The sequence below is a fragment of the Eumetopias jubatus genome, unplaced genomic scaffold, assembly GCF_037043125.1.
Source record: "Eumetopias jubatus isolate StellerSeaLion01/CBP00866 unplaced genomic scaffold, mEumJub1_p1.0 scaffold_7, whole genome shotgun sequence".
NCBI lineage: Eukaryota > Metazoa > Chordata > Mammalia > Carnivora > Otariidae > Eumetopias > Eumetopias jubatus.
Window position 1 is genome coordinate 47067253 of NW_028274813.1, and position 144179 is coordinate 47211431.

Consider the following 144179-nt stretch of genomic DNA (forward strand, 5'->3'; position numbering starts at 1 on the left):
CTCCCATAACCTCCCCTCTCATACTTGGCAAAACAATTATATGTATGTATCACCCAGCTCTCCAGAATGTGGGTGTATTCAGACTTCCTGAAATGGTGAGTTCATTGGACTTGAGCATAGGTCCACGCTCTGACCTCTGTATTGGTAAAAAGAAAATGTCATTCTCACAAAATGCAATAAACTGGGACACTCTGGCAATGCAACTCAGCCCAAGTGTGGATCAAGCCAGCTCAGGAGCAGGTTGCCTGGTTGGTCTACACTGCTTGGGCTCCCCTGTAGAACGAGTCTACCCCCTGATGCACACTGGCATCACTGGCCAAACTTTTCGTAGTACCGTGCCCACCAGGACCGAATAAATCAGCAGCTCTGGTCTGGACCCCAGGCTTTGCTGTTTTAAATTCTGCAGGTCATTCTTATGTGCAGCCCAGCTTGAGAACCACTGCCTCCACATTACGGTGCGTGTGGCCATGGTGCCAATATTTAACATTCAAAGCATTCGTGCAGAGATTTTAATTCACTATATATAAAGCAGTAGTGAACTTTTTGGTTTCCCAAGCATGTTGCCAAATACAGAAAACTTGCCTATTTCTCTAGTATTTAGCTTAGAGGTGACGTGTGTGTGTGTGTGTGTGTGAGAGAGAGAGAGAGAGAGAGAGACGGGGGGGCAGAGAGGAGGAGAGGGGAGAGAATGAGAGAGAGGGGGACAGAGGCATAGCTACGTTATTTTTGAACTTTTCTTCTCCCTGTGGCCGCACCCTCGTGCAGGTCACCATCTCTCCAGTCCTGCCCCTTCTCCCTGTCTTCCAGTAGCACTGATCCCATTATTCCTCAAATAATGTCTCTCAAAATGTCTCCTTCCTTTTATAGTCCTTCAGTGGCTCCCTGTCCAGAGAAAAACTCAGCGTCCTCCTCTGGGCATCCAGGGCCTTTCACGACTAGTCTGAGAGAGTCGTTCCTCAAGCCCAAAGGTCCCTGAATGAACACTGTTGTCTCCGGCTTCTCATCTTTGCGCGGACAGTTTTTACCTCACCCCCATCTGCCAGAAGTCACCCTTCAAGGCTCTTCCTCCGAGTAAAACCTCCATTCTTCCCACTTCCCACTCTCTACCTACCCCCAAGGTCTTCACTGCCTCTGCGCCAGAGCAATACCCAAATAATCCTCCCATAGGTCTGTCACAGGAGTGCCCAAAAAAACTGTGCCAACAAATAATTTCATTTCTCGCGGTATCAAAATCCTAAATCTGTCTTCTGTATTAGATTGTGAACTTTCTCTGAGTGCAGTGGATAATGTGGTATATGTAGTAGAAAAAGCAAAGCTTTTGGAGGTGGATTTGGGTCTCAAACGCTGCTCTAGACTTCTGAGCTGTAGGATCTTGGGGAAGTCTGTTTCCTCGGCTGTACAATGAGTTGACTCCCCGAAGGGTTGTGAAGATTAGACATGACATGTGTCGTCGTGTCGGATACACAGCAGGTGACCAGACACTTTACTCACAATTTACCAGATACACTGCAAAATTCAGGAGTAACACCTCTAGTGAGGTTTTGGATTGTATGCTTCCAAATGGCCACAATTCTATGCAAGATAAATGTCTATACATAGGTAAATTCCTATACAAGGAAAACCCTCCTCTGCTACCTTCGTCCTCAGGGCCGTATTCTAACTCTTACCTGACTGAAACCCCGTATGGCCCTCTGAATTATTAATCCACCATAGGTAAGAAAACCGGATAACGGGACGGTAATGGCCGCCCTTTCACAAGGCTGACCGGGCTCTCCAGACTCCTGTCTGCTGACCCAAAGTGGAGGTCCAGCCTCCATCCTCGATGGCCCGTTGCCCTCACCTTCAGCCTGGGGATTGCATGCTTGTAGATGTAATCATTTACTTTTTAAAACTGAAAACTTAACACGCCAAAGATGATTATTTTGTGGGCAAAATTAAAGTGGTTATTTTAATTGAAAAAAATGAAAAATGTTCTGCTTTACTGAGTGCTTTCAGCCCCTCAACTTGGGCGCGCATAATGGCTGGCTGCCACGGCCTCTTGGAGCCTTGGTTCCTTCATCTCTAACTTGAGAATAAGATTAGCACCTGCCTTATGTGCATATGAGGATGAAAGGAGTTAATCCATGAACTCCTAACACACATGGGACAGCACAGCACGTGGCAGGGCTCAGTCTCCATCCTCCAGAGCATCCCTGCCACAGGGCCGTCCGGCTGGGAGCTCTACCACACTGGACCTTTAGGACGTCCCTCCAGGTGCTCTGTTATAAGAAAGAAGAACACACAGAAAACATTCACTTCTTAATGCCTCTTGCTTCATTGAGAACTCTAATTAAAAAAAAAAAGGCACTTTAAAGACAAATAAAAAGTAACTTTATTGACTGTTAATCTTACCATGAAATGCCTGTAAGAAATCATTACAAAATAATGCAGTTTTCTTTTACACACTTTTGGTATCATCCTGATATGATGATCCTTTCACAGAAAGGATTATTTACAGTTTATGTCGATATAAAGCTCATTGTTGCAAATACAAGTGTAGATGTAGAGAGGCCATATATACCAAATGGGTATACCGACTAGCAACGATATTAACAAATGCAGAATAAATTACAGCTTCATACGTTTCTTTTCCTTTTTTATTGTTTAAAACAATTTCCAAATACAAAATGTCGATAACCAAAATGGATTTTCATATACATATATATAATTCTGCTGCAAACTGGATCACAAAGCAAAAATGTTCCTCAGCGTGTTTCATTTTTGAAAACCTACAAGACATTCATAAATCCAATTAGAAAGAGGGTGTGCAAAACCACCAACAATGCTGGCAAAACCCTGAAGACCTGATTCTGGTTGAAGTACAGAGAAAATAAAGCACTACATACTTAATTAAATATGCTTTTGTCTTGATGTTTGCAAGAAACACTAAGAGCTAAGGAAATGCACCACATTATGATCTGGGCTCTTTACAGTTAAACCTCCCAGGATTCGTCTCTGAAGGATCCATACGAAATGGTGGATTATTTAACGACTTACTTGTGAGTGAAGCAGTCATTGGCTGATCCTTCTACCCTTTCGTACAGAAGACTGAGACACTTTTGTACATTCTGGTATCTGAAACTTTGGTTCTTTTAGAACTTTTGATAAAAGCAAAATAATTTCATGACTACAGAACTCTACAGAACTTTTGTTCCTTTACCAGTGTCGGGTGAAACTGATCTGACCGGCTTGGAGTGCACAAACTGCCCTGCGGGTGCACACGTGCATGCGGGCGTGCGATGGCGGCACAGGCGGGGCGGGTCCGTGTTCTCCATGCGTTTATCACACCAACTCCCACCCACGGGGAACACCGCATGTTCTGCTGTACCCGAAATCTATTTCTTTGTGACCTGAAAACTGAATTTTGTATAAAAATATGACTGTTTCTTTAGAAAATAATAGTTTTTTTTTTTTAAGAAAACCTGGCAGATAGAAAAAATGGTATATCAAAATATGGTAAACAAATGTTATAAAATATGAAATCATTACAAACATCTCCTAGAAAGACATTGTGCTAAAGTTCTCTCCTGAAGTGCGAACAACATTGTTACTGTACATCTAAAGGTTAATAGATTCACTCTCCTGACGTGCTTTCATTCTATATCCTAACAGCAGTGGCAGTAACTGTCTTAAAAATGGCCTTCTCTCAAACGCTAACATTTTCTGTACACTTTCAACTTCGAAATTAACAGAAAGACACCCTCTGGAGCTGTGGTTTTAAAACCTGTTTCATATTAGCTCCATTTGGAGCTTTAGAGGAAAAGGCAGGTCCACCTGGACCTCACTGCAACAGGCTTGAGTTTATTGGCCTAAAGTGGGACCCAGACATGGTTACTGTTTTTAAAGCAACCAGGGTTGAGAATCACGACAAAAGGCCCACGAGAAAACAGTCATTCTTAACTCTACATATATTAACTGATTGTCTGTAGGTATCATTCATTCAGTGACACATCTTCCATATTCAACAAGAAAGACCACATACACAAAAACAGTCATGGGAGCCAAGATGAAGAGTTAGTAAGCTTTAAACCCATATAAACACACGCAATCTCGGGTATTTATATATGTATAACATACACGTACAGTAAGGGTATTTTGGTTAAGCAGAAACTAGCATTACCGTAATTGGTTCTTGATTAAAACAAAACACCAAGCACAAACATTTTCTAAGACATTTCCACAGTTTTAACAGAAACTGGTTTTGCAAACGCCACAAAACGCAGGATGACATGAACACCACTGATCCGTTACTCGGATGAGACACTCCCCAGGGTCCTAGAGCCTTCGGGCGAGCAGGAAGAGGACATGGCACTGACTGGGCGTGAAGGAGTCAAAAGGCATCGTAGCACACAGAGTCTTCTGGTTATTGCTTCACTCACGTTTTCTGGACCTGGGCTGCGCTTCTGGTATGTCCGTATCTTTGGCTTGCTAGAGCTACAGGATTTTGACCACTTCATTAGTGTTCACTTTGGGACAGCCCCAGTGAGGCAGCAATGGCTATGTAGTGGGCACCGGTCTCTCCGTTAAAAGGAGAGACTCTTCTCTCCTCCCTCAAACCACGTGCGTGAGGGAGTAACAACAACAACAACAAAATTACAAGCAAACAAATAAACCTAACAACATCTTTCACATGATAAAAAAAAATGTGATGTCATGTAATCAAACGAAAAATACAAAACAAGGAACAAACACACCACAATTCAATATTTGAAGGTTTGGTAACCAGTAAAGCACATTTCCTTCCAAAGGATCATGAACTTCCGGGCACGTGTCTTGCTGTACATTCTCCGCAGTTCTTTTATCTCTGTGTAATACTTAAAGTGCAATTGTCCCAAGGCTTTTATTTCCATCGCAAGTTATCATCAAGAAAGAGCTATGTTCTGGGGTGAAGAGAATATGGCACAATAATTAAAGAATGAACCATAGCTTTCCAGCCTCCAGCCAACAGCAGGCTGCCTGTAGGGCTATGTAGAGCTAGCTGGGCGCAGACGTACTTTACACAACAAACTCTGGAACTTCATCGTGAGTGAGATCCAGAGAAAAGTACTTGCTGGTTCTTTTGACTGGAAAAGCATCTTGGATGTTGACACACTGCTGAGCCAAGCAGCTGTTGCAGTAGAGGCCCTCCTCATCCAGTTCGTGGCCACACCCAAAAGTGTAGCTCTGAGCAGTGTCTTGACATAGACCCGCAATGCGCAAGAAGTCTTTCTGGTAAAGTCTGATGTCATCAAGGCTCAAGCTGTGGCGATCGGTGGAGGTCTTTGGTTTCCGACATATAGTCTGCAAAACAAGGGAAGGGTAAAACATAAAACAACCTTAAGAGTATAGACCAAAGTGAAAGGTTAGCAGTATTTGCCCTTGTTAAGAGAGAGGCTGCAAAATCACAGAAGGCTATGGAATCTTTGTATGTTGGAAAGTGATTTCCGATCTGAGGTTTCTGGGCTCCTGAGGGCCTGGGGGTAAAATGTCACCACCACCACCAGTAACAGCGGCGAACATTCACTGAACCCTTACGTGCAGGCCCTGACCGTTCAATCTTCCAGTCAGCCCTACGAGGCCAGTGCCATTATTCTCCCCATTTTACAGATGAATAATCTAAGGCAAAGGAAGTGAATACATCAGGAACCCCAACTGTCAAGAAACAGTTTTAAAATAGGGCTGAATAGGTAAAGATAGGGCCCAATTTTTTTTCCCACTAGAATATGACAATTTAGCATGGTAACACTCTCATGCTGAGGTCTGTGATTATTTTAATAAGTGGGGAAACGAACCAATTATTATTCAAGAAACACAATCTGAAGAATTGTTTTTTTAAAAAGCTAGAATTCTTGGATCGAAAAATAATACAAAGTACAGAAAAGGCTGGGAGGCAAGAGGCAGCTCCCGAACACTCTAAGTGGTATTCTGCCAAATACTTCACACAGCAGGCAGCAGACTTCTAGAACTCATTATCCCAAGAAGTGCTACTGGCTGAAAATATAAATAGGTTAAAAAGTGGCTCAGACAATTACATGAATGAAAGATACTTAATGGGTGATTTAAGGAAACAAGGCATGACCCTCTCAGCTTGTGCTGCTGAACACCACAAAAGCCAACCCTTGTTAGAGTTAAGTGATCAAGTGTTGCTAAAGGCAAAAGTGCCAGGAGGAGAGAACAGGGTCTGAGCCCAAAAACATTTTATTAGGAAGTAACCCATCTGAGCACTCCCTGAAGATGCTGATCGCCTGTACTCAGGCAGGCTCCCGGGGGGGCCACCGGGGTCTCCCACACAGAATGCACTAGGTCCTCACTGCAAATCCACGGGGCAGGCCATACAACGGTGCTTCCTGCCTTGCCGCTGTGGAACCTGATCCTGAGCCGTGCCCCACGGACACTTCTGTACTGTTAGACCTAACACCGCCGGGGGGGGAGGGGCAGAACCGGGGGGGGGGGGGCGCAAACCCAAGCAGTATGACCCTGGAGCTCGTAATCATCATGCTACACATACTGCTTTAGCAATGACTCATTGGAGCACTCAAAAAAATATTTAATAAAACATCAGGTGCACATTAAGGCTACTTAATGAGAGAGACAGGGAAAGGGAGGAGAGAAGCACACACCGAAGACAAAAAACAAAAAAGACAGAGACGTTCCAAGAGAGAGGCATAAAAGGAGAGAGCAAGAGAATGCTCAGGAAGCAGAGGTGAGAATCAGTTGCAGAATAAATCCAGATGCTACAACCATGAGTTTCAGAGTGTTTTATCTTTTGATATTTTAATAGTCTAGCCAGCGATCACAGGTTATCAAACAGCCTCACTCAGCATGGTTAGAAAATTCAATCTGAATGGAAAGATCAGATTGTGGAAACATTTCTGCCATGACACACACACACACACACACACACACACACACACACACACACACACACACACACAGTTAACCTGAAGTTTGAGGTCTAGAGGCTTCCCAGCTATACAAAGATTGTGGAAACATTTCTGCCATGACACACACACACACACACACACACACACACACACACACACACACACACAGTTAACCTGAAGTTTGAGGTCTAGAGGCTTCCCAGCTATACAAAGATTGTGGAAACATTTCTGCCATGACACACACACACACACACACACACACACACACACACACACACACAGTTAACCTGAAGTTTGAGGTCTAGAGGCTTCCCAGCTATACAAAGTGTTAAACAAAGTATACAATTTATCCAAATAGAAATCAACTTAAAGATGAATGCAACCAGCAAATAAAATGGGACATAAATTCAGAACAAAACTGGAATGTCCCTAGTAAGAATCATTTCCTTAGGGTTTTTTTAATTTTTTGCTCATTTATATAAATATAACTATAAGTTCTATTTAATTTTCTATAGCTTCAGTACCCAATTTAAATTTTCCAATCCCTTCTGTACCTGCGGAAGAGAATCAGTGCTCTGGCCACGAAGCTTGACAACGGTTTCTGAGGAGCTGGAACTAGAAGAACCGATTTCTTTCACAATCAACCCTAAAGTAAAGCATAGAAGAAGAAGAAGAAAAAAAAACAGAGAAGATTTCCTATTAGTCATACCTCTGGCCACCTATCTGACAAATACGACCACCAAGATTGAGACATCAAATATTAACCGTTACTGAAAAATCTGTTAGTCTTCCATGGTGGACAGCCAGGATGGTACACATTCTGTCTCTGGTCTTACAGTAAATAGGGAGGAGAGGGAGAGGAGTAAATGTGGGGTGAGAGGACAGGAAGGAGTTTAGAGTCTGATTTTTCTAAACGACAACTTCTCATTAAGCTATTTATGAAGTAACAAAAAGAAAGACTATAAGTGTAAAGCAGTTTATCCCCTCAAGTTTCCCCACGTTCCACAGAGCACAAAGTCTGAACTTAATCCCAGCTGAACCATGACACGGCCTTCTACGTTTGCTTGCCCTTAGATGTGCGGTGGTTTACTGGGGGGCTCTGACCTCCGGAGTCACACGGATCTGGGATGCAACTGGGCCCAGACGAGTAATTAGCTGTGTCTGCTGGCCAGTGACTGTGCCTCCCTGTGTCTTAAGTCTCCTCCTATAAAGTGGGGCTGAAAGCAGCATTCATCCCACAGAATTTAAGGATGACTGAAGAGCAAATGCATGGCAAGGGCAAGGTGTCGGGCCTGCCTGTGGGACACACTCAGCTCCCAGGAACGCCTCGGGCTGACAGGGGCCCTGTGGCACTCGCCTCCTGCAGCAGATCCTACCGGGGAGAGGCCACAAATGGGAGGTCGCCCTGAACATTCGGTTCTGGACCTCTGAGAGCAACAGGGCCCCTCATCGCCCCAGTGCTCAGGGGCAATCCGCTAATACTTTGGCAACAGAAATCCAGGGCTGAAACCTCCCTCTGCATCTGTGACACGTGAATGAAGCACCAGAAACCGATGTTTCCAGCGATAAAACCACTAACAAGAACTGGAGACACGAGTTCTGGAGATGACCACTGACACTTTTCTTGCAGGCAGATGAAGCACATCGGTCAAACCCCAGAGCCTCAAGGCCAAATGTCTTCTCAGGTAAAGTATGTTCTCACCTTATAAAAAAAGAACCCTGAGTAATGGGATTTTTATTTAGCTACTGCTAATAACCTCAGAAATGGCCTTCTGTATTCTATCTCTTAACTCTTTAGAAATGACTCATGATTCAAGTGACTAATATAGGCCTTGCATATATTAAGTGTTTGATAATTAATTCAACTGAAACACAAAAGGAAGACATTCTTGGTTTACATGTAGACAGTTTAAAAACTCTCAGGTGGATATTTATGTTTTGGGGGTGGTACGGACTGCTTTAGTAGGGGGTCTTTCTCTAGAATATCCTTATATTTTGGGGCACCTGGGTGGCTCAGATGGTTAAGCGTCTGCCTTCGGCTCAGGCCATGATCCCAGGGTCCTGGGATCGAGTCCCGCATCGGGCTCCCTGCTCCTTGGGAGCCTGCTTCTCCCTCTGCCTCTCTCTGTCTCTCATGAATAAATAAATAAAATCTTAAAAAAAAAAAAAAAAAGAAAATCCTTATATTTTAAAAAGCTTTAAACTCTTAACAAATCCTCACAGAAAGATGTGGACTAGTGCACTAGGACCTGGGATGGGTCCTTCTGGATTTCCTGGTAATTGTGCTCTTGGCCACTACACCTGTAAATAATCTGCTCCCAAACCCAGACTCTGCATTAGATAAATCAGCATCAAGTCTGGTGGTCAGAATACTAAACCGACACCTACCAAACTCTTATCACTACTCAATCTCAGTTCCACATTTTTAAAAAACAATGTTTAGATGCTCAAATTGTAAAGAATTTGGAAAAGTAGGATGATGTAAGAAAGAAAATAAGATCATCTATAACCCTATCATCCAGAGAAAAGGCTATTAATATTTTTATGTATTTTTCCATATACATATATACGTTTTTATAATTTGAGATCCTACTGTTGACACAATTTGTGTTTTTCCTGCCTATCTTTTTCATATTATTAAACATCTTTTGAAAATCTCATTACTTAATGGCTGTACAATATTCCATATATGGACAGAATACAACTTTTCATTGTTAACTGTTTAAGTTCTTTTTCCTTTTCTCTGCTATTATAAATAACATTTCAAGAAGTATTTTTTGTATATAAACCTTTTAAACCACTACCTTATTTATACTTTATTCAAAATTACAAAATCTTATCATAAAAATTAAACGTAGAAATATATAAATAAAAAGCAAAAGTCTGCTTCCCTTACACCTCCTCTTCCCATAGACACTTTGGTATGTATTGTTTATACCATTTTCTTTCCACAAAAATACACATGCACGCATTGAGAGCATGACATCCATGCACCTATAATGTGCATATAATTGTACGTTTATATTTAATATACATTAAAATGTATTTATAAGGAAAAATGTCTATGTAATAAAGCAAATGGGCAAAAAACAAAAGGGGCCAAGTTCGGTATAGAACTCTAAGCATGACCAGAGCAAGCAGCCTGACGAATCTGTGTTGGTTCGGCAGAAGAATCTCTGTAACCACTGGCAGGTCGGCTCCTGGCGGAGCATCTGGAGGCCATGGTTCTGCTAGGTCAGCAAGTGAAATTACAGACTAAATGCCAGGATGAGGGGACCATGTGTGCTGGCCTTGTTCATCTCTGATTCCCAGCACCTGTTGCAGGGGTGACGCTCACTATCGGGGACCGTGGGTCTTGACAGAGCAATCACAGGTCACCCCAGCTGTAAACAGGGTCTTTCACTCAAAGCTCAACATGGCTGAACAATAAGCACCTGCGCCATGTCCACACTGCTGATTCCTAACGCGTGTTTTTGTACAGAACAGAGACCAAGTCATGAAATGTGACAAGAGCCGTTAGGAGTGACTGAGGCTTAAAAACAAAACCCATAGTGCTGTTTTTTTTTTTTTTTTTTTTAGGGTAACATCTTTTATTTGGTAGAAAGAGATATTACATATTATATAACCTTTTACTAGGGTTCCAGTGAATGCATGTTTTCTAATAGAGTTAATTGAATATGGGATTTAGTAAAAATGTCTTTTTATGTCAAACTTTTTTGACACCTTTTTTCTCCAGACTCCTACACTTAGTATGATATAGTGGGGAAAACAACACTAAACAAACCTGGAGACCTGACTTCTATTTCTAGACACATAGCATTTGTCCCCCTAACCTACAGGATTTCTCATCTGTAAAAAGGTCTCTGAGACCCCTTCTAGATGTATTATAGGATTCTCTGATTATCGTTTAAAACAGCAAAACAAATCAACAACAAGAGAAAACTATATTTTACCACTTTGCCCAGCGCTTGGGGTAGAGGATGCTAATTCCCAATCCAAGGTGCTTCTTCCCCTTCCTTTCCCTTTCTTCCTCAGAAGATACTCAATCCTGCAGTCTATGGTGCTGACTTGGAAAGGTTCTGACTCCAGTCCTGTCAGACCTAGAGCCCTACCCAACCCTTCTATTTTCTGAGGCACCTGCTTCTCAGCCTGGGACAGTCCACTACTTAAGAAGAACTTCCCGTAAGAGCTCACCAGAGTGTCCATTCAGCTTCCGTGACATGAGCATGTCCTCAGTGATATAGATGCACATGTCTGGGCTGACTTCCAGAGACTCTTCATTCATCTGCTCCAGGTCCCTGGGGTCATCGACCAGCATCTCTATTTCTGACACAGAAGAAGGAAAAGACATTTGGGGATATGAAGGAAAATGGGCACCAGAATTCATAGCCATACTTTGAGGGAGGCTATGTGATTATCCATATTCTAAAACATATCTGCTAATGAGAATCTACAATAGGAAACTCTAGGGACAATTCTCAACTAGATGAATTTGTTCTCTTTTTTCACAGGATCGCTGTGTTATCTACATGTCTTCTCCTGCTACGATTTGATTGTCAATTATTCTTTACTCTTTAAGAAAGAGGGAAAGAGAAAGGGGCGCCTGGGTGGCTCAGTCAGTTAACTGTCTGGCTCTTGATTTCTGCTCAGGTCCTGATCTCAGGCTTGTGAGAGCGAGTCCTGAATCAGGGTCCTCACTCAGCACAGTCTGTTTGTCCCTCTCGCTCTGCTCCACCCTTTGTATATGCTCACACTCCCACGTGCTCTCTAAAATACATAATAAATTAAATCCTAAAAAAAATTTAAAAAGAAAGAAGGAAAAGAGCTATAGCACCTTGCTGAGATGACAAAGGGTAAACTGAGACTGACAAGCTGTTTGCCTAAGGCCAGAGCATAATGAGTAGTTTGCGAAGCTCCCCATTTCCCATTGCTGCCTACTCACAAGGCATTTCAGGGACTTCATCTGAGGTCCACATGAATTCTATAGTAACCAAACCAAGCAAATGTGCTGCATTTGTCCTTAATAATGTCAGTATCTTCTTCCCAAACCTGAATGCTACAGCACTTGAGGCAGAAAAATAATAAAAAGGATGCACACATAGGCTAAGTTTGGCTGGAGGTCTCGTTTTATCTCCTTAACACAGAGTTAAGCAGCCAGGTGCTAATTTCTCTTATATTCCCAGACTTCCAGTTGCATAGGAGGAATTTAAGAAATACTAAATAACCAATGGCCTGGGCTCAAATCTTTTTTTTTTTATTTTTTTCCCCTGCAAAAAGTCGAAGACATTTCTGTCACTATCACTGCATCTACTCTGCTGTCCTAACCGATGCCTCTTTAATCTGGGAATCAGAAACGCAGACATGAGCGCCGCAGGGCTGACTGACCTCTACTCTGCTTCACAGAAACCGCTAGGCCTCGGAATCCACCAGCATCCAAGCCTGTGGCCGCGACGGATCACCACTAGAGGAACGCTTTCTTCTCCACACAAGCAACTCCACCAGATCACGGGGTGGGGGATGCAAGACCCCTCTTCTCGTCTACTAGTACTTCCTGGCGGCGCCCCACACATCAATTCTCCAGAACCGGTATGCGAAAACAATACGAGGCCGGCCGGAGAGGGCGGGGCAGCGCTGCGAGCGGGGGAGCCCCGGTGAGCGGCTTACCGTCATCCTGCGAGTCCTCCTCGAGCCGGTCCTTGCCGCTGCTCTCCACTCCGGAGGTGTGAGAGCTGCCGTGGCTGGTCATGGAGCTGCAGGTTCTCAGCTTGCGGTGGACAGCGCTGCCGGAGTAGCTGTCCTCCGGGCCCGCGTCCCGGGGCTTGGGGTCCGCCTCGATGCCCGAGGTGTGGGAACTGCTATGGCTGGCGGTGGAGTGCCGGGACAGGCGCCTGTGCTTCCCGCTGCCCGCGCTGCTCCCGCTGGCCCGGGACCGCTTTTCCAGCTGGTCCACGTCGAGGTCCAGGCTGTCACTGATGTAAGACTCCCGGTACTGCTTCTTCTCTGCGTGGTGAGGAGCACAGCACGCCCTTACAATCAACCAACACAGAGCGGACGGCCGGGGAGCTGAAGGGAGTCACCCGGCTAAGCAGCAGGGGACTGCACACCCAGAATCTAGGGGCTGGGGGGTGGTGAGGATTGGAACAGGAGCTCAACTCAAGAAGACTGCAAATGAGTATCGGCCAGAACAACAGATTGGAGGGAGTATTTGAACTACTCCAAGAGTTTTAAAGCTTCAAAACTGGAGAAAAGTGCTCTTCCATGTAGAGTCGCCAGGCCACCTCTTGTCTGCAAACTGCTATGGGTCCGCAGTGACATGGCTTCAGTAAGTGGGAATAAATACTTAGAAGTTTTTAGAGCGATGGGACATCGCCAAGCCAGCCACTGTTGTGATTTTGCATTATGCCGAAGATCAGTCCACAATGGATTGGAAATTTTAAAATAATTTCAGAAGCACTGCTATAGAAGACTGTTTAAGAAATATAATTATACTAATTGCCATTGATTTTATTTATTCAGTTTGGCCTGTAATTAGTTTAGTTCTGACTGTTGAATATAATTTAAAATAGAACTATTCTTCTGCAAATTTCTTCCAAAGAGTTCTAAAATTCGGTTTCTCGTTAATGAAGACTCCTTTTCTCCATCTGGGGTGAACTACTGAGGCTTTATTATCTATTTAGATAATAGATACCTATTTGGTGATTTATACCTGTGTGGCCCCTGACTGATAAAACTGTTCTTTCATAGGTCAGTGCCATTCTTTAACACAAAGACATATTAGAAAGTCCCTTTTATCAAATGCTTAACTAACCATTACATTAAAGCACCAATCACAACTGAGTTGCAGGTATACAATAATACCTTTGTGTTACAGGTCCAAATTTTAAAACAGAGAGAAGTAGTTCAGATTCTTTGTTTTCTTAACACTGATGAGAAATAACACATTAGAACAATGTTAAAGATGGAGAATGCACTTGGGGAAGGTTAAATTGATATTATTTCAGAAATTGCTAACTTGTAGACTAATTGGGTTCTCGGGGGCCTACTGATGGATTTAATTGTCTTGTTCCTTGGGTAAGTGAAAACACTTGCACTCCTGATATCTAAATCCAACTCTGAAGGATAATCACCACGGGCCCTAGAGAGGGAAGGAGCATCAGCAGAAAGAGATGTGCTTTCCAGGAAGCAATGTACATTTTTGCGCCCCGGCCATTCCTATCAATTTTAAGGAATCAGGCTGCACCACAGCAGAGAGTATGCATAGCCCACACGGAAAGCAGACTGGGGTTGGATACCACAGCCCAGCACACACACATCTGAGACAAGTCTCACGTGCATCATCTACAATCCATCTTTTCGAGTGAGACTGGGTTCTAAAGATTCCTATTTTCTGAAGGCTACAGTGGCTGAGATGAAGATGGAGAGCTAAAGGGGTTTGCAAAATTCTCATACAATTTCTATTCACGGTAGTTTCAAAATAATAGCCATGGGGCACTTGGAAGGTGGAAAGCAAAGAGAAAATAGTTTTCTAAAAAATTCTTTAGGGTGCTGGAAATTCTAAGACAATTGGGAATTATGGATCTAATAACTTAAAAGCTTTTCTACCTTTTTACAAATAGCCCTTTTACTCCCAGCACTTCCCAGAGGTTCAGAGTCAATTAGAGTTACTCTCTATTTATTAGTATACCAGAAGATAAGCACTCACCAACCTATTCTCTACCTCACAGAAGCCTAGCCTAAATCTACTTCCTCTCAACGTGTCAGAGCAGCCTCGGTGTTCTATGTGGCTGGCCAGTGTTCCCTTCTTAGGGCTGAATCACTTAGACCCAGTGCAAACAGTTAAGAAGTGTCACACTCCTCTGTTACAAACTGAAGGAAATGTTTGCGTAATTCTGAAATTTATTCTAAGACCTTCAAAATGCAACCCCTCACACCTCCCTAGTAATCAGTGGTGTCAACAGCACAAATCATCGATATGTTCGTGTTCCTTGTACTCCCTTTGTTGTAGAAGCCCAGAGACCACAAGGCTTTTTATATATGATTTTGGAACAGAATGCAGTCAGTGTGACCTCTTGATATAAGACCTAAGAATAAGCTCCAACTGTTGAATCAAGTTGGGTTAAAAAAATCTTTCTCATGACAAAAGCTTTTAATGCTATGGAAGAATTCTTGTGATCATTTTCTACTATAAAATGCTAAAAGAGTATTTCAGACAAGGTGACTCTAAATTAAAGGAAAATACAGTCTCTTTTTGTGCTGGGTTTTTTGTTTGTTTGTTTTGCTAAACCAACACTGGGAAAAGAGTTTTCTTGTAAAAATGAAGCCCTTAAGTGTGGATGAGATAAATGGAGTCAGGTCAAGGCTGGCCCAGAAAAACTTAGTTCAGGTTTTCTTTAGACCTAGAAGAATCTCTAAGTAGAAGAAACTAAGTATGTTTTCTTTAGAAGAAAAAGAGAGATGTCCCCTCAAATCTATCTACATTTATCCAAATAAAAAATCCAATTTACACCTTTATCACTCCTTCATTGCCCTCCTCATGTAAGCCCCCAAATATGCATGTAGTACTGTGTATGGTAAGAGACAAAACCCTGCCCTCGAAGAACTGAAAATTCCTTGTAATTTTACCTTAGAACCTGTAAGGGAGGTTCATGAATTCTCTCAGGCTCTAAAGCGCTCCCCTTAAGGTCATCTAAATAAGAATTTACTAAAATGCTGATGGCAAAGGTCATGGAATAAACTTCTCAAGGCCCTATAAGCTGGCCACTTAGGAATGTGGCCAATTTGGCAAAAATGATGGGCTCTATACTGAGGTCACCTATTCTTACAAGTTTCCTTGGTGCTCCTGTCCCATCTTCATTCCTCCTGATATTCATGTCAGCATTGGAGAGATGTATCTGTTCTACCGATGAGTCACCGTGGGGAGGAACTGGCTGTGTGGCAGCAGAGGAAGCCAATACACCTGGCAGTTATGCCAATTCTCTCCAAAGACAGAAGCAGTTTGGTGGCAGACAGTGGGGGATGATTCATGTTCTGATGGCTGCTTAAAATGCAATGGCATCTCCAAACTGTGTCTCAGTTAGAGATAGCTTTTGAGAGAAATCAATCAGATGTGCAAACCTCTGTAAGGTTTTTTGTTAAGAGGACAGGTATTTGCCTGGTTTCTGTGGGAAAGGTGGGGTCTGAGAGGTCAATATTTGTTTCAGACATGGACCCAAGATATGAATCTGCATCCAAATGTTCATGCAGATATCCTAACCTAATCTAACTGAATTATAAGAATTACTACAACGTGAATTTGCAAAACAAATTGAAGGCATTAAAATAGGCAAATATGCAAAGTAGCATTTGGGGGGATTAGAAGCTGGATTGTGTTAAATGGAGTCACCCTGGGGTGCCACAGCTCAAGATAAAGGGCTGTCAGGTTAATATTGCAGAGCTGAAGTCTGCTGCCTTCCTCTTCCTTACCATGACTCGTCCCCCTTTTCAGGGGCCCCAAATGGATTGCTCTTTTCTGTGTCTCAGCAAAGCCCTCATAGGACTGGCTTATAAAATCCTCGAGTGAAAACTTCTTTCTCCTTTGTCATTCTGCTCACCTCGACTTGGGGGCCTCCTGGCAGTCTGTAAGAGAGACTGGAGACATTTCTGTCACCCACCTTTACTGTCACTCTAATCTAAGCAATAATTGCACTGGAAAAAAATTCCAGATTCCAAGGTGCTCTGAGTCGCAGATAAATCTTGGCCGTGCACCTTCATGCGGTGGCTTTCTGTAAGGGTCTTCAAGGCAAGTGTGGGGAAACTTTAAAGAGACTGTACTCAGGGATAGCTAAATGACAGGGATAACCTCAGGTATTCTGGAAAGGTGCTAAGGCTGGTGGGCCTCAAGGCTAACCCTGGTCTTCCAGGACAGTGATGAGATGTGAACAGGAACGCTGTTCTGAATCTGGAGAGGCCCAACCCTCAGGGCCTCTTCTTCAGGGCTCTCAAGAGTAAGGGGCCACAGGCGGCAAAGGCACCATTTGCGCCCCCGCCCCCCAGGCTGCGCCATACCTTCGTTTTCCTCCAGCTTCCGGATGTGGCGCAGCACAGGCTGCAGATTCATGTAGAGACGGTGGCTGTTGCTGAGGAGCTGCAGGAGGTGTCGGGAGCGCATGGGGCACCCTGTATAGTAGATGAGCTTCCTGGCCGAGGGCAAGCCATCTGGCAAAATCTCAAATTTCTTACCCTGTGGAGCGAAAGCACAAGTCGGATTTGGGAAGAGAAGTCTCTCCATCAGCCAAGGTCCCCTTCACTGTCTTTTTAGTAAGGAAAACTACAGGCTCAGAACTAGATGTAGAAAGCTCCATTCAAAATTCACTGAGAGATAAATTGGTTTTCCATTCAAAAATGTCACAGGACAAGGTTTACCAAAAATTCAGGGAAGTGTCTAGCCAGGGTCTTCTGGTAAACAATGACTGGGTATGACAGTTGAGGAGTATCTTCGGTTTCTCTGGCTAGTGGGGCCATTTACACAATAGAGAAGAGAAGGGTCCATCATGAAAGCATCTTCAAATGCAATTCCAACACCCAAATTCAGCAAACAAGATGACAGATTCTAGAAGCATAATGCATTCAAATATTTGTTAAACACTATGTACCAAACACTGTGCTAGTCACTGAGAAAATCACAGTGACTAGGACAGAGAAGGTCCCTATCTTCACAGAGAGATATTCTGGTGGGAGAGATGGTACATAAACACATAAAATAACTATTGCTTGTGATAAACTCTGGGGAGGAAATAAGGAGTTTTGATAGAAAACACTACAAATTCCTATTTAGGGTTAAGAAAAGAAATGGAAAAACTTCTTTAGCTGGATCAAAGAGGGAGGATGGGCGGGGTGGGGTGGGGTGGGGGGGTGAGTACCTGGCTGACTCAGTCAGTAAGAACTCTTGATCTCAGGATGGTGAGTTCAAGCCCCACGATGGGCATACAGTGTCTTAAAAAAAAAAAAAAAAAAAAAAAGAGGGAGCTGGAAGCTAGAGGGACAGTTGGAGGGATGAGAAAGGAAGAGATAAAACTATCTCTATCTCTATCAGTGGAGATATAAGGAATCTCATTCTTTAAGCCTGGGATCATTAACATAAAGTTCTTTAATATAAGTTGAGGGTGAGAGTTTGGCAAAGTTTCTTATAGTTATGGGATAGTATAAATTCCTTCACCTCTCCTATTAATGAATATGGCAGCAGGACTGCAAAAGGAATATTCCAGACATCATAATTCTCAGCTAGAGGGGGGAAGTAAAGCAAAGAGGGAGGCATCTTCTAACTACACACTTAAAGTCAATACAAAACAATATGGCTTTGTGTATATCAGTTGGGGATGGAGTTCTCACCCTTCGACTTTTCATTTTAAAGGAACCACCAGTGGATCCCAATGCCAGGACGGTAAGAACTGCCACTTAATGAGCACTCGGCAGGTATTAACTCATTTAATCCTCACAATAAGCCTATGGGGGAGGACCAATTATCCCCAGTTGGGAACAAAGAAACCAAGGCACACAGGTTAAGTAACTTGCTCAAGGTCCTAGAACTTGGGCAGGACTGGGCTGGCCATGAGAAGAATCATCCGGGAAATTCATCAGAATAGATGCCTGGTCCCCAACCCACACCCACTGAATCAAAAATCTCTTAGGGGAGGACGATGAGGCTCAGAAATGTTTATCCTAAGCTCCTCAGATGAGGCTGATGCACAACTCAATTCAGGAACCACTGAGTCCAGGACCCCGAAAACACTGAATTTCATAAATGCATTTTATTACTATTCAATTTGGGACACGACAGGGACAAGTGGGGTAATAATTTGCTCATTTTCATATCACTCAGATTCTTTCACAAAGGGCCTGTATGAGAGAGAACAAGTGAAGAGGAGGCAGGTCAGGCCCCATTCAATGTATCAGTAAAGTGGAATCAGATTGAACTGTGCCCAAGTACTTAAAATAATGTAAAGTCAGGAACAGGTCTTTTGACTTCACAGGGCAGTGTGGAGTCAGTGCCCAAATGCTGTTTGGCAATACAGCCCTTTATTTATATGGGCCATCTTCCTTATGGGAGAGAGGCACATGTGTACAAATCCTTATTTTCCTCCTTTCTTTGTGCATGTTTTCCAACAATTTCTGAACAAAGAAAAAAATATGGATTTTAATGACCACTAGATATACATATTATTAACTGTAATTTTTTGAACCCTACCAAAACCCAGATATAGCTGGCAAGGTAGAGAAACAGCTGGGAAAAATCATGAAATTGCTCTTACAATAAAAAAAAGATACTATTCTCAATATTCTAAAAATAACAGCATTTTTCCTATTAAGAACTACAGACCTTTCTTTATAATGATGAGTTTCAAAGAGTTAGATATTAATAGAAACATCTTGTTATATCAGTCTTTATTCTCTGCTCAAAAGAAGTAACTTCCAAAAGAACTGGCCAAGCCCCATGCTACGAATAATTTATCCTGTGATTATGGCTGTTTTCTGATCCCTTTGCTTTTAAAAATAATTCTGTTTGATAAACTCATCTTACACATCCCCCCACTTACATTTCTTCTGCAACTAGAGTAACGTAGGATAGTGCAGTGGGGCCCAGACCCACAAATTAAAATTAGTGATCTTTTTTGCTATAAGATTCTTTAATTTTAGGTTCACTACTGATGAGTGGCAAGGATTAGAACACATATAATAAGAATATAAGAAAGCTAGTTGTCTTCTTTGTCAACTTCTTAAAAAAAATACCAACTTTTGTGCCTGGGACAATATTATTTTTAAAAACAAAACAAAAGAGGGAACAACAAAAATCCACAAAACGAACAACTGCACTATTTTTCTTTAGTCATTTATTTTAAACTTACCACAAACACCAACTTTCCAACATTTGTCCAGGGGAAATCATAAAGTAACTGTTTCTCTTCATCTAAATTCTGTGGAAAAAGTTATAATGCATACAGAGTTATGGAGGAAAATGCCAGACACTCTACAATGGCTGTAACTTCTCTCCTGGAAAACTAAAATGTGGTAATTAAAATCTGAAAGGGGTCCTCAACTCTCTTTGGAGATGTTCAGACAGTAATTAAAAGATTAGTGATACCAAACTGTAGCTCTGGGTTCCTGAGTGACTGCATTAACTGGTCTTTCAAGGTAATCTTTTCCCTTTGAGCCTATCCCTAAATTTAAATAAAAAGTCCAAGACTCAGGCATTCAAGAGATGAGAAAAGGCATTTAGACTTTCATAACTGGATATCTGCCTAAACCAAAGATAAAGAGATCCTTATATTCTCCTTGGTCTCACAGAAAGAGGCATTCTCTCTCCCCTGTTGATGGCTGTAGGATAATACTATCCTGCCTGCAAAAGTGTGACAGTTATTACTTATTCAAGGGACAGACTTTATCAGAAAAGTGTAATGGAAATTAAAATGTCTGGTCTGGCACTGTATTAAAATATTTTTTTCTTTGCACAGTTATAATGCTCCAGAGGATAAAAGAGAATATTTAAAATTAATACCCACATGGGGCACTTGGGTGGCTCAGTCGTTAAGCATCTGCCTTCAGCTCAGGTCATGATCCCAGGGTCCTGGGATCGAGCCCCGCATTGGGCTCCCTGCTCGGCGGGAAGTCTGCTTCTCCCTCTCCCATTCCCCCTGCTTGTGTTCCCTCTCTCACTGTGTCTCTCTCTGTCAAATAAATAAATAAAATCTTTAAAAAAAAATAAAATTAATACCCACAAAGAAGAATGTCTGGATATTAAGGATCTATTAGTGATGAACCTGGGCCAATCTTTGGCTTATTATTTTCTGTTCTGGAGGACTTACTACTGTTGAGGTTTGGACTGTATCACTTCATCTATCCTACATCATTCACATCTGTACTGGACAAACATGAAGTAATGATCAATCAATGGCCAGAAATGAACCAGTGAACCTATCAAAGGACCAGGCAGGTGCAATGCCAATGTTAAGACATAGTAGATACCATTTGACACTTATTTCTCATTTACTAACCTGAAAAATCTGTATTCCCCGCATGGTCAATCCAAGGGTCAGAGAAGCTTCAATTTCCCTTTTATCCTATAGAAATAAAATCGTATGAAAAAGTATGTTTTTCTTGTATAATGGACAATTAAGCACCAAAAGAAGAAAAACAGAAGGAGAAATCCCAGGATTAGAAAGTTTGTGACTTAAAATAACTTCACTCATCTTTATGCATCTCTACTTTACTATAAGCTTTAAGAAAATCATGAGTACATATTAAATCAATAATGGTATATTCTACTTTTTAAACCACTGAGATTTCAAAGCATTTTCACTATATTATATACACTCTCATATCTGACAATATTCTAAATTACATTATTGAAAACTCTGATAAACAAGACTATGTTTGCTGCTTATTTTTTTTTTAGCTTTCTACCTTTTCTCAGAGGTTAGAATTTTGAATATAATGTCATAGTTATATTCTGAAATGTACTAGATTTTATAGGTTTCAAACCGTGTAACTCTCCAGCTCTGAAGCCAAAATCATAGGCAAGCCTAAATATTTAAGGTTGTCATCTCGTGAGGATAAAAGGCTGAAAGGCTTTATATTCAGTTTGGAAAGAAAATACTTATTTCTAAGAAATTCAATTATCACTTGCCAATACGATATACCTTTTTTTAAATTTTATTTTACTTAAATTCAATTAATTAACATATATTGTATTATTAGTTTCAGAGGCAGAGTTCAGTGATTCATCATTTGCATATAATACAATATCCATTCTACTAGCTAAACCATAAACTATAAAAAAATAAATTACAATGAGCATATGGGAAAAAAAATTCCTAAATGTTCTCTGAATTTTAAATGTACTCTGAAATTGGGCCACGTCTTTTAAGTGCTTACCTGTAAAAACGGGATATAAGGTATGAAGTTCAAAACAGAAGATAAATAAAATTACTAAGTAACTAAAATATTTTCATTATGAGTTTCCTCAATAAAAATAAATGAGTATATTTAGTGCCAGTTTTCCCACGAACATGGGAAGATATGTGTTTAGAAAATGCATCCTCAAGGCCTATTTTCACTATTTGGGCTGTTTTTTTCCAACGAATATGTTTTTACATCAAGAAAGGCACATACAGTATAGGTTTAATGGAAGAAACCAATCTATCACTGTGAGTTTAGGTCAATTTCCTCCTCAAGGCTACTCTGATTGCTTTTGGAAATAAGACTGTGCTCATAAAAATGCTGGCTGGGCAGGCACAAGGTGTGCTTTACTGAGAAAGGGACTCAGAAGTTTCTTTTCCCAGAATGTTTCCTGTCCTCTCTCTACTCTATTTCCACTTTACAAGCAGGTCTTAAATGAAGCAGTTTTAATGACTTCTTGATTTCTCTAAAGAATGAAAACTCTGCCCATGTTTTAATGGCCACTTTATTTCTGTAAAGAATGAAAACTCTGCCCAGTATCTGTTTCCTCACTTCATTCAGTTACATTATTATTATCTTGTTTTAAGCAGGTAAGAGGGTCATTTTCTATGCCATGCAGAAGTACGACACTGTAAGCAAATAAAAGATTAATTTGTACACGAAAGATAAACTGGGGATAATTTACTAAAAGATTCTTAACAGGATTCTTTAAAATACTGTTTTACTATCAAATAAGAAGCAGCTGATATTTACTAAGCACCGATTAATGTGCCAGACATTCCACCTGGTCATTTCGGATTCACCATCTCACAGAATTTTCCCAAACTTGTGAATTGTATAGAATCCTTCCCACTTCTGGGATGCCTGGGTGGCTCAGTCAGTTAAGTGGCTGCCTTCGGCCCGGGTCATGATCCCAAGGTCCTGGGATCGAGTCCCACATCGGGCTCCTTGCTCAGCAGGGAGCCTGCTTCTCCCTCTCTCTCCCTCTGCTTGTGCTCTGTCAAATAAATAAAATCTTTAAAAAAAAAAAAAATCCTTCCCACTTCATAGATGGTCCAGGATTATGGTTATATTTGCCCAGGATCCCATAATAGTGGTGATGCAGGGTTTCTAATATCTGACTCTAAAGCCACACTCTTTCTTATACACCATTCATGCTTCCAGTACATTTTTAAAATACAAACGATCGTCAAATGTCATTTACTTGCATTTTCTCATATAAACTGAGGTGTCACAAATGAAATCTCTTAAGGAAAAAAAGAAATAACAATTCAGTCCTTCAGGAATTTGGCCAAAGAGCTCCTATGGAACTCAAGTATGCCTCTCAAGGATGACAGGACATTAACAATGCATCTCTTGCACATGGAAGTGAGAAAAAAAAAAATACCATTCTTTGGTACCTTATTAAGTTTTCTGAACCAGCCAGGAAGATTTCCTAGTAACACAGCCAAACTATAGTCCAGCCTCCAATGGTCCAGTTATGTTAATCTTACCACAAAGTGTATTATAGTAATAAGGAGCATAACAGTAACAGTGATAACGCTAACAGCCGAACATCATGCCTAACATGTGCTGGGCACTGTTTTAAACACTTTTTATCCATATAGTCAGGCAGACCTGGGTTGAATTCTGGCTCTGCCACTTGCTAGTTTCATGCTCTTTGGTCTGTTTCCTCACCTGTAAAATGAATATCACAGTTTCTATCTTACAGAATTGTGAGAATTTAAAAAAGAAAATCAAGTGTGCCCCATGGAAATAATACTCAATAATCATTAGCTGTTGTGGTGGTTCTTCTTATTAATGGATACAATGCACGTATGGCTTCACTTTGAGGAATATTAAAAATTACTGATCAAACAAATTGCAAATGTTAGTCCCCAAGACAGACATGCAGATTTGGAAAAGAGAAAAATAACTATTTTATAATCACTGAAAAGCTAGATTCACAATCTGAAGCCACTTGTTATCTCAATATTAGAACCATTACAGAAAGATTCCATCGTGTTCCCAGGCCTGAGGAAAAGCATCAACAACTCCAAGACTAACCTATGATAACAGTTCACATGAAACTTTTTTTTTCTTTTTTTAAAGCCCTTTAATGGGGCACCTGGGTGGCACAGTCGCTTAAGTGTCCGACTCTTGGTTTCAGCTCAGGCTGTGATCTCAGGGTCATGAAACTGAGCCCCGTGTAGGGCTCCACGCTCAGGGTGGAATCTGTTCAGGATTCTCTCTCCCCCTCTCCCTCTGCCCCTCCCCACCATGCCTGTGCACCTGTGCGCTCTTGCTCTCTCTCAAAAAGATCTTAAAAAAAAAATTAAAAATAAAAATCCCATTAAAAAATGAAATGACAAATTTTAATAAAAGCTTCTTGTAATTGAGAAGGTATTTTTTCCTCAGAAGCTGCAGACACACTACAGTTTTGTACCTTATACAATCTGTAGTAATGCACGGCAACATCATCCAGCCGGACGGCCTCTTTGATGTATTTAAGATGAGCCTCGGAAGCTGTCAGTGCAAACTGATCTTTGTGCATGTTTGGAATGTGCTTCAGGATGTAGTCCTTCCCTCTCTTGGAAACAACCTGTTGGGACACAATGGGTATGCAATGCAACATTTGTTGGAGGGATGGAAGTTCTACCCTCATCCCCAAAATGATGAAAGGACAAGAACCTGAAAGAGGCCACGTAAACTGGCTAATTTCCAGTAGGAAATTTCCCACTTTTATTCTGTTTTCACCATCTGGTATGTTACTAGGCTGAATCAGCTAATACTATAAGCTACAAAATCAATTTAGCTGTAGTACTGCATATGTGAGAAGAAAAATCACAAGAAATGAGAAAAATATGTTCTCTTGGCTTTAAACTCACCAAGAAAAAAAAAAAAACCATGCGAACTTGCAAAATTTTGTACACATCACTGTTTATACTTGCAAAATGATTGGTACCATGCAATACACTGACTGTCAACACATCTTCAGGTTCTGGATCCTACTTAACTCTTCTAAAATTACAGCCACAGAGTGGGAGGTTCTAAATGTTAATCCAAAGAAGGCAGGGGACTGGGAGGAATTCTCTGAAACATTTTTGGTTTTTGCATAAAAGGCTGATATGAACAGTCTATCTGAATACTTGTGAGAAAACAATTTCATTCAAGCATTTATTGCAATTCACCGTGGCTCAGGTTTTCATGGGACAGTAGCCTGAGCCTTTCAATGCCCAAAATATATAGTAGCCATCACCTAGCTGCAGGCTAAGAGAAAGGTGCTGATTAGTTCAAAGTCTCAGCTGATTTCATGAGGATTATAAAATAAGGAAAGAATTATGCGAGAGCAAAAAGAGTAGTGCTTAAAATCATCAGAATAAAAAAAATTAAAGAATTTTTAGTTCAAAAATGTTTTTATAGATACTGACATTGTGTTTCTTCCTACTGAAGGAAACGTGATCAATTACTGGCCATTTAAGATGTTCTGCTGAGAACTCAAAGTTAAATTTTTCCTTCTAGACTCCTTTTACATGGAGATCACCTAAGTGAGCAACTGTCAAACTTCCTCAGGTCAAAGAGCACACAGAAAATAGTTTTGTAAGGGCACTGAAGTAGGTGGCTTTGGTGATCCCAAACACTAAAGAAACTCGGATCTCAGCACTCTGGAGGCTGTGGCACCCTGGCGGAGAGCTCGGATTTAAAGGACTAAGATTCAGTGAGTACCTGACAACAACTAGGGAATGAAATACGGGCTAATTTGGGTTCCACCAACACTGATATGTAAAAGCTTGACACCTTCTGTGGTTTCTCTTTAACAACTGAAGCACTGACAATCAGTCCACAAAAACTTGGTGGAGCACCTCAATGTGAAATGTTGAAGAAACAGAAAAGGTGACATTTGTGCCTGTCCTTTAGAATATACTAAAAAAACAGCTTACTGCAGGCAAAAGATAAACAGATCATTTGAAAAGGAGATGTAAAACACTATGTCGAGGGTCTGACAGAGCCCAGAGGCGGGGGCTAGACAGTCTGCCCAGAGAGAACTACAGCTGAGCAGTCTTGGAGGATGAACAGGAGTCCGCCAGGTCAAACAAGGAGAGGGGTTTCACTGGCTAAAGGAACTTCAGAAGGAAGGCCAGAAGTGTGAACCACGACAGGACGTGTGGAGACACAGGAATTGCTGGATGTTGTCAGAGAATCAAATTCAAGGTGCAGGACAACCAGAGAGGAAGCTGGAAAGACTGGCAGAGATCAGATCCTGGGAAGTTCCTCGGTCATGTCTGAGAGCCTGGCTTTCACTCTGCAGGTGACAGGGGAGGCCCTGAAGGTTTAAGTCAGAAGCAAAATCAACTCATCTGCAAGCTGTAAAGACTGAAGCAAAGACAAGCCCCACAGGAGTGCTGCTGAGCCCTGACAAGAGCTGAAACCTGGGAGATGGGATGATGGGTCCGGCACACGATAAACATTTAGCAAGTCAACCACAGAAAAAGTTCAAGAGAATTTTATTTCTTAAGCTGGGTGATGGGTGATCAAGTGTTTTATGTTAGAGGATGCTCCAGTTGCCTGGATAGGGCAGGGAAAAAGAAGGGTGATGGGGAGAGATCTCTAAGACTCTCAAGCTTCTGGGTGACTGGGGGGATGGCAGCGCCACTAGCTGAGACAGGAACACAGCGGAAAGAGTACACAGAGTGGAGGTGGGGAAAACGTGAATTTGATTTGGAGCATCCTGAGTTTGAGGTGCCTATGGGTAAACAGCTATCTAATGGTCAAGAGGGAGAGAAACAGATTTGGGAGTTGCCAGCACGTAAGTGGTTGTCAAAAAGCGTTCATTTGGATGAGATCTCCAGGATGAGAGCGGTTACGTGTCAGATGCAGCCGAGAAAAGAAGCGGAAAGTGTCCACTGGACCTGGCAATCCCAGTGACCTTAGGGAAAGTGCCACGAGTGGAGTGGTAGGCAAGGAAGGCGAGATGGAAGCATGCTGAGGGGTTCATTTGGGAAATAAACAAGGTAAAAAATCAAATACACATTATTTTTTCAAGAGGCTTTACTGAGAAGGGATGGCGAGAGTGGGAGCTCTTCTTTCCCTTTTTCCTTTCTTCCTGAGGATGAGTGGGGCAAGCCAAATGTGCTTTGTCTGTTCTGACTGAAGAAGTTAGAATAGAGGCTTGCGATGTGGAGATGTGGGAGAGAGACAAGTGACAGCAGAGACCTGGAGGAAGGGTGGGCACAGACAGGGGCAGGGTTGTGTGGAGAAAGAACAGCTGAGACAGTTCATGCTGGAATAACCTAAATTTTCTTGCTGACGTCATGGCGTGGTTTCTCCCTTGGGAGTGGAGGAGATGGAGGTCAGAGCAAGGAGTTTACTTATATTTGTTTTCTCAACACAGGAAAAGTTGTCAGTGATCTCACTTTTTAAAGAGTCATGTTTTTTCTCCCTCCAAAGGAAAGAAAATGAAGCTTGACTAACATAGGAGAAAGTAAAGACAATGCAAATGCCAAAACAAGGCTGTCAACTTCCAAGATGCACCATATTAGGACGGACAGCAATCCTCTTCCCCATTAACTAGAAGGAGCAGATCAAATATATCAAGAGATCCATGTGTACAGAGCTCTCAAGTGTTAAATTTGTATTTGGGCATCATGAAAGGTTTTACTGGCCACAAACATCTGGGTTCCCGTTTCTTGAAGCAACACGAGTAGCAGCATAATGAACCAGAAATGTGCTAGAGAAAACACTTTAAAATTTGAAAACAGTGCCTACCCAGGACGGGAAGTAAGCCTCTGGCTCAAAGTACTTTCCATAGTGCTTATTCCTTTTGAAGTTCCCAAGATCAGCCTGCAGGGCAAAGGCGGCCAGCAGGAAATAGGCCTCTTCTCGGAGCACACACTGAGAATGAAGCACTTGTTTTCTCAGGTGCCAGTAATAATAGTATCTTGCCGCTCTGTCACTAGGAAAAGAAAAGAAAACCGAACTCACATTTGATGGGACAATCCGATGGCATGTAAACAGAACCCAAATCCTGCTATCCATCTGCTGACAAGAGCTCCTCTGTTTCTGCTCCTTCTTCCTCCCTCCCCGCCCCAACTCCTTGGAGAAAAGGGGGGAGGGCTGTATCTAATACCTGATTGCCGCCTTGCCCAGGTCACAGGGAGGCAGAACTCTAAGTCAGACTACCCAACAGCACACTTACCATTTCCTGAGGCCTATACCATTTGATTCATTCAGAGAATGGAAACAAGGTCTGAATCATTCCACAGCAATATGGTAAACCTTGCATTGAACAAGGATTAGTATAGAAGCCTAGGCATTTGTTGTCTGCATTAAAATTATTTTGCTGCAATAATGCTGCACGTACACCATAAGCAAGGACAAATCTGAGGCGACAATCCCGGCTCTCGTGTTTTGCCGTTCTGTTTTGGTTTGTTTACAAATACTCTAAGGCCCTTTTTAAAAATATTTCTGTTTATATGTCCATTTAAAAAAAATTTAACTATAGAGTTTTGTTTTTTTCTTTCTCAGAATGAATGAAATAAAAAAGCTTGCCTTAAGTCTCTCTCTCTTTTTTTTAAGTGGATGTTACTTTATGGGTGTGGTTTTATATGCACATGTTATGACAATCATGATACTCCTCACAAATGGAAATACTAATAATGCACTCATTACAATCTGTTGAGGTCAGAAATAAATATAGTTCCCATTAAATACGTTGAATAAGAAGTGCTGACTGGGGGAAAACATGGTCAAGTTCCAAAAAATGTCACAGGCAAATGAGACGCCTTTGTGATCAAAGTAAAAATGCAAGAAAAAAAAAAGGGTGTGTGTGTGTGTGTGTGTGTGTGTGTGTGTGTTTAAGGAATTTATTTGCCTTCCTATTATTTTAGATCGAATGTTTATCTGAAATTCATAGCTTATTAGCTGATGACAATAAAAACATGAGTTGATTTCTACTAAGATGGTGTTTAAGTATGAAGAGTTTAAAAATAAGGCATTTATGTAATTTTTCCCCCCTCGGGACAGAATATTTTTCAGAGCACTTCTTTTTATAATGCTGACCACACAGTGTTTGGACTAGTTCATCCCTGGGGAAAAGAAGTACATGGATGAATGAAACATTCATTAGTCCCAGGGGGTTAATTAGTGGCTAAATAATATATTTTGCTTCTTTTCAGCACATTCCATACTTAGTAGGTAAATTGAGTAAAAATTTTACATAAACTCGGAAAAACTAAAAAAGTTTCTTAGCCTTTAAAAAAATTATTTATGCGCTAATATTTTTTACTTTTAAAATTACATATGGCAAAAATACAAGTATTAAGAGCAAACCTCACATATAACTCATTAGCCAAATGTATCTTTGTCTCTTTTACATGGGGTTTCTCAGAGTTTAAAAGTAAATAAGTAAAAGAGAGTTCACCATTTTCTCTATCAGCCAACAAAACCACCTCTGAAAGTTTCCTGGCACTGAATCCTCCTATACAAATGATAAACTTAGCTTCTGAGATGGTAAATTCTGAGTTTGTATCACGAGCATAGTACTGTTCATGCACCAACCTCCAGAAAAAGAATCAATTACCTGCCCTTGCCAAACTCCATCTAAGATTCTCACAGGATACCTCCATTGGGTGTAATCTCAGCTTTAAAACTACTGCCAAGAACAGAAGCATGACCCCGAAGGTGAAAAGAAAACCAGGCTGTATAAACACCATGCATTTTTATAGGAGAGAGTTCTTGCTTGCTTGCCCTACTACTTCCCACCCTACCAAAGAATATAATCCTTTAGTTTCTCTATTCTTCACAAAAATGCTAGTTCCTTCTTGAATGAAACACCTTTTTGTTGACTGATTTGTTATCAAAAACGTGGAGTATAGAAAATGAGAGGCAGTGATATTGTTAACATTTTCATTAATAGTCTAACATTATCATTCATTCATTCAACAAATATTTATTGTCTACTGAACCTCTGTTCTAGGAACTGAGGATACATGAGCATACAGAAAGATTTTTTTTTTTTTTAATCCTTGTTCTTTTGGAATTTATATCATAGCAGGTGGAAACAAACAAACATGAGGACTTTATTTGGCATGTTAGAAGGTGAGTGCTACGGGAAAGTAAAAGTTTAGAATCCCTGTTCTCATACCTGATCAATCTGCCATTTTCCACATAGTACTGCACGCGGAAGTGAATGATCATAGGAGGTCCAAATTGATCAATACCCTAAAACAAAGACACATATAAAAAGCAAGCTATTTTTAGTTACTACAAAAAGGGGTTTCAAAAGCAACAAAATACCATTATTTACAAGATAGTTTTTAAATCTTGAAAGGTTTTATCTATTTCTAATGGGGGGGGCGGTGGTGACTGGCAGAGGGCAGACAACTGTCCCATATAGATACCAAGTTCATGCAAAACTGGGAAGTTATAAAGCATCAGCATATACTCATTCACTGTAAGGCCAATGACAACATAAGGGAAGATAAAAATAAATACCAGTGGAAATTTCTAGTTGAGATCCAGCTCCTCTCTCAGCTCTATCCCCTGTGGTGACCATTTGCTCCTCATTACAAATGTTCTCTTGTTCCTCTGACATTCCACATACCAAATTCTAATATGCTGTTTGTTTATTTAGACTTTAATGTGCCTTACTTTGTAGTTGGCTTTCAAGTAGCCTTCCGTTTATTCCAAGAATTCTTAAAACACAAACTGGAGGATCTAGGATTAGACACTAGGGATTTATTCCTGATTTACTACGGTGATCCTGGAAACACTAGGTAAATTCCCTGTGAATGATCTCCCATGTAAATGGAATTAATGTTTACTAAATAAAAGCACCACCAGTACAATAAAGTAACAAAGTATCAAAGGTAAGTATAGTAAAAGTAGATTCAAAAATTACTAATAACTTCTAGAACATCAGTTTTGACAGCTAATATAACCACAAAAGGAATATTTTTTCCATGGTTTTCATTTCAAAGCATTATCTCCAAATTACTAAAAAGTTATTATCAAACATTATTTAAGCAGATTATCTTTTTTTTTTAAGATTTTATTTATTTATTTGACAGGGTGAGAGCACAAGCAGAGGGAGTGGCAGGCAGAAGGAGAAGCAGGCTCCCTGCTCCCTGGACCCTGGGATCAAGACCTGAGCCTAAGACATACACTCAACCAACTGAGCCACCCAGGTACCCCTATTTAAGCAGATACCTAAAATCTACTGTTATATGCAATAAACTATTAACACTTCATCAACATGGCATTTTGGAACTTATAATTCATTTCCCTTTCCCATGCTCTACTTCATATTTTTGTGAATTAAAAATTAAAAATTTAATATTTTTCTAATGTATAATAGCTAAAATAAACCTTTTAAAAAATCAAAATAATTTTGCTTATAAATGTAATCTCACCCAAGTGACTTCGTATTGTCGTACCTTGCTGGCTTCTTTCTTCCATTCTTTTGGACAATATTTATACAGCTTTTGTGACAACTCCATATAGACATGTTCATTATCTGCACATTAAAAAAAGGAGACAAGATAATAAGAAAAGATTTAAAAGAAAAGAATATACACAAAAACAGATTTTTTTAAAAAGCCTCAAGATTTGTGAATGTGTTCTGAATTCACAAAGTACCACAAAAACTCAACAAGATACTAAAAGACAAAAGGTTGGCTAGACATTAATGAGACTTTTTATGAATTATTTTGCATTTGCAATACAGAACACACACTATTAAAAATCTGTAATATTTAGAAAAAATCTTAAGCTTCCACCTCCTGTTTTTACTTAGTTTCTATGGTCATCCTAGTGCACAAACTTCCAACACTGTGGGCTTCCTTGCTCTTAGAAGAAACATGCTTTTCTTGAGTTCACAGAGAACTCTCATCATAGGTGCAGAATAATGAAACAGAGAAGAAACAGCATCCTAACTGCTATGTAGACATTAGGGGACATTGAGGATAACTGCCTGTTTTCAAGTGAGGCACCTGACCTATGCTCTGTGAACAACGGCCTTTAAGACTATTTCTTCTCTGTGTTCTCCACATATAACACAGCCTGATAAAATAGCAAGCCATTACTCTCACTGCATTTGGGACTGATCCTGTGGAATGAGGAGAAGAATCTCACGCAACAAAAGAATGCCAAAGTGTTTCCTCAAAGGGATGATGTTCTTAAGATGAGCAGAAACTATGATTGTTAAAACCCATGTAAAAATTATCTAAACATGTGAAGACAAGTTGGTAAAAAAATATTAAATTTTCAGATTTCCCGAAGAGAGTCTTTTAAGAGAGATATTTCACAACAAAAGCCTTCAGCATTCCTATCCCATACTAAGTTTTAAGTCTTCTTCTTTTTTAAAGATTTCATTCATTTATTTTAGAGAGAGAGCACAAGGGTGCGTAAGCGGGGGGGGGAGGGTCGGACGGACAGAAAGGGGAGGGTGGGAGAGAGAATCTGAAGCAGACTCTCTGCTGAGTGTGCAGCAGTCCAACACAGGGCTCAATCCCACAACCATGAGATCATGACCTGAGCTGAAACTAAGAGTCAGTGGCTTAACTGACTGAGCCACCTAGGTGCCCCCAAAGTTTTAAGCCTTTTTTTTTTTAAAGTTTATTCCTTTTTCTCTAACCATCACTAAGGGAGTATGCTCGTGGAAAGCTCTGCATAAAAATGTACTCACTCTGGAAGGGCAGTGTGTCTCTCTGACTACTCCCAGGGTAACATGCCTGACCACACTGTCACTCCTGACTTAATGCTGGGGGTGGGGGTGGGGTTTGATTGAAAAAGAGCAATAAGAGAATAGGAAGGGTAGAGCTACTCTGTTTATAAATGACATATTAAGCCAACCAATTTGAAAAGGGATAGGGAAGAGGTCCCAGGGACAAAAAAAGGGTGCTACTTAAATCTACTTATCAGATCAACTAAATTATCTCCCATCTCTCATATGCTGCCAATTAACATGAAATGAACAAGACCACACACCCTTCCTGTTGAATATGATTTGTGTTTGGCTTGAGTTGCCATCTGAGGAAGCCATATAATAAACAGAACTGAGACTGTTCACTGTGTAATAGCACATATTTTTAAACTACCACCGTATCTCTACTATCTGACAGTTTGATCGTGGCTTTATATTTTAAGAATTCAAAAGCATGTATCAAAATCTGACAAAGCAGGTGAAGCAGTAATTTCCAGTTGACATGTGAGAAAAATGAAATCGAGAGAAGTCAAGTGATATTTCTAAAGCCACACAGCTAGCTGGTGGTAGAACCAGAATTAGAAGTGGGTCATCTGATTCCTTTTCCAATGGTCTTTTGCCACCCTACAATCTCTCTTTTAAAAAAGGTATCTTAAAAACTCTCATTTTGGGGGCGCCTGGGTGGCTCAGTTGGTTGAGCAACTGCCTTCGGCTCAGGTCATGATCCTGGAGTCCCGGGATCGAGTCCCACATCGGGCTCCCTGCTCGGCAGGGAGTTTTTTTTTCCGTTTTATAAGTGATTCAACGTCGACTACCTTTTCTGTATGCTTTCCAAAGTGGTTTTTTTTTTTTCCTCTTAATGTTTAATTAAAATATTTGCTCATAAAAAAAAAAAAAAACCTCTCATTTTGAAATTTAAGGAAGCTGTAAACTGGTTTTATCAGACTGACTTGTTGAACACAGATCAACAGTCTGGCTGTAGTTGTAGAATTAAAAGAATTAACTTTGTGTTTAGAATAAAAGAAAAATTTTTTAGAATCTATAAGGCATTTATTTCTCCCGGACCCTTCCTTGAAAGAATGACTGAGGGATGCACTGATAGAAGGATGGAGCAAAGCATTTGTGTTTTTACTGCTTTTAACTATTACAGGAAGAGACTGAAGAGCAAATGGTTGATTCACTGATTCTTGAGGTGCTCCCTGCTCCATGCTTTCTGGCCTCTCCTAAGAAGATAACTGAAAATGGTTCACATTTTGGTGGCAAAGGGCCTTGTTTATCAGCTCATCATGATACACCTTCCAACCTGGCAGATCTAAGCATTTTATGGTACTAACCAGATTCTCAAGATGTCATAAGCCTTTAAATTTAAACCAATTCCAGTAGTAGAATATGATCCATAAAGAAGTATAAAATATAAATACATTTCACAAAAAAAGTATTCCTGAAAAACTGAACACAGATATAAAAGATCTTTTGACATAAGACTAGAGAAATTTAAAAACATGATGTGAAAGAAAAAGCTTATAAGGAATGGTTGCAGGTAAATCCTAGTAACTTAACTCTAAGATATTATGGGGGTGAGGTGGGGAAGAGACTTATACTGAGCCCTTTATGTGCAGAAAACCTTCACATAAAATATACAGAAGAAACTGATCCCTCATCTTCATGTCATATAGTCTAATTGGAAAAAAGAGAAGGTGTGCAGAGGGAAAAACAGAAAATGGGAGCAAATTAGTAGATCACTTTGTTATACTATATAGTCAACAGTAAGAGAACTTGAACAGTTATTTTTCTTATGCCTAAATTTTTTAATGTCAAAAATTATAAAAGAAATTATAAAAACATTCAAGATAATTTCCTCCCAGCTCCAGCTGCTCCCTGAGTGCAAGGAAACAAAAACCAAGCTTGGTTCATTAAAACAGAAAAGAACAAACACAAAATCTAGATTCCTAAAAAGGAACCCATTTTTAAGTTCAAACTATAATACGTGGCCTAAAATTCTAAATCTTAAAAGAAATACACATCAGTTAAGATTAAAAAATGAATACTAGACTAAAAATAATGACCAACTTATGGGTATTTTGATAATCACAATCTTATCACAATTTGCCCAAATTAAGTTACAGCTATAAAATATCACTTCCTCAGGGATAGTTGGCTAAATCTATCAGAGACGGAACTAACACCTACTTTGTATAACACTGAGTCCAAACAGGTGACAGTCCTTTAGCCTGAGTAGGTCACACACCTGGACCAGCAACTGGTGACACAGAATTTTAACCTGTAGAGAAAAAAAACAAAACAACACAACTTGTGATAGCAAATAAACCAAGCCCACACGCTGAGGCACAACCAGGCAATTTATTTTTTTAAATTTTTTAAAAGATTTTATTTATTTTAAAGAGATCGAATATGCAAGTGGGGGGGAGTAGCAGAGTGGGAGGGAGAGGGATGGGGAAAGAATCTCCAGCAGACTCCACCCTGAACTCGGGAGTGTGACACAGGGCTCGATCCCATGACCCTGAGATCATGACCCGAGTGGAAACGAAGAGTCAGACGCTTAACTGACTGAGCCACTCAGGCACCCCCACAAACAAGCAATTTAATGCACCCTAAATATACGCCTTAAAATGACAAGCAATACTAGCAAAACAACTGTTGGTTCATGGAAATTGCTTTAATCTGTGTTGTGTTTCAATAATGATTATCAAAATATAAATGTTTACGAAATGGTAATAAGGTACCAATACTATCTTGTACAAGACTCATAAATCTTATAATACATGAACAAGGCCTTATTTTAAAACCATGGTGCATGATAAATATTTCAGAAGATATCCAAAACAGGCTACTCAGATTATCAAAAGCCTGAATTAGGCAAGTATCTTTACAAGGAAGGTTTTCTTCTTGATGGCCTAATATGCTAATATACTACAAATTTGAGACTTAAAATGTCATACCAGCTACAGCACCTTTAATCCTTAGTTTTGACTGTATTTTTAAATGTCATAAACAAAGCTCTTGGGATAAAATGTGATAAAAAGTTAACGGAAAAATTCCAAACCACAAACTATATATAAAGCAAAGCATGTTGTAACTTTGTCTTAACTGCTAATCATATAATGCTGTACATTTCCTCCATACTTATTATTGTTCTGCTAGTTTAAATCAAGTATTTGGAGCCTACTGATAAAACTCTGTAACAACTATCAAGTAAGCAGTGTTCTTATTTAAAACTGTAATTAAGGGCTCCCTGCTCAGCAGGGGGTCTGCTTCTCCCTCTGCCCCTCCCCCTGCTTGTGTGTGCACACTCTCTGTCAAATAAATAAATAAAATCTTAAAAAAAAAGAAGTTGCCTTTAAAAACATAAATAAAAAATAAAACCGTAATTAAGTAAGGCTGTGGCTCTGAAGTCTTAACCTGCTGTGAAAAGAAGCTTGAGTTATTTGTATTTGCATATTATGAGTCTTTAAGGCTGCATTTTAGCTAATTGTGAAATTTTTCAAGTTCTTTAATCTTCAGGAGCAATGGAGCTTTAAAAAGTGCTATAGAGGGCGCCTGGGTGGCTCAGTCGTTAAGCGTCTGCCTTCGGCTCAGGTCATGATCCCAGGGTCCTGGGATCGAGTCCCACATCGGGCTCCCCGCTCAGCGGGAAGCCTGCTTCTCCCTCTCCCACTCCCCCTGCTTGTGTGCCTTTCTCGCTGTATCTCTCTCTGTCAAATAAATAAATAAAATCTTAAAAAAAAAATAAAAAAATAAAAAAAAAATAAAAAGTGCTATAGAGTATGAGGTATTAAGAATTAAAGTATTATCTAAAAATATACTTCATATGGAACTTTCTAATAAAAACATCATTTGATCCTAAATGTCATGGTTGGGGCGCCTGGGTGGCTCAGTCGGTTCAGTGTCTGACTCTTGGTTTCAGCTCACATCATGATCCTGGGTCCTGAGTTCGAGTCCTATGTCAGGCTCCACACTCAGTGGGAAGCCTGCTTGAGATTCTCTCCCTCTCCTTCTGCCCCTCACCCTGCTCATGCCCTCTCTAAAATAAATAAATAAATCTTTAAAATAAATAAATAAATGTCATTGTTTTTGATTAAGTGTGCTTAAAATATATTCCAAAAAAAAGAATTGTTCACTTTGGTCTTAGTGAACAGGTATAAACTCTTGGCCACCATTTATATTACTCAAAAGTTTTGTGTACATTTACCATAATTTTATTGTCAAAATTTACCAAGTTTCCACATTTAATATTTACCTGATGATTAAAATCATTTAAAACATCCCCTACTAGTTCAAACTTATGGAGAAACGAGGATGATCAAAACACTAAGTTTACCCCACATGCAGAAAGACAACATTCTATCATATCAACTACACATGTCAAGGAATAAACTATCTTTGTTTAAAAAATATTTAGAAATGATGAAAAAATGAGACCATTAATAAAACTGTTTTTGCTACCATTAATTTGTTAGACTACAACACTACAAACATCAATTGCAATTTTATGAATACAAAGGTAACACTGTAGAAAAAAGACCTTTGGCAGCCCTGAATCGGTTTTCTAGCAATGAGGGGTCTCCATACTACTTAACTCGGTCCCTCCTCCCTCCTTTGTTCAAGAGCTTGCTAGAGAGGAGTGTGGACATGGCAGGGGAGTCTATGTGCCCTGGAATAAGAAAATCTTATAGGCCTAGAGGGAGTTCAGATTCTCCATTTGAGCTTCATTAACAGAGCTCCCTAATGAAATGAACAAACAGGTCAAAGAAATTAAAACAAGTGTTACTCTATTAAGTGCTCACTTACCGAGCAATTCCCAGCTGCCAGGCACTACAATTAGCAGTTTACTCATGTTTTATCTTTAAATCCTCACAATGACCCTAATGAGGAGAGGAAGATTATCTCTACTTTATACATGAGGAAACGGAAGCAAAAAAAACCTAACTTGCCCAAGGCTACAGAGTATGTCGAGGAGTAGGGATTTCAAGTGAGGTCCCTGGGACTCTAAACCCTCCTTAATCATGATGATATATGGCTATACAATCCATGATCATAGTCCTGACCATCCTGTGGGGATGTTACACTAATTTTGCAAAATAAGGAAAGTGAAGACATGTAAAATTAATTTCTGATGAAGAATTAAAGTAATAATAGCAGCTACCATGTTATGTGTCAGGAATGACGCTGTGTGCTAATCCTCAATTCTCATAATCACATAGTATGGTTGTAGCAGAGGTGTTATTCCTAATCATCTTCCTCAGCTGAGATTTTAGTACAAATTAATTTCTTTGAAAATTGTAGTCAGCTCTTAGTGTTCCTCATGAAGACAGATTAGTCCTTCCTTCCACTTATCTGAGGTCAGGAAGGTTTTGTTCCATATCTTGTATGTGTGCATAAGTGCACACATGAACACACAGATATACAATCCAACCAGTGGATTATGTTTAAATACATAAATGGAACTGAGAGAAGTTTCTTAAAGTGCTTAGGCTGTATGTCTTGATTTTGATTTTTTTAAAAAATTCAGTGGGTATCTTTTTATAAAATAACTGTATATAACAACTGAAATAGCATATTCACCTATATAAGTAGAATTATAGTTTAATGTATTTTGCCCATGACCACACTGAAAAAGCTGCTGAGTTTTATTAGATTTTTAAAAACCAAATGTAAAAAATAATAGCCTATCAGTTCACATATTCAAAAACAACTTTGGGTACCCTGAATAACAATTTGTTAATCAAAAGAAATTCTGCCCAACAGATGATAAAATTCATCCAAGAGGTTAAGTTTCATGCTCAGACAATCCCTATGAGCAAAAATGAGGTTACATTAGTAAATCAAGAAACTGAAACTGTGGTGATTGTCAGAATAAAACCAAAATAATTATGGTAATAAGCAGAACCTTTTCCTGTCTAAATTTTTTAATGACGCTACTTAAATGTCATATATACTCAGTATAATATTTAGAAATATTCTTTTATATAGCAGTGGGGTTAAAAATACAGTAGCATACAGCAAAAAAACCCAATTCAAGGCATGCACTAAGGCAAGTTTCTCCCTAATTCCATCTGAATACAATCAGTGAGAGGAAGAATATGAAAGTTGATAATAGGGAGAGGGGTTGAAAAATGCCAGGCATGATTCTGATTACCATAAACCTGTTTGGCGGTCTCTACCAAAGCTAAACACAGATATACTTTATGATTCCCAACTCCACTCTTGAACAAACCCCACAAATGTATACACATGGGTATACACATAAAATGCTCAAAATAGTTTTGTTCATAATAGTCCAATACTTACAACAACCTAATATCCATCAAAAGTGAATGGATAAACAAATTGCACACAACAGAATATTACACAACAATGAAAAGGAATTAGTGTTACATGTAATAGCAATAAATGAACTTCACAGGCCAAATGTTGACTGAAAGAAGCCAGATACAAAAGAGAACACACCACATAATTTCAGCTGTGTGAAGTTCAGAAACAAATTATACAGGAGGAAACAGTGACTGGACCCCTCTTTGGGTGGAGATTACTGTCTAGGCGGAGTCACAACAGATCGTTCCATGGTGTTGAAAATATAGCATATCTCAAGCTGGATGATGATTACATGGGTATATACACTTGTAAAAATTCTCTGAGCTGCACACTTAAGATTCCTACACTTTGCTGTATGTAGATTATAACTCAATTTTAGAAGTTAAGAAAAATAGTACCATATTCCTCAATGTCCGGATGACTAAGACAGTTAACTCTGACTCAAGAACCAAAAGCCACAGCTTAGTGCTCAAGTGCACAGCCTATTCTTGAAATTGGCTAGACTCAGGCTACTATTAATGATCAAGATGCATAGTAAGAGGCTAGCAATTATTACCATTTCATATGTGTGACAACTCAAAAGCATTTAAAAAGCAAATTCATATTATATATTAATAAACATTTATATTTCAGTAAAAAGTTATAAAATAGCAAAGTGTTAGTTTTTCTGTAATATGGTAACCAAAATTCTGTAATTTTACCCCCAGGGAAGAAATGTTGAAGGCAGCTGCACTTAAGCCATAATTCAAAGTTTATACTTGTGCTGAACAACTTTAAAACACCCCAATTCTGCTACATTACTCATGGTCTCATTCTGTAAGGCTTTCACCCTTCACCAGGTAATAACTTGAATGTGGTCACTGCTGGGAACAGAATATTCCAACATTTCTCAAGTTGTACCTACTTACATTTATGATGATGTTCAGAGATTCATCATTGGGAAGGAAAATACACACACTCCGGCGGTCTTGCATGACTCTATTGTTATGGAAGTTCAATTTGTTCATTGTGTTGTGGGCTCTCGAGTGGTCAGGGCTGGGCTCTGAGTCCTCGGCAATTCCTCTGGTTCCGAGCACTCCAAAGCCAGACTCCGCTCCTCATCACTCGCCCTACAGGAGAAGCAGCAGGATGTTCCCCTACGTAGGGTTCATAGCTGTAAAAAAAAGCCCCAAACCCAGCCATAAATAAAGGCAGCGAGACTGGTGAGAGAGACAGGGTGATGAGCAGCACAACTGCTCTTGTTGGCACAGGGTCAGCACATCTCAGAGCTAGGGTTGCCTGTTTTAATAAAGGAGAATTCACTGAAATTTATTCTGTATTTTGCCCACTATCAACTGTTTTCAAACTTTCATTCACAGTCATGAACTAAACATAAAGCCAGGGAGTGCCTCATACATTCAAGGCAGTACTATGCACTGCAGAGCTCACAGAAACAGAGAGCCTGCCTTTGGGAAGTTTCCAAGCTCACACGGGAGATAACGAAGGGTTCCACAAATAAACAAACAAAATGACAAAACAGCAGCAACAACAAATTCTCAAACTCTTGCTCTTTTTTTCCATTACAAACTCAAATAAGTGTCTTGGCTCTTCCATTACATTCCTTCTTCAACCACTGTGGTTTGGCTTTTACTTCCTTTGCTTCACCAACATGGCTCTGCCAAAGGAAGCCAGGGATCTCTAGACCATCAGCAGCATCTCTAGGATTCACTTCAATTGATCTCCCTCTCTCACCAAGGTTAAGCCCTCCTTACAACTTTTTTTCTCTCTTGAGTTTTTATGGCTCTGCTCTCTCTCCTGATCCTTTAACCTGACAACGCAAACAATACCTCTATGTACTTCACCAACCAACACATAGAAATAACAAAACTGTATATATCAACCATGTTTGTATACAAAAGAACTGTGGATTTTGTGGATATCTAATCAGTTTATTAAACACATTATTTTTTAACTTCTCTCAGGTTTTCAATGTATACAATTTTTTTTTTTGCAAGTAATGAAGATTTTCATCTCCAATCTTCAATACTCACATCCTTTCTTTGTTTCATGTCTTATTGCATTGGCAAACCTTTGGAGAATAATTTTAAAACAATGGGGGATATTTTCTACCTTGAATGAGTGTGCCTACTGTTTCATATATTATTGCTAATATAACACTATTCAACCAAGATGTGTTAAGGCTAGTTGCCTCTCAAATCAACAGTAATTATTTTTCTCCAGTAGCATTTATATTGTCTCTTTCCAGCTATATTTGTAGGAGCAGAAGATTTTACCAAGCAGAGAGTATAACAACACAGTTTTAATAGAAAAGCTATCGTCAGCGTTCACATAGACCAAAGCATAAGTGAGATATAATCTGCTTATGGTTAAATGTCCACCTGTTATCAGCAGGAAGATGGGAGAGAATATAATCTTCTATGGCACTAGGGGTATATATAAACTATTATTTCTTTTTAAAGTATGAATAAAATACCATCCACAAGGCAGCTACTCAAACTGAGTAAAAACAAATGGTAATCTTATATACAGTATAGGGGGCCAAAAGGCCCCTTAGAAGCATTCTGCTTTTCTTAAAGGATCATAGCAATTGTTTCACATTAGTAGCCAGCACATCACCCTATAGGATCAGTGAAGTTCAGCACTGCAGTTTAACTTCAGTATGGGATGGTTAGCCCATGTTTCTATGAGCACAAACTAAGTGCACCCCATATCCAATCCACTTTTAGTTCAACAGTTCCAAAGCACCAATTGTAAGACTGATGTTGGCTGCCTCAGAATCACCTGGGTGTCTGTGATAAATACAGAATCCCGAGCACAGTGGCATTTCTACTCACTGAGCCCAACTCAGGGCTCAGGAATCTTAATAACTTTTAAAAAAGTTCCCAGGTATTTCTGACATATAGGCATGTATAAAAACCACACTTGAATTAACAGAAGGAAGGTACTGAGCAGACAGCTGGTTGTAATACCTTCATAGTATATACTGAGAAAACATCATGAGGTATAGAATGGGGAATAAGCAACATATGTAAAAGGCATCATCACTATAACTGAAAAAAAAAATCCTCAATATTAAAGGCTCTGAAGAGTCCTGCAGGCAATTTCTTAAATTTGTTTAACTTAGTATTTCTCAAACTTACTTGGTCACTGAATAGTTTCCCTCTCCTCTAAGCCCTATCTATCAAGGTCCTGTAGAATAAATTCTTGAACATACCATTTGAGAATTATGGTTGTAAAGCAATTTCCTTGTCAAATCTTTAATGGCAGATTTTTTTCCTATGTATTGCTCTATTCCAACACTTAGGCCTCCTCTCTATTAAAATCTTTTCAAGAATAAATTACAAGCTACAATTAAATGCATCTTATTTAAATTCAAAACCTAAAATGATATTAATCCCAGTGTAATTCTTATTTAAATATACACTTCAAACTGAGTTACTCCTATAATTTTCCATTCCTAATTAAACCAATTAAAGGGGGGTATTTCTACTGACCTACTTTCTATAATTAAAAAAAATAAACTAAGGAAAAAATACCTTCTGAGGTTTGAGATGTTTCCAGAGCTTCATTAAGATAATTTTCAAATTTCATTTGAGTACAATTTTTACTTATTTTATGATTCAGATAATGCAGAAGACTGGAGTAAGATTATTAAAGAAAATTTCATAAAAAGCAGAGTCTTTAAGAAGCAGTGCTGCCCCTTTGCTGCCTTTTCTGATTTGAGGATGGCAAACTAAAAAGTCCTGAGGGAGAGAGAGGATGAAGTTTTTACTTCACCCAGGACTGCATGAAAGCTGATTAAAAGGTTCTGGCGAAATAACAAAATGCCTATGATCTCTAAAATGCTCCAGTATAAAATTTAATCATACACTGGACAGTCCTGGGGAAAAGAATCAGACTAAATTTATACCAATCTGAATTGTAGAAATTCACCTCTGAGCTACTGGCCACCTATGCTGTGTCCTCAGCTGAGTCCCGACTCAGCCGCAGGAGAGCACGTTTCCTACTCCACGGCAGCCCTTTTCTGTCTAGGGATCTTGGGATAGATTATTGCTTTTAGGATATTTATGAAGAACACACCATGCTGTAGAATATTTTCTGGGCAAACAACAAAACAGCTTTAATAATGATCAAACTCTATCCTGTCATCTTTATTAATATCCAACTTACAAATAAAATATAAGATTCCCCCGCTTGAAAATTTTTTTTAAAGATTTTATTTATTTATTTGACAGAGAGAGATACAGCGAGAAAGGCACACAAGCAGGGGGAGTGGGAGAGGGAGAAGCAGGCTTCCCACAGAGCAGGGAGCCCGACTCGGGACTCGATCCCAGGACCCTGGGATCATGACCTGAGCAGAAGGCAGACGCTCAACGACTGAGTCACCCAGGTGTCCCTCCCCCTAACTGAATTTTAAACCTACATTATTATAAGTCTTATAATATAATTTAAGATAATGATATTGTCCCTGCTTTTTTCCTGATAAGCCCCATTGGTTAAAAGTTACTTTGTTTCTTGGGGTGCCTGGGTGGCTCAGTCGTTAAGCGTCTGCCTTCGGCTCAGGTCATGATCCCAGAGTCCTGGGATCAAGCCCCGCATCGGGCTCCCTGCTCAGCCAGGAGCCTGCTTCTCCCTCTCCCACTCTGCCTGCTTGTGTTCCCTCTCTAGCTGTCTCTCTCTCTCTCTCTAATAAATAAATAAAATCTTTAAAAAAAAATCTGTTTAAAAAAAGTTAATTTGTTTCTTTTAAGAATCAGGAAGCCACCATCTGATGTGTGTACACTGAATATCAGTTTTCATTTTTTAGAAATTATTGGAATTAACCTTTAAACTGGGTCACCCCTGAATGAAAGTATGAACTTCAGTTTATTGTAACGTATCAATACTGGTTATCTGTTGTGACAAATGTAGCACCCTCATGTAAGATGTTAACAATAGGAGAAAGTGGGTACATGTGGGGTATCTAGGAACTCCTATTCTCTTTGCAAGTCCTATATATCTGAACGTATTCTAAAATAAAAAAGTTTATATATAAAAAAAAAGAACGAGGTTGCCAGAAATCTCCAACACATGATATAATCTCATTTTGAATGGAGGCAAAGGAGTCTCAATTCTGAGATTGTCACCCTTAAAATGAAAAGGTGGTGCTGCGATATGATGAATTCTATAAGGCAATCATGGTTAATAGCCGTATTTCAACAGTCAACAAGGTGTCTTTATTACCTAACAAAAACAAGATCAAAATTTATCTTGGAAAACTGGATCACAGAGAGCCTAACTTTTAATTTAATTATACATGTAGGAAGCTCGTGCTATACACACAGTACTATTATATTTATTTGCTAAAAAGCAGGATACAAAAGCAATAAAAGATGTGCTCCTACACCCTTGAGCTCAGAATCTAGTTAGGGACATACCTTTGCCAAGAAACTTAAGATAATGATATTGTCCCTGCTTCCCAAGAACACATGTATTCTGATGGGCGACTCTCATGGGAAGACTTAACAGCTGACAGCATGAAACAGATGAATACTGTGGCTTATATCATTATGGAATAAACAGTATATAGTCTTTTAATGTATGGTATTCCTAAAAGTGGTATCAAAATGCCTTTGGTAAAATGCCTTGGTTTTTTTTTCCTCATTCATTCATTCATTCATTCCATGTATATACATTAAACACCTACAATGTACTAAGTGTTGTTGTAGGCATGGAGCATATAACACTGAACAAAGCACAGAGAGACAATAAATATATAATGTAGATGGTGATATGTACTGTGAAGAAAAATAAACCCAGAGTAGATGAGAGAGTTGATGGAGATAAAGTGGTGGTGTAGATGCTATTTCATACAGGGTAATCAGAGGAAGCATCTCTTATAAGTTGCTATTTGAGCTGATAACAGAATTAAGAGAGGGATGTCATTTCCTTTCCTCCCTCCCTCCCCCTCCCTTCCTTCCTTCCATTGATCCATCCATCCCAGGGAAGTTTTCCAAATAGAGGGAACAGAAAATGCTAAGGTTTACCTACTGTTAAGAAAAGGCAGAATAAGAGGACTAATTATAGCTAACATTTAGTACATACTTACTATGTGCCAGGTGCTACTGTTAAGCACTTACAGTGTATTAAAGAAAACTGTAAACTCTTTGCCATGCTTCCCCTTAAGAGATGGGATCTATTTCCCCTTCCCTTGAATCTGGGCTTGCCCCGTGACTAACTCATGTTCTGTTAGAAGTTCTGCCTCATGGATAACTCATTTGTGTAAATGCTCTTTGTCTGTTATTTCAAAGCACTATCTCTAACAGTTCAGGAACTTATAGTTATCTTTCTTGTCTATTTCCCCAACTCACATTTCTTTTCATCTCCAGTGGCAGGCTTGTTCATGAAGTGTGGGTTGTTTCACTTACTACATACATGTCTTTGGACAAGGAAGATCCTACAGCAGGGTTTCTTAACCTTGGCATTCCTGACATTATGGGTTAAATATCCTTTGCAGTGTGGGACATCCTGTGCATTGTGGGATGTTCAGCAGTATTCCTGGCCTCTACCTACTAGATGTCAGGAGAATCCCCCCATGTCCCAGTTGTGACAACCCAAAATTTCTTTGGATATTGTCAAATGCCCCGTTGGGGTAAAATCACCCACTGCTGAGAACCAACTATTGAGAACAAGTTTCCTTAGAGTCATTACTTTTTACAATCCACCTGTTTTTTTAAAATATAGGCATATCTTGTTTTATTGAACTTTGCTTTATTGCACTTCACAGATAATGTGAAGGGAAGGAGGGGGGGTTATTTGTCTGTTGTTTTTTTTTTTTTAATTTTTTTATTGTTATGTTAATCACCATATATTACATCATTAGTTTTTGGTGCAGTGTTCCATGATTCATTGTCTGTTCATAACACCCAGTGCTCCATGCAGAACGTGCCCTCCTCAATACCCATCACCAGGCTAACCCATCCCCCTACCCCCCTCCCTGTCTGTTGTTTTTTTACAAATTTAAGGTTTGTGGAAAGCCTGCTGGCAACATTTTTCCAACAGCATTTGCTAACTTTGTGTTCTCTGTTTCACATTTGGTAATTCTCACAATATTTCAACTTTTTCATTATTATTATATTTGTAATGGTGATCTATGATCAGTGACCTTTAATGTTACTATTATAATTGTTTTGAGGTGCCCATGTAAGAGAATGAACTTAATCAATGTGGGTGCTCTGACTGCTCCACCAACCAGCCGTTCCCTGTCTCCCTTGCCTCCCTATTCTCTGCGAAACAATGATATTGGAATAAGAACAATTAATAACCCTAAGGTCTCTAAGCATTCATGTGAAAGGAAGAGTTGCATGTCTTCCACTTTAAATCAAAAGCTAGAAATGATTAAGCTTAGTAAGGAAGGCAATGCAAAAGCCAAGATGGGCCAAAAGCTAGGCCTCTTGCACCACTCAGCCAAATTGTGAATGCAAAGGAAAAATTCTTGAAGGAAAAGTGCCATTTCAGTGAACACACAAATGATAAAAAAGCAGAACAGCTTTACTTAGCGGTCTGGATAGATCAAATCAGCCACAGCATTCGCTTAAGCCAGAGTAATCCAGAGCAAGGCCCTAACTCTCTTCAATTCTAGGAAGGCTGAAAGAGTTGAGGAAGCTTCAGAAGAAATGTATGAAGCTAGTAGAGGTTGGTTCATGAGGTTTAAAGAAAGAAGCCATCCCAATAACATAAGAGTGCAAGATGAAGCAGCAAGTGCTGATGTAGAAGCTGCAGCAAGTTATCCAGAAGATGTAGATGAGATAATAAATGAAGATTATAAACAACAGATTTTCAATGTAGGTGAAACAGCCTTCTGTCAGAAGATGCCATCTAAAAATTTCATGACTAGAGAGGAGAAGTCTTTAAAGGACAGGCTGACTGTCTTGCTAGGTGCTAAGGCAGCTGGTGACTTGGAAGTTGAAGCTAATACTCATTTACCATTCTGAGACTCCTAGGGCCCTTAAGAATAATGCTAACTCTACTCTGCCTGTGCTCTGTAAATGGAACAACAAAGCCTGGATGACAGCCCATCTGTTTACAACATGGTTTATTGGGTATTTTTGGTCCACTATGGAGACCTACCACTCAGGAAAAGATTCCTTTCAAAATAGGACTGCTTATTGACAATGCACCTGGTCACCCAAGAGTTCTGACGGAGATGGACACTGAGATTAATGTCGTTTTCAAGCCTGCTAACACAACATCCTTCCTGAAGCCAATGGATCAAGGAGTCATCTTGACCTTCTAGTTTTATTTAAGAAATACTTTCCATAAGGCTATAGCTGCCATGGGTAGCGATTCCTCTGATGGATCCGGGCAAAGTCAATTGAAAACCTAGAGTTACCATTCTAGATGCCATTAAGAACATCATGATTCATGGGAAAAGGTCAACATATCAACATGAACAGGAGTTTGGAAGTCATGGATTCCAACCCTCATGGATGACTTTGAGGGTTCAAGACTTCAGAGGAGGAAGTAACTGCAGATGTGGTGGAAACAGTGAGAGAACTAGAATTAGAAGTGGAGCCTGAAGATGGGACTGAATTGCTACAATCTCAGGATAAAACCTGAATGAATGAGGAGTCGCTTCTCTTATAGATGAGCGAAGAAAGTGATTTCTTGAGATGTAACCTACTCCTGGTGAAGATGTCATGAAGACTGTGGAAATGACAACAAAGTATTTAGAATACATCATAAGTTTAGCCAATGAAGCAGCAGAAGGGTTTGAGTATTGAAGCTACTTTTGAAGGAAGTTCTACTGCAGGTAAAATGCTATCAAACAGCAACACATGAGACAGAGAAACTGTTCATGAAAGGCAGAGTCAACTGATGCGGCAAACTTCACTACTGTCTTATTTTAAGAAATTGCCACAGCCACCCCAACCTTCAGCAGCCACCACCCTGATCAGTTAACAGTCATCAACGCAGAGTCAAGACCTTCCTGCAAAAGAATTATGACCTGATAAAAAATTAGATGATGGTTAGCATTGTTTTAGCACTATAGTATTTTGAATTAAGGTATATACATTTTTTTAGACATAATACTATTGTGTACTTAATAGACAATAGTACAGTGAAAATTAACCTTTATACGCACGGGGAAACCAAAAAGTTCATTTGACTCGCTTTATTACAATACTCTCTTTTCTGCCGTGGTCTGAAACCTAACTTGCAACGTCTTGGGGTATGTAATAGTACAACATTTACTACACACATATTTTCCAACTAAAAGGTCAGCAACTGAGTCAAAACTCAGAAATCTGGCTTGCATCTTGAAGTCAACTTTTTTAACCTTTTGAATGTCTTATTGGCCTCTGGCTTCAGGGGCTGCTTTGATGTTTAGCCTTCCTGAAACTTAAATTTTTAATGGAGTGTACTGCCAAAATTCTCACATAAGTACACTTCCATTATTATCAGGTACTTATTCCTGGGGAGTCTTACATTTTGATTTTATCCCTGGAATTATCAAAACAGACCTGGAAACAAATAATACCTGATTTTCAGTTTGTCTGTATGCTCTGCATTATGAAGATACTTTTTTCTTAAGTAAGGGTAATTTGCTCGTAAGAGTCATTTTAGGACTACAGAAATGTTTTTCACACTTATTTTGAAGAGTAACTGGGGCGCCTGGGTGGCTCAGATGGTTGGGTGTCTGCCTTCAGCTCGGGTCGTGATCCCGGGGTCCTGGGATTGGGCCCCACATCGGGCTCCTGGCTCGGCGGGGAGCCTGCTTCTCCCTCTCCCTCTGCCTCTCTCCCTGCTCATGCTTTCTCTCTCTCTCTGTGTCTCTGTGTCTCAAATGAATCAAAAAAAAAAAAAAGTTTAATTTGAAGAGTAACTAAATTGAACACTTTCCATTTCATGTCCTTTTCTTGCAGTTACTGTTTTATCTGAAAAGGAAAGTAGTTGATATCTATCAACTCTCTGGAGCCAAACCCTCTAGAAAGAACATCACTCTTTGTTGCTCCTTCCCATGTTCCAACCATTGCTCTCAAAGATAAACGAGGAACTGTGAAGACCTTACGACCACCTTTCATACGGTTGAACCTCAGCTGTTTAGAGACAACAGGACAGAATACTGATTAAAAAGATGGACTGAACCTCTCCAGAGTCCAACCTGAACTCTAGTCTGGGTTCTACAATGACCATGGGCAAGTACCTAATCTCTGAGCTTGATTCTTCACCTGTAAAATATGTAATTTTGGCCTTCTAGAACTATTACAAAGATTAAATGAGATAATGAATATAAAGCATTAGGTATCAGGTTGTTGGGGGGATGGTTCACTGAAACAACAGTCATGCACTGCCATGTCATAAAAAGGCACATCAGTAACTGATGAACAAGAATACATTATCACCTAGAGATCTGGAATTTAGAGCCAGATGCAACAACTGGGCTAAACTTTGGGAGGTCTCCTTTGGGATGGGGAAGTTAAGTATAGTGTTGATTATAAATGGGGCAGTTGCACTATATTAGGTGGTGGCTCCTTCGAAATGTTATATATTGGGAGAAAGAGAAAGTGTATATGAGTGCATAGGTTCAAATGCATGCTGGCTGACCAAAAGATGGAATGTAAAAGACATCCGTGTAATTCTGTTTGGCACCATCTTTCCACTGGCAGTGCCCCTCTCCAATCCCACATGTTTCCAGTGGGGCTATCAATCAGCGTATTCTCCACTTTAGAAGGGTGAAGAGATGACATAGGGTATGAATGTGACCCAAAGCCGGCCCAACAGGTGCCCCAATCTCCAGTCACAGTGCTTGGTCTGAAGGGTAAATGTATAATCCAAGTAAAGCCAGAATTCCTCCCAGAAATTTGTTATATAAATGCTGGGATGGAGAGAGCTGCTCCTCTCTTTGGACAAAGGATAATATGCTCTCTGATGAATATTCATCATTAGCAAAGAAGACCTGGAAGGCCAAAAAAAAAAAAAAAAAAAAAATCTGAGCAACTGAAAAGTTTAGGTGGTTGAGCTACACTTCAGACACTACTATTCTGGAAGAGTACTACACACAGCAATTTGAGAACTGTAAAAGCATTTTTTAAAATTATTTTTCAAGTAAAAGTATCTTTAACTTGGGGTCTATTTTATAAACTTGATAAGGGGACAATTTGCTAACTACCAAATGCAATCTAGTAGACTATAACCTGACTACAGCATTTTTACACTATACAGCTAAAAGTGGTTGTGTATGTTATCTGAAATGAAGCTTTTATATATAGTTAACATATGTACAGTATTATGCCAATATACGTATTTCATCTGAGTATATTTATATATTTTACATGCATATAAGTACAAACATATAATACAAGTAATAACTACACTTGAAAGTAGTTATTGAATCAAAAGAAATGTTAAGTTTGGAAAGTGGGAATATAGTGAGAGGCAATATAATGTGCTGCTTAAGAGCATGGATTCAGACTGCCTGGATGTGGAACCCAGCTGAAATGCTTGAAACCTGGGTACCCTAGGGCAAGGCTCTTTACTTCTTTGTGTCCATTTTTCTCACCTCTGAAATCAAACTGTTGTGAAGATTATTAAATTAGCTACTCTTTAAGACCAAGTAACATTATTGATGTCATGTTATAGAAAGTAAGGGGAAGAACTGCTTTTTGGTGGTATGTGGTGGTTAAATCAATCTATTCTGTCATTAATCCTATCTTGAGTTCTAAAAGAAATAGCGTTTTTCTCTTGTTTGTAGCTAATAGATTATTTTCTCTATTAATGAGATTTGCTACACACACCTTGGAGCTGGGAATGGCAAAGCACCTTCCAATCAAAGTGGACTTGAATTGGTGCCAACTAATGCTTATCATACTCTAAGGAATAAAATTATGAGGCTAGTCCTACAAATGTTTGCACCCTTTTGACTCAATAACCTGACTTCCCAGGAATGTATAAAAAGGAAATAATTCAACCAAAGTACGTCACGCTTTTGATCATAAGTACTCACTAAACTATTATCCATCAGAGTAAAAATTGGGAAAAAAAAAAACCTGAATAGTTTAAGAGGAATGGATTAGTAAATTGTAGTACATCAATAAAAAAAACACCATTTATTGAGCCTGTTCTCCCCAAATCACAAATGTCCCATGTAGCCCAAACTTACTCTGTTCAACTATGTTTTTAGAATAGAACTAGCAGGAATAAAGAAAGCCCCTAAATTAAATAGGTAGAAAGAAAGTAAGATAACAAGTCAGGGAGAAACAGAAAGAGGGAGAGAAAAGAGAGAGAGAGAGAGAGAGAGAGAAAGAGAGAAAGAAAGAAAGAAAAAGATTACGAATATTCTGTCAGTCAACGAGCAAGCATGTAAGCTAGCTGGTACCTGAGTCCTCCAGCACTTCCTTAAAGTATACTCCTTTTTGTCTCTCACATCATTTCTGAATTCTGGCCCTCAGAGACCTTGTAACCTCTTTGAAGAGTTAAAACTGACACAGTAGAAACAAAGGAAGCAATACAATTATATTTTAAGTTAAATGTTAAATTGTGTGGTAAAAAGAAGGCCGTCCATGGATTTGTGGAAAGGCTGAGAACAGAGGGAAGTGCAGCTACTGAAGAAAGATATCATGGAGGGAGGTGAAATGGTTTGTAAGCAGTGGGGAGAAAACAAATGACAAGGGTATGATGTCATACAGATAAGGGCCCCGGGTAGGGAGGCAGGAGAGAGGCCTGAGTCCATCAAAGAATCTGTGTTGCTGTCCCTTGATGCAAACCCAGACTGGATAGATGAGAAATCAGGCTCTGGAGTGTTCCCCTGAATTACAAGGAATCTCCTTCAGTACCCTGACTAGGCTTCCAAGGAGACTCATTGGACATCACAACGGTATTGTACAGAGTGGGTCATTTTTCAAGTTTTGTTCTATGCCAATTCAACCAATCACATTCTCTAAGCTTTGGCAACAGTTTTGCATCCTGTGGTATTCTGACTCCTAGCCTTTCAAAATTTGCCCTTCTTTGTCATTATTTTCTGCCAGGACCATACTCACTTTATGCACTTGATTACAGAGGCCAAGCACAGGGTAATGATAATAGTGGTATGCAGGAAAATGAAACCATCACTTTTTTTTTTACACTTGAGATCAAAAATATATTTCTACAAAGCATGATTCTGGTATACTCTCTAGACAGAATAGTAATAAGCATAATTCTGTTGACCAACAATTATAATGGTTTCTAACCTGGAGTTCATAAAAGAAGTAATGGGTACAACAATCAGACAAGAAAAAGAAATAAAAGGCATCCCAAACTATTCAGGAGAAAGTTACACTATCTCTATCTACAGATGACATGATACTATACACAGAATACTTGAAAGACCAAAAAAACTATTAGAATAAATGAATTAAGTTGCAAGATACAAAATTAATACACAGAAATCAGTTGCATTTTTCTATACACTAATCATGAAGTAGCAAAAAGAGAAATTAAGAAAACAATCCCAGACATATCCAATAAAGGATTAGTATCCAAAATATATAAAGAACTTATATATGGCCATTCAGATGGCTAACAGACACATGAAAAGATGCTCATCATCACTTATCAGGGAAATGCAAATTAAAACTACAGTAAGATATCACTTCACACCTGTAAGAATGACTAAAATCAACAACATAAGTAATAACAGGTGTTGGTGAGGGTGTGGAGAAAGAGGAACCCTCTTGCACTGTTGGTAAGAATGCAAACTACTGCAGCCATTGTGGAAAACAGTATGGAGGTTCCTTGAAAAGTGAAAAATAGAACTATATAAATGATCCAGTAATAACACTACTGGGTATCTACCCCAAAAATACAAAAACACTAATCCAAAGGGATATATGCACCCCTCTGTTCATTGCAGCATTATTTACAATAGTCAAGAAATGGAAGTAGCACAAGTGTCTACTGATAGATGAATGGATAAAGAAGATGTGGTATAAATATGCAATGGAATATAATTCAGCCATAAAAAGAATGAAATCTTGCCATTTGCAATGACAGGGATGGAGCTAGAGGGCATAACGCTAAGTGACATAAGTCAGTCAGAGGAAGACAAAGACCATATCATTTCACTCATATGTGGAATTTAAGAAACAAAACAAATGAGCTAAAGGAAAGAGAAAGAGACAGAGAAACCAAGAAATAGACTCTTAACTACAGAGGACAAATTGATGGTTACCAGAGGGGTGGGGAGGGGTGGGTTAAATAAGTGATGGGGATTAAGGAGTGCACTTGTGATGAGCACAGGGTGATTAAAATAAAAACTTAAAAAAAAAAAAAGATTCCATTTACAATTGCATGGAAAAGAATAAAATACCGAGGAATAAACTTAACCAAGGAGATGAAAGACCAAGAACTCTAAAAACTGTAAAACATTAAAGAAAGAAATTGAAGACACAAACAAATGGAAAGATATTCCATGCTCACAGACTGGAAGAATTAATACCGTTAAAATGTCCATACTATCCAAAGTAATCTACAGATTCAATGTGATCCCTATCAAAATACCAACATTTTTCACAAAACTAGAACAAATAATACTAAAATTTGTATGGTACCACAGAAGGCTCCAAATAGTCAAAGCAATCTTGAAAAAGACGAACAAAGCTGGAGGTATCAGAATCCCAGATTTCAACATACACTACAAAGCTGCAGTAATCAAAACACTATGGTACCAGCACAAAAACAGATTCATAGATCAACAGGACAGACTAGAGAACCCAGAAATAAATACATAACTTATATGGTCAATTAATCTATGACAAAGGAGGCAAGAATATACAATAAGGAAAAGACAGTCTCTTCAATAAATGGTGCTGGGAAAACTGGATGGCTATATGCAAAAGAATGAAACTGGACCATTTTATCACACTATACAGAAAAATAAACTCAAAATGGATTAAAGACCTAAACGTAAGGCCTGAAACCATAAAACTCCTGGAAGAAAAACATAGACAGTAATTTCTTCAACACTGACTTTAGCAACATTTTTCTAGATGTCTCCTAAGGCAAGGAAAACAAAAACAAAATTAAACTATTGGAACTACAGCAAAATAAAAAGCTTTTGCACAGTGAAGGAAACCATCAACAAAACAAAAAGGCAACCTAATGAACAGGAGAAGATATTTGCAAATGATGTATTCAGTAAGGGGTTACTATCATATATAAAGAACTTACACAACTCAACACCAAAAAAACCCAAATAACCCAATTAAAAAATGGGAGGAGGACCTGAATGGACATTTTCTCAAAGAAGGCATACGGTGATGCCCAACACCACCAATCATCAAGGAAATACAAATCAAAACCATAATATCACCTTAATACCCGTTAGAATGGGTAAAAGCAAAAAGACAAGAAATAACAAGTGTTGGCAAGGATGTGGAGAAAAAGGAATTCTCATGTGCTGTTGGTGGGAATGCAAACTAGTACAGCCAACTGTGGAAAACACTATGGAGGTTCCTCAAAAATTTAAAAATAGAATTACCATATGACCGTGTAATTCCACTACTAGGTATTTACCCAAAGAAAACAAAAACACTAATTTGAAAAGATATATGCACCCCTATGTTTGTTGCAACATTATTTACAATAGCCAAGATATGGAAGCATCCCAAGTGTCCACTGAGAGATGAATGGATAAAGAAGATGTGGTGCATACATATACAATGGAGTATTACTTACAGCCGCAAAGAAAGATGAGATCTTGCCATTTGCAAAAAAAATGGATGGACCTAGAGGGTATTATACTAGGTGAAATAAGTCAGACAGAGAAAGACAAATACCATACGAATTCACTTGCACGTAGAATCTAAGAAACAAAACAAAAAGCAGAAAGAGATCCCAAAACACAAAGAATTGGTGGTTGCTAGAGGAAAGGGCGGCTGAGGGATGAGCAAAATGGGTGAAGGGGAGTGGGAGACACAGGCTTCTAGTTATGGAATGAAGAGGTCATGGGTATAAAAGGGACAACACAAGGAATAGTCAACAACACTGTAATAGCATTATATAGTGATAGATGATAGCTACACCTGTGGTGAGCAGAGCATAACACAGAAACTTGTCACACCACTATGTTGTACACCTGAAACTGATGTACCACTTTGTGTCAATCATACTTTAATTAAAAAAAAAAGTAATGAGATCTTTACAATTATTTTAAATATTTCAAACACCCTGATAAAACTGGCATATTAAAAACAACAACTGGTGCATTTATCCATGGTAGTATTTCAAGGAAAACTAAGAGATCATTCACTTAATTTTAATACCATTTTCCAAGCGCTTATTTTGATAGCACATTTAGTTTTACGTGTCCGATTTAAAAAATGAAAACAATTTATTTTGATAGACAATCTTTTCAGACATGAGGCCCAAGGAAGATGGGGGAGAAGGAGGATAAGTGATTCTCAGTGGTCGAAAGGTTGGGATTTAGTTGCTATACAACCACTTAAAAAATAATCTTAGTAAAAAAAAAAAAAAATCCTTCCTTTTGTCTAGTCCATCATTCTAGTGCCTTTCCCCTCTACCATACATCTTCACTGTATTCTCACCTGGATTTCTAAATGTTCTGTCTTGTTTCACTCCTTAAGTCTGCCACCCCCCACCCCCAGTACTGCCAGGGTGACCTCATGAAAGGGCACACCCAATCTCTCACATCCCAGCTCACATGCTCTTTCATGCTATAGCACTTCCAGGGGAGAACACCTAAACTCTAAGGCACAATCTTTCACCATCGGGTTCCATCTAGCCTCTGTGTGGCCACTCTCTAACTCATGTCGTACATTTACTACAGTTGTTTTCCTTGTAGTTCTTTGAGCAAGTCTTGCTGTCCTATGTCTGTGCTTTTGACTGTGTTGTTCCCTTTGCCCAGATATCCTCCCTTGCATATTATCCGCCCACCTCCAAAAGAACAAGAACAAAATATCTTTGTTCTCCCCCAAAAACTCAAAGATACTTGTCTGGTAAGCATGCTTCCACATTGGTAGGCAACTGAGGGTCATTTCCCTTGCACTCTTGTCACCCATGTACTTGTTGGCAAGTCTGTCTCCCCATGGAGAACTGGAATCTCCTCCAGGACAGGAACCATCAGCATCTTTATGTCTCTAATGTCTGCAGTAGTATTGGGTCTGTAATAGGCCCACAGCAGTATACAAGGAGTAAATTTATAAATTCACTGGACATGTGAATTCTCTAGTAATTAAGATTAAAGTTATGAGGATGCCTGGGTGGCTCAGTCAGTTAAGTGTCTGCCTTTGGCTCAGGTCATGAGCCCAGGGTCCTGAGATCAAGTCCCCCATCAGGCTCCTTGCTCAGTGGGGAGCTTGCTTCTCCCTCTGCCTGCCACTCCCCTTGCTTGTGTTCTCTCTCTCTCTGACAAATAAATAAGATCTTAAAAAAAAAAAAAGATTAAAATTATGTTTTTTAAGAAGCACTCCCCCATCCTCACTCCAGAAATGGGAGTCAGTATTGGTCACAGCTTCTTAAATATTTTCTGCATATTAATTACAGGGGGAAAAGTGCATATTTTTCCTTGTCTTTAAATGGAGAGGACAAACATGAAAGAATACCAATCTCCAAACTGTCAACAAAATACAGTTTCTAGGAAAGTTTCCCTATGTATCAAATTAAGCCAGCTATGTGAAAACAAATATATAAAAAGATTTATTGGTTGAGAGGCACTAAATCACAAGTACCGAAATTATCCAACTCAAACTTGAACTCTGTTAGCCCAATTGCCTGGGTTTGACTATTAGCCACCTATTTCCTAGCTATATGACACTGGACAAGTCCTATCACCTCTCTACATCTCTGCTTCAATGTCGGTAAAATGGAAATAGCAACGGCGTCTACTTTAAAGGATGACAATAAAGCATATGGTAGATACTACAGAAATCTTAACTATTAGTAAACTAGTTAAATGCTATAAGGGAAATTCATGAAAATCAAAGTAACTTAAAGACTACAAGTAGGATGAAAGGGTTTGTGGGTCGTTTGATGCGGCAGTTTCAGATGTCATGCAAAACCTAGTTTCTTCCTGGTACCTTGGAACCACTCCGCTTCAAGGCTTGCATCTCCAAGAGTGGTCAAATAAACCAGAATGAGGAAGCACACAAGAGTAATGATACTCGGCTTAACTGGATGTCTTAGGTCACCAGCATTCCCATCACAGGGCAGGGGCAAGGAATAGTTAGACTAGCTGAGGCCACCCGAGGCCCACCTCTAGAGCTAGAGGTAGGATCAACTTCCCCTGAAGTACATGGACATCAAAACAAAAATCTGTGCACCTATGGGAAGCTCAGAGATGAGGGGAGATGCTAGAGAGGCAACCAACAAAAAGAACAAAGGCAATGGTAAAATTCATGAATTTTCAACCAGACAAACTTTAGTTTTTCATAGCCATCTGTATTCAAAAGTCATATCATATCATAGCAACCAGGCACAAGAATTCCTTTCAACCAAGATGAATTTCTAGCACGACGTCGCCAACAAAAAGTGCTGTTCTCAGGAAAAATCCTCCAACTTAGAAGCATCTGCTTCTAATTTCCACAATGAAATCTTTGATTCCTTCATTCATGGGACTTGCACACAATTCCCTGACACTGGAACTTCAGCTTTCTAGATAGTGATTTTGCTAATAATTCTCATTATCTGGTAGTAATATAGAAATTCTTATATTACATAGGAATCTTAACATTAACTTTACTTATTTTTCCCCTGAAATATTTTTTTTTCCTGAGAGTATAATGCCTTTAAAGAAGATTGAATAAAGCATTTGGGAAGTTGCTAACTTTATTTTAACATTGCAAGGATTTTCCGTAATATTAAATGGTTCTTGACAACAACAAAATAAATGTACAAACTGGAATGGCAAAATAGTAGAAGAAATAAAATATGGTATGTTAAAACAATTCAGTGAACATTAATGAACCACAGCCATACGAAGATAACAGCTATGAATCTCAGACAAAAAAAGTTATAGAAGTTATAGAAGAATATATACAATTCCTTCCTATGAATACAAAGTTCAAAAACAGGTGACTAACCAATAAATAATTCAGAGATACATAATGTATATTGGTAAGACTATAAAGAAAGGCAATGTAATGATTAACCTCAAAATGGCGCTGGATGGGGTAGTCTGGGAATATGATGTCTTCAGAAAGGGGCGGGAGCTACAAAGGAGCTAGAGAAATATTATTTTTCTTATGCTTGGTAGTGGATACAATGATGTTGATTACTACTGTCGTTTAAAATGTACACAGACGTTATAAGCACTTTTCTGTGTATTTCATAATTAAAAAAATAAAATTTATCAGAGGTGTTGTTGAAAATGCTGTGAATATATACTGGTGATTAGACTTGAAAAAGATACATAAAGTAGAAGTACACAATCCTGTTATAATGGCCTGCTACTTTTAACATAAAATAAATCCACTGAGGATCCTGTACAAATACTTAACTACAGCAAACTAAAATAATCTTTGCAAAATATTATTGTGCTTACTACACAATTGTTTCCATGGCCCAGAAATGGGGAAAAACTTTAGATATTCTGGTGTTGTTAATGAATTCTTATAGGCATACTTACAATTTGGTAGTATGCATATGTATTAATTTCTGGGATTCTATCTACTACTAAATGGAAAAATAATGCAATAAAATAACAACAAAATGAAAACTTCACCACTGTATCAGATTTTACAGATGATCTACAACAACCCCTTAATTTTATTGGCAATGAAACCGATGCTGTGAGACACTGACCTGCCAAGATAATACCAGTTAGTCTTAGGTACCCAGTGTGCTTTTCTTTTCAGGATTTTTCTTCTCTAAATTCTGTTCAAACTCTCCCATGAGTTGGGAACAATTTAATTTAATCTAGTCTCTTCAAAAAGTTCATTTTTTATATAAAGTTAAGAAACATGCTAAAATGACTTACTAAGGTAAAAGTATTCAAATGCTAATAAAGTTGTAGAACTATATGTAAAATAGTTTACAAAGCCAGAAAAAGAGTATGAGATGCTAGGAATCCAAATTTTACCCTTATACACATAAATTATGGGCTGCAATTATTTTGTTAACCAGGCACACCCAAAAGAGTATCATTTGCAGCAGGACACACCCTCATACATGCACACATACCGTGTGTGTGCCAAATGTGCAGAATGGTGTGAAGTAAAACTCACGCGTCCAGGTACTCTTTACGGTAAAAGAAGATCAAAATCACAATCTATAGAATCCAAAGTAAAAGATTCCTCTGGACATTCTGACAAGGCTTTATACTGCTACAAAAGTTCTTACTTAACATCCCATTGGGGGTTTGGCTATGAAGAAGTAAGTTAAAGACAAAGTTGTCACATAAACTTATAAAGACATCTGAAAATATCAATTTCAAAAGTCAGAGAAAACAATGATTATTTTAATCATTAAAAAAAAGCCTGAAACTCTTGATTTATAGTTTTAAAAGCCCTTACTTAAGAAAACTGATAAAAATGTTTATTTTATATAGGGCTTCCCTGTTATTTATGGCTACCCCATTTCCCAGGAGCATCATCCAATCATTAGCCAATCTACTCTAAGAAGACTGAGGTGATTTGTGTTATTCTGGAGAAACATAAATCCAAGACTATTAAGGCGGCTATAAGGAACATCACGGGGAGCTGAGGCTGCATCCCTTAGGTTTTCCCCAAGGTAATCTTCAGTCAGAAGCTGGCTCTCTTTACCCGTCATCCAGCATTAAATTCCATTAGCTTACTTTTAGAAGATAACTACCATAAATTTGCCAGTTCCATCAAGTATGAAATCTCATTTTCAAGTAGTAGTTACCTACATAGTAATATTCTATTTCCCATACACCAATCACAGGCCTCGTTTCTAGAACCCTTCTCAACCGGCGTTTTGAAGTAATATAAAAAAACAAAGCCAACTCAGTTATTACCCGTATACTCCAAAGAGAGTAGAAGTAAAAGCCATTTGTCAGTGAACCTCCGGGCTCCCGGGTGTATAAAGTCTACACAGTCCAACAGCGCTTCACTGAATAGCCCAGTCAAGCTGTCTCCATTTGACCTACCTGTTCATTATTTTCTGGTTCTGTGATGTGCATCCCCCCGGCACACCGCCAAAAGACAACATTCCTTCTTATAGTAATCATCCTCTAATACTTTGAGAGAGACTTAAAAGTCTGGTTTTTAAAGGGTGTGGAGGAAGGAAATCAGAATTACACTTTACCCTACAATGACAGGGTTAATCCTCCATGAAAAATGGAATCATAACTCAACCTTGAACTTAAAAATAAACCAAGCAAACAAACAAAAAACAGAAACCAACCTATCTCTGTTCAGCACTGCTTTTTTTATATGTCTCTCATCATCCTGGAAAGGCAATGAGTCCTGAGGCTGACCTATAGACTTTGATCCTGAAAAAAACCAGATGAGCAGCCTATTCCAAGGTCAACCATTCCTCAAGGCAGGACCACTGCCCACTACCAATGCGGCATCACTGTCATCTTACTACCTTAATCATAGCCAAGAAAATGTTATATAATGCCAACAAATGCCTTGGAGTCTTATCATCTCAGATCCAGGGGCAAAACTATTCAAGTGTTCAAAAAGTACTCATTGAGAGAGGAGTGCCTATTTTCCTTCATGACCTTCACATTTGGAAAAGTGAATTAAGAAAATACGGTGTTGGTACTAATCATGGGCTCTCCAGGGAAAGCTGGATGAAAATTCTTTTTCAGGTAAGATTTGGAAAGTTGTAAATTATCTACTGGTAACCTTCGATACAGTTCTCGATAATGAAGAGACAAGTCCTAAAATTCCCTCTAAGGAGTCTTTCAAAAACATCTTCCAATTGCAATAATCTGTCTTGAATTTGGAAAATGCTTGCCCTAAGAGAAGTGATGACAGTTTATGAAAAATCTACAGCTAGTATTATACTTAATGGTGAAAGACTGGTTTTCCCCTATTCATATTCACAGTTGGAAGGCTTACTACCTGATTTTCAGACTTATTATAAAGAATACATACATTAATCAAAGCAGTATAATACTGGCCTAAAGAGATATTGGTCAGTGGAACAGAGAGTCCAGAAATAGAGGCCTCCTAAAAAGTCATTTGATTTTTGATAAAGGTGTTAAGGTACGTTAGTGAGGGAATAAACTTTTTTAACAAAAGGTGCTGGAACAATCAGATATTCATACGGAAAAGAACTGACCTCAGCCTAAATACAAAGATTAACTTGAAATGAATTATAGATCTAAATATAAAAACTAAAACTGTAAAACTTACAGAAAACTAGGAGTTCTTTGTGATCAAAAACATTTTTTAAAGGACAAACTGAACTTCTTTACAATTAAAAATTCTGCTCTTTGAAAGTCACTTAAAAAATGGCAATGCAATCCCCAGACTGGGAAAAAAAATATTTTAAAAACATTTATCTAATTAAAGACTTAAATCCAGAATACTTAAATAGCTCACTAGTATCAGAAGACAATTCACTTAAACATAATTTAAACAGTCACTTCACTGAAAAAGACATACAAATGGCAAGTAAGCATTTGAAACAATGCTCAACATCATTAGTCATTAGGAAAATGCAATTAAAAACTACAGTGATATACCACAATGCATACCCCTAGAATGTTTAAAGTTGAAAAGACTGATAATACCAAGCCTTGGTGAGAATTTGCAACAGTGAGAACTCTCAGACACTGCTGGTGAGAATGTTAAATGATATTAACTACTTTGGAAAACAACTGACAGCTTCTTATAAGGTCTAACATTCATTTATCATAGAACTCAAGATATCTCATTGCTAGGTATCTGCCCAAGATAAATGAAAAGATACATCCACCAAAGACTTACACTTGCAATCCTTATCAAAATACCAGTAACATTTTTCATAGAACTAAAACAAATAATACTAACTGGAACCACAAAAGACTCCAAATAGCAAAGCAATCTTAAAAAAGAACAAAGCAAGAGGCATCACACTCCAAGATTTCAAGATACACTACAAAGCTACAGTAATCAAAACAGGATGGTACCAGAACAAAAAACAGATACACAGATCAATATAACAGAAGAGAGTCCAGAAATAAACACATGCTCATATGGTCTATTAATCTATGACAAAGGAGGCAAGAATATACAGTGAGAAAAAGACAGTCTCTTCAATAAACAGTGCTGAGAAAGCTAGACAGTTACATGCCAGAGAATGAAATTGGGCCACTTCTTTACACTATACACCACAGGATTAAGGACCTAAATGTGAACCTGAAACCATAAAACTCCTGTAAGAAAATATAGGCACTAATTTCTTCGACATCAGCTTTAGCAACATTTTTCTAGATATGTCTACTAAGGCAAGGGAAACAAAAGCAAAAGTAAACTACTAGGACTACACCATATCAAAAGCTTTTGCACAGTGGAGGAAACCATCAACAAAACAAAAGGTCAACCTAATGAATGGGAAAAGCTATCTGCAAATGATATATCTGAGGATTTCTATCCAAAATATATAAAGAACTCATACGACTCAACACCAAAAAACCCAAATAATCCAATCAAGAATGGGTAGAAGACATGAACAGCCATTTTTCCAAAGAAGACATACAGATGGCCAACAGACACATGAAAAGATGCTCAACGTCACTCATCATCAGGGGAATGTACATCAAAACCACAATCAGATATCACCTTACACCAGTCAGAATGTCTAGTTTCAAAAGACAAGAAATAAGTGTTGGTAAAGGCATAGAGAAAAAGGAACCCTCATTCATTGCTGGTGGGAATACAAACTGGTACAGCCACTGTGGAAAACAGTATGGAGCTTCCTCAAAAAATTAAAAATAGAATTACCATATGACCCAGTAATTCCACTACTGGGTATTTACTCAAAGAAAACAAAAACAGCAATTCAAAAAGATATATGCATCCCTATGTTTCTTGTAGCATTATTTACAACAGCCAAGATACGGAAGCAACCCAAGTGTCCACTGATAAATGAATGGATAAAGAAGGTGTATATATGCACAATGGAGTATTAGCCATAAAAAAGGAATGAAATCTTGCCATCTGCAAAAATATGGATAGACCTAGAGTGTATAATGCTAAATGAAGTAAGTCAGACTGAGGAAGACAAATATTGTATGATTTCACTCATACAGAATTTCACTCATATGGAATTTAAGAAACAAAACAAAGGAATAAACAAAAGAGAAAAACAAAAACCAGACTTTTAAATACAGAAAACGAAGTGGTGGTTGCCAGAGGGGAGGTGGGTGGGGGGATGGGTGAAATACATAAAGGGGATTAAGAGTGCACTTATCTTGATGGGCACTGGGAAATGGATAGAATTGTTGTATCATTATATTGTACACCTGAAACGAACATACTTGAATAAAAAGATTGAAAACATAAATGCATTGATTGGTGTGCCTCACATTTTAAAAAAATTTACACATGAATGTTCAGAGTAACTTCATTCATAATAAAGTTCCACTCCAAACTGGAAACAACCCAAATATCCATTAATAACAGGTGAACAAATAAACGAATTGTGACAACTATTACCCAATAATCAAAAAGAACCATAGATCTATGCAGCAAAATGAATGAATCAAAAAAGCATTATTATGCTACGTGAGAAAAGCCAGATACAAAAGAAAGGCACAAAAAAGCTACCAGTCAGAAGATTCAATTTACATGAAATTCTATAAAAGGCAAAACTAAAAATCAGCAGTTGTTGTGGATAACGAGGGTGAGGGAGGAAGGAGGAAAAGGAGGAAGTGGTGGAAGAGAAGAGGACCGACTAAGAAGAAGCGCAGAAAACATTTTGGCATGACAAAAATGTTCTAGATCTTGATTGTGACGCTGGTTACGCGATTATATACATTTCTCAAAAGTCACCAAATTAGCTACTTAAAATGTGTGAGCTTTATTTTTATTGTGTGTAATTTATATCACAAAAAAGCTGATTTTAAAAAATTTAATGAATCTACGTGTTCATTAAAGTGCTGTATGTGTGAAGTAATACCACACATTACCTCAAACCCTCTGCTGCATGACAAAGGGTATAAAAAAAGTGATATAATACAGTATTAGCTAACGTGGCTAAACCCATGGCTTCAGAAAGTTTAAACCAGACCTTAAAAATTAAAACACAGAATTCACGGTGATTTGGAAAAAGAGTATAATTTTAAATGTTTTACTAAGTAAAAACAGAGGTTGGCCTTTTATGTATACCAATGGTATCACCTAATAAGAATTCTGGAGATAAAAGAAAATTTCTTCTTAAACAAAAAGTGCACAGCAGAGTTTTAAACAGGTAGCACTGGATTTGTCTTGTGGGATAAGCGTTCACTGGTTTGTCCATCTCCCCTTATCATCCAGGCTCTAACTTCCAGAGGATAGGTCCATGCTTTGTTCATCACTGAATTTCCAACAAAACGCTTGGCATATAAATGGATAGCTGAATGAAAGAAAGAACTGCAGATGTTCTCATGCTAAATTTGGGTTCATCCGCAAAGTCCACATGTAAGTAAAACTTCCTACAGAAAGGCCTGTGGTATGTTTCCATAAAACATTAGCACTTAAAGATTACAATGTTCTAAAGAGAAGTCAAGCAAATATATTGTGTTTCACCTTTAAGTGTACGATGTGCAATCATTTCAAAACATCTTTATTCTGATCTTCCTTTACTAACCAATCCTACAAACTACTAGAGATATTTTTCAAGGTAATAGCTGCTCTGAACAAAGGATTAACAGTGTGAAATTTTATGTAAACCTTGATGTCTTCTAATAAAATCCAATGATCAGGAATTTTGTGCCACGTTAAATGCATTACCAAAGGAAGTACAGTATATTTGAAAGGACTACCCTATCTAGTTCAGCCTGACACAAAAATTCTCTGTGGCAAAATCAATGTAAGCTAATTAAGGAACACAAGTTGATTTAGTATCTGGCAGAAACTAAAATTGACTTAAAAAGGTACTAAAAAAAAAAAAGAAATCAAAATGTCACATCTTATTTTGCAAATACTCTAGAAATGTTTTATCAACAGGATGACTGTGACTGGTAAAAAAGCACAGGCTGCCGAGTTAGAAGAACAATACCATGTTCTGGTTTTGTCACAAACCGTATCAGGTAAAGTTGTAAAGTCGTACAAATTATTTAACCTCCTCATCTGTAAAATAGAGGGACTACTACTCTGAAGATCAAATAAAGTAACCAAAGTAAAAATTCCTTTTAAAACTACAAAATGGCACACAGATATTTATTATGTAATTATGATGATGCCAGAATATCTAGTTGAAGGAAATACACGCTCACCTTCAATTTTTAAGAGGTAATATATATGAATCATGGTTCTCACTCTGATGAATACTCTACATCCTCGCTCTACGAGTATGTGTCCATGCACACACATACAACATTTGTGCTTCATTTTAGAGTGCCAGTCTCCCTCTCTCATGACCTGCAGCCCAGGGTAAACACTGTAGCAACTTCTACACTCTGCTTTCTCTTGTAGACACCTATTGGTAGTACATGACCATCCAGATAACTATACAAGACCCTGAGGTGTGTCTGTACAGGGTATCATGTTTACAAAGCACTTGCAAATACACTGTGTTATCTTAGTAGCATCTTCCATTATCTAACAATACTTTAAGATCTGTGACCTCTCTCAAAATCAGATGTGATAGATAATAGATCAGAGTGATCTATTATAATACCGAACTCTAATGATAGAATTCTTAATCGTGCTATATGGCTATATTTCTATCTGCATTTAGGTAGAAAAACCTCATCAATTAAGATGCATATACCATTCTGAAGACCTATTATTTTATTTTACATTTTGGCATCTCAGAGAATCGAAAGAACACCATTTGGAATTATTCTTACAATTACATAATTATTCCCATAACCAAACATTAAATATATGTATATATTCATATATTGTGTATATATTATTTTTTTAAATTATCACAGGAAGCAAATCAATGACATCTTGATTTGTTTCTTTGAGGAAAATGTTCTATGATATAGCTACATTTTATTGGTAATCAAAATTCAATCTTTATAGTTTTTAAAAACTTAAAATTTGTATTTTTCAATGCTGTATTAAATCTAACTACATATTGTTATGAAAGTTATGTTTTATTCATATGTCAGACTTGGAAATACATAACATGGATTTTCATAAACATAGTTTTTAGTTTGTGTTATGGGTCAACTGCTCCTGGCCTGTGGAAGGTTCAAAGTCAGAAAGATACTTACAAAATAACTTCCATTATCATCTCACTCCTAGGCCACTGGGCCAAGCACATCAACTCAAATGGTCAGAGGCCCATGTCATTTTAAGACTATCCCCTCATGGAAAACTTGATCACCAGAACAAGAGTTGGACAACACCACTTGCCAAACCAAGGAGAAAAAACTGCAGGAATGGTTAAATGGGCGTTTCCAATGGATTAAGCTTGAGTCTCGGTCAGCCCCAGGAAAGCAGAGGAATGCTGTGCATATCGTACTGTCATCCGAGAAAACTCATGGCATGAGGAAACAAGAAACCTGTTCTGATGCAGGCTGGGAAGAAATGCCAAACTAAGGTATTTCAAAAGAGACTTTGTCTTCTTGCACTGAGAAATTAGAGATAATTTCTATCACTGCACTCGATTGCTAATTTTTAAAACCCAGTATTTACTTATGGTCGTTTGAAAGTTTATGGAACAGAATTTTTATTTTTCATAATCTTTTGAATATTTAAGCAACAAAATCTATACTTCCAATGCCAACCTGAAATAGGAATACCTATCAGTATTGTACGATTTATACATACATATCATTTAAACGTCAGTCTTGGGAGGTAAGCATAAACACAATTCTATTACCTTTTTTTTTAATGGGTCAAATGCTTGCTTCCCTCACTTGCTGAAGGTTTACATCTAGATGACAGTACTCTCATATCGTACGTATCAGAAAGAAAAAAGCCGTAATAACTGTTGGGCTTACCTCAAGAGCCAACAGTTTTCTAGGAGCTATGGAAGAATTCAAGAGAGTAGAAATATAGCATTTCATGTGTCCTCAAAACATCTTACTGCCTACCTGGGAAGACATGACTAACATCCACAGTACAGACAATAACATCATACAAGAAAAAGATACACAAACACGAGTCACCACTACAACAAGTCTAGTCAGGATTCAAGCACTAGAAAATGGAATTCAGTGACCACTAACCAGCCTACCAGGCCCCCAAACAACGTTTCATAGCCTTTCCCATCCCCTTGGCAATTGAGTATTTATTTCAGTCTCCTCAACTGAAAATAGTTTATACATTAAAATGCATTAACTTAGATCCTGTAACTATGATATGCTGCTTACAAGTTTCCTGAAACTTATTGGTCAGAAATATAAGTCTAGTTCAAGAATACATAAGCCAAACAATCATTAAAGGAAACTTTATAAGTTAGATAACTTTCATTAGCTTTCCCCGCTAGTTTTTACTCTACAACTAAAATTCATGAAAATGTCTCTCTATATTTCTGTAGGCACCAGGAAAAGCAAATAGTTTAGTAAATTACAAATAATCAGTTAAACATCCTCTTCGTAACTTAAAATTAATGTGGGCTCAGTTAATGCATATTTGGGGTTAAAAAGATTTATCTGGAATTCACTTTAAATTCTACATGACATTTGTATTTCTTAAAAACCATGCCCTGATCTGATTTCCTTAAATTTCCTTAAGCTCACATTTGAAAGTCCTGGGTTTATTTGAACTAAAACTTCCTTAAATATGTTAATTTTCTGAATCTCCTTCTATAATTACCAGTAACATGTTTCTCAACAGCAATTTCAGAAATGGCACCACCACAGCTGACCTTCGTTTCAGTGTGCCACTAAACTATGCAAAAAATTAACTTTACCACTATATTTAGATGGGTTTAGTTAAGTATAGAATTCTATTTTCTTTGGGAAAAAAATGCCTAAGGCATTTCTGATTGCTGTGATAAAATATATGCACCCCACAAAATTCCACTTTATTTTTTGGCTCACAAATGCCACTAACTTTACTGCTGAGGTTTTTCATGACACCATATTACATCACTCCCAAGATCAGACCAATAAACTATTAACATTTTTCAGTCACGGGCTTGGAAATAGTAAACAAAGGTAACTAACCACTTGGGAGAAAAATCAAGTTTTTACATTCTATTTTTGGAAGCCATTAAGTCCTTACTTCAAACATCTTCAAAATAATTATGGTTTCATAAAATTAAAGTTGGTTTCCAAGTTAGCTATATCTGAAATTTCTAGCCCAATTTCCCTTTTGTCTTTCATTACTTATTTAAATCGAGTTCAACTCAGGTACCAAACAAAATAAATGATAAAGTTATAATTCATTTTTTATCATTAATGCAATGACTGCAGCCAATGGTAAATTTTTTAGAAAAATTTTTCTTTAACTCTTCTTTTTTTATAGCAATTGCCTAATTTATTTGTTTCTAAGGTTAAATTTTTACTTTCAGAATGTTTTACAAACTGTTATGTAATTATGAGAAAGGGAGTTTAGAATTCAGTTGTGTTAAACTGCCCATTAAAGCCCCACCCTCTGACCAAAGTGCTCTGTTATAAGGTCTCAGAATACCCCCTACTTCTTGGTAATACTTATCAAAATTGAACAATTCTATACTCTATTATTTAATATCTGCCTTTCCAGCCAACAGGTTAAAGCTTCAGTAGAGCAGGTACCATAATGCCTGTTGAACTCACATAGGGTACATACTAGTTGTCAAAAGAATGAAAAAAGAAGACATTTAAAAGAGTATTAGCCTTAGAAGGAAGCATATCTAAAATAATAAATTGCTATGTAATAATGATCCACTTACTTGGAAACTTCATCCATCTACATAACAGAATCAGAACTGGCAATAAATGAGGTGTTTAGTGAATACTCAAAAAAATTACATAAATCCTGCTACAAAGAAACGGACATAGTAAATTAAGAAAGCCCTATTTGAGGAAATATATTTTATATAAATTTTTGGTATTTTCTTTTTTTTTCTTTCTTCTTTTTAAGATTTTATTTATTTAGTTGACAGAGAGAGTGAGAGAGCACAAGCAAGGGGAGCAGGAGGAGAGGGAGAAGCAGGCTCCTAGCTGAGCAGGGAGCCCGATGCGGGGCTCGATCCCAGGACCCCGGGATCATGACCTGAGCTGAAGGCAGACACTTATCATCTGAGCCACCCAGGCGCCCCAATTTTTGGTATTTTCTAATTCTTCTAAAGCATCATCATAATCATATATTACCATCCACTGGGAGGGGAGATAAATCTAAACAATAATTAATCTAGTAAATCTAAAATAAACTTCCTAGGCACTACTAAATTATAAAATATGGTTGTTGCCCTCAAGAAACTTATAGCTGGGGAACTAGAAAATATATGTAAAAAGAGGACTACATAAAGTAGGATGTGCTAAGTTCCAGTGAAGTGATACAGACGTTATGCAGCTCCGGTCAGTAGAAGCAGAAGAGCAAGGAGGACCCAGACTAAGTATTAGTCTGATAATGCAGACCATGGGGGGCAAGGAGGAGAAAAATTTGGTTAGACTTAAGGACCTGTGAGATGACACTGGAAAATCATTCAAGTAACTATAAATAAGGAGAGTAACTTTATGTGCCTACTGGGGCAGGCAGGAAAGGAGGGAAGCCGGCAGGATGAAAATGCCAGCAACCACTTGGTCTCAGTGTTGGGAGCAAGAGGATCTCTTCTGGGTACTATGGTGGACTGCAGAGTACAAATCCCATAAGAAAGGGGAAGCTGTTATGTTGCTCCCAAAAAATCATCGCCATGCCTTCTGGTTTTTCAAAAGATGTTGCAGAATTCAATTTTTTTTTAATTAAAAATTTCAACTTTTAAATGTTGGCAAAAAAATGTTTTAATACTATGTTAGAAACCAAAACATGTCTGCAGCCAGTCTTCCCGGTGGGCCACAGGATTGCAGCTCTGGTTTGGCATGTTGAATTCCCATGCTTAAGAGCTCTGGACTTCATCCTGTAGTCACTGACTTAAGAGACTTAACATTTATTTCAAAATTTGCTTAGTTTTATACCTCTGCACACTCCAGTATTTACCATGTAAAACACCTAGGGCTGCCAAATTATTTCACATTGGCCTTGTGTCAGAATTTCTCTGTTACAAGCCAATTATGCTCATTTAACTAACTGTGGAGTGACTTATAAGTTTCAGCTGAAAAAACATTCAAAATGATACTAATAGAGCAGTGTTGACAGAGCAGTACCTAAGAGAATGCTGACCTTATGTGTACACCACAACCCACTGGAAACACACATATAGCCCCTGGAGCGCCACTTCTCAAAAAACACGCACCATAATCCATTGCAAAAGAAAAGCCCTTGTTCTTTCCAGCATTTTCCCATAATTAGCAACTTTCTAAAGACTATTACTATACTTTTCTTTTATTACCAAACAACATTCAAACACATGTAACAAAGTTTTAATTCTACCATTCACCTTAAGCTTTTAACTACCCAAAAACAATATTTAAGCATTAAAGGCCTATGTGTTAACATTTTAATAAGCTTAGGGAAAGAAAAGATAATTAGTATCAGAGACTTGTTGATTCATTTTGATGATAGTATTACAGAAAGTCAGCATTATAACTGAAAGGTAATTCCCAGAAGAGAAAATCCTTGGTGCATAATTATGATATACAATACAGAACTATGAAAATTGCATAATCGCATGCTTTGAAATAATATTCACAATGGAAGATATCGGCAAGGTATAAAATAAATATAAAACATGCAATGTTTCTATTACTTAATTTGTTCTCCCCTCTTGGGAACTCCTAACCTGAGCCATCCATTCCGTGAATGAAGGCTTCCAGGTCCGTGGGGCACTAGGATATGTGACTGGTCAGCTGAAACCTATCACCATTGCTGAAAAGGAAGCCAACTCAAAGCACAGGTCTCCCCGGGGCTCTGTTGTATCCTTTTCATAGAAAGGATCAAGGGGTTGAAGTAAAGAACACCTCTTTACTAGAAACAGAACAAAACAAAGTCTCAACACAAAGCGACAGTGCTTCCAGGATATAGTTCTTATCAAAGGGATGCAATTTAGAATAAAGAAACTGCATCAGAACTATTTTTCTACTTCTAAAGAAACGGACTACAATCTAAACACTAGGATCTCTACCAGTAATAACTAGAAGGAAGCTCAAAGGCTCCCCCATCCCTGTCAGAGCCTGTTGAAGACCCTCATGGCCTCTAGTATTCTGAAGTCCCACCCCAAAGTCTATCAGATATATTAAATAGTACTCACATTCAATATTGGATATTTATAAAAAACTGAACTGAAAATCAGAATTCTCTTTCAAAAGCTTTTTATTCCCTCTTGAGCCCACGCCAGTCAGGTTTTGTGCCCACCCCTCCACTGACACAGCTCTTGTCAAGGTCACCGATGGCTTCCCTTGCTAAATCCAACGAGCAACTCAAGCCCTCATCCCACTTGACCTCTCTCACACCTCTCAGCCTCTGACACCAATGATTCACTCGCTCTTGCCTCAGACACTTTACTTGACTTCAAGGATATCCTTCCAATTTCCCCCCTATCATTCTGGCTGTACCTTCTCAGTCTGCTTTACTGGTTCCTTCTTACCAACTCAATCTCTAAGGGTTGAAACACCTCAGGATCAGCCCAAGTGCCTCATCACAAAAAAACTACTCACAGTTCACTCTTCCCATCTTGTGGGTCAAAAGAAATAAAGAAATTCTAATAATAACACTTAGGAAATGGAGACATTTAGGTCCACTATGTTGGAAATATGTGCATAATTCCTATGTTGTAAGATAATTTCTTAGGAGATTTCCTCTCTTCTTCAACAAACTGTAAACACTGGTATGACCCAAGGTTTGGTCCACGGATTGCTTTCTCTGTTTACAAACATTCCTTAAAGGATCTCATCCAAATTCTGTTGGCACCTTCCAAATTTGAGTCTCCAGCCTGGATGTCTTAAACTCCAGATTCCTTTTTTTTTTTTTTAAGATTTTATTTATTTATTTGACAGAGACAGAGATAGCAAGAGCAGGAACATGGGCAGGGGGAATGGGAGAGGGAGAAGCAGGCTCCCCGCCGAGCAGGGAGCCGACTCCAGGACCCTGGGATCTTCACCTGAGCTGAAGGCAGATGCTTAACGACTGAGCCACCCGGGTGCCTAAACTCCAGATTTCTATATCCTACAACCTACTCAACTTCTCCACTTGGAAGTCAAACATTACATGTTTAAAGCAGCTCCTAGTTATCTTTTGCAAACCAACTCCTCCATCAGATCCCATCTCGGTTCATGGCAACTCAATAATTATGCAAAAAGTCTTGACGTTATCCTTACTCTGATCTCTCTCATACTCCTCTAACAGTTGGCCAGGAAATCTTAGTGGTTTGATCTACAAAATAAACCCTGGTCATTTCTCACCACCTCCTCTACTATTGACATTTCTCAGTTGGATTATTATCAACAGCTGCTAACTTGTATCCCTGCTTCTGCCCTTGACCACCCTGCTCCACTTTTCTATCTCAACATAGCAGCCAGTGATTCTATTAAAATGCAAATCAAATCCCCTTACTCCTGCTCAAAGCTCTCCAAAGATTCCCCATTTCACTCTGAGTAAAAGCCTAAGTTCTTAAAATGGTCCACCAGTCAGGCCCTACAGGACATGCCACCTAAACCTCTTTGACCTCAACTACTACTACTCTGTGACCTTCTCACTGTTCCTGAAACACACCAACCACACTTGTGCCTGAGGCCTTTGCTAATCTCTGATGGAATGCTCTCCACCCCCACCAAGTATCTCTGTATGGCCAACTTCCTCCTCCAAGTCATCTTCTCCGTGAGTCCTATCAGGACCATACCACTTCAAATTGCCAAAGGCCCCACTACCCTCCTCCAGCCCTACCAATGTCCCTTACCCTGTTCTATTTTTCTTTTTCCCACCACACTTAGTACTTTCTAAAATACTGTAAAATTTGCCTTGCTGTGTTTACTGTTTGTCTTCTAATAGGATATACACTCCATGAAGGCAGGCCTTTTGTCTTTATTTTGTTCACTGACATATCTCTAGGGCCTAGAACAGTGCGTGGAACACAGTAGGCATACATTATATTAAATGAATGAAGTTAAATAAACATTTAATAATTCCAATTTCATAGTTTCCTTTTAATATTTGAGTCTTTTACTAGGTCCTAACCTTTTTATTGTTGTTGTTCCCAGAAAAGCTCCTTTGTACTTGAAAAAGAGAAAGATCCCAGCCTGACCTCATGGCCCAACACAAATCCTGCAGCCCCAGGGAAGCAAGGGACATCCTACCTTTGGCCATTAGCGATTCTGCTCCCTAAAACTAGGACTCCATTTAGCACTTATCTGAAAACATCTAATATCTTTCCACACACATGTATTTTATTCAGCCACCTAGACAGGAAGCACTTTGGCAGGACTTGCACAAAGTATTCAACATGGTCCTGGATACTTCTGAAACCCATTTTTTTGATGGACACAGTAAACTTAATGCTTTAAAAAAATGTTCACTAAGTTCAAGATATTACACAATGTGTTACAGGGCATGGGGTTATACAGAGTAGGTCCCGCTTTTAATGAACACAGTAGAATGATACATCATGATAATTCTGGAGGATCCTGTGGCCTATTTTGACTGTGCTTATAATTATGCTGTTTAGATGTAAATGTGTCTTTCTAATGTGCTTAAGTTTGTTTTTCTTAAACGCTCCTTTTAAACTTTCAGACTATTAATTTCCGTTGAATGAATGGTCTAAAATTGTAAGCTCTGGGCCTCATGAAAGAAAATTATAAAGGGGTCTGACCCACAATATATACACTGTGCCAATGGAGGGGGGTAGGGATGAGAGAAATAAACAACAATTGCTTTATACCAATAATCGTGGTTTTCTTTAAAAGTACATAAAATCTATGCAGAGCAAAAGACATGGGCCATTTGGTACTCTTTACATTTAAAAATACTTTGCACAACCTTAATTATCATAGAGAGTATTTTTTAATCTGGAGATTTATTTTTTAGCATCTGGAAAGAATTATCTAGCAAGCAGAAGCTGAGAGACTGAGTGAGACTACTGGAAATTAGAAGAGAATTAGGAAAAAATCAATCAATTAGTGATCAGTGGGACAGGCCAGCAGCTACTCTAAGTGCAGCAACATATATTGCCCGGTATCTGTACCTGAGAAATACTAGGTTTTGTTGCCTGCTGAATGTCATCAAAAACAAAACATAATAAAATCTCATGAGTTGCTTGTAAATTAAAGGCTCAGGGACTTCCAAGAAAACTAAAAATCCTATACATCGGGTTTTTTTTGTCCTCAGTAATAAGAGCTAACATTACTTGGCAATTTACTGTGTCAGACCATGCCATTGCATTACATGTACTATTTCATTTAATAATCAAAACCACACTGCGGTATAATTACTATCATTATCCTCATTTTACAGATAAGGAAAAAGAGATTCAGAGAATTAAGTAAGTTCCTCAAGGTTACACACTGGAAGATAGTGGAGCCTGTATCTGGGCCCCAAAAGACTGATTGCAAAGACCTCGGTTTTTTTGTCTTTGTTTTTAAGATTTTACTTATTTGACAGAGAGAGCCACAGTGAGAGCAGGAACCCAAGCAGGGGGAGTGGGAGAGGGAGAAGCAGGCTCTCTGCTGAGCAGGGAGCCTGATGCGGGCCCGATCCCAAGACCCTGGGATCATGACCTGAGCAGAAGGCAGACGCTTAACGACGAAGCAACCCAGGCACCCAAAGATCTCGTTCTTACCATTATACTTTCCTGCTTCTCTTCCATGTCGCCTCCAACATACTACTCTTTCTGCAGTAATTTCAGCGAGCAACTTGTCAGAGTTGTGACCCTATTGTGAGCATTTTTTTTCTATTTTCTAAGATTACACATGCTGTTTTTGCTGTTCTAAGCAGTATCTCATTTGAGCAGAATATATTTACTACCCATTTTTAAAACTTTTGTTATTTTACCTGTTTTTCATCTTGCTTATGAGCCTACGTCAAAATTCTGAGCCTTTTCTTAAACCACAAAAAAATGCCCTTTTTCTCTTTAGGGAAACACGAAAGAAAGATACGTATATATCATTTGTTTCCCTTTGTAAGCATTTTGTTTTATCTATTAGATTTCTCATAATCCTATGTTTTACAGTAAATGCTTCCTGGAGACTGCCACAGACTTCAGCATCTGAATTTCACGTTGTTGTGGGTAGAGACAGGATGTTTCCAGGGATGTTTACAAAAAGATAACTTGAAGGAGGGGGAAGGGTGTCCAGCGGAGGAGGAACGTGTGTAAAAGGTGGGGACATAATGGCCGGAAGAGGCAAACAAAAAACAAAAAAAGAATAAAGACTTTTTCACAGTATCTTCTTAAGAGTGAACTATTCTGAAAATATTTAGAAAGCAATCCTTTGAAATTGGGGTCCAACCTAGTTCATTTATAGATCAATGAAACAATGAATCAGGAGGGACCTCGAGATGTCACCTACCTGGCACTTAATACCCAATATCTCACTAGAAAGGCCTAGAACACAGGGAGAAGGAGAAAAGGGAGAAAGAGACGTTCAAGGGACTTCTGCATGGGAGGAAGCCCTGAGGAGGTAAAATGCTGCCTCACTGGGCTACTGCTCTGTTTACTCTGGGCAGCTCTGAGTCTATCTGAACAGAGCCACAGAAGACCTTGGTGTCAATCAGAAAAGGGCACCCCATCCGTAGGCCAGTGGACTCACTGCTTGGGCTGCAGAGTAGGTTTTAGCGGTCAGACGGCACTAATCTAGACTAGACTGAGGGTCAGAAGCAGCTTGTACTCTTGATGCTGTCGTGAGCCCCGAGACTCTGAGTCCCTCAACCTCACAGGGCCTCAGTCCCTCCACTTCTAAAAAATGGTGAGGCTAGCTGCCACCTGAGGTCTCCTCCCTCTTCCCAATTCTCAGGTAAAATCTGGCAATATCCAGCTGGTATATTCCTGGGTCCCTGAAACACTAAGATTCTGTGGACTGAGTTGAGACTTCAGTGTTTTTGTAATGTTGCATTTTTTTCTCTCACATTTCTGAAGTATTTTTCTCTTTTTATCTTAAGACTATATTCTCCTTTCAACTCCAAAGTGCTCCACTTTTTTTGAGCCATCAAAAGGTCATACCCTACATATCAGCCCCAAATTCCCCAAAATGTCCATCAACAGAATGGATAAATAAACTGGGTACATTCATCCACAGAAGTAAAAGAAAAAAGCACTGCTACCTGCATCAATTTGGACATGACACTATGTTGAGCTGAAGAAGACAAAAAAGAGAACTCATATTTGATTGCACTTAAATGCAGTCTGAGAACAGATTAAAACTAACCCATGGCAAAGAATGTCAGAAGAGCGGTTATCCCTGGGGCAGGGATTACCAATGTAAGGAGAGGCTTCTAGGGGGCAGGGGGTTGAGGTAATGATCTGGTTTTTTGATTTGGATGCTGGCTGCCTGGATATGATCACTTCATGGTATACACTTCTGATCTGTGCCTTTTTCTGGTTGTATCTAATTATTCAATAACAAGTTCAAAGAAATAAAGCCACAGGGACACCCCCACCCCCAAAGCCATCTACTGAAATTGGGACAGTACACGTGCTGCTACTTGTGGGGAGAAAAATAACTACTCATTTAATATAAACCACACAAAGAACTACCTGAAAAGCTTTTCATTAATTTCCTAAAATCTTCATCGAGAACTTGTTTGATTTTTATAATGATTTCCTCCTTCATATGAAACTATGGTTATAAGTTAGTATAAGATAATTGCTTTTCTGTGTTCATACACCTGAAAAACGTTACTGCTCAACATTCTATAATAAATACGTATAAAGGCAGGGTTATTAGAAAACCTCTGAAAATATTCCTGGATAATCAATTAGGAATGCTGAAGGTTCTAAATAGTTATTTTTGGTCAGAATTATCCCAGTTATCACATTAATGAAATAAACTAGATAATGCCCAGATTTCTACTTGGTTTCTTCCTGTACAGGTTAAACTCTGTTAGGTAAGCCACACAGGTGGGGAAAGGCATTCAGGAAAATCTTATGCTCAGACAGGTCCAAGAAAGCTCCAGTCAACACTGCCTTCTCTTCTGGCCTATCACTGGTTTATTTGAATTTGGTGCAGCACTACACGTTTCTCCTCCTGAGAAAATTCTTCCTGTCAGATCAGTGATTCCTTTCCCCTTCCCAGTGTTCTGTAATCTCTTTTTGGTCAATATGGTATACTACATGATTGCTCCACTTGATACAGAAAAAAAGTTGTATTATACAAACTTGCATCAGAAGAAATTACACCACCAAATCATATCAGATAACCTGGAAGCATAGGTAGCTTGTTTTCACTCAAATTTTATGATAACTCCGGCCACTACTACTGTAGAGCCTCTCTGGTCCCACAGCATGGCAGGCAGGCTCTAGTTCTCACAAGCGTTTGAGCTAATAATTAAATATTTGTAGAATCATTAGAGTTTAGACAAAAAATGTTCCCAGTCTTTGAAATGAGAAGTGGTGTGGGGTGGGGGCAGAACACAATAATAAGCATCCAGTCCCTAAACATTATTTAACACCAAAGCAGCAATTCGACACAAATGCAGGCAAGCTTTCCAAGATAAATAGCACTTAACAGCACTATTTCATGTTGTATACAGATAGTGTAGGGCACCTTAATACTAATCCTTTTTTTTCTCAGCTAAAAAGATCTTACTTTTTAATTTCCACTTTTAAATAGAAAGTTTTCCCTACTTCAGCCTTGTTTTAAATATTCATCCTAAGTTCAGATTTTCCTTGCAACTCAACGCCCAGTATTCTACTTCCTCCTTCCTCTCAAATTATTCCTTTAACTTGTTTCTACTTATTTTTATAGGCCCCCAAAGCCTCTTCCTCCGGATAATATGCAATTCAATTTTAGTACATGTGCTCCCGAAGCGAGCACGATAATATGCAATTCAAAAAGCCCTCTTCTACCCTCCATGTCAAAGTTTAACTACAGAGGCCAAAAATACTATCTTTCCTGTGTGGGTTTAGGAAAGATACATTTTTTTAAAAGATTTTATTTATCTATTTGAAAGAGACAGAGATAGCAAGAGCGGGATTAGGTGGAGAGGGAGAAACAGAAGCATACACCCCACTGAGCAGGGAGCCCCAGGACATGGCAGGGGGCCTCTGTGGTGCTCAAAGGGAGACGCTTAACTGACTGAGTCACCCAGGTGCCCCTAGGAAAGACACATTTTAACTAAAATTTCACCACTCATAAAATTCCTTCATTGTATCTTTTCTATTCCCCCCTCCTACACTCAATTGTTTAATACACAATCACAATGCAATTAAACTCCCAATGTGTAATTATATAATCAAAGACTTCTTGAAAGTATATAATTTTAAGTGTGCAACACACACCATTTATAACTTTAGTGCTGGAAGTACAGATTTTTCTAAACTACTGGAGTTTTCTTATAGGTTGTGTTTGTTGTTTCTTGTTGGTGAGGGAGCAGGGTAGAGGACCATCATGTAAGGACCAATTGCTTAATATAGGAAACCAGAAACTGTATTACAACAGGATTCTACTGAAGACTGCGAACACACACAACTCTTTATTTTCTTTAAAACAACATTGGAATTGCATAAACGAAAGCCAAAGATTCTATGCTTTGCCCGTAAGAATACACAATACTGAATACTTCTGGCTTTCCTACACAGGCTTCATTTACCAAACCAGGGTATTTATAAGGTTTGTGTTAACGTGAAATCGGAAAAACCCATCTCTGCATAAACACAGAAAACTTTCTATCCTTTAGAACACTTAAAACAATTTTAAGACTTTATAGAAGGCCCCCGAAATTTAGTTCTGAACTCAGAAAACCACCTAAGGGATAATTTGTGAATGCCATCTGGGATCCAGGCAGTTTCATCAACAAAAGGGAAAACTTGTTGAGATCATCCAAATCTAAAATTCACATACATTTTTACATCTGGACTGAGTTAATCTTTTCTTGGTACTGGCTTTCATGTAATAAAATAATTGTTTGCAGGTTTTATTTTTTTTTTTAACCCTGTCTCAGAAATCAAAATGTGCAGCATCCAAGTTGAAAACTACAAAGAATTCCTTTATCAAAAAAGTTGTGAGACAGGACTCATTTACACTAAACTCTGAACTTGACAATTCAGGCAAAAACAATTCGGTTTGAAACTTTCATTTCAAGCATCTGCCACAAAAAGCCTACACAACTCTATTATGTCATAAGTTCTGAAAGCCAAAGGCTTTTTAAGTGTAGTTAAAAGTGGAAACAAAGTCCAGAAACTAGAAAAGCTCTACAACCCCCACTTCCCTGGATTCAGCTAGCCCAACTGAATGAGTTTTTACAGAACGGGTTGCCAGAAATGATTACCTAGCACATGGACACTTTGCTTTCAAATGCAGTGTCTTCATCCTAGCCCCTATTGTTTTCCTGGAAACCCAGGAGCATCTTAAATCAGCAAGTTCAAATTATGTACTTGAAGCTGATAGCTTACCCAGGTTGTCCCCCAGAAAGGAGGGAGTGGAAATAGAGAAAGATTTCCTTTCCCTTAAGATGTTTTGAGTTCTGCAAGAACTGATGATTACTGTGGTCCATCAGTGTCAGATCTCAGGCATTTTTACAAGCAATTCAAAAGGGGGAAAATTAGTTCATATTACAGTCAGTCTGCTTTCTGGGAAAGATATCCTGCAGATAACTTACTTGATAGTAGATATCCCCTGGGGGACCCTTCTCATCTAATGATCCCAAAGGTCCATTTTAATATGAAATATAAATCCAGTTTGTTTACAAACGTACTAAAAGAGCACTTAAATGTCAGCTATCTCATATTGTGGAGTAATTTCATTTTTAACATAATACTTTTATTTCTCAAAACCACACCCAAGGAAAATGATTAAGTGCTACAAGTTTTATTACAAAGGACAACAGCAAAAGCATCTGTTTTCCTGCCTCTCCCCTCTGGTCTTCTCCCCTCCCCCACTCTCTGCGGAGCAGGCTGTTTGTAAGTCTTAGTGGTTGTTAAAATTACTTTCTACAATACTCTCATGATGCTGTAGATTCTGAAAAACTTCTTATCCTTTAACATTGCTGAGCCTGAATTTATGCCCTGCCCTAAGAAGAAAAAACTCCAAAAGTCAAAAGCCTTTTTAATGACAGATGTATTACGGAAAATTTTCCCCACAAAGTTTTGATGCTGTGAAATATCAACTCCCTGAAATCACAGAAAGGAAATGACTTACATTCTTGGAAAATGAAGCCACTAGCAGCTTTCTCCAACAGTATTTTCTAATCCCTAAACTACACCCTGTGGCAACGGGGAGTATTTCGTGCAAAAGCTAAATTTAAATAGATGCTTATAAAACCAATAAACAAACACCGTGGGATCTCAGAGAAAAAGGGAGAGAATCAGATCCTTTTCCTGCACACTCAAAAAAAGCTGGAGAGCACAGGCTTGAAGTCAAAAGCAACCTGAGAACGCTTGCTGAAGTTTTCCTTCCCCGCTGTGGGCAATGCAAAGCTCCTGAGGGAAATTCTGGCAACACAGATTTTGCCAAAAAATAAAAACGAAAAGGTTGTAAAGGAGCTAATATTTCTTTGGACACTAACTACACAACTGCACGGCCTAAAAATCTGCCAGCTTTCATTTCAGCTTTAAAATATGCTTGTTTTGACAGCTTTCCATTTATTCATGCCATTAAAGAAAACGCCCTCCCCATTAGGTTATGCTGTCCCAGGACTCGAGGTGCTGTTAGAAGCCCCGTGGATCTCATACGGGTGGCCCCCAGCGGTCCATACCTGACAGTTCCTGGCCCTCCCCGAGGACAGGCTGGTGGTCTCCTCTGCCTGGGGCCCGGCCTGTACGCCGCAAGCACCTCCAGGAACCCAAATTCTGCAGGCCGCGCCCCCCACTCACATCCCACCGAGGCCCCCTTCTGGCGCCGCCGAGCCCCAGCTCAATCTCCGGCCCCCCGACCAGACACTTCAGGGACCGTGGGGCAGACACCGCGCTCGCGTCCCTTCCCGCAGCCCGGCTGCCGGGCCCCGGCGCGCGCACAACAGGCGGCACGGCACCCAGGAATGCAGGGTTCAGGGGCTGGCCCCGGCGCCCCGTCAAAGGCGCGAGCGATGGGGCGCAACCGACAGGCGCCCCCAGAACAGGGCGCCGGAAACCACCGGGGAGCCGAGCGCGGCACCGTGAGCCCGGGGCGCAGCCCGCAGCCCCGGTCGGCCTCCCGCCCTCGCCGCACAGGCGGCCACGGAGCTCCGCGTCTCCCCCGCTGCCGGGCTCGGCTGCCCCGGGGCCCTGTCCTCCCGCCCCGGTGTGGGCGAGCTCTGCCAGTGGAGAGGCGACCTTCCAGCCCGGTGCCCGACGCCCAGAGCCGAGGAAGCTAGAAGAAGGCGAAGAAAGACGCAGAGAAGGGGACACTGCTTCAGCTGGGGCTCTCGACTCCCAGAAACCCTCCCAAAGTCCCGTCCAGCCGCCGCCGCCGCCCGGCCGGCAGGGGGCACAGTGGGCAGCCGGGGCGCGGTGGCCGGGCTAGAGGCCGACTGGGAGGTCCCCAGGCGCCGAGTTCCCGCTCGTACCTCGCAGAAAGCCCGGAGCACCAGGCGTCGGACTCGCGTAAGCTCCCCGTCCCTTCCTGCTTGCGCCGCGCCAGCCCGGCTCCTCTCAGCCCCTCTGCCCCGGCGGCTTGACGAGCGCTCCGCGTCCGCCCCGCCTCCCGCCCCGCCCCCAGAGGCTCCGCCCACACGCCCGCCCCGAGGTGGCGGGGGTGGCCGCCGAGCAGCGGGAGCCGAGAGCCTAGCTTGCGGCCGCACGTGGAGCCTGCCGGCCCCGCCCCGGACCCAACCAAGCGTCCCGCGGAGGGGTGCCGCCATTCGGGGATGGGAGAAAGCGCAGGGCACCGCACCTCCCGGGTCCTGAGGAAGGAGGAGAGTGGCAGAAGAGCGCTGTGTGTGGACCACTGCGATCTAGGCCTTTCCCCACGACGGAGGCGGGAGGGCACGCTGTCAGCTTCCCCCTTCTGGCCGAATGGCCCTCTCCGACGCTCGGCCCCCGCTCCCCTGGAACGCTCCCTCCCGAGGCCAGTCGGGCTGGGCGGGGGTGGCTGTTTGGCCTGAGCATCGTCTTACTAATTCCGAACGACGGAGTGGAGGCCACTCAAAGAGGAGGCGATCCCAGCGGAGGAGGCTTCGTGACTCCTAGCTTCCCTCCCGTCCTCCTGTCCCGCACCCACCGGCCCACCCACCACTCGGGACGCCGCGCCCTCGTGGGTTTTTATACTGGATGGAGGGGGCGCCGCCCGGAAGCCAAGCCTCCCCCCGCTAACTCTTATTTCTGCAATTGTAGACACAGCCTCTGTTTGCTGTGGTTTTAGCGTTTGTGACCCCTCAGAAATTATATTTGCCCGCTCCCAAAGGTGGCTGGAGGGTTTGGCGGGTGATGCAAAGCGCCGCTGGAAGTTTTTTGTTTTTTTTTTTAAGATTTTATTTACTTATTTGAGAGAGAGAGAGAGAATGAGAGATAGAAAGCACGAGAGGGAAGAGGGTCAGAGGGAGAAGCAGACTCTCCGCTGAGCAGGGAGCCCGATGCGGGACTCGATCCCGGGACTCCAGGATCATGACCCGAGCCGAAGGCAGTCGCTTAACCAACTGAGCCACCCAGGCGCCCGGAAGTTGTTTTTATGGCACTAAGAATCGAATCAGAAGATTGAGGTTTCTTTGCCTCCTTTAGTTGCTGGGTCTGGGGAAGAGCGGGTCCGCCTGTGCCCGCTAGGACCTGCTGCTGGGAACTGGAGACACGGGAGAGACCCAGCTTCCACCTGGTCCCCAGGCCCTGGACGCACAGTGCTCCCACCTGGTGGGCTTCTGCCCTCTGAGGTCTTTTAACGCTGACTGCCGACCCCAGGGACCCCTGGCCAGGGGTGGCAGGAACGCCCCACAGGGCCCCTCACTTAAGGAGGAATAAGGTGTATGTTTCCGGGTCTGACAAATGGGTGAGGAGACAAACAGGGGAGGACCTGAGAAAGGACATTACTCAAAATCAGATTATGCTTACAGAAGCCAATTTAACGGCTTTGCTCTTTTAATCCAAACATCAGTATGCAAAGCTGGCTGGGACTGGTTGAAAGTGTACCTGTTTGTGTGCCTCCTTTGCTTGGCAAAAGAAACTCAGTTTTGTGTTCATTAGGGCTGAAGCTAACTTGGAATAGTTGCCTCATTTGCAGCTTTTACTATTTGGGAACCATGACCCTGGAACTGAATATGAGAAGCTGTGATCTTTTTTCACAGTTGATAATACACTCAGAGTTTCTTTCTGATAAAGCAAAGCAGCAGTGTCTAAAGATATTGCCCTTATGATTTTTAAGTCATGACTTCATTATGGAAAAGAGAACAAGAGCTACGTTTCAATGAGTGCCTTCTAAATTAGTTGTATTTAATTAATAGACTAAAATTAAAAGTTGGTTGATGGTAGTTGATGACAATGTAAGCATTTAAAAGTGGAGGACTGCACTTTTCTCTCATTTTTATCTTTTACACGTATTCAGAGTGAGTGCATAGTGAACATGAGTTGGTAAGGTCTTTAATTAATTTGATGTCTAATTAGATAGTCCAGCATTTCATATGTAAAGATAAATGAGTAATGCTTTACTATCTTGGAAAACAGTTCCTAAATCTGATTTCTTTTCAGGCTTTCTCCATCTAGCCGATAAAGAACAACATATTGTTAGATTGTGAAACATTGCTGCAAGATAAAATAATTAGGTAACCCAAGGAGCAAAATATTTTGAACAGCTTTTTTAAAAAAAACGTATGTTTAAGGGGTGCCTGTGGGTGGCTCAGTCGGTTAAGCAACTGCCTACGGCTCAGGTCATGATCTCAGGGTTCTGGGATCGAGTCCTGCGTTGGGCTCCCTGCTCAGCGGGGAGCCTGCTTCTCCCTCTCCTGCTGCTGCTACTCTGCTTGCTTGTGCTCTCTCTCTTTCTCTCTCTCTCTGTCAAATAAATAAATAAATAATCTTAAAACAAACAAGCATATGTTTAAGATTGGGTTTATGGTCTAGAATTAGATTGTGGCAAAATTTACTATGTGAATATTTTTTGAATCATAATGATCATATTAACAGTGAATACCACAAAAAACATGGACTCTTACATAATACATTTTGTAAACTAAGTACTTAAAAACTCTTAAAAAACCATTTTATAACCCCCTGAAACATCATAAAATTCTGAAAGGATTGCTTTGGAAAACAACACATAATCCACTCAAGATGGAAATGGAGCTGAGAGAGGATGGGTTGTTGTAGATACTTCTTATACAGGAAATGTTTTCCTGCACTTATTACAGTAAAGAATACAAATTCATAGGTAAAGTTATATATTATGATTCTTTTTGATGTTGAGAAATAGTTCTATTTCACTGATATGATGAGATGTTTTCCTAAATATAAGACATTGCCCATCAGTGAAACATTACCTTAAGCACATCTTAAATTACTACTTTTTCCATGGCATGAAAATATTAACATAACTCTATATTTTTGCCTTTTTTTTTTAAAGAAGTTATTCATTCCATGAATTTATTGAGTACTTCCAAATGCCAGGCACAGGATTAGACTCTGGGATTTGAGGATAAATATATTCCTGAATTTTATACTAGTTTGAGGAAGCAGGCATGTGAGTAAACAGTTAAAATAACTTTAATGCTTGCCAGCGTAGGGCTATGCAGGAGGAATAGTGGGAAGGCCTAGGACCTGCAGGGAGGGCATCAGACATCCTCCGTCTGGATGAGAAGGATGAACAAAGTTTGCCTAAGAACGAGCTGGTTGAGGTGATGGTTCTCAAACTTGGCAGCACATTGGAATCACGTGGGGACTTTCAAAAACTATGTCCCAGGCATGTGATTTAATTGGTCTGGGATGTGGCCTGGGGTTGGAAATGTTTCAAAATCCCCAGATTATTCTAAGTGGAGACACATGTGGGAACCATGGGTTGTGGGAAACTTGGGTCATGGTATCCCAGGTAGAGGGCACAGAGTGAGCATGTGCACTGGGGTGTGTGTTTAAAGCATGATGGCCAGAGCCTCAATTTGTAATTGAAGAGGCTTAAGCTTTGGTGGCCGATATTTACACATTTTTGGCATAAAGAACACAATTATATAGAAAGCAAAGAGATGTGAATTGCTATAATTCACATTCCTTTACAAATATTTTCCAAACATTGGAATAGTATTATGAGAATTAAGATCAGCTCAGTTTTACTTCTTCTTCATCTTCCATATATAATTCAGGGTTATTTGAGACTCAGAGTATGTTTCAATGCTGAAATAGAAGTTCTAGACAGAGAAAGTCAATAATTTGACATATTGGCTTTTAAAAAAGACCTTCCCAAAATTAAATACTGTTCTTCATTCTGGCTGAAGGTCATAATAAAAAAATTAGGTTTTTTTTTTTTTGGTAATTACTGAATTTCCATTTAAAAAGCAAAACAAAATACATTTGAAAGCAATCAAAATTCATTTAAATAAGTCCTAATCTAAGGTCTTAAATGTCCATTTAGCTAATGTATATTACTTTGAAAGACAAACTAATCAGATGTGGAAACTTTTTTTTTAATTTTTTTTTTAAAGATTTTATTTATTTATTTGACACAGAGAGAGAGAGAGATAGCAAGAGCGGGAACACAAGCAGGGGGAGTGGAAGAGGGAGAAGCAGACCTCGCGCCGAGCAGGGAGCCTGATGTGGGACTCAATCCCAGGACCCTGGGATCATGACCTGAGCTGAGGGCAGAAGCTTAACAACTGAGCCACCCAGGTGCCCTCAGATGTGGAAACTTAACAGTGCAGTGATGTAGTCCTGATTCTCACTGCCTAACATTTAAAATGCTCTTTTTATTATTCTCAGTGGCGTATCACTGTATTCTCTTAAACAAAAACACCAAAAGAGATTCTAATACCCAAGTAAGGAAAATAGATTATCAAATAATGTCTCATTATTATGCAGCAGGAGCCCCTAACCAGGACAAATAATTATTCGGCGGAGGCAGAATAGCACAGGGATTAATATATTATGGAGCAATCTAATGCAGAAAGATTTACCTTTATCCAATTTAGAGCCACAAAGTTGAAAAAATTAAATTAACTGAATTCTGCCCTTTTGGCCATCAAATTTTGAGAAAATATTTAAAAATAGGATAATTTGGGGGGCCTGGGTGGCTCAGCCGTTAAGTGTCTGCCTTCGGCTCAGGTCATGATCCCTGGGTCCTGGGATCAAGCCCCGCATCTGAGCCTGCTTCTCCCTCTCCCACTGCCCCTGCTTGTGTTCCCTCTCTTGCTGTGTCTCTCTCTGTCAAATAAATAAAATCTATAAAATAAATAAATAAATAAATAAATAAATAACAATTAAAAAAACAATAAATAAAAATTAAAATAGGATAATTTGATTATCCTGGGACAATGGTTTTAATGCAACATGTAAAACTTTACAGGAACATATTCGAAGAGCAATCTTTCTTTCCATTCTATTATGATGTTAGTTTCACCAAAACATCACATTACTGTTCCTTGAGGGCCTAAGTACTTGAATACTCCAGACAAAAAGTTTGATAAGACTGGGAGAGCCAGGTGAGGCCCCTCACTCTTGAGGAGAGGCAGTTTTTAAATGGGGCAGTGAAGGTGTTAGCTGCAAAAGGTAGGATAACCCAGCCCTGAGGTCTTGGAGGTGACAGAGTGGCAGAGGCCATGCTTGTTTGAGGGACACTGCTGTTAACTAAACTATAGTGAGGAATTAAGTGTGCAAATAGCATTTCTGCATTATGCATGGGGCTTCACATTCTAGAGAAGGTTGAGGACAGGTACAGAAAAACGTCTAGTTGAAGGGACAAGACAAGGGGTAGGCTCCCTACAGGATAAAGCTTCAGGACGTAGGCCATTTGTGTTTATACAATGGGCCTTAACGTTCCCACAGCAATGCTTCAGCTCTCATTCCTTGATTACTCTCTGAAGAGCGGAAAGAAAACATTCCCACCCCCAGAGATGGAAGGCAACTCCCTCCACTCCCCATGGTGGGAGACAGATGAGCGGTGAAAGGAAGTAGGAATCTGGTGACAGACTGGTTACTCCAAATTATGCCCCAGGCACACTCTGATTATCTGAGATGATATTCCTGGAGGAGTCACTTTCAAACACAAATGGTAACATTACAGATGTCATTGAAATTCTCTTCAGTATTTTATGACATCTTATCAATGTGTGCCCGAGACATACCGAACTAGAACAGGAGGCGATGTGAACCTCCATCTTCCAGAACACAGGCTTATAGCCTGGTCAATACTGGCTTTCTTGTGAATACCAAGAAAAGTTTCATTTATGAAGAGGATTTATGAAATCTAACCAGTTTTAATTCGGCCATCTTGTGTAGAATTTAAGCCTAACAAATGTGCCGTTTAGCTTCTCTTTAGCTGCTTGGAAAAGAACGATGAATAAAAGTAGGGGTAAGACGTGCCAGCTCTGGAATTTCTCAGGAAGTTCACCGAAACCAAAGGTCTCTGTTGGTGGCGCCTCCAAGGAGCACCCTATCCATCTGTGGTGCTTGGGGTCTGGTCCTCTTGTGCTGGTTATATTACCTAGCTGTATACAAGGGAAAAACCATTTATGAACACCCACATCGGATCCCTGTTTTCCTCTCACCCGATCCTAGGTTAGAAACAAAATCTACAGTCACTCTTGTTCGGCGTGGCTATGGAACCAAATGCCAAAAAAATCTTTAGGCATTCTTCCAGAGGCAAGGCACTGGTTATATTTTTTTTTTTCCAGGGTAGCCTAATATATTATTCTATTAGCCTAAACAGAATTCTTATACTATAGTTCTTTGAAGAAAGAACACCGGTAATCTGGCAGGGAGCTTGAATTAGAAACCAGCGATTGTGAGCTTGTTCTGAAATGGCCTCAAATCCAGATACTTAATTTTGACAGTCCTGGAGAAGAAAGTGCTGGGCGATAACACTCTTACCTAGATCTGGCTTTGAAGGTAAGACTGTTGGGGTGGAGAGGTAGGGCTAGACCTTCTTAAACATGCTTTCCTTTAAAGACTTTATTATGTATTTACGATTTACATATGATTAAACATTTTATGTGATTTCTTGGGCAGAAAAATAGAATCAGCAAATCAGTGATTTTCTGTTCTACCCATAGTTCTATATCGGATTCTATATTGTCCCTTACACCCCAGTTTCTTAAGAGATAATGGGATATATACTTGACATATCATTTTATGTATATATAGACTTCACATAATATACAAATCAATATAAAATATTTGATCACATCACTTTTTTTCATAGCACTTTTCTCATTATCTGAAATTATTTATCAATATGTTCACTTATTTGTCACTGTCTCTCCCTTTAGAATTTAAGCCTCATATGAACACAGACCTAATCTCACTAACTGCTGTGGTCCCAGCATCAGTGTCTGGTTTTTATTTGTTGAATGAATGAATCCCATAAATTATGTGTAGGGGAGGGATGTGTATGTGTGTGTGTGTGTGTGTGTGTGTGTGTGTGTGTGTGTGTGTACAGGCATGCATGTTGAGGGTGGGTGGAAAAAAGAGAGAAGTCACTGAGATGAGAATGGGAAAATTTTCACATTTTTGAGATGCTTCTTGGACAGATATCCCAGGTAATCTGAGAAAGGATCTATCCCTTAAAAAGACTTTTGGTTGATTCAAATGGGATACCATATATCAGCCAGTTCATATAATGTTTATATTTAAAGTATAAGTATATAATCATCAATATTCTATATCTATTGATATTCCTCAATGTATTATTGTTTTATTTCTATTTGCAGCTTTCCCTCTACCTTTACTCACCCTACAGCCTTGAAGTATTAAGAAGAATGTTAGAGGGATTTTACCAGAGCTTAATCAATTATTGAATTCCTTGCCAACAAAACATTTTGATGAGATGCCCTTGGGAACAGAGTGATTTGGCTTGAGCAAGGGAAAAATCAGTGGCCTTGCTTCCATTTGCTCAATGCCCCCACGTCCATGTGAAGTTTTCCTTGTGCCATCTGGAGCTGCTCCATCTCTGAACACGGGAAACCTCTCTCTCCACCACGCCCTGTCCTTCTACCTCTCCCACCAGAGCTGTTGTTTGACTTTCAGTCACCAAAACCCTCCCGGTTCTTCCAGTTTATTGGCCATTTTTGGCCTCACTTCTTTCCTTTGGAATTAAATGCCTAGGTTCACCATTTTGAATTTATTCTCCCCTGTAGTCTATGCCCCATATCTCCTTGACCTTCTCATACAGCTTTCCTAACAACCCTAATAATCAGGTGAACTCAGTCACCCATTTCTTGCATTTTGCTTTAAAGTCACCAAGGAAGACCAAAGAAAATCTAATGAATGTGTTGATTAGTCACATCACCGAGACAACAGTTGAGCAGTGGAGCACTTACAGATGCTTGGTCAACTTTTTATTCATTCCTGGTGGCTCCCTTTCCCTTTCACCACAGTGTTCGGATTTTTTTTTTAAGGATCTATTTCTTTATTTGAGAGACAGGGGGCAGAGGGAGAGAGAGTCTTAAGTGGACTCCATGCTGAGCGCAGAGCTCCACCTCATGACCCTGAGATCACAGCCTGAGGTGAAACCAAGAGTCGGACACTTAACCAACCGCGCCACCCAGGTGCCCCACAATGTTCAGATTTTTATGGCTCTCTTCAAGTCCGTCATCCCAGTCTAAAACCCTGCCACTCTCAAGTCTCAAGCTAGCCCATCTCTGCTGGCCACTGGTCTGAAAGGTTTATAAGTATTACCTCGTGGAATCCTCACAACAGCCCTTTGAGGGAGGCATTATCATTATCCCTGGTTTACAGATGCCTAAGATCTTAAGGAAAGTAAGTGTTGGAACTGACCTCAGGAAATCTGTCTCTAAGCTCACACACGCCCTCCCTAAACTGCTTTGCTTCTGGTGCAGAGCTGACTCCAGGGGTTTTCTCACTAGGGCTTTAAGTCCCCTCCACCTCCAAAGTTGTGTGTGTCTTCCTCTGACGCCATTCTTTCCTGAGCCCTCCCAGTCAATCTCCCACCAAAGCTCCATATCCCAAGCCCTCCTAGCTGTCCAGGGCCCTTCTCCATCACTTGTTCATTCAGTTAGCAAATACATATGAAGTACCTGTTGTGTACCAGGTGTTGGGGACAGAGGTAAACAAGGCCTAATCTTCCAACCTGGGAGATTACCTAATTATCCACTCTCCCTCTCAAGTATTCAATGTCTGGCCAGCTCCTAGACCATTCTTTGCACTGACAGAAGAGTTGAAATCACTGGACATTTCACACTACATCTAGCACTGACCCTGACAGTGCATGCCTGACAGGTAGATGAATGATTCCAGGTAAAGTAATTACAGTTTGGAAGTTTGTCCTTAGTCCTCTTTCTAAAAAGTAGCCCACTTCAGGTGGGCCTCTAGCTCATACCTTTTTGTCAGCAAATCTGGAAAGGTCTGGAAGACTAACCTTTGCCATTACTGACTGACATTGAGCTGAAATGTATTCCCACCAAAGTGCCTCAAACGGGTACCTGCGGCTTAAACCTTGTAATCTCTGTGAAAAGAAAGATACAATCTTATTAAAGGAATTTCAGCATTTGTAAGCGGGGGGGATATTTGTGAGACAAGGCACTTTTTAAACTTGTATTTTGCCACTTTTAATCTAGCGGTTCGCAACTGGAGAGTGACTTTGCCCCCAGAAGAACATTTGGCAGTGTCTGGAGATGTGACTGGTTGTCGCAACTCAGGGGGTTGGGAGGAGTGTCTAGTGGACTGAGGTGAGGGAAGCTACTAAGCATCCTATAATGCAGGGCACCTCACAACAGAATTATTGCCCCTAGTTGAGAACCATAGATCTAAAGGGTGAACTTGACTGGAACATTTAGCTACCCTATAAATTGGGTTGAGGGATGGGTCTCTTTGGGTATGCTGGCTGAGCCTGCTGAAGGCCTGTTGAAGGGTTACTAGAGGTGAAGAATCATTTGGGACCTATAGAGTAAGGAATTCGGGCTGTTTCTCCATCTACTCTTTCCCTAATTCTACCTGGATGTTTGTCTTAGCCCCAAGACACCTGATACACATTTTATGTTTTGTATCACCTATTTTAGTATATGGTGACTTTGAGAGGGGTAAGTAAATTGGATAATCCCTGTATCTGACAAAGCATTTTTTTTTTACATAAGTATAATTTCTACCTCTGCCTATAAAATTTCTAATGTGGTAGAACACCATTCTGTTTGTCAACAGAGGTATAGCAAGATTGATCTCAATCCAAATTAAATGACAGGTCAAAGAAGAAAAAGCTGGAAACACTAATGCTTTTCACTTACATCAACGAAGAACCAACTTTTGAACTAAAATTAGTGTTAAAGACATATTTACTTTTTAAGATTTTTATCTGAGAGAGAGAGGGAGAGAGCGAGCACAAGCAGGGGTGAGCGGCAGGCAGAGGGAGAAGCAGGCTCCCCGCTGAGCAGGGAGCCCGACTCGGGGCTTGATCCCAGGACCCTGGGACCATGACCTGAGCTTGAAGGCAGATGCTTAACTGACTGAGCCACCCAGGCGTGTCAGTGTTGAAGACATATTAATGAAGTTTATAATTTAACCAGACCTGACCAGTTATTAGCTCTTAAAATGAATAATTTTAATTAATTTGCTAAATTTTATTTTTAAGTAGTAGAAATGCTTATAATAAACAATGTATGTTTTGAACAAATAGCTACTGCCAAATATATAGAAATAAACTTTTAAAGGATCACTAGGGCTATTAAAAATGATTTGCATGAATCATATTCTTCACATTCCTATTGCTTAAAGCTATTTCCTATCTCTATACTTCCTTCCATTATTCTCCATATCACTAGCATTTATAATAAAGAAAATATGTATGTATTCAAATATATTCAAATTCTCATGAAAGCAAAACCCAAGAATAGCTATAAAAAATATCATTAAACACATTTTCATATATTGCCACTTAGACTTATTAGCTGATTTATTTTAGACCGTTGTTTCCAAACCTGCAAATGTATCAGAACCATGTAAGAATTAGTGGCAAGGCTGGGAATCTCAAATTAATATAATGGCAACAAACTCTTCAAAGGATTCTGACACCTATTTGTGACTATGTGTATAATTGCACTATTAATGCTTATGCTAAAGTAAGATTTATTTTTTTAAAGATTTTATTTATTTATTTGACAGAGACAGACACAGAGAGAGAGGGAAACACAAGCAGGGGGAGTAGAAGAGGGAGAAGCAGGCTTCCCGCAGAGCAGGGAGCCCAGTGCGGGGCTCGATCCCAGGACCCCGGGATCATGACCTGAGCCCACGACAGACGCTGAATGACTGAGCCACCCAGGTGCCCCGCTGAAGTAAGATTTAAATGAAGAGGCCAGATTAAAAATACTTTGGAAATGTTTAATTTGACACCCCAAAATGCTTTAGGTACTGTAACTCTACCAACCCCTTCCAATGGATAAAGTTAGGTGGGAGGGGAGGTGGAGGGAAAATGTGTTAAGATGTGATTAGTAATCTTTTATCTCAATAATGACAGTGATGTCAGTGCATCCAATTCAAATTAGAGAAAGGTTGCCTTTTTTTGATTCTTTATGATGTGAATGGAGTAACTAAAACTGTGATTTTTTAATTTGGTCAATAAGAAGCCATTCAACTCAAGAGAAAGCAACAGAGCCTACCAGTCTTACTGAATAACATAATTGCATCTAGTCCCCAGAAACTTCCACATCAATCTAATAGTATATAAATGAATCACAGTCTTAATTAACGTCTCCAGAAATATGCTAAAGGGCAGCTCTGAGAAAATGGAATATGGACTGAACAGGATATGTAAGCATCCCAATTTCTACTTCTTCCCATTTCACAGCTTTGCTCTTTTCGATGCTGCCTAATAAACATGTACATGTTTCATCCCCACGGCACTGACTCACTCAGGACTTTGGAAGGTGACACCTCACTGATAAATATAAGGTTGCATGGATAGATACTGTTTTGTTCTATGAATGACAAGTAACTTCAGAAGACTGGTTTCCAGGAATGCAATGCATTTAAAATAACGACAGGTGATTGTTTACTGGTCATTTACAGTGTTTTAGGTACAGTGCCAAGTGTTTTAAGTTTATTGTCTAATCATAACAGCCACCCAATGAGATATGTACCCTCACAATTCCTATTTTACAAGTAAGGCAATCAGGGCACAGATAACTTACCCAAATTTAAGCAGCCCATTAGTATTGGAGTTTCTAAATAATTAAAAAACAAAATAAAATAGAAAAAGTCACATGAGAATAATGGAAACACCTAGATTTGATAAAAATTTTAAAATCTAACACTACAGTGTCCACCTTTTTATCAGAGTGTCTGATTTTCAGACAGTAAGCTATAGTATCAGACTTTAAGAAGTACCCAAGGTATGTGCCCACTCAAATGGCTTCAAGCCCAAATTTGTATATGGGACAGAAAGGGCTGGGAACAAAATTCTCAGCCCTGTTTTCAGGAGGTAATCTATTTAAAAATAATTGTAGGGACACCTGGGTGGCTCAGTCGGTTAAGCGTCTGTCTTTGGCTCGGGTCATGATCCCAGGGTCCTGGAATCGAGTCCCATGTCGGGCTCCTTGCTCAGCAGGAAGCCTGCTTCTCCGTCTCCCACTCCCCCTGCTTGTGCGCACACTCTCTCTCTCTCTCTCTCTCTCTCTGTCTGACAAATAAATAAATAAAATCTTTAAAAAAAATAATAATAATTGTAAAAATTTACATGAGGTCATTTGGCAAGAAGATACCAACAGGGCAGTGCTTAATGACACCCTTCCACTCCAACAGCTTAAATTTGCCTGTATTTTCATATCAGTGAGATCATATGAGGAATTCTTAATCTCAGGAAACAAACTGAGGGTTGCTGGAGCGGTGGGGGGTGGGAGGGATGGGGTGGCTGGTGATAGACATTGGGGAGGGTATGTGCTATGTATGGTGAGAGCTGTAAATTGTGTAAGACTGTTGAATCACAGCCCTGTACCTCTGAAACAAATAATACATTATATGTTAAAAAAAGAAGAAGAAGAAGAAGAAGATAGCAGGAAGGGAAGAATGAAGGGGGAGAATCGGAGGGGGAGATGAACCATGAGAGAGTATGGACTCTGAGAAACAAACTGAGGGTTCTAGAGGGGAGGGGGGTGGGGGGATGGGTTAGCCCGGTGATGGGTATTAAAGAGGGCACGTTCTGCATGGAGCACTGGGTGTTATACGCAAACAATGAATCATGGAACACTACATCAAAAACTAATGATGTGTGGTGATTAACATAACATAATAAAAATATATATATATATAACAACAACAACAACAACAAAATTTGTCTGTGTTTTAAAATGGATCAGGTTAAAGGAATAATGACCAAAGCTCTCTGGTAAGTTACTACACCCCTCTGCATTCATCTGCAACTCAACTTTGTCCCTTCAAGTTTCCAGTTACTTCATTTTCTTTTAAAGATTTTATTTATTTATTTGACAGAGAGAGAGAAAGAGATCACAAGCAGGGGGTGGGCAGAGGGAGAGGGAGAAGCAGGCTTCCCGCTGAGCAGGGAGCCTGATGTGGGGCTCGATCCCAGGACTCTGGGATCGTGACCTGAGCTTAAGGCAGACGCTTAACGACTGAGCCACCCAGGCGCCCCCCAGTTTACTTCCTTCGAGCCACAAAGGAAAGAGGTGGACAGTTCAGGGCAACCTAGGGGGAACCAACTGGTAGTCCTTGGTATCGCCTCTGCCTTTAGTCTCCATGATTTTATCATTGCAAGAGCCAGGTTGTAAAAGCTAGCCTGCGACAAGAGCCTCCTGTGTCAGCTGTGGCTCCCAGAACAGTGGCTGTCAACCCAGAGCCTCCAGGAGGAATTCAAACAATGCAGAACCACCCACAGCTGGAGGCTCTCAGTCTGAATGGGGTGGTAGGGACCAAATTACCATTCCCACTGGCATCGAAGGTTGGGCACTGTGCTATCCCTGTCTCATTCAGCTCCCTATCCATGGAAAGAACTTGGCAAACTTTTTATTTCTTAAATCAGAGATTGCCCTATTACTCTTCGCAACTTGGAGAACTCTTGAAAAAAAATGCCCTTGGGTTTCAAAAAAAGCCAGCCGTTAAAATCTTTTGGGGGATTTGGGGAGAGATGATTTAAATTGGGATGATTTTTAAAAACTGTTTTAGGTGGGTGAAGGGATGGGTAAAGCAGGGGATGGGGATTAAGGAGGGCACTTGCTTTGATGAACACCGGGTTTTGTACGGAAGTGTTGACTCACTGTATTGTACACCTGAAACTAATACTACGCTGTATGTTAACTAACTGGAATTTAAATAAAAACTTAAAAAAAAATAAAAACTGTTTTAGATGGGCTTATGGATTACATTAATGAAGGTATAAACATATCAACTTGTATTATGAATTTCATCTTTATCCTCCTTATCAAAATTGCTCCTACTATTTGTAAGTCCTACTTCAAAACAAATCCCTTTAGTTTTGACTTGTTATGCTAATTAACAGGGAAAAAATATTTTTCTTGTTCTCCGTCCCCTTTACATTTGTTTTTATTTTTTTGAGTATAGTGAATGCACAATGTTACATTAGTTTCAGGTGTACAACTTAGTGATTTGACAAGTTTATACATTATGCTAATGGTCACCAGGAGTCGATCTACCATCTGTCCCGTTACGTCACTATTACAGTATCATTGACTGTATTCCTTAGGCTGTGCCTTTTATTTTCGTGACTTATTCATTCCATAACTGGAAGCTGGTATCTCCCTCTCCCCTTCATGCATTTTGCCCAACCCCATCCCCCTCCCCTCTGGCAACCATCAGTTTGTTCTCTGTATTTTTAGGTCTGATTCTGCTTTTTGTTTATTCATTTGTTTGTTTGGTGTTTTGTTTTGTTCTGTTTTAGATTCCACTTATGAGTGGAATCATATGGTATTTGCCTTTCTCGGTCTGACTTATTTCACTTAGCATAATACCCTCTAGGTTTGTTTTTAGATACACCAAGCATTGCAATTGTGTGCTAGTAGGATAAAATGTTGTTGCTAATTGTGCTGTTCTGCAGTGCTGATAACATGCCATTTGCTTTGTGTCAGTTTTTCCCCCAGCAACTATTTCTAGCCAATGGTATCACTTTTATGTGTTATGCTTCCAAAAAATAAAAATGAAAATTCGCAAAAGAATGTTCCTAAAATTAGGGAATTGCACATATATTTAACATCATTTACATACTAAATGGGGACACATCAATTATAGAGTAAAATCAGTTTTCAAAGGATTTTCATTTAATGGTTGTTATATAAAATGTTATTCTTTTCCTTAAATAGGAGACATATCCATACAAATGAACTTTCCTGCCAATTATTTTAAAGAAAAACAAAAGTTTTATTTTTTAAATGTAAAATACGATTGCTGTTTACTTAAAATGTTTAACGAATGTGAGAAGACAGTTCAGAACAAAGCTGGCCTTTTCTTCCCTACGTTGCTTCAGTCTTGGTCTGCCTCCTGGGGGAAGGGGCTATCCTACCCCTCAGGTGATCTCTCTCAGGGTACAGCATCAGGACAGAAAAACAGCTACTCCATGACCCTTGGGAAATGAGCACTATAACTCATAACAATGAGAGTCCTTCCAGAGGTCACATCCCACATTCTGGCCTTTTCCCTCTAGATTTTATCTTCAAATTGGACTTTACATATAAAAAAAGGTAGCATTTGAACAGCACTTTGCAGTTTTTTAAATCTCAAGCATCATCTCATTTGCCTCACAAAAACAGTTCAGGGGACTTGGGAACCCTCTTCAGCTCGTCAGCATTTCACATGGCTACTTCTCTCTAGCTGCCCCGAATGGCCCACAGCACATTGCCAGACAGAAAAATGGTCAACTGTAGGCAAATTTGATAAATTGACCAAAGCAATTTGATTAGTTGCAGAGAGGTCTAGGACTCTAGGGTAGGAGTGGACAGGAGCAGTCGAGTAACGATCCCCACCTGCCTTCCTCATTTATTCTGCAGATGTGAACAAAAACAGGTCAGAGTGAAGAGACAGGTACACAGCAAATGAACACTTTTATTGTGTTCTACTAGTTAGTAGGTAAAAAAAAAAAAGTGTTTCCCTAGATAAAGGATATTTGAAAAAGACGGGTGGTAGCTGCTCTGTTGGGTGATTACATGCCAGGCACTCCCCCAAGTGCTGGGTAAGTGGGTTTTGTTTTGTTTGTTTGTTTGTTTCCATTAATTCTTATGCCTCCAATAAACCTGTGAAGTAGGTAGCATTTTTTTTTTCTTTTTGTAATCACTTCAAGAAAATGAGGTAACTGAATCGTAGAGAAGTCTCTTGTCCTAAGATCTATTTCCCCCCTGGCTTTATTGAGATGTAACTGACATGTAACATTGTGAGAGATTAGGGTATACAGTGTGATGATTATGTGATTCACACATAAATAGCAAAATGATTACCACAATAAGATTAGTTAACAGGTCTATCCTTGTCTAAGTTCTTTTTTTTTTTTAAGATTTTATTTATTTACTTGAGAGAGACAGAGCATGAGCCAGAGGGAGAATCAGACTCCCCACTGAACTGATGTGGGGCTCAACCTAGGACCCTGAGATCATGACCTAAGCCAAAGGCAGATGCTTAACCAACCGAACCACCCGGGCGCTCCTATCCTTGTCTAAATTCTAAAGCCAGGGTTCCAACCCAAACAATCTGACTGCAGAGAATAGGGTCTTAACAGCTATAGGCTGCCTTGTGATAAAATTTACTTCAAATATTAAAAGAAATGAGAGTATTTTAAATTGTTTTCTAAATATGCTTGTTTAAAAAATTGAACAACAAAGAGCCTTTATTTATATGTGAAAGTTTTGCTTGCCACTACCTGGGCTCGTGTAACTCAGAATGGCACTGCGTCTATGCACAGGGCCATGCCAGACTCTGCCTACTTAATATTGGAAAAGATCTGAAGTTTAACACTGGGCACTGGTCTGGAGTCCCTGGAGAAGAATAATTAAAAAAAAAAATAGAATTTTAGAGCTGGGAGGAAGCTTATAATTTAATCTCACTTTTTCATTTTTTTAAATGAGAAAACTAAAGCTCAGATTAAGCGACTTTTACTGGGTTACACCCAGGTAAATAGCAGACCCAGGATTCAAACCCGGGCTTCTGTTCGCATTCTCTCAGTTACTCTGAGCTGCCTCCAGATTTGTGAGATAGAATTTTCCATTTCCTTTTCTGATGTTTTAAGAAATGTCAAAAGCTAATAGCCATGTAGTTAAGTTATCTAAATTTATTTTTGCCTCTGTTATATACATCGGTAAATGAAACTGTGTTTGCATTTCCCAAGAGTACTTGAATTTCAGGAGTTTTACATTTCCTACAAAGGGGCCCGGCTCAGCAATTTAATTTTCATGGGCTAAGAGCTCTGATTAAAACCTTTACCTCGACAAATAATTGGTTTTGAGAAGAGGGGATAGGGCTAATTCAGAGATATGATAAGCATTCATTCATTTACTCAGACATGTATTGCATGCCTATTATGTTTTAGGCACTGTGCTAGGTACAGGTCATACAAATATAATTACGACATGTTTCTTTCCCTTTAGGAATATTTTTTCACTTTCTTTCCTATTAGCAAAGGATCTGATATATTCTTGATGCTGTCAAATTAGGTTGATGTCTCCCCAAGGTGTATTAAGAGTATTACTTATGGTATACCACATGATTTTAGATGGTAAGAGACAAACATTTTCAAAAAATAGTTATGTGTTCATTTTAGTGTATTTTAGAAAAACCAAAACAGCTCAGAAACCCATATTTAATGGATGTTATGGCTTGGGGTGTGGCTAATTATGCTCATGATCCATTTTATGCAGACCATATGAACTACAGGCATGATACTCAGGCATGTTCTGTAACAATATGGATTTTTGAAAAGTACAGATGATATGGTTTAATAGCATGGATTCTGCATGTACTGAATTTCCATGTTCATCACTGCATTTTCTAAAGACATTTTGATAATTGTGACTTCTGAAGTTGACTCTCATTCAGTATTTGAAGCACAATATGTAAATTTTTTATGTTACTCATGCATAATGCTATTCTCTAAGCAATTTAGTGTTAGGTACACACATTAGAATTGATTAGAGTTCTTATTATTTATAATGTTTGCTTTAAAATGTTTTATTTGTGAAACGGAACATTACTTTTTATTGTAATTTTATGGTTACCTTGTAATTATGGCAAGTAATTCACTTCTTCATTTTTAACCCAAAGATGTGTTCACATTACAAACAGTAAACATCAAAACTAATTAGTAAAAACAAGCCACGTTAAACTTACTTGTTTAATGAGTTGGTTGAGCTTCTAGTCAGCATCTGCAGCTTCAGCCTACATAGCTGGGCAATGGGCTTTCCGCTATATTCAGTCTCTCTCACACACCTACATCATTGCTTCATAAGCGCTTAAACAAAACACCAGGCTAGGAATGACTGGGAGAGGTGTGAAGCCTGTAACATTCCAGAGAAAGTGAGCGGCTCAGCTTTCCCAACTAAAAAACGCTGATAGTATGATTTTAAGAAAGAGCAAGTGAGAGAAGAGGAGGGAAGCAATAGCGGACTCCTGGGCGCAATCTCCAAAGAGTCCGATTTAGTAGCTTGGGGCTGATTATCCCGCATGTAAAAAAAAAAACTCATCAACATCAGAAAATTCAAAACTACAAAAAATAAAAAAATATTGTAAAAAAATCCCCACCTCTCCCATTACTTAGATTGAACAGTTATTAATAGTTGGCCGTATTTGCTTCATCTATTTTTTGGGAAGGATTTTGGTTTGCTGAAATCCAGGTCCAAACAAGTGCCATGAATTGCATTTCGTTATTAGATAGGTTAGTTTTGTGTTTTAATGAAGAATTCCCCTTTCACATGATACTACCATGAAGGAGTGCTCAGTCAGGCTGGCCCTCTAGGCTTTTGGAAGAAAGTGCAGATTTAGAAAGGGGCATAGATATCATTTCTCTTTCAACATACTTCTGTGCTCTGGGAGTTTACCAGTCAGGGTCTTTATGGCAGATATTAGACAGAACGTGGGAGAATTGGCAAGAGCTGCCTGGATGTGCGAACCTCGGGGAGACAAGAAACTATACTCCTAAAGCAACTGCAAATTTTCTGTGCCGTCTTTCCCCAAAATGTTTCACAGAATGTTCCTGCGATTAGGTTTTTCTTTTCAATGGATAAACTTGTCAAAGCACCATGTTGTACACCTGAAACCAATGTAACATTGTGCATCAACTATACCAACAACAACGAAAAGTTTTTCCTTTCAAGCAGATCAGGCAGTCCCCCCATGCAGCATCCCCCTCTTGGAGGCTCGTAAGGTGCATTTAATATATTCACGGCTCTTTGGTGTGGCACAAATTTTACTCCATGTTTCCCAAACTTATCTGAGTATGCAGTTGGACTTCTTTTCCCCAGAGGTTACCTATTAACATCTTTCAGAACATGGTTTGAGAAGTGCATTGATCTATGCTGCTATTATTACTGCTTTTATTAGGTACACCAATAACCATTTGTTCTGGAAAAGCACCTTATAATCATACTTGCTAGTTTTTCCTCTCACGCTTAGATCCTATGGTGTAAACTGGAATTTTTATTCCCACTGAAAGGTAAGTGCTGGGGGGGGGCGGTGGGAGGGATGGGGTGGCTGGGTGATGGACACTGGAGAGGGTATGTGCTATGGTGAGCGCTGTGAATTGTGTAAGACTGATGAATCACAGACCTATACCCCTGAAACGAACAATACATTATGTGTTAATAAAAAAAAAGAAAAGAAATTCAGAAAAATTAAAAAAAAAAAAAAGAAAGAAAGGTAAGTGCCATTAAGCACACGATATGAGCCCAGTAACAAAATGCTGCCAGGGTTAGGATTTAACTTAAAGCCCTACATTTGAAGACTTAATTGGTAAAAATCCAGATAATCCCCAGTTACTTGACTGGGTTGGCTGTCATTAGAGAAAAAGTAATTTTGCAACATATTACTCATATTCTCATCTCCCCATCCCCTGTCCCTTTTACCACATTTCTAAGCTATGCATGAACAACCTTGAACTTGATGCTCTAAGGAATAGAAGAACTTAGGGAACTAGTGACATTTCCCTTGAAACTAGACATTCTAAAGATGAGTTCTCACTTTTTTCTTTCATGATGATCATACAAACATTTATGAAAAACAAATGAGTAAGAGACACAAATATTCCTAATGATGGAGATTAAGGAGGCCCCCACTCTGGAATCTGTACGTGTTTTTGTTTTTGTTTTTTGGGGGGAGAGTTGCTCCAAGCACCCTGGAGCTTCTTGTAACTGCTCCTCTCCATCTCTACACTTCTGTGACCGCCACCATGCAGGGATGCCAGGTGGTGGTGGGTGGCAGTGACATCAGGAGAGATTCCACTCACCCGAGGGAAGCAGAACTACTACTCAAAAAATGTACCAGTTTAATTCTGGAACGTTCTTAGTTTCTCACCCTGGGTGGTAAAAATGTCTCTGTGGATTTTCTCTGCACTATCTGGGCAAGGGTTTTGAATGAACCATCTTTTCTCCGCTGGGAGAAAATCAAAATGCCTACTCAATATATAAGAATACCACTTCTCCCCATTCCTCCTGAAGCTGTGAGTTTGATTCTTTGTCCCCAAGGTTTGAACTTTGTCTATGTACATGGCACCCAACTATGGAAATACGAGAAGTCCTGTACCATGAGATAATTGTTGGCTGTATAATAATTGACCACTGTAAATCTCATTGTTAAATTTTCTCATTAGTTAGCAGTTACATTAACTCTTCCCCCCTGCTCATCAGAATCTTCCTCCCTTGTTTATTTCCTCTCAGTTGGCATAGTGAAATAAAATTGTATTCCAACTAGGTGACCTGGGCTTGAAACCCAGCTTCACTTATTAAGTGTGTGTCCTAATGCAGTTTACCTAACCTTCTCTGAGTTTTCATTATGAAATTATCTCAAGGATTATGAGAATTTCATGATATGAAAAATATGAAAAGGCTCATCTCATGTCCAGTACGTGGGCAGCTGGCAGATGTTGGCTTTTTTGCTTTCTTTTCTTCTCCTCTGCTTGCATTATTTATCACCCAAGCGCATCATTTCGGGAGGAAAATCCAGAATATATGACTTCCCTGAATGTGTGGGCATTTCTTTGACATAACACAATGATCTAACACTGCAAAAGGTTTATCCTAAAGAGATCTGCTTTTTTTTTTTAAGATTTTATGTATTTATTCATGAGAGACAGAGGGAGAGAGAGAGAGAGAGAGAGAGAAGCAGAGGGAGAAGCAGGCTCCCAAGGAGCAGGGAGCCCGATGTGGGACTCGATCCCAGGACCCTGGGATCATGACCTGAGCCGAAGGCAGACACTTAACCACCTGAGCCACCCAGGCGCCCTAAAGAGATCTGCTTTAATAAGAAATGGAAACTAAGCATTCCTCTTCTGCTTGTATAGACACCAAAGGGCCTGTTTCAAGTTATAAGGAGCCTCTGGCCCATGTGGAATGCTTGTGATCCTACTGAATGGGCATAATTAAAAAGACTGAGTATAGTAAGTGTCGACAAGGATGTGGAGAACCTGGAATCCTCATATTGCTGGCAGGTAGGTAAAATACATTTTTCAGTTTGAAAAATAATTTGGAGGTTTCTTAAGAAGTTAAACCTACCATCTCGTCCAGCAGTTTTGCTCTTGGGCATCTACCCAAGAGAAATGAAAACATATAAGCACACAAAGACATGTATGCGACTATTCATAGCAGCATGATTTATAATAGCAAAAGACCAGAAATTATTCAAATGTCTATCAGTTGGTACATGGACAATGGAATAGTATTCAGCAATAAAAAGGAACAAACAACTGATACCTGCTGCAACAAGGATAAAATTCAAACACATTATGCTAAATGAAAGAAGCCAGATGCAAAAGACATTGGATGATTCCATTTAAATGTCCAGAAAAGGCAAAGCTATAGAGACAGAGCATATTGGTGGTCGCTGGGGGCATGGGGTAGAAATAGGGATTCACTAAAAACAGGCATAAAAGATTTTGAGGGGTATGTTGGAAATGTTCTCAAACTGGATTGTGACGATGATTACATAACTATAAACTCATTAAAAAGTCATTACATTACACATCTAAAATAGATTTTATGATCTATCAATTACACCTCCACAAAGTTGTTTAAAAAACAATGCTTATTGTTACACAATTCATGAGACAGTCTCCGTATCAAAAGCAGCAGTCAGAGATTGTGGAGAATATCACAATCAGGCTGCCTTCCTGGAAATAGTCACATACCTGTCTTTCAGCTCAAATATCCATTATTCTATGACTCTGATTGTGAACAACCCCAAAGCTCCAGCTTTCCAACTGGGCGAGGCATGCGGCGGTGAGCACGGGGAGAAGCAACATTGGGTGACGTCAGCCACGGAAGAGAGGACACAGAGAGATGAGCAGGCCAGAGCTACTTCTGTTCATGCACAGCAGGAACGGACTTGATGAGATGCCGGCATGACCTGGTCTTTTGAGACCTTGGACCCAATATGCCCATCCTGCCATTTCTCCTCTTGGCCAGCAGTTTCTCTTTGCCCCATCTCTCCTACTCCTCCTCTTTTTTGATTTCCAGCCTCCTTGGGCTGTCCTTTTCTATCTGTTTGCCTTCTGTCACTTGTGCACCAGGGTGTCCCATCTGGCTAGACCTTCTAAAATCTCTTAACCCCTACGTGCAACAGTGTAAACCAAGGAAGACCCTATCTTTCACTCATTATTTTTCTTATACTGACAAAACTTACAAAACTGCTTTCTAGGTCTCATTCACAAACATACACTTAAGAAGCTAGGATTATTAACTGGCAATTTGCATTACCGAAAAAAGTGAATGTGGGTGAGAATCTCGAAGAATAGTGAAGCTTGACTGTTTTGGAACTTGATAATTTAATAATTCTCTCTTTCACTTCATTCAGTCCCAGTATTTCAGAGTAAAATTATCAAGAGAGGAAGCACTGTTATCATGCAGATAAATGTGATACACTCTTAATACTGATGGTTGCACTTCTACAGGCATATAAAGAATAATCAGAAATGTGTGAATCAACTAAACATCAGATAATTTGGCATATAGTGCTTATTTAAAGTAAAAGCCTGTACTACTTTAAGACTGAAAATATCCTCCCAAACCTGTATGTGCCAGTTGAATAATTTGGATTTTGAATTACCATGGGTTTATTTTCTATAAGAAGCTTAAAGTATTTTACAAATAACAGCGAATAATTACTGATTTATTGTGATGGTCCAGGCACCTTATTTAATCTTCACACTAAACAGTAATTACCCCCATTTTACAAATGAGAAAAGTAATATATAAAGAGGTTTTCTGCTCAAACTGACAGTTGATAAGTAACATAACCAGGATTCAAGTCCATGTCTTTCTGACCCCAAAACCAATGTCTTCAATCACTACACTGTACATCTAAATAGAACTCATGATAGTGTCTTGCAAAAACTGCCATCCTCATTTTTTAAAAATGGAGAAGCCACAGGGGACAGGGCATATGACTCACCCAAGAATAGCCAAACAGGTTGGTTACCTGTAGATTTCTGTCCTTGAACCATACAGGCCTCCTCTTCAGTGCTTTATAAATTGTTCACCAGGCTACAAGACTCTCTTGAACAGGACTCTCTTATAGGGTACTTACCTGAATTCTAGCTATAGGTTCAGGACAGCCAGAACAATTCAGACTCTTCATTTTCTGGAAATCACTGGAGTGGCTGAAAATAAAAGGGCCATTTGTGTTTAGCTTACCAGATCATTAGAGCTAATTAAGTAGCACTTTTGTTTAGTTTATATTTAATGCAAAGATTCTGGCATCAGTTCCACTGAGGAAAAGACATGAGGTTATGGATCAATCACATTAGCACATGGTGGATATATGCGTTTCTTTTAAGTAACTAAAAACTAGTCATTTTACTCAAGGTGTATCATTATATATCAAATCCCTTTGAAAATCTCTCCTTGGCGTGTTTCAGGCTTTTCTTCTTAATCTGACATCCTCATCAGAGTCTGACATCAGGCAAGAGTAGCAGAGAAGAGAAATCCTGAGAATGGAATGAATGATTTACAGAGGAAGATGCTTTAAAACCTTTCCTTAGGAAGATGTGGCGGCTGCTATATTAACTCTGCAAAAAAACCCAGTTCTGATTTTGATGGTGGTAAGACAAAGTTGCACAGGCAAGCCTGGGACATAGGACAACCTTTCCCATCTTCCCTCTAGAGTTCCCTGATCATGCGTTCTTCTCAATAATTTTATTCTCCCTCAGTAAGAGAAATCTCAAAACCCTTTAAACTGTTTGGTAAATGAATACAAAATAGAATCATTATTTCCAGGTCTTGGTTTCATAACCAATAATGACTCCCATTTATTGAGAACCTACTATAGGGAAGGCACTGTACTTAGCATTTCACATGTATTATTTCTAATCCTGATAACGAGGCAAGTTAGGTGTTCTTATTGCTACTTACTGGGGAAAAAACCCAAACACCTGAGGACAAGGGAGATTAGGAAATTCTGACTCAAAACTCATGTGCTGGGCGCCTGGGTGGCTCAGTTGGTTAGGCAGCTGCCTTCGGCTCAGGTCATGATCCCGGAGTCCTGGGATCGAGCCCTGCGTCAGGCTCCCTGCTCAGGGGGAAGCCTGCTTCTCCCTCTCCCACTCCCCCTGCTTGTGTTCCCTCTCTCGCTGTTCTCTGTCAAATAAATAAATAAAAATATATAAAATAAAATGTTTAAAAAAAATTTCGATTTTTTTGCCTGCATTGAAGAAAAGAAAAAAAAAAACAGAAAGAGAAAAAGAGTAAGGGGAATCCCAGAAGGGTCATGGGAAAAATACAGGGTTAGAAATCAGAATCTCTGGGTTTTGTTTTCATTTTCAGTCACTTATTCTCTGAAAATGCAACAGCAGAAATTATTGAAGCTCTTCTGAATAAGTTTTTGCTAAAAGGGAAAAATATATAATCATCTCCCCCACCACACACACAAATTCATGTCATTCTAAATATGCAGATTGTTGGAAGTAAGACTCCCAAGTGTTCAAATTACTGATTTAGGTAGTGAAAGTGCCCCCAAACTATCCTGTTTCATCCCCTTCCAGCACATACTATGCTGGAGACAGGTTGGGTGGCAAATGATGTTTTAAAATTAGAACATTGTTGGGATTTTCTTAGGTTAACAGGAGAGATGGCGTTAACCCTCTTCATAGTTTTCAAGCATAGTTGCTAGATACAGTGTAATTTTTTACTGTCATAATTTTCCTGCTACCTGGACAACTTGAAAATTTTCCAATGTGTTTAATGACACAGTTTTAATTGTGCAAGACTGGGGTGAGCAATTATTTTAGTAAGTTTTATGAAGGCAAGTTAGCCTTCCAGACAAATGTTCCCAAGCTCCCTCAGCACTAATTTGGATTTTAAAAATTCATTTTACTAACTTGCTGAGCTTAAAAGATTTGGTGCTGATGTTTAGCTGTCTCAGCGCTGCAGTTTAGAAGGGCAAGTGAAGAACATCCCTCTGGGCTTCTGAAGCTGGCCTGAAGCAGATCTAGACAATGCCCATGTCCCTGGCTAAGCAGAGCCTAGCAGAGGCTGTTTTTTGAAAGAGCTAAGGGTTAGACATATATATTCCCCAATGGGATGACACACCCATATACACTCATCCTACAAATTCATCTTGCTTTTACAAAGGCAGCAATATTAAAAGCCAGGAATGAAAGGGACCAAGGGGGAAGGTTCAGAAATTGGAGATTCCAATTTACCCTTTTATAGATCACTCCGGGTCTCCCAGACCCTTGAAATTTTCTTTCATCCCAACTGGCAAATAGTATTGTCCATATGGTGTTCCCAATAAGGGCTACAGTTTCTAAGTTGGGAAAACACTAGAATAAGGTTCATAAGAAATTCTTTGAATCTATTTCTAGAACCACTGAGCCACAGTCCTTACAAGTGCTCTACAATGCCATCTTGCTTTCATACATTTGTTCATTTATTCAACATTTATTGGAGGTCTACTACAGTTACAGTAAATGCAGTCCCTACACCGAGACTGCTCTTAGACCAGTCAATAAAACTTGATGAGACAGTGTAGAGAAATGTGATATGATCACGAACTAGGTGTTAATGGGAGGAGGACAGCAATGGTGAAGTCTTCCAGGAAATGGTGATAGCTGGGGAAACTCTGCAGGATAATGAAGAGTACAGTCCAGGTGGAGAAGAGGTAAAGCAGCTTTCTAATAGGAGAAAAGCATGCCCAGAGGCATGAGAAAATGTGCACGACCTTCACGAAAATAGGAAAGGTGATAAGAACTGGAAGAGGGCTGAGTAATTGGCAGAATTTAGCTTTCAAAGTCATCAGCTGGGCTCTGGTTTTCACAATGTAATGAATTTGAGTGTTTGGACCTGTGGAATTCAGGGGCCCATTTTTATTTTTATTTTATTTTAATTTATAATTTTATTTATTTATTTAGAGAGAGTGAGAGAGCATGAACGGGGAAAGGGGTAGAGGGAAAGAATCTCAAGTAGACTCTGCACTGAGCACAGAGCACAACACGGGGCTCAGTCTCGGGACCCTAAGATCATGACCTGAGCTAAAACCAAGAGTCAGACGCTCAACCAACTGAGCCACGCAGGGGCCCTTCAGGAGCCCATTTTAAAAGCCATTTCCGTGATTGGTAGTCAGGAAACATGATGGCAGACTGGTTCAAAATGCATAACTCTGAGGCGGAGATTCTACAGTGTATCCAGTGGGTGATAAAACAAGAGCATCTCATTTCATTTCTTGAGGTATGATCAGGAATTCCACCAAGATCATTTTTGTGTTATTCTGTTTGAACAATCAGCTATCCCTTTCTCCCATTCCATAAAGCAAAGGTATTTTAACATGTGTGTAGAGGTCAGCTGATTTTAAAATCTGATCTCCTAATTTTTTGAGGAGCAAAATTTGATCTCCTATTTCTTGAAGTATTAATTCATTTTCACTGTATATCCAAGAGAACTGACGATCTTATGATAAATGACAAAGCCAGAAAATGAGTCAGTGTCAGTGCCAACAAAGAATTAGACTGGAGGACTCCCAAAGCTTGGTCTGGATGAATCTTTAGGGTACTGTGAATAGGAGCAAATACCCTAGAACCTGAGCTGAGTTTGTAGTGTTGGGCATTGGGCAGCAGCAGAGCTGGGTCAGGGACTGACTCAGAGTGAAGCTTGAGGGCAGGAAATAACGCTTCCATTGAGTACTATAACAGGACCTGAAGCTCACAAACATTCAATGAACCATTTTTGCTGACATTTCTTCCTATAACCAAGGACTCGAAATCAGGACCACTGCTACCCCTTTCTTTTGTCTGTGACCCTCAGCCCTGGCTGGGAGATTGATTTTCTTCTCTGAAGCTGCCTTTAGTGATCATTTTGTCCTAATCCCATTGATATAAATATGACGAGGGTAAGAAATAGCCTGATTTACACGCTACTGGGATGATGCTGATCCCTACTTCTCTCTCCAGACAGCCCCACCTGAGCGGGTGCCCTTATCACAAAGTGTGGAACTTGAGGCTTATACAATTTGTGTAGGGGTTAGAGGGTGAGGAGAGGGATGCTCTTTAAAAAAAAATAATAATAAATGATGTATGTGAAATTAGGGACAAAAACGAACAATTATTAAGGAAAGAAATCACAACAGATAAATGAAGGCTTGGAGATTTGGAACTTTTCCTGAAATATCTTCAGGGGAATTATAGTGAAGTTTTACACAGAAATGCTTCCTGATCACACTCTAGTGTTCACTCCACACCTACAACACTCTTCACGTCCTGGTCGCTCCCAGCATGCTCAGGGACCCGAGGAAGTGAGGGACCTGAAGCTTATGCTTCATTGGCTTCATGGCTCGCCCAGATATAGTATCCCTGATGAAGGCTGAAGGAGGATGACTTGGCTACTCATCCTGGTTTACCAGAAAGTCCCAGGTTATGCCTGTTATTCTTGCTTAAATGTAATAATTCCCTTTTCATTCTGAAAACAAAAAACAAAACCCAAAAAACCAGCCCTGGTTTGCACCATAAATTATATGCTCGCCCTATTTTTGTTGGTCACCTCTGTAACCACACAAGCTGGGCCCAGGTAGGAAGCTCTCCATTCGAACTCTTGCATCTTCGTTGCCTTTCTGCCCCAGCTGGACCTGGGGGAATCTCTGTTTCCCAATCTTAAAGTGGGGGTAGTCACATTGACCTACTTAGAGTGGGTTGCAAGGAAAGCTCTTGTTGTGTGGGGCTTTTCTTTTATCTTTTTTTTTTTTTTAAGATTTTATTTGTTTATTTGACAGAGAGAGAGATAGCGGGAGCAGGAACACAAGCAGGGGGAGTGGGAGAGGGAGAAGCAGGCCTCCCGCCGAGCAGGGAGCCGGATGCGGGGCTCGATCCCAGGACCCTGGGATCATGACCTGAGCTGAAGGCAGACGCTTAACGACTGAGCCACCCAGGCGCCCCTCTTTTATCTTCTTAAAAGTCAGTTTTAATATAAATTAAAACTTAAAAAAATTTAGTCATTGGTGTGTAAGGTTTCTTTGGCTTTGGAGACACAAGAATCTGTAAGTAATACCATCTAGCCCAATAGAGTTAGTCCTCTCTGTTCTGCTTTCCTGAAGACCCGCCCATCTTCTCAAAACAACCTGCCGGGTGGAGCGGCAGGAAGGCCCGGGTCAAAAGATCACCTGGGAGCCTGTCCTTTGGGTGATCCACTAGGACTGAATGTGCTGGTGGACTAAGGAAGTGTTCCCCATGCAATAGCTTTGTCTTGGTGGGTCCCCCTGTGTCAGTTCATCACTATTAGAGAAAGACACGCAGGAAGGGAAGGCAGAAGACCCCACCCCCACGTGGAACTGCTTTGCTTGGCCGGCCCAGCGGGGACAACAAGGCAGCTTCACTGTGGGCAGGCTACTGGATCCAACACACCCATTCGGAGCCTTTGAGTCGAACGTCAAGCACAAATAACCAGGCTTGTTTTCCCTGCCAAAGTCACGTGCAATGTCGAGGTAACATCAAAAAGTTGATTTAAAAGGCCGTTTCCTCTGAGTGCTGATTTAGGCACATAAACAGTGGCTTGGGTAAATGCCACTCTGTGTTTAAAGTAATTACACTTCAGCCCTGGAATGTGGTGATGAGAAAGGCCCACTGCAGCAAACAAAGTCGATTCTATCAGCAAACTCTGGAAAGTCAGCTGGCCTGGATGCTGCTTCTCCCCGAATTTACTACTTCCTACTTGGGGGCTGTCTCTGGAAAAGTCAGAACTTGAGGACCAGTGTGGGTGCACCGCCCAGCTCTCTAAGGCTGGTACCTGCTCACAACCAACAATATGTCTGCAACATGGCCTGGGAGCCGTGGCCCGTAGGAGCTGCTGTCACTCACATTCAGTGAGAGCCCTTGGCAATACTGAGGCTCTTGGTCTCTGCATTACCCTGTCTTGCCAGATCCTGCTGGGGCTGGACAGCCACTGCTCAGCAAGCCAGAGGAAGGCTGGTAGGGTTGGGGCAAGGCTTCCTGGGGGTCGGGGGTGACATCTTGAGGAGCAAAGAGATGATGGTTCTCCCTGATGGCTTATTCAAATGTCTGACTGGTATAGTCCTAACTTCATCCTAAATAGAAGGACACAGGGGTTCTTTTATCCATTTCTACTTTGGAATCATACCTTTCTCAGAGAAAAAGACCTAGTAATCACCTTTCTGCCCTACGTCTTGGAAACCAATTCCCAACCGTGTGCCAAATCAGTGGAACTTTTCTTGTGTCTGGGAAGAATCATTTCCCTTTATCCTTACAGAACTTCCTTCATAAGTTACTGCTGGCAACTATATTCGTGCTAATTAGCTGCCCTTGATGGATTTACTTCATCCAATTGTAAATTTCAGAGGAGACGTTCCCAGGCCAACTTAAAAGTAGAAATCACAGAACAAGCTGAGTGGAAATCAGGTTTGGATGACCTCCACAGAGCAAGTCACGCCAATTCCCATGGGGTTTGAACACAGTGTTCCCAGGGAGGCAAGTCAAAGTCCAATGACAGACTGGAAGAAATCTTATGGAGACCTTTTAGTTTAGTCACTTCATCTTACAACGAAGGACCTGGGGCTCAAAAAGGTCAGTGAACTTGCCCTGTCACACAGCAATTTACTAGCCACCTCAGAAAGTGAGAAGGGTATGGGTGACACTAGTACTACAGGGGAAACTCCTGTTTGTCTTCTGAGACAACTTGAATACAGTTGTCATAAGCAAAGGCCTGGTCTGTTTTTCTCAAGTTCATCTTTCTCTTCACCTTCTAACTTTTTTCCATGGAGTCATGTTGTATACCCGAAGAAAACACATGGAATCCAACTGAGGAGATGTTTTAGATATTCCAAAAAGTATACAAAGTAGCTGATGTAATTTTGGTAGGTACAGTGGACCAGCTGTTGGAAAGTACAAAGCTTCCCAAACATCTGGACTGATCTGCGTCCTAGGATCCAGTCATAAACTGTCCATTAGCTATAAACCTTTATGCTCCAAGTCTGGAATGTTCTCTGATTCCCCATCTGTCTCTGGCCCTTTACGAATAGTTAGGGAAGGTGATGATGTTAGGAAGATTTGTTTTATGGGGTATTTGAGAAGAAATCTTTCTGGTCGTATTTATGACAACTCTTCCAAATGGCATTTTTTTCCTTTGTGTATTGGCCTCAGATGTATTAGAAGTAAAAGTCAGGATTTTCTCGTTTTTTTTTTCTTTTGTTCTTCCTTTCCCTCCTTCATTCCCGCATTCCCTCTCTCCCTTCTTTCCTTCCATCCTTTATCCTTCCAACTCCACCTCTTGTTTGTCCTTCTTGTTTCTTTCATTCTTTTTTCCCCTCCTTCTCCTTATTCATACCTCAAAGCCCAACGGTGCCATTTAATAAATAGTCACCCACATAAATGCTTGTGGAAGGGAGACTGTTATTAGTTGGTCACCTGTTGGGCCCTGGCCTCCTGTACATTTATTAAAAACGAGTGTTCCAGGGCGCCTGGGTGGCTCAGACGGTTGGGCGTCTGTCTTCGGCTCGGGTCGTGATCTCTGGGTCCTGGAATCGAGTCCTGTGTCGGGCTCCTGGCTCAGCGGGGAGTCTGCTTCTCCCTCTCCCTCTGCCTCTCCCCCTGCTCAAGCTCTCTCTATCTCTCTGTCTCAAATGAATAAAGAAAAAATCTTAAAAAAAAAGTGTTCCTTTATATCACTCAGCTTTTGTATACATACTAGAAATATTCATGTTTTAATATAAAATACAAGAAGACTCTTCATTTTACAGTCAAACCAAGACATTTCAGTACAGAACTTCTTTTTTTTTTTTTAAGATTTTATTCATTTATTTGAGACAAAGAGTGCAAGCAGGAGGAGCAGCAGAGGGAGAGGGAGAAGCAGACTCCCCACTGAGCAGGGAGCCCAATATAGGGCTTGATCCCAGGACCTTGAGATCATGACCCGAGCTGAAGGCAGTCGCTGAACTGACTGAGTCACCCAGGCGCCCCTCAGTACAGAACTTCTGTCTTTAGAAACTTCTGTTTTGTGTGCAGAGCTCTACTCTCTACGGTTAAATTTAAATGATGTCAAAATAATAGTCAAGCAGGTACTAACCCACCAGATGACATATTTTTTGCCTCAGAATTAATCGTTTGAAACTCTTGAAACATAGGGAGTCCAAGGATCCTCTGGACTTTCTTAATATTATGACTTTATATATATCTGCACCAGATGAAACCTTGTCAGTTCTTCATAAAATAGACATTTATAATTATATCATAATAATTATTTACTGATTGCGATGGATTAAACAATTTGCATTTCAATTAAATGATTCTGAAAACAAATCACAGGTAATCATCTTCCCCACCAAACCTGTTCCTCCTACAGGCTTCCTCATTTCTGTCGGCGGCTGCACCATCTACCTTCACATTCAATCCATTCCCAGTTCCTGTCAATTTCCCGCCCACATTGTATTTTGACTCTGCCTATTTTGCTTCCCATTTCCATCTACTCCGGTAGACCCAAGCCACCATCGGTTCTTTGCTGGACTACTCATCTCATAGCCTCCCACCTGGTCTCTCTACTTCCACACTTGCCTCTTCCAATCCATTCTGCTCGGAGCAACCGGAACAACCCTTGAAATGAGTGACCATGGCAAACTGTTCCAAATTCCTTAACACAGGTCTACATCTCTTGCCCCTTTTCTGTTGGCTCCCTGAACTCTAGCTGCCTTTGGCCTTCTTTTGGTATGCCATTATCCCCACACCCCTGCCCCAGACACTCGCTAGTGTCTTTTCATCTTCAGATAGGTCTTAACTAAATGTCAATCCTCAGAAAAGTTTGGTACCCATGCTCATGTAGTTCCCATTGTTATTCTTAAACATAATAACTGGCTTTTCTCTCTCAATGCTCTCACCACAATTGATTGTGGATTTGTGTATTGATATTGTATCATAATGATATATTTTTATTGTACTATATATAATGTCTAACTTCTCCTGAAGACTATAAACTCTATGAGGACAGATACCATGTATGTCCTAGTTCAGAGAGACATTTAATACATTAATATGTATTCAATAAATACTTGTGAACAAATGGATCATCATGGTAATGCACTCGTACATTGCATGTTTTTTTTTTTTTTTTTCAGTTTAAAGTGCATGAGTATGGGGCGCCTGGGTGGCTCAGTTGGTTAAGCGACTGCCTTCGGCTCGGGTCATGATCCTGGAGTCCCGGGATCGAGTCCCACATCGGGCTCCCTGCTCGGCAGGGAGTCTGCTTCTCCCTCTGACCCTCTTCCCTCTGGTGCTCTCTATCTCTCATTCTCTCTCTAATAAACAAATAAAATCTTTAAAAAAAAAGTACATGAGTATAATATACCCTTAAATTCATAAATTTAACCTATTGACCAGATGATTGTATCGTCTTTCACAGATAAAGCAGGTTTAAAGAAAAAAAATAATTTGGGAAAAGTGGTTTAAAGTCCTCGAGTTCAGAGTTGCCTAATAAAGAAAAACAGTAACAATGATTAACATTTACTGTTCTCTTATGATATCCCCAGTGTGTTTCAACTGTATTAATTAATTTAATCCCTGTAACAACCCTGTGAGGTAAGTAACATTATTATCCTTTTTTTTTTATTTTTAAGGAAATGGAAGTTAGGTAACTTGTCTAAGGTCTCAAACATATACACACGTAATAGTAAATGTTTGTTGGTGTTTTTTTGTTTTTGTGTTTACATAATAGGTTTAGATTCATGTTGGTCATCTTACTCAAATACAGTTCTGACATATTGAGCTTTAACCCAGCCAGGTTTCCCATAATGAGGAATACTGCAGGTAGAATGATTTCTGTTCCTCTTGGTCATCATTCTCTTTCTTCTCTCTATATCCCCCGCCACCACCCTCCCTACCCTCCCTCTTCCCTTCCCTTCTGTTCCCTGCTTCCCTGGGCTATTCAGTGGGGAAACCTCTGACAGAGCCACTTTTCCGCCAGGCTATCATATACAAGGTCAGTGTTCCCACATTCCAAAGGTAGGTAAAAATGTGTGTGGAAAGCAGGGAATTCTGCCAGAACAATGACTCACTGTGTACATGCAAAACGGTTCAATAAGAGGCCACTGCCTTAGCAAGAAAAATGCTGCCCGTCCCTGTGGAAAATAAGGGGGCAGGCCCACAGCACTCCTGGGATTTAGGAGAAGCCTTCTATGACAGATGGGAAAGACATACACCTCATAAACCATGTCCTGCCTTTTTATTTCATGGACATGAAAGGGGATTTTCAAAAATGGATGGGCATGAAATGTGTTCTTGCCATGTAATGCCATATATATATTTATAGGAAGCATGTTCAGCCACTTATAGGTTATTCAGCAATTAGCGATAGAAGTGGTGAAGCGTCTGTCTGGTCCTCTTGCTTCTCCCAGTGCCTTGTTTACTTGTTTGTTTTTATCGTCCAGATTCCTGTTGGTAAGAACTTCCACTAGTAGAAATGGAAGATTAAGGTAGAACAGGTCTGGGCCGCTCCGTGTCTCTCTTTCTTCCAAGCCCAGCCTAGACTGCACGGAGATGACCTGACCCCTCTCTTGTACCTCGAGCCTGTGGAAACCCCACCTCAGGACCAGTCCCACAGCCAGACTCCCTTGTTGGTGTAGCACTGCAGCTGGGAGAAAAAAAGAAATCAGCCTTTGCAGATTGGGGCTTTCATAAATCGATGATCTGAAGACTCCCCTGGTCTTTAAAGATTGCCTCCCAGTGACTTTGCTTGTCCTCAGCTCCCTTTTTCATTCCCCTCAGCAGCCGTTCCCAACCAATTCACTACTTTCCTCAACGCCCTTATTCTAGTCTGAGCCAGTAGTTTTCAACCTGAGCAACACATTGAAGTCACCCCAGGACCTTGGAAAACTCCCAGTGCCTCAGCTGCCTCCCAGGTCAATGATATTAGATTCTCTGGCAGCGGATCCAAGCATAAGGAGTCTTAAAAGCTCCAGTGATTCCAGTGTACGGCCAAGGATTAGGCCCATTGCTTTCAAGCAGATAACATCATCTCCTACTTCATCAGAAAATATGAGGTGGTAAAACACAAATCTGTCACAAGCTTTTCTGCACACACCCTGTTGTCCCTCCTCCCAGTGTCTGAGGTTGAGGCAAAATACGTCCTTCTTCTTTTCTGGTAATATTCTCCTTGAAAACCAAGCTTTCTCAGCTGGACCAGCTCTTACTAACCTTTCATAGTTGGGCTCAGTTGCTTTCCTCTCTCCGTGAAAGGTTGCCAGATGCAATGGCTGAATCAAGACCTTTCTATAAGCATTTAGTATGTTCAGTGGACATTCTCTATTTGTTTTTCTCTCTTCTCTCAAACTGAAGCTCCTTGAGGGCAGGAACCATGTGATTTTCATCTTTGTTAACATCAGCACCTGGCTTTTGAACTTCTGAACTCCAGAAGCATTTTCCACCTAACTTCTTGGGCAGAATGATGTGGTCTAACTTGGCTCTAAGTACATTTCATGCAACCCAGCCCCCTTACTTTTATTCCCATGAATACCTGCCATAGAAGTGACCTAGGGCAGTTATCTAGACATTCTTTTGATTTTATGTTAAGCCAATAATGTCGTATTTACCTATTTAGGATAAACTTCTAATTAAATCTAATATAGGATTCCTCTGATCACCATTCCACATTTTTCAAGGCCATTGAGTCAACAATAATGATCATTGGTAGTCAGCAGAAATAAGAATGAACAGTGTGGCTTGTACTATACGTACAGTTTTAGAAATTAAAATTCATAACCCAACACGGTCTGCTTTATTTTAGAATCTAGCACCGTCTCTTTGCAGGGGCAGAGCTAACCTATCTCTGCAAAGCAGCCGGAATAGGCTGGGCCACTACACTGAGCTTTCAGTGGCAGCAACTTACTGAAGTTTTCCTCGGTTCCCTTTTGTTTTCCGCTTAAACTCTGCTTCAGAAGTATAGGTTACTCCTCAGTCATACTCCAATGCAGAGCTCCCTCAACAGAGGAGCCAAATCCCTACCCTGCCTGATTAATTAGCTGGGTAAATCTAAGAAACTCCTCAGCCTTACGGCCCTTCTTTCTGCCAAGTTTTGTAAAATTCATAGACTGCATGTATTCATAAGCACAAGAAAACACCTGTGAGCAATTAACCAAATACCCTTGATTTAGAGGCCTTGGAAATATGCTGATGGTCCCTGGACTGTTGGCACAGGTCTATAATTATGTGAGACCACAACCAAATCATCCCGACAGGCCACTTACAGGAAGGGTCATTCTCTCAAATAGAACATGATGCTGCATCTAAAAATAATTCTGCCTGAGATTTAGAAAGAAGTAGGCTGTATGAGGGTGTTGTTTTAAAGAGAGGATGCATAGGGTTTGGGAAGGAAGTAGTGCCTCAAGCCATTTCTTTGAAATTTGTATGTAACTGTGACAAGGGGAAAAGAAACCACCAAAACCAACTTTAAAAATGCACAGAATTACAAATCATGTTTAAAATTATCCACCTAGAAAATGTTCATATAACTCTACTTTGTCTGGCCTAGAAACAATAACCACAGGGTTAGCACACTAAATCTGCAACCAAAAGTGTTCCATGAAAATGTAACTACATCTTTGAGAGAGTCTACCAGTCCAGTGTAGAATTACAAACCAAAAATTTTGGTTAATCCTTTCTTTTATTTGCAAGAATGACTTCTTATCACTCTGAAGTGTATATTACTTTATATTCTGTGTAACTAGAATACTTAAAATTAAACCTCACAACATTGAAGAAAGCCATGGACTTCCAGAATCAGTCTCAAGAAACACAAAATCTCTAAAATCAAGAGTTCTTAACCAAGCACCCATACACTTCAGGAGCTATGGGAATCCCCGGAATTCTAGGAAAATTCTGTGTGCGTGTTTATTTTTCAGGGTGGGGTAGTAGGACGGATCTATAGCTACACAATCAAATAGCCATACGTGGCTAGTAAGCACTTGATATAGAGTAGCCTCAACTGAAGTATGTTGTAAGGGTAAAAATTCCCACTGGATTTTGAAGACAAAGAATGTGAAATACCTCAACAATTATTAGAGTGACTAATGTGGAAGTTATAATATTTTGTGTGCACTGGGTGAAGTAAAATACTTTATTAAAGTTAGTCTCACCTGTTTCTTTTTACTTTTTAAAATATGCTTACTAGAAAACCAAAACTATAGATGTAGCTGACATTACATTTCTGTTGGATGGTACTGAGTCTATAGCTTTTGTGAGTTTATCAAAGGGCCCTCTTCCTTAGGGCAAAGAGGGACTTGCTGAGCTCTAAATCCTCATGCTTGTCATTCATCCTGCAGACTGTGTCTCAGTGGGCCTGGGATAGAGCCTGCCAGCAGGGGCTCTGATGCAGGCAAGGCTTTCCTTGGCCCACATTTAGAGACATGCTGCCTTGGAAACTTCTAACACTGCTGGTGTTTTCAGAGACAAACACTGACCCATCGCTTCACCACTAGTACACAGAGTCTGGAATCTCTCTGTCTCTAGTCTTGGCGGGACATATACCCACACATTGGTGCTGTCTTCCTGGATGCTCCACCTAAACACCAAATGTATTAGCACATCTCACACCAGTCCTGCTCCTCCTGCACTTTTTATCTGGGTCATGGTCACCTCTGAATTCCTCCTCTCATTCCCTGCCCATGCCAGCACAGACAAACAGTCATTAGGGCCTATCAGTGTTTCTAATACACCCTTTTGTGTTTCTTTGTCACCACTGCCTGGATTATTGTCATAACCTCCACCTCGCCTCCCTTCCTCCAGATCTTCTTCCTCACCACTGTTGTTAGAGTTCATTTTATTTATTTTTTAAAAGATTTTATTTATTTATTTGTCAAAGAGAGAGAGTGAGCGAGCACAAGCAGGGGGAGCAGCAGGTAGAGGGAGAGGGAGGCTCCACAACCAAGCAGGAGCCCGATGCGGGACTCCGTCCCAGGACCCTGGGATCATGACCTGAGCCAAAGGCAGACACTTGGCCAACTGAGCCACCCAGGTGTCCTGTTAGAGTTCATTTTAAAGTGACAGATCTGATTATATTACTCCCTGGTACAAAGATCATTATCATAAAGTCCTCATTGTAGCCAAAAAGGCCCTCCATAAACTGTCTGAACCCCGGATTCATCTATGATTTATGCCCCACCCCACGTTCGCTCCAGCCACACCAAACGTAATCTTCTTTCATGCCCCAAAGCGTTGGTCCATGTGTGTCCTCTGCCTGAATGCCTTTTCCTCCTCTTCCCTTTCAAGACCCACGTTATCAGCATCTCTACTGCATCTACTTGGGGCTCTCAAGCACTTCATCTATACCTATCTATATCTACCTCCATTATGGCACATCTCATGTTGTATTGAATTACTTCACTGTGAGCTTCTCTGAGTCACTCATTTTGTCCTTGCTGCCTAATACAATGCTAAGAACTGTAGGAACGTGTTTGACATCTAGACAAATGCCAAGTAATTTTGTATCTATGGATTTTCCAAAAGTACAGTTCTCTAACCTCACAAGGTAGAGTTTGAAGGATCCTTGGAGATCTTCTGGTCTACCCTCGCATTCCTTGATGAGCACATCAAGATCTTCAGAGGTTACATGAATCATTATTTACTGAGTGCCCGCTACCTCATTTCATCTTGATGATGACCTCTGAAGTTGGCATTTCTATTAATACCCATTTTACAAAAGAGAAAAATAAGACCTCTGTGAATTTAAACAATGTGCCAAAGGTCACATAGTTAGTTACCTGGCAAGATGAAACAAGAATTCAGGTCTCTTTATACTTGAGCTAGCCATCCTTCCCTTGTCTCACTGACTATTTAAAATTTGGGGTGCTGCCTGAGTTCTTCAACAGACACAAAGATTATATTTTTATTTATTGAAGTACAGTTGACATTCAATATTATATTACTTTCAGGTATTCAACACAGTGATTTGACAATTCTACACATTACTCAGTGCTCACCATGGTAAGTGTAGGCACCATCTGTCACGACATAAAGTTATCACAATATTATTGACTATATTCCCTATGCTGTGCTTTTCATTCCTGTAACTTATTTTTGTAACTAGAAGTTTGTACCTCTTAAACCTCTTCACTAATTTTCCTACCCCCTCATTCCCCTCCCCTCTCAAAAACACCGTTTTGTTTTCTGTAGTTACAGGTCTGATTCTGCTTTTTGTTTATTTGTTCATTTGTTTTGTTTCTAATATTCTACATATAGGTGAAATCATATGGTATTTGTCTTTTTCTGTCTGACTTATTTCACTTAGCATAATACCCTCCAGGTCCATTCATATTGTTGCAAATGGCAAGATTTCATTCTTTTTAATGACTGAGTAATATTCCAGTGTGTGTGTGTGTGTGTGTGTGTGTGTGTGTGTGTGTGTGTACACTCACACACATTGTCTTTATCTATATCTTGGTTATTGTAAATAATGCTGAAATAAGCATAAGGATGCATACATCTTTTTGGATTTGTTTTGTTTTCTTTGGCTAAATACCCAGAAGTAGAATTAGTGGGTCATATAGCATTTCTAATTTTTTGAGAACCTCCATACTGTTTTCCATAGTGGCTGCACCAATTTTCACTCCCATAAAGAATGCATGAGGGTTCTTTTTCTTCACATCTTTACCAACACTTATTTCTTATGTTTTTGATACTAACCATTCTGACTGGTGTGAAGTGACATCTCATTGTGGTTTTGCTACGCATTTCCCTGATGATTAGTGATGTTGAGCATCTTTTTTTTTTTTTAAGATTTTATTTATTTATTTGACAGACAGAGACACAGCGAGAGCAGGAACACAAGCAGGGGGAGTGGGAGAGGGAGAAGCAGGCTTCCTACCAAGCAGGGAGACTGATGTGGGACTCAATACCAGGACCCTGGGGTCATGACCTGAGCCGAAGGCAGACGCTTAATGACTGAGCCACCTAGGCACCCTGTTGAGCATCTTTTTATGTGTCTGTTGGCCAACAAAGATATTTTGTACAGACAGAAAGTTTTAGTGAAAAGAACCACATTATAACAATGAAGCTAGTTTTAGACTCAGCTTTGTCTCTTCTAGAGTTTTCTTATCTGTTAATGAAATCTATACCATCTGTACTTATTATTAATATAAAATATTGTAGAAACAACCTAAGCTTTCATTGATGGATGAGTAAATAAAGAAAATGTGATATATACAACGAAATATCATTCAGCCATAAAAAGGAAGGAAATCCTGCCATTTGCAACAATATGGATGGACCCTGAGGGCATTATACCATATGAGATAAGTCAGACAGAAAAGAACAAATACTATATGATTTCATTTATATGTGGAATTAAAAAAGCTGAACAAATAGAAATAGAAAAATGGTGATTGACAGTTGGGGAGATGTTGGTCAAATTATAAACAAATTCATAGTTATAAAATGAAAAAGTTCTGGGGATTTAATGTACAGTATGGGGACTACTGTTAATAATACTGTGCTAGATACTTGAAAGTTTTTAAGAGAGTAGATCTTAAATGGTCTCATTACAATAAATAAATAGGTCATTATAAGAGATGATGGAGACGTTAGCTACCTTTATTGTGGTAGTCATTTTGCAATATATAGATGTGTACCAAATCATCATGCTGTCTACCTTCAGCTTATACAATGTTACATGTCAATTATATTTTAATAAATTTGGAATTAATATAAATAAGGGCAGATAAAAACATAAAATTAGATATATGAAAATGTTTAATGCATCCTAGTATTTCAACTTCCTGATGTTTTGGCATCTCTTTTGAAACTATTTTGTTCACTAGGAAAGTAACTGGTGTTCATTATGGAATATTCAAAAACTATAAGAAATAAATAGAAGAAAAATATCACCATCAAGATCACTATTAACATTTGTTATAATTCCTCCCAATTTTTCTATGCATTTTTGTTTGACATATTTTCGATCATATGAAATTTTATGTCACCGCTTGTTTTTCATTTTCCATCATGATATTAAACATTCCTTCATTATTACTCTCAGACTTGTTTGAGTCCTAATGAAGTGATATTTAAAGGCATGAAGTCCAGCAACGTGGTAGAATGATAGCATTAACAGCACAAAAGGACCTCAGAGATCTCTAGTCTGTTGTTTCTCAAAGTGTGGTCCTCAGACCAGAGACATCTGCATCACCTGGGAGCATGTTATCAATGCAGACTGGAGCCCCTCCCCCGACCTACTGAATTCAAATCTGCATTTTAACGACATCCCCCCATGACTTGTGTGCACAATATACAAGAGGTAGTGACTAAAAACAGTGGTTGTCAATCTTGGCTGCACTTTAGAATCTCTTGGGAAGATCTTCAAAATCCTGATGTCCAGGTCACATTTGAGATTAAATCAGAATCTGAATTGGGAGAGGGGAGGTGGGCAAGCATCAGTCTTTGTAAACATTGTCCTGATGATTTCAATGTACTCGAAAGCCCTAGAAGGAAGAACTGAGCCCCTAACACAAACTGATGAGATAGTTAAGTAGCCCTGTCTCTTTAGTCCAGGAGTTCTTTTTACAAGGCATTCTATAAATTTCTGTGGGAAACTCTGGTAAAACAAGACCAACCAAAACAAAACAGACCAACAACAATGGAAACAAAACAAGACCCCACGATACTTTCAGGAAAATTTAAATTTAAAAATTTCTTTATTTCCCATTTGTGTTTTCCTTTCTGCACCTTGATAGAGTCCTTCTCCCTTTCTGCGTCTCCCAAGAGATTCCTGGTCATGATTTTCTCTGGAGACCCTGCTCAGAGACCACAAAATGTGGATTTCCTGTATCACCACGCCAAGAAGCAATAAAAGACACTTGATTTCTTCTCAATAAATGTATTTGTCCTGGCACATTCTCCTACCTTCAAGCCCCAAATCCAACGTCTCCTACCTGCCCATATTTAAGCAAGCCAGTGGGTTTTGAGACTCTGACTCTATCTACACAAAGCCACGACCATAGGTCGGTGGGAAAGTCAAGGTCATAGCCATGAACTGTTTTTCCTAATTTTCTTTTCAATGAACTGACCACTTAAAAAACAAATACCTGAGTTAACTTGGAAGACTTTGGTCTCTTAGTCCTGCAGAGTGTTTAACCATTTTTAACCCTGGGACCAAGAGGAGTACACACACCGTTTCAAAACTAGGACTCAGCATTATTTCCCCTTTTTACATAAACTAGGATCATAGCACATACTCTGAATACCTTGACCTTTGTAGAGAATGTTATAATGGAACACTGGGCACATGGCATTACATTTGGTCAGTTAAAAATGATTTTTAAATTCTTTAATCTTTAACCCAGTTCTAGGGATTTTAACCATTCTGGTTCTAATTTCTTTCAATGCTCAACTCCAAATCAATATTTGTCTAAATTTTTAAACTTTAAGTTTATATTGAAAACTTTTCACTCTAATACCAAAAAGAAAAAAAAATTGAACAGATAGATGTCTTGTTGGTAATTGTCAACTGAGTACACTTATTTTTTTTCCTCTTGATAGCCACTACACATGAATTTTTATTTTTTTAAGGTATAAAAAGAGCATGGGATGGGGGCTATTGGTTTATGAGAGATTTCAAAATTTCTTGGAACACAGAAAGTGGTTGGAGGGACAGTAACCCGGAAAAAGGGAGGCTGGGACGTTTACGCACTGACACCCCCCAGCCCTAGGTCTGTAGGTTAGGGAACTGCCCCGGGACTGACAAAGCCTAAGCTGCAGGGACCTGAAGCTGGGACAGAGCTGGCACTACAGCCACATAGCCACCTACACCCGTGGAAAAGCCAGGACTCAATCCTCCATCTGAACATGACATCCCTGCTTAAAACTTTCTGGGGGCTTCCCCACTGCCTAACTCGAGGAACGGGAACGCACTTCAGATCCTTTCAATCCTCTGTGTGTCTGTGCATTTTGGGGGATGAGAAGTTTCATCACTTTCATCATATTTTCCAAAGGGTCCGTGGAAAAGTGTTGAAGAACCTCCAGACTAAAGCCCTAATCCTTAGCGTGACAGTAGAGGTCCTGCACAGCCCAGACTGACCGACCTCTGTGGAGTCCCATCTCGGGCCTGTGCCCTCTTCCCAGCCTCCCCAGCTCAGTGAACGAAGCTCCAGCCACAGAATTTCTCACCAGTCTCAAACAGGCCATAAGCTCTTTAATACCCCTTGGATTTCACACATGCCTTTCTCTCTGCCAGGAACGCCATTCCCCCTTTGCCACTTCCCTGCCTGGCAATCACCTCTTATCCTTTAAGACTCAGCAATAAAATCACCTCTTCTGCTGTGCCCCCTTCTCCTGCCTCCTTCCCAGTTTCTCCCTCAACAGTTTCCTGAGCAACCCATACACTGATGTATGCAGAGCCTCTCCCTTGGTGTTGTCATTGATTAGTGTGCTGGTTCCTTCCACACATTAGTGAAATCTTGAAGGTACAGACCATGCCTCTCACCAACCCAAACCATAATCTGCAACCGCAGATCACACTCATTTTGATGCAACGAATAAAAGAATGAATGACTGCTTTATCAGCCTGGCCAACTGTCTCCTTGGATCTTACAGAGAACCTGCCCCTGAGAGGCTGGGACATTCAGAACCAGGTTCCTGTTCCGGTTGCTGGAATCTATTCTTGTCCAAAGTCCATGTCTGGCTGACTCCTATACACTTTTTAAGAACCCCTAAGAAACAAGAATAATCAGAACAAAAAAAAGAAGACTTGGTCATTGAAAATATAATTGATGACATCAAACATTCAATGGGAGGTTTGGAAGAGAGAGTGTGGGAGAAATCTCCCAGGAAGTAGAGATCTGCTGCAAGGTCGGTGTGCACGGCCCTCCTTGAGGCGTCCTGGACAAGCCTTCTCACCAGAGCATGTATTTGTCATCACGCACCGTACAGCCAATTTCCCGCTCTCTAGCTCCCCCCCCCCCCCCCCAAGCCTGGGCCTCCCTCAGACCTGGGACCGGGTCTCGACCTCTACCATCTATCCCAGTGCTTGGCACATAGGAGGCGCTAACATACGCATGTCCTGAAAGAATGAATAACAAACACATGAATGAGTGGAGCTGAGCTTCCCTGGACTTGGGGCTGAGAGGAAACTGGAGTAGCCAGCTCTGAGGTTTGTGGAAAAGGTGAGTGAGGGCGAATCCCAGGGAGCACCCCCCAGGGAAGGGCCAGGCCGGGACCGGCTGGCAGGGGACCGGCTATCGTAAGCTTGCCTGAACAGAGAAAGAGTGACTATCTGGGCAGACCCAAACCGGTGGAACCACCAAGAAGAATTCGAAGAGAGGGAAGGGGAGGAAAGCTCACTCAGCACTCAGCATTTCATGAGGAATTACTACGTGCCAAGCGCTGTGCTAAGGACTTTTCGTGAACTCTCCCACTTACGCTTCACAAAACCCTCACAAAGTAGCTATAATTTTTACTACATCCACGTTCTAGATGAAAAGGATGAGGTGTGCAGATAATCAGTATCTGATCCAAGCTTCTAGAGCTAGCGATGGAACTGGGACTGGCGGGGGAAAAGTCTGATCTTGTCTGTGTCGTTGCATCACTGGGCGAGGGCTCCTGGTGAGAGGTCCCATTCTCCTGGGACGGCCCTGCTGGGGGCCCAGCGTGCTTGCTGCATCTCACAGCCCTGGGACCCAGCTGAGGATTTTGGCCAATCCCTTTCCCAGATTACTACAGTCTCCCTTTCCCAGAAAATGCTGTGTGGGAGAGAGTAAATAGCTGGGTTTGGGGCATAATGGTTTTCTTCTGTTTTGTGTTACTGGATTTGATGCACAGAAAACTGCCCAGAACCTCAAATAATTACAGTAAGACGACTCTGCTTCCTTCACGCGGCCACAGCAGACAGGCGGGAGCCCAGGGACACGGCAAAGTGAGTGCCGTCACTGGAAGATGGGAAAAGGCAGGAGCCCGGAATCAGGAGTCTGGGGCACAACCGCAAGCACAGCGTGGCACTTGGCAGAAATGGTGGAAAGGGCACCCCCTTGGAGTTCACGGGCTTGTTGCATATTAAAAAATCACTTAATAAAAAGCCCTTTAAGGCATATGAGTAAGGGGGGAAAAGGGCAAGTTGTAAGACAATGGGGGCCATTTATGACAGGAAAAGGGATTCAGTCCAGACAGTCTGCAGTCTGGAAGACCATTGGCTACCTGCTGACAGTGGTGGTCTCTGAGGAGGGGCCGTATGCGGCACAGACGTTAGCTTGACTTGTCTTTTTTGAAATGTTCACAACACTATGATAATCATGGATTAGTGGGTAATGAAAAATGGTAAAATAAATAAAGATAGTAAGATTTATAAGGAAAACAAGAAAGTGAGAGATGAACCCTGTGGTCAGTCAAGATTAAAATCAGTCCTTCTTGGATTGTCATGAGGGATGAACGCCCCAGGCGCCCCCTCAGTGTTCAACTGCATGCATAATACACTTCCCGCCACAAGGTGCCTACCAAACATGGATCGTTTCAGAGTCTGTTCTGAGCCAGAAGAGAAGAGCTCCTCTGCTCTGACGGTTTCATAGATTAAGAAAGGGAGTTGTGCCCCTCTGTCCTTCTCCACCCCTCCAGAACTTCAGCCTTCCCACTTTCCAGTCCTGGTTTCAGAGATTCAATCTTAAAGTTACTGGGATAGGAATGATTCATGGACTGAGGCCAGGAGAGCCAGGGTCACCTAGATATTAGCTCCAGGCCAGTGTACCATTAGGACGAGGGGTGGTGGGAGAGGGCTAGGGGCTAGAACTAGTTCTTTGGAAAGGACCTGCACAGTGCCGGCCGGTGTGTGCATGTGTGCATGTGTGTGTTTGTATGTGTGACTGCCTGTGTGTATGTATGCGTGTTCGTAAGGGTGTGCATGTGTGTGCATAAGCATCTGTGAATGTTTATATGTATTACTGAATGTGTGTCAGTCTGTTTATGTGAGTATGAGTATGTGTGTGGAAATGGGAAGATGTTTCTTCCCCCAAACCAGAAGCCCAAGGAGGTGTTTCGAGGTGCTTAAAGACCTAATGCCGCATTCTTGACTCCCCACAGAGGACTTACAGGCACCTCACTGACGCAAGGATGTGGTACAGGATGGTCCTTACCTTACCACATGCTTTCCCTAGCCTCTGGAAACTGACCCATCTCACTTCTGCCTCTATCACTAATTTTCAATGAAGACACCAATTTCTCCAACCTTCTGGAGACAACAGTGTGGAAACTGGGTAATTAACAGTTACTCTAGAGTAGCTCAGAATAGCCAGCTTCAGCAGTGGGAAGGACACAAGTTCTGGGACTCAGAAGTTCTAGCTCCTTCCAACATACCCACTTTAATTCCCTTTATAGACAAATAAACTATTTTGTGATTCTAGGTGACTTCCTTTTCAATATGTCTCAAAATGTGTAACATAACCCACATCATGTTACCAATCCTTGCAAGATCTACATACTACCTCCAACTATAGAGGGAGCCTCATTATAGAAAGAGGCTTCTCCCAGATCTTGAAGAAAGTAAATCTTGTACAGACTTGGTCTATTGAGTACCTTTCCTGCAGACGGGGGTATGGTGTCTCACCAGAGTGTCTTTTATGATTGATATGATATATATTCTCTCTCTGCATCCTCAAAAGATTCAGAGAGAAAATATGTATTTAAATAGAACATATATCTTTCGGGGTAAGACACGAGCAATGTAATTATACGGACTCTAAATACTTGAGGCAAAAACACATTAAGAGGGAGTGGTTTATTTCTCTTGTTGGAGGCAGCAAAGGCCTGCTTATGCAAACCCACCCTAAAATTGGAATAAATAACATGATGCAAATACATGTAAAGAAACCTGAAGAGAAGTAAACAGCAGAGAAAACGTAATGACTGTATAATGCACTAGATGGTGGCAAGGTAGGGCAAGGCAGGGATGGAGATGTAGTGAACTTTATAAAGAGAGGGTTGTGTTTTCAGTTGGTTTGGTTTGGTTTTGCCCCTCATGCATCTTGAGATGGCAGCTCCTATAGGCCATTGGCACTTCAAGGATACAATTTCAAGGACCGAGCCATATTCACATACCAGTGTTAATGGTGAGCAATAGTCTAGAATGTTGGCATGTTTGGAGATGGGGACAGCCTAGGAGAGAGTAAAGGTGGAAATGAACATTCAGAGTAGTATATTCTCCAGAAAACAAGAGAAAGGAGGACGAGAACAAGACCCCCTGTAGAATTCCCACTCGGCATTATCCTACCCAAGACTTGCTCCTTGGTGTTTAGTGAAAGAAACACAATGGACCACAGAATCCTCTCTTCACCTCTTCCCATTCTCTTAAGTATTTAGCATCTAGTCCCCTAACTTAGCTTTCCATTTTTTAGTGACTGTTTTTACTCCTGGCCCAATTTTTTCATCAAAACATGGTTATTTTAACAGTATTTTAGTAATAATCTTCCTTCCTGCTACCCCCGAGGGTGCAAGCATTCCTTAGAGTGCTACACAAGCACCCAGCGCCCAGTGCCTCTCCCCAAAAAACCCGTATGAGACGCTCACTCTAGAGCCATTTTTACACATCTTGGGAGGCCCAGACACTCCGAACTCCTGAACTAAACTGTGAACTGCTGGAAGAATTTTCCTCCAAAGCCCGCACCATCACACACATACACATTGGCCCACACGAACCCCCCCGCCGCCATCTAGCTGTCCCCGGCTACTCTGGGGAGTAATGGAAGCTTCCTGACCAATGAAAAAATCTGCACCTCTCCTGAACCACTCTGCTTCACCTGTCCTCAGGACAGGTGGCATCTTGTCCCTCGCTGCCCTCCTGTCCACTCACCCACCTTCCCCTGCTCCTCACCTCACACAGTTCACTCAGGGACCTCTTTGCACAAGAGAAATTGCTGCAGAAGGTAGGACATCTTTATAGCAAATCTTCTTCATAAAATATGCTGGATACTGACAGTTTTTTTATTGCTTATGTGCCTATCACCACATGGGTTGCTGGTTGTTTTGAATGCATTATTTTATTTAATGTTTGAAAAAGCCCAGAGAGGTTGTTTTCTTTCCCTACTGGAGAACTTGGAAAACAGGCTGAGAGAGATATTGCAGAACCAGGGACTGGCAGGCTTAGTTTCCGAACCCCAGTGAGCGGTTCGATGACAAGGCCCCTGTTCCACCATCTCCAGGGAAATTCCTCCTTTTTCCCTTAGCGAAGAAGAAAAAATACCTATGTATTATCATAATTTTGTTCTATTTTTCTATCTATCAAGGAAAAAGAGTTTTTTTATTATATAGTTTTCCTTTTTATAAAAGGAACATTTGTTTACCGAAAACCATTTTGGAAATACAGAGAAGCAAAAATAAGGAAAGACATCATTTGTAACCCCACCACTCAGATACAGCATGGCTAAATTATGGAATGGATCTTTGAAGATATTTTTGATTGGAACAGTTCTTGTGGGTTCATGCTGTACAAAGAGTTAATACTGGACACAGGGTTTGACGCCAATGAAGAGTCTATAGCATTCGATTGTGCGGCTGTACCACACTTTAACCAATACCAAATGGTTAGGCATGAAAGGGAAGAAATGGTGTTCACTCATTTTATGAATGGTGAAAGTTTTTTCACCTAAAAGTGTTAAAGCTAAAAAAACAGAACAAAACAAAACAAAAAACCAAGAAAATTTTATCTAAGTCGAGGGTTGACAGACTTTGCTTCCCAGGGCAGGTGATAAATATTTTGGCTTTGCAGACCATATGTTTTCTGTTGCAACTAGTCAACTGGGTCATTAGAGCACAAAAGTATCCATACATGATACATAAGTAAAACAGCATGGTTGTGTGTTGACCAAACTATTTATAGAAACTGAAATCTGAATTTTGCATAATTTCCATGAGCCATAAAATAGTATTCTTCCTTTTTTTTTTTTTTTAAAAAAAAAACAACATTTAAACATGTAAAAACTACCCTTAGCCTGTGAACCACACAAAAATGGGGCAGGGCTATATTTTACCCACTCTTGCTCCAAATCATCCATTCATAATTAGAACATGACACCAGATCCACAGACCAAGTTACAGAATCAGGGAGGATTTGCTTTCCAACTCTTCCTTCTCCTGGATATTCACATACATACACACCCACACGCGCGCGCACACACACGTATCTGGTTGAGACAAAGTCCTTCCTTTGTGGGTTGGCCGTTTAAAAATAACTTCCATTTTCCTCAATCAATTCTCTTTCTGGGAGCATCTGATTATCTGACCAAAGTAATTCACATGAAGAAGTGATTGTCAGGGATCAACCCTCCTCCTGGGAATTCCCATTTAAAAGAAAATGTACAGATGTAGCGAATTGGATGCTGAGGGAGACATTTTTGAGTAGTAGAATATTCGGTTCTTTCATTCAGAAAGTTGATTTTGGAAAAAAAAAAGTTGATTTTGTTGTTATGAGGCTTGCAGCTTGCCAAGGAGGTTCAGATAACTAGTCTACAATCTAATTGGGGAGGCAGGACGAAGAAAATTAAAAATTCAAATCAGAGGCTATTAACTGTCAAACTGATAGATAAATCAAATTGCTAGGCTATGATGGAGACGATAATTGCCCAGTAATATCAAGCCCAGACATTTGGGGGCATTTCCTTGTATATTGGTGGACACAGGTCCTTACTCTTTGCCTTTTGCAGATGGATAATGACTTTGTATCTTTAGTGGCTCAAGGATTTTACCCAGTCAAGAGTCCCTACTTTATGGTTTTACTTGTGCTATGGCATGCAGAAGCAAGCAAAGAAAAATTTGTTTTTATTAAGCAGTAACCCAAGCTTAGAGGCAGTTCTTGAGGCTTTCACTAAATCTCTAGAAATTTGTAAAGCGCCAGACAAAATGCCTTCATTAGTCTTTTAGTGACTCAGGCTGGGAGTTTCACCACCAACTCTGAGCAACCACTGGACAAGCAAAGGGAAATAGGCAACATGTATTGACGCGAAAACATTTTGGGCAAAAGTTTCCTCTTACTAAGGAGGTGGAGGAAGGTAGGTGACCCAGACTGAAGTCACAAGAATCTTCTCTCCTGAGAGATGCATCTCAAACTCCAAGGCAGTAAAAGCCTCCCCAAAGGCAGCACAGAAAAGTGGAACAAAAAGGTGGCCTCCTGAAACAAATAGAAGCTTAGACCTAGGGGCTAGAAGCCAGCGGGTTCTCCCTCGCAGTCATGTTGGCTTGCTATCCACCTAACCCAGGCCAGAGGTCCAAAAGCTGGGGCTCACCTCTACCCAGAGCACAGGGGAGACCAGGAAAGGGGTCTGCCCAGGAAATGCCAGGAGAAGCCCTGGGGCTAGGAGAGGCAGCTCGAAAGCCAACATCTGGCCATCAGACTGCTTCTGAAAGTTAATGGTGAAAAATATACCTTCCCTCTATGTCCTAAAACTTGCTGCCTAAATATCCTTTTTTTTTTAATCACACAATTTTCATCTCAATGACAACTGCTAATAGGTCATTAAAATAATATGCACATTACTAACCCAGGCTATCGGCACGGCTGCCTGCTGCAAGCCCCTGGCACTGCCTTCTGTATCTGACCACTTCTCCACTTCATCTGGCTCCCTGCCTTTGGCAATGGCCGGGTTTTGTTGGTTCACAGAGAAGCAAATTGCCTAGGTAATTAAAATCTGTATTTTTATAAAACATTTTTCTCTTCTTTTGTCAGGCAAAGTTAAATGGGTGCAACTTTCTTTGAGAAAGCCAAAAATAAATTCTGGGCTTAGACGGTATAGATAAAATTGCAGTCTTAAATTCTAAATTGCAGAAAAATAAAGGCTTATCAAGGAAATTGTTATTGAGCTGTAACTGTGGGTGTAACCTCCTTCACAAATGGATGTGTCAGGGACCGTGAAGAAAGACCCAGGGTTGGGTGGCCAGTTGCCAGCATGGTTAAATACTCTCGGCGAACTCTTCTCCCTTTGGTAATTGTAATTCTACATCTGTTTCTAGCCTCTCTCACCTTGGATATAGCACTCTGCAAAAGTCAAATGGATTTCAGAAATCAACTGCTAGGGAGCAGTCTGGATCCCTGTTGATAAATAAATTGTGTCGCAATTACTGGTGCTCTTCCGAAGTATGTTACTGAATGAAGCAAATAATTAAGCCCCTGAGCTTCGGCATATCTTCTTTTGCAATCCACTATAATAATTCTGTGTCTGTGTTCAAGTAACTCATTCCCTTTGGCAATCCAAAGGAGAGCGTGAGCTAAGAAAAGGGATAAAATACAAACCAAACTGTCTTCTTGTTTATACCTTTTCTGGAGAAAAATAGTGCTGTAATTTTTACAGATTAGAACAGTATCAATGTCACCTTGACTTTATAAAGTGCAGGGGCTTTCAGATTTGTGATTTCAGGTCTTCTGACAACTTTTTTTTTTTTTTCCCCAGGTGAGAACAGTGGGGAATCTATGTGATGGTTGGAGATCAGGCTGGCCAGAGGGAGCTCCTGGCTGCCTCTCCAAAGCCTGAGGACCTGGCCGTCACTCTGAGAGGGGACTAGACTCCAAAGGGAACCAGGTGCAGAGAAGTAGGAGGGTCGCAAGGCCACACTTGTTTCCGCATTTAACAGAGAGAATTTTACGTGGGAGGTCACTATCATTTAGAACCTTGACTACCAACCTTGAAGAAAAAAGACCAAGAGTGACCAAGGGAACTTTGCCTGCCTTAGAAACGCAATGACATGTGACAACAAGCCGGCGAGACTGCCCTCCACCCACCCCCCAACAGTCTGTCTCATTAGTTCTCAGACCTCGCGTGCTTCTGTGGTCAGCAGGAAGGCGACGGATAAAGGTTCGGCTCCTGGCGCCACTTTGTGTCTGTGACTACAGATTGTAACCTTAATTTCTCTTTTTGTTTTGGTTTGGTTGTTTTTCATTTTTCTTTTTTTTCTCCTCTCTACAGCAAAGCTGTTTTTCTCTCACTCTCTCTCTTTCTCTCTCTCTTTTTAAATCCTTTAAGGGCCAAAGAAGACACAAAAGAAGAGCCGAAGGAAATTCAAAATAGGGAATTTTCCACTGGGAGAGAAGGAAATGACATAAAAGGGCTTTTTTCCCCTTTCTTCAAACTCCGTATTAGTATTAACAGCAAAAGTTAGGGGCAGCGACCCTCTGTTTTCAGAGCCTTCTTTGTTTCCAAGCCCCTGCCTCCTCCCCACTGTTCTCCAAAACTGTCCCCAGGTTTTGAGGGAAGCTGGCCTCCTCCCTCAGAGACCACTCAAAACTCAGTTTGCATGCTGGGTCCCTAAAATTGGAAGGATCTTAGAGCTCATCTGGTCTAGGAATCTCTTCACCCCTTTCGTTAATAGTAACGCAGATCTAATACTTACAGAACGCTTACTACGTACCATAGAATAGTCTAAGTATTTTGCATATATTAACTCATTTGTTTTTCACACAGCCTTGTGAAGTGGGTACTACTATTATCCCCATTTTACAGATGAGGAAACTTGTGGCGGACTTAGACACTACACACACAAAAAAATTGCATGGCATTTGACTGACATGTAAATATTCTTTTTATAAATATGCATTTACTATATCCAATGAGCCTAACTGCAATTTGTAAAAGAGGGCATTCATCCGTGAGGTGACATAACCTCTAGTGTACATATTCATTCAGGCATTTTTTTTCTAAGGTGATAAATACTGCAACGGATATCGTCTACTCTGTGCCAAGGCATGAGCTAGCTGATGTGGGAGCACAGAGATAAATCAGACATGCATCGTACCATGGAGCGCCTCGGCCGGCAGGACAGGGAGCCACGCTGCTTCCCGCCATTCTCCTGTGTGAAAGAAAGCACTTCTGTCTGGCCTCTACTCCACCACCGCCCTTGCTGGGCCCATGAACTTTTGAACCAGGGCAGCGGGGCTCTGCTCAGGATGACTCTCTCCTCCACCGACGCGCCCACACAGCACGCCGTGTCCACAGGCCACAGAGGCGGCCCCGGTTCACCGTGAACCTTGGGGCTCAGCCCCAGCCCAGGCCACCACCCTCACACGGCAAAACAATCCCGCTCTTGTATAACGTGGTGTATTTAAAAAGTCATTAGTGAGGACACTTGGCACCTTCAGCCACATGGTAATTCATGAAGGAGTCGACGTCTCCTAATTTCCATGCAAGCAACAGAGGCAGACAGAGGAGTACACACCAAATATTTTGATCTATCGTCTGGCAGGATCTTACGTGGTAAGTATTAGTTTAAAAGAGAGGTTTGAATCACCTTCCAACCCCAGACTTAAACTGTTTGCAGATAGTCACTGAAATCAATAAAGTGAGAGTTCTTGATTCTGGCTATGCATCAGATTCCCTGTGGAATTTAAACGTGTGTGGTGTGTGCGTGTGTGTGTGTGTGTGCGTGCGCACACACACACACACACACGCACACACCACACACGCTGGGCTCTCCCCTTGGACATTCCACAGTTTAAAAAGCTGCATAGTTCAGTCTGATGTGAAGCCTTGGTTGAGAATTACTGTGACAAAAGAAGACATAAAAATAATGGCAACTCTCAGTCCCAGGCTCTGTCTCTCGCAGTTGCCGCTTTTTAATCAAAAGGGCGAGAGAGGAACATCTGTAAGAACATTAGTTCTGCAAGCGGCAAGACTTCTATTTCACGGCTCCAGAAAACAGCAGGTAGCCATGATTTCCACACCAGCAGAAATAAAACATTTTTCACAAGTCCAAACCAAAATACATATAAACCCCTGCAAACTCTAAAAAGGAGGAATTAGAAATTCGAGATTGTGGAACTCATATGCCATTCACATTCGAATACCATGAACTAATTATTGGCAATATTTTAGTATTCAAAGAAAATCAGAATGCTGAAGACCCTTTTTTTTTGCCTGAGACTTGAAGGAAGGCAAGCTATTTATTGAAAAATGTTAATGAGCCACAGTCCAAACCAAATGGAAAAGTTAGTGTTTTCTGTTCCATGGCATGTAATTGATCCGCAATATTATCCTCAACACACCCTGACTGACTGCCTTTTCCACGAGACAGGGGGCCCTCCTCTTGCCTTCTTTGATGTGATAGATGTAGCTGGATTTGGCGCTGTCAAGGGTTCACCCTGTGTTCTCCTCCTTTAATATTCTTTTTCTTTCTGACACTGTAGTGCAGGGGTGAATCTTCACATGGTTAAGGATACTTTCATAGTTGGTTTCACCCCAGAAGCAGGTTTGTTCTCATCCTTTTTCATATAATCAAACTTTACCAGTCTCATGTTCCATTATTCCAGAGTATCCTGTTCCCCAGCCTCTGTTGTGAGAAATCAGAGCTAATAATATATATTTCAAGGGAACAAATGTGAGTTCAAAAGGATCCCTGGCAATAATGCCTGGGCTTAAAACTCAAACCTGAAAAGGCAGAATTTCAGAGTAAGAGGATTGATAGAGCTTTGAGGTCTTTCAGAAACTCTCAAATCATATTTTATAAGTGTCTAGTCTGCCTATTCCAAAAACCCTGGTCCCCTGGTCCATATGAACTCTGGGTATCCAGAGGGGGGATGGAGGATACAGAAGATTTAAAAATACCCCAAACTCCCTCTTTCAGTTTCCAGCGTAGTTCAGGACTCCCCTCCTCCTCTGTTGAGGCTGGATTATCCAGAGCTAACCCAACAGTCTATCATTCAGCTCTTTCTCTTCTACACAAGCTTGAGCAGTTTCCCTAACAACACCTTCTCCAAAGGAAGGAATGAAAATGCAGTCAATTCTGCTTTTGCTTAACAGCTCTCACAGAAGTCCTGCTACCTGTAAATAGCAGAGACCCTTCCCACCCTATTTCCCATTTCCAAGTGTAATGGGGAATTGAATTCCTGCTGTAGATGATTCAAACATGCAATTGCTTCCTGTTCTTAGCAAGTCTCTGGACACAGTATAAGAAATGCCCGGAGTTCATCTAGGTTCCAACAATAATTTCATTCTGGTATTTCCATTTCACACACCCTGCTTTGCTGTCCCCAAAAGTACACCTGTGTATGCCAAGCCATTTGGCCCCATCTTTGGTTCAGAAAGAATGGGGATTCTATTCTTGGGAAGGAGGAATGGAAATTTTGTAGCAGTGGAGAGCTGGGCTTCATATATGTATATCAACCATATTTCAAATTGCCATCTTCAATTTTGTACTTAAAATATCAAAAAAGTGTCCTGGTATCCAGAAGTGGGAGTCAGGGTTGAAATGGAGTATTCTCTTTGGTAATGAAGCCACACAAGCTCCAGCACAGCAAAGAGAATCCACAGTTCACTCTGTCGGCCCATTTGTGTACTGACCATAGTCTCCCGGAGGGGAGGGCCCCAAAGAAAAACCATTGAGAGGCGCAGAAATTTTTGTGCAGTGGCCAACCGTCAGCTGGGACTGACATAACTCTGCAAACAGTCATTCATTTCTCAACTGTGACAGGTATAGTATCGTAAGCCTGCAAGGAGGGTTGCTGGAGTGGAGGGGGGGTGGGAGGGATGGGGTGGCTGGGGGATGGACATTGGGGAGGGTAGGTGCTATGGTGAGCGCTGTGAATTGTGTAAGACTGATGATGTCTAAGACCTGTACCTCTGAAACAAATAATACATTATATGTTAATAAAAAAATCAAATAAAGTGAAGAGGTTAGAGGTGCTACGGGTTTGGAGTAGACAATGTTTATAGGAGTTGCTGTGTTCGAGGCAAATATGAGTACAGATGAAAGATTCTGTTTGGGTCATCCTTTAAATTCAAAATAGGACTTCAGAGGTTATTTCTTTATAAGCAATTCAGCTATTTTATTTTTTAAGTAGTTCTGAAATACTTAAAACTTGTTCTGTGAAACCTTTCTGCCATGAACACCTATTTTTCATGATGAAATTACCTAGAAGAAAAAGAATATAAGAAGATTCTCCTTAGAATAAAACTGAGTATTTGCAACCTTATGGTTTCAGAATGCTAATCAAACCTGTGCTTGACAAATATGTGGGTGAACTGCCTGAACTGAAAGTAAAGCTTTCCATAGTTGTTGTTAAAAAGAAAAAAAAAAAAAAGGCTGGGTGGAGGGAGAGCTAAAGGTTCTAGATATATTTTGAAATTACAGTTTACTTGTCTTTGCTTTCACTTGTCCACATGCGTCAGGAAAAGGTGAATTATAAAGTCTCAGAAGGAAGACAGAGTCTTTCTTTGGCAAAAACGACAAAAACCTCCTCTTCGTCAGGTGGGGAAATCTAGTGCTGTTAGCTGACAACATGGTGGAGGCCCTCCCCAGCTCTGTTCTCCAGGTCACCTCCTTTTGGAGGCGGGGGCTTGGTGATGCAGGCCTCAGTTCCGTCCCACTAAGCTCAGCTCAGGGCGAGGCAATGAGATACGATTTTTCAGGAGGCCAGGAAAAAGAAGAAGGTGGTCTAGGTTAAAACTACAAAATGCACCGTGTACCAAGCTGAGTGAGAAAAATGGCATTATGCACCTGCCGCCTTGGCCACCTCGGCCTGCCTCTCCGAGCTCTGACACCGTGCCTGAGCTGACTTGAGGATGGACCTGTAAAGAAGTCAGCTTCTGGGCGCCTGGGTGGCTCAGATGGTTAGGCATCTGCCTTCGGCTCAGGTCATGATCCCAGGGTCCTGGGATTGAGTCCCGCATCGGGCTTCCTGCTCCTTGGGAGCCTGCTTCTCTCTCTCTCTCCCTCTGTCTCTCATGAATAAATAAAGAAAATCTTTAAAAAAAAAAAAAAAAAAAGAAGTCAGCTTCTGCCACCAGGAATGCACAGATTTTGTCTTTCATTGCGTCTCATATCTTTTGAACAAAGGACATCCATTTAAAAAATTACTTGTGAGACACTGTGTTAATTTTTAATGGATAATGTTTAAGAAACAGAAATTGTGGTTTCCATAACACTCACAACTTTGCTCTTATATGTATACATAAAGAAAAAATTTAATCCCATTTGCTATAATCCAAAGAAATGTGTCAAGATTCTGAGGCTGCATTACAGTTACCATGGAAACCAAAAATGTAACCATCATGATGTAGAGGCCTCTAGATTCTCAACTACTGTGTTGTTTGAAGAAGAAGAAAAATTTAATTTTCAATTAAATGAGTGAAACACATAAATAATTTTATATGACATTTCTTAAAATGTGTTCAAGTATCATCTGATGTCTTCCTTGCTGCTTCTGGGGTAATTTTCCCCAGATGCAGCAGGGTTTTGAGAGCCAGGTTAGAAACATTTCTTGAGCACCTATTATATATACAGAACATTAGTCAGGGCTCCATGGGGTAGGAAGGATAACACTTTATATATACTATCTATATATAATTAAGGAATCACAGACAATAATCCAAATGCCTTTATAGAACTACCTATCAGCAACAAGACATCTTAATCATATCTTGGTTGAGGGGTCCTGAGCCCAGGACAGAGAGGGCCAACCATACTCCCAATGGAGCTGAGTTTTATTTATTTATTTTTTTAAAGATTTTATTTATTTATTTGAGAGAGAGAATGAGAGAGAGAGAGAGAGAGAGAGAGAGAGAGCGTGAGAGGGGGCAGGGTCAGAGGGAGAAGCAGACTCCCCGCTGAGCAGGGAGCCCGATGCGGGAATCGATCCCGGGACTCCAGGATCATGACCCGAGCCGAAGGCAGTCGCTTAACCAATTGAGCCACCCAGGCGCCCCTGGAGCTGAGTTTTAAACCAATATTTATTATTATTTTTTAAGATTTTATTTATTTTTTTAACAGAGAGAGAGAGAGACAGCGAGAGCGGGAACACAAGCAGGAAGAGCGGGAGAGGGAGAAGCAGGCTTCCCGCCGAGCAGGGAGCCCGATGTGAGGCTCGATCCTCGATCCCTGGACCCTGGGATCATGACCTGAGCCGAAGGCAGACACTTAACGACTGAGCCACCCAGGCGCCCCCCAATTTTTATTATTAATAACAATTTCTTCTTTGATTATAAAAGCATTATGTGCTAATTGTAGAACAATTTGAAAATACTGATTTTCAGTATTTCAGTGAAAATACAATTGCAGAGGAGATAATTAAAATCAGTCATAATTCTAATGCCCATGCTTTTTGGTATATTTTCATCTAAGCATTTGTTTCTCTGGAGATACGGGTACAGGCAGTTGTGACTGCATGATATAAAAATGACCATGCAAACTGAAACGGTGCAAAGTCATTTTAATAATCAATGGGGAAATTCCAATTGTTCTGTGACCTTTTACATTTTTTGTCAAAGCATGAAAAACTCTCTTGGTGTTGGTAATACATGTGAAGGGAAATAAAAAATAGTAAAATTCATATTTAGTGCTCTGTAACTTCAAATATTAGAAACACTGAAAAAGAAAGTGTTTTATTTAATTTTATTAAAAAAGGCAACAGAAATTGTCTGAGTAGCTCTTGTCTATTTCGCATTGTGTAAGTTATGATACAGAGCAATCATTTCTATGCCTTGGCAAATTGTCATACTCTTTTCTCAGTTTAGATCAGCTTCCAGTATTTTATCCTTTGCACTTTTAATGATGTGAATTATCTTCGAGAGTATCTTTAAGGTAAAGTGGGTTTTTTGCCGGCACCACTTCCTCTAGGACATTTCCATCCCTTTCTTCCCAACCACTTGCCTCAATTCTGTCAGTTTTGCCTTCCCTAAGTTCCTCTGGCTCCATATGAGGGGTCTCTCCAACTGTGATAGTGTCAACATCCATGGGTAGCTATTTCTTTTATAACTCTACTCCCACTGATTAAAATTTCCCTTCCACTTTTCATTTCCTTGCTGCACTTCCATCATTGTTGAGCAATTCCCTCTTTCAATGAACCATTTTTTAAAAAACGCCATGTGGGTTTATCACTGGAAGACAAGGAAGCAACACAATCGCACACTCTGCTGTCTGTATGTGAATGGAGTAACAGTTGCAATGTGACCAATGACGGACAGACTTGGAAAGAAGTGATGTGATTGGTTACTGATCCTGATATGCCTCTGTCATTTACACGGTGATTCGTGCACTGAATTGCTAGCAGTGAAGTGTTACTTCAGGCAGTTACTCACAGTTAATATACTGGGGTAACTGAAATTTAAACAGCATTGTTGAGACACTGCTGTTATTTAACACATGGTAAGTGAAATTCACGTATATCAAGCTTGTGCAAAGAGTGGACTACCTGTGTGCATGTTTTTAAAAATATTTTTTTAATAAATTGAGGTCATGAATATATAATTTTGTCCCATGCTTTTTATAAGATATTAACTAGTTCCAATAACTAGTCTCCAAAAATATTATAATATAGTGTAGGTGATTTGGAAAGTACCAAGGGAATGGTAAAATGAGAACTTTGGATTGGCAAAGGGTGACTTGCTTCCTAGAGAGAAGCAGCATAGGGAAAGGCATTGAGATTGACAAATTGTTATTATATCAAGAAGAAGAAGATTAACTTGGCTAGAACATAGGATCTATGTTACTCTAAAAATGACAATAATGCCTGAAAGTCCATTTTTCCATGCTTTATAAATGATGGTAGTTACAGCTAACATTGATTGGGTACTTACTATATTCTGGGTACTTCTCAGGCATTATCTCACCTAAGTTTCAAATCCTAGTTGTCGTCATCGTCATCTGACACATGAGGACATGGGAGCTCAGAGAGTCACTGACACCTAACACAGGTGTTAGGGCAGAGCCAGCAAAGAGCCCCAGAACCTCAGTGGTCTTGCTCCCAACTGCTGGCTTCACAGCACTACCTGATGACAGCACTTTGCAGTTTACACAGTTCTTCTGCTTCTATTGATACCAGGTGTGCTGCTGCTAGGGTTGTACCAGGCTGGAGGGGGGGTGCCGGGGGCTGGGGGGGTGCCGGGGGCTGCGATCTAGCTTAAGCTAGTAGCCAAGTCTGACTAGAAGGCTGCATACTTCCAGAAAGGGTACCTTTTTCTAATTAACACAAGGTGGGCTACTCTTGATCCTGCTCGACACTTGTGATCCTTGCCACAACACTCAGAATTGACAGAATAGTTAGGATTGCTCCAATTTTACTAACCCCTGTAAAAACCCCAAGGCTCACACTGGGTAAGTGATTTATCTAAGGTGAGAAATGAATCGGTGAGATAAAGAGACACAGTCGAGGAAGGGACTAGATTCCAGACTGAGTAGGTCTCATTTGAGGCAAAAGGCAACAGGGGAACTGTGAGCCATGCATAAACCAGGCTACACATTTGACTTGGACAGAGTGCAGTGGGAAGTCATGGCCGTTATCTGGAGTAAATTGCCCTGGGCAGCTAGATGCCTTCCACCCGGCGAAATCATTTCTTCTCCAGAATTTAGGTTCCTTCCTGCATTTGGAACAGACCTTTGGAGACACCTTCGTTTCCCTTGAGAGGTAAATATATAATCACCAGGATTTAAAAAGAGTGAATCTGAAAGCAAATTTCCCTTCACCTCACTGCCTTTCATAATTGAATTTTATAGGTCTCTTTTAATTAGAGAGTTGTAATTACTGTTGTTACTCTCTTGAGAGTATCCAGGCCGAGGATTTTCTGTGCTTCTGAGCCACATGTCTATACCCTTACCTTCCAGAGAAATGCCGCATAAGGCAGATCGTTCAGATGTAAGGGACCCATAGGGGTCTACCTTTCCCAGGTGAATTCAGCAGTTCTTCTGGGATATACAAGCTTTACAAGAATCCTTGTTAAAAAAAAAAAAAATGGCTGGGTAAGAACCAACTCATCCTGCTTCCAAGATAGCCAAATGGTTAGTAGGCATTTAAAGATGAAACCAAAACCTCCAAGAGATTGGCCCTGAGAAATGCAACTTGAAAAATAGGACTCTGGTCAAATGTTTGGAAAATTCTAGATACTCTACCTCTTCTTTGGAGAGTCACAGTACTCTTTGAGAGTTCTTCCTCAGAGGTAAGAAATATTTTTAATTTTTACAAATTTCTTGCTTTCCATCTAGTTAGCTGAGATGAGAAATTCAACATTAACAAAACCTTTTTATTTTTCTCATTTATCATTTATTAATATCCTGATGAACAAGAGTTCTATGGAACAAATGTGGGACCATGGCCATGGATAAATTTGGGTATGAATAGTTAATTCTCTATTTAAACTCACAGCTATTTCCAGTCCCTGAGCCTGGGGCTGGAGGGATAGTGACAGGAAACGCACCAGGAATGGCCAAGCTCTCTTTCTGAGGAAACAACAGCAGTTTGTAAACCTCAGTAGTGTTTTGTGTGTTTGAAATGAGGAGTGTGAGGCCGGGCAGATGAGGTTCTGTTCTCTCTTACTCTTTAACCTCAGTAGCTCTGCTTTTATTTGCCTCAGATACTGAGATTTCTTGTAAGGTTTCATTAGACAAATGTAAAATGTTCCACTGGCAAAACAAAAACACAAAAATTTAAAAACAAACGATAAAAAAATAAAACAAAATGCGTAATAGTGTTTAAAAACCCATTCATGAAGCAAAAAATCCAGAAGTAATAAATATTTTCTATGGCTTTCCATAGTAACTTAACCTCTCTGAGACTTTGTACTATGAACTGAATGTTTGTGTCTCCCTAAAATCCAAAACAAACCCCCCTCCCTGAACCAAAAGACATATGTGAAGCACTAATCCCCAGTGTTGTGGTATTGGAGGTGTGGCTTTTGGGAGGTAATTAGGTTTAGATGAGGTCAATGAGCAGCACCCCCCTGATGGGATTAATGCCCTTAGAAGAAGAAAAAGAGACCAGAACTCTCTCTGCCCTGTGAGGATACAGCAAGAACATGGTCATCTGCAAACCAGGAAGTGGGCCCTCACTAGATTCCAAATCTTCTGGCACTTTGATCTTGGACTTCTCAGCCTCCATAACTGTGAGAAATAAATGCTTGTTGTTTAAACCACTCGGTGTGTGCCATTTTGTTATAGCATCACGAACTAAGACACTGGTTTTCCCATTCGTGAAATGGGAATAATAATACTGTAAGTATCAAAAGATATTTTTGGAAGAAAAACTAGCAGCACTATACTAGATTTAAAGTACAAAGGGAGCAAGTAGAGAAGGATGGACGAGAATGTGAATATTTATTATATTTTGGCTGCCCATCACCTGAATCCCAACCCGTATTCTGGGGACTTCACCACTGTGTGTTTGGAAGGAGGATAATTGGGTGCTTGACTGGGGACTTTACTACTGGAGTGAGTGACATAGAGACGTCAGGACAGTTTAGGGCTCATTTTGGTGGTGCTGGCAACTACTGTTCAGGGGCAAGTGTACCAGCCATGGCATGTAGTCCCCAGAGACAGCGGTGCCTGAGCCAGGCTGTGTACATGATAGAACAGGGGCTGTGAGCTCCTTTTGTTCCCTATGTGGGTTCTGAGCCTGATTCTCTGACCTTTACACAGAGTCTGTGAGCTTCTCTATATCCTTCCATTTAATTCCTCAAAGCTGAGATTAGTCAGAACTCTTCAAGTGACAGCCGTGACAGGCACGGACAGTGGCATATCAGAGTGGGAACGGCGGGGGCAGGCCAGGGGAGTAGTAGTATTAAGAGATATGGCTCTCCACTAAAATTTGATTTAAAGGGAATGGGAAAACTAGAGCCCCCGTTTGGGTCCTACCTCTGCAGATTCTGGAAGATATTTCATCAGAGGGCAGCTTTTCTGCCCCCTGTATTTATAATCTTTGTTCCATAATCAAGCAGAGACCTGTAGAACACCTTCTTTATTTTAAACTTCTCCCTGGGTTTAGTTTTTTTAGTATCTAATGGAAATCCATCTTTTAAAATGTCTCAAATCAAATTAGAAGAAAACATATGACACAGCAGAGTAATAGGCAGTAGGGATGTCGGAGAACATAATACAAAAGAAAGGAAAATATGTGTGGCAAATAGTCAGCTAGAATTCTAACCCAATGAGCCCTTGACTACTGGGGACCAGGGGAGTTAATTTCCATCTTGCTGCAAAGCTAAGCCTGGCTGTTCTCTGATGAATGCCCAGAGGAGGAATAAGAATATCACCGCAGTTAAGACTGGGCGGAAGGACCCTCAAGGTTACCTTCATGGACAGGCACAGTCATGAATCTGGTGTCATTTGCACAGAACCCTTTAGGGATCTGGGGGTGTCTCTGCCTCCTCTTCTGTACTGCTAGAGAAGTCACCTCGCTCTACTTTTAAAATTCAGTGTCAGAGGAAGCCAGCTGTGAATTGTCACGTCTAGCTTATCTGTGTACCTCAGAGAGCTGTCAAAAAAGCCTAAAACTGCTCCATGGCCTATGATATTTTTATAAAGAATATGAAAAAAGGCAGACAGTACCATCACCATAATGACTTGGGACCTTACAGCAGTGAAGAGTCTCTTCAAATGGCTCTTTCTGCAATAGCTCAGTGGCTCATGGCACTGAGTTCCTCTGGCCAACAGAGATCACTGAAATTCTTGGCTAGTGGCCCTGCCGTTGGCACCTCCAGCCTACATTTCAGATGAAATAAAAACTACTATGGTTTGGCTG

General features: G+C 40.2%; 1 protein-coding gene across 2 annotated transcripts; it reads right to left on the reverse strand.

The window, feature by feature from the left end:
- Positions 1 to 2347: 2347 nt before the first annotated feature.
- On the reverse strand, positions 2348 to 81672 carry FRMD6 (FERM domain containing 6). Of its 2 annotated transcripts, none has more exons than XM_028102301.2 (14): positions 81591 to 81672; positions 39756 to 40000; positions 34705 to 34795; positions 31247 to 31326; positions 29956 to 30032; positions 27579 to 27765; positions 24259 to 24414; positions 20930 to 20995; positions 19784 to 19852; positions 16947 to 17121; positions 12567 to 12902; positions 11097 to 11228; positions 7457 to 7548; positions 2348 to 5319 (listed from the first exon to the last, which is right to left on the reverse strand). In XM_028102301.2, the coding sequence occupies exons 2-14, from the start codon at positions 39852 to 39854 to the stop codon at positions 5035 to 5037; spliced, it is 1845 nt and encodes a 614-aa protein (XP_027958102.1). In that variant the 5' UTR covers positions 39855 to 40000; positions 81591 to 81672; the 3' UTR covers positions 2348 to 5034. The 2 variants fall into 2 exon arrangements, with proteins under 2 accessions (XP_027958102.1, XP_027958096.1); XM_028102295.2 differs by having other exon boundaries at positions 31223 to 31326.
- Between the last annotated feature and the right edge of the window lie 62507 nt (positions 81673 to 144179).

What these genes read in the sequence shown, in the direction of transcription:
- FRMD6 (XM_028102295.2), bottom strand. Translation starts at nt 39,854, where the DNA reads ATGAACAAATTGAACTTCCATAACAATAGAGTCATGCAAGACCGCCGG. An exon ending in GAAAATGGCAGATTGATCAG is followed by an intron (nt 27,766 to 29,955) that starts GTATGAGAACAG and finishes TTCTTTTCCTAG; the next exon opens with TGACAGAGCGGCAAGATACT. An exon ending in GGAGGACTCGCAGGATGACG is followed by an intron (nt 11,229 to 12,566) that starts GTAAGCCGCTCA and finishes CTTCTGTGTCAG; the next exon opens with AAATAGAGATGCTGGTCGAT.